The sequence below is a fragment of the Apostichopus japonicus genome, chromosome 11 (genome assembly GCF_037975245.1).
Source record: "Apostichopus japonicus isolate 1M-3 chromosome 11, ASM3797524v1, whole genome shotgun sequence".
Lineage (NCBI taxonomy): Eukaryota > Metazoa > Echinodermata > Holothuroidea > Aspidochirotida > Stichopodidae > Apostichopus > Apostichopus japonicus.
The window spans coordinates 22,356,429-22,478,324 of NC_092571.1; the positions used below are offsets into that span (position 1 = coordinate 22,356,429).

At 42.0% G+C, this 121,896-nt stretch overlaps 7 protein-coding genes and 1 long non-coding RNA gene across 16 annotated transcripts; 3 read left to right on the forward strand and 5 right to left on the reverse strand.

Annotated features, from left to right (window-relative positions):
* The first annotated feature begins 34,414 nt into the window (after window positions 1-34,414).
* On the forward strand, window positions 34,415-49,825 carry LOC139976509 (acetyl-coenzyme A transporter 1-like). Of its 4 annotated transcripts, none has more exons than XM_071985339.1 (7): window positions 34,415-34,552; window positions 38,605-39,362; window positions 40,194-40,384; window positions 42,476-42,660; window positions 42,970-43,090; window positions 43,506-43,727; window positions 45,210-49,825. In XM_071985339.1, the coding sequence occupies exons 2-7, from the start codon at window positions 38,642-38,644 to the stop codon at window positions 45,366-45,368; spliced, it is 1,599 nt and encodes a 532-aa protein (XP_071841440.1). In that variant the 5' UTR covers window positions 34,415-34,552; window positions 38,605-38,641; the 3' UTR covers window positions 45,369-49,825. The 4 variants fall into 4 exon arrangements, with proteins under 4 accessions (XP_071841440.1, XP_071841441.1, XP_071841439.1 ...); XM_071985340.1 differs by lacking the exon at window positions 45,210-49,825 and adding an exon at window positions 44,747-44,797 and having other exon boundaries at window positions 34,418-34,612; XM_071985338.1 differs by having other exon boundaries at window positions 34,420-34,623.
* A 131-nt stretch (window positions 49,826-49,956) lies between these two features.
* Window positions 49,957-55,959, reverse strand: LOC139976512 (zinc finger MYND domain-containing protein 12-like). Its single transcript, XM_071985343.1, has 7 exons — window positions 55,753-55,959; window positions 55,048-55,192; window positions 54,192-54,363; window positions 52,097-52,266; window positions 51,252-51,498; window positions 50,665-50,810; window positions 49,957-50,255 (listed from the first exon to the last, which is right to left on the reverse strand). Exons 1-7 carry the CDS (start codon window positions 55,857-55,859, stop codon window positions 50,106-50,108), a joined length of 1,137 nt encoding a protein of 378 aa, XP_071841444.1. The 5' UTR covers window positions 55,860-55,959; the 3' UTR covers window positions 49,957-50,105.
* A 194-nt stretch (window positions 55,960-56,153) lies between these two features.
* On the forward strand, window positions 56,154-77,320 carry LOC139976510 (arylsulfatase B-like). Its single transcript, XM_071985341.1, has 8 exons — window positions 56,154-56,244; window positions 70,032-70,321; window positions 71,362-71,548; window positions 72,323-72,519; window positions 73,495-73,702; window positions 74,141-74,390; window positions 74,555-74,718; window positions 75,114-77,320. Exons 2-8 carry the CDS (start codon window positions 70,079-70,081, stop codon window positions 75,377-75,379), a joined length of 1,515 nt encoding a protein of 504 aa, XP_071841442.1. The 5' UTR covers window positions 56,154-56,244; window positions 70,032-70,078; the 3' UTR covers window positions 75,380-77,320.
* LOC139976409 (uncharacterized) lies at window positions 60,214-64,567 on the reverse strand. The gene is made up of 4 exons (XM_071985120.1): window positions 64,520-64,567; window positions 63,746-63,889; window positions 62,449-62,782; window positions 60,214-60,422 (listed from the first exon to the last, which is right to left on the reverse strand). Exons 1-4 carry the CDS (start codon window positions 64,565-64,567, stop codon window positions 60,382-60,384), a joined length of 567 nt encoding a protein of 188 aa, XP_071841221.1. The 3' UTR covers window positions 60,214-60,381.
* On the reverse strand, window positions 76,529-88,432 carry LOC139976513 (tRNA (cytidine(32)/guanosine(34)-2'-O)-methyltransferase-like). 6 transcript variants are annotated; one of them, XM_071985344.1, is made up of 11 exons: window positions 88,292-88,432; window positions 86,275-86,441; window positions 85,667-85,736; window positions 85,371-85,470; window positions 84,869-84,947; window positions 83,246-83,298; window positions 82,219-82,272; window positions 81,177-81,279; window positions 80,930-81,013; window positions 79,949-80,052; window positions 76,529-78,830 (listed from the first exon to the last, which is right to left on the reverse strand). In XM_071985344.1, the coding sequence occupies exons 2-11, from the start codon at window positions 86,393-86,395 to the stop codon at window positions 78,588-78,590; spliced, it is 1,011 nt and encodes a 336-aa protein (XP_071841445.1). In that variant the 5' UTR covers window positions 86,396-86,441; window positions 88,292-88,432; the 3' UTR covers window positions 76,529-78,587. The 6 variants fall into 6 exon arrangements, with proteins under 6 accessions (XP_071841445.1, XP_071841448.1, XP_071841449.1 ...); XM_071985347.1 differs by having other exon boundaries at window positions 88,303-88,407; XM_071985348.1 differs by having other exon boundaries at window positions 88,388-88,406.
* On the forward strand, window positions 88,373-99,946 carry LOC139976511 (translocation protein SEC62-like). Its single transcript, XM_071985342.1, has 9 exons — window positions 88,373-88,434; window positions 89,301-89,399; window positions 91,137-91,254; window positions 92,419-92,524; window positions 94,266-94,395; window positions 94,784-94,936; window positions 96,225-96,285; window positions 97,767-97,886; window positions 98,320-99,946. The coding sequence occupies exons 2-9, from the start codon at window positions 89,364-89,366 to the stop codon at window positions 98,811-98,813; spliced, it is 1,218 nt and encodes a 405-aa protein (XP_071841443.1). The 5' UTR covers window positions 88,373-88,434; window positions 89,301-89,363; the 3' UTR covers window positions 98,814-99,946.
* LOC139976515 (uncharacterized) lies at window positions 98,980-101,835 on the reverse strand. The gene is made up of 2 exons (XR_011796191.1): window positions 99,237-101,835; window positions 98,980-99,024 (listed from the first exon to the last, which is right to left on the reverse strand). It is a non-coding gene; the product is annotated as an uncharacterized lncRNA (long non-coding RNA).
* A 7,132-nt stretch (window positions 101,836-108,967) lies between these two features.
* LOC139975897 (sulfoquinovosidase-like) lies at window positions 108,968-121,432 on the reverse strand. Its single transcript, XM_071984175.1, has 6 exons — window positions 120,749-121,432; window positions 115,313-115,504; window positions 114,955-115,159; window positions 113,687-113,868; window positions 112,095-113,322; window positions 108,968-111,090 (listed from the first exon to the last, which is right to left on the reverse strand). The coding sequence occupies exons 1-6, from the start codon at window positions 121,055-121,057 to the stop codon at window positions 110,954-110,956; spliced, it is 2,253 nt and encodes a 750-aa protein (XP_071840276.1). The 5' UTR covers window positions 121,058-121,432; the 3' UTR covers window positions 108,968-110,953.
* Between the last annotated feature and the right edge of the window lie 464 nt (window positions 121,433-121,896).

Here is a 121,896-nt window from a genome sequence, read left to right on the forward strand (position 1 = left end):
CTCAGTCCATACAGTGGCGCGATGGCTTGGCGCACTGTGCGAGCTGATGATCGAGACTCTCTTTTGCATCCGTGGTTCGAACCCCGGGTGATGACGTCTTTTGCCGATCTTTTACAGCAAGTGCCTACACGGGGAGCTGTAAGTATTAGTTAATCCACCTAATATCTCAGTCCATACAGTGGCGCGATGGCTTGGCGCACTGTGCGAGCTGATGATCGAGACTCTCTTTTGCATCCGTGGTTCGAACCCCGGGTGATGACGTCTTTTGCCGATCTTTTACAGCAAGTGCCTACACGGGGAGCTGTAAGTATTAGTTAATCCACCTAATATCTCAGTCCATACAGTGGCGCGATGGCTTGGCGCACTGTGCGAGCTGATGATCGAGACTCTCTTTTGCATCCGTGGTTCGAACCCCGGGTGATGACGTCTTTTACAGCAAGTGCCTACACGGGGAGCTGTAAGTATTAGTTAATCCACCTAACATCTCAGTCCATACAGTGGCGCGATGGCTTGGCGCACTGTGCGAGCTGATGATCGAGACTCTCTTTTGCATCCGTGGTTCGAACCCCGGGTGATGACGTCTTTTACAGCAAGTGCCTACACGGGGAGCTGTAAGTATTAGTTAATCCACCTAACATCTCAGTCCATACAGTGGCGCGATGGCTTGGCGCACTGTGCGAGCTGATGATCGAGACTCTCTTTTGCATCCGTGGTTCGAACCCCGGGTGATGACGTCTTTTGCCGATCTTTTACAGCAAGTGCCTACACGGGGAGCTGTAAGTATTAGTTAATCCACCTAACATCTCAGTCCATACAGTGGCGCGATGGCTTGGCGCACTGTGCGAGCTGATGATCGAGACTCTCTTTTGCATCCGTGGTTCGAACCCCGGGTGATGACGTCTTTTACAGCAAGTGCCTACACGGGGAGCTGTAAGTATTAGTTAATCCACCTAACATCTCAGTCCATACAGTGGCGCGATGGCTTGGCGCACTGTGCGAGCTGATGATCGAGACTCTCTTTTGCATCCGTGGTTCGAACCCCGGGTGATGACGTCTTTTGCCGATCTTTTACAGCAAGTGCCTACACGGGGAGCTGTAAGTATTAGTTAATCCACCTAATATCTCAGTCCATACAGTGGCGCGATGGCTTGGCGCACTGTGCGAGCTGATGATCGAGACTCTCTTTTGCATCCGTGGTTCGAACCCCGGGTGATGACGTCTTTTACAGCAAGTGCCTACACGGGGAGCTGTAAGTATTAGTTAATCCACCTAACATCTCAGTCCATACAGTGGCGCGATGGCTTGGCGCACTGTGCGAGCTGATGATCGAGACTCTCTTTTGCATCCGTGGTTCGAACCCCGGGTGATGACGTCTTTTGCCGATCTTTTACAGCAAGTGCCTACACGGGGAGCTGTAAGTATTAGTTAATCCACCTAATATCTCAGTCCATACAGTGGCGCGATGGCTTGGCGCACTGTGCGAGCTGATGATCGAGACTCTCTTTTGCATCCGTGGTTCGAACCCCGGGTGATGACGTCTTTTACAGCAAGTGCCTACACGGGGAGCTGTAAGTATTAGTTAATCCACCTAACATCTCAGTCCATACAGTGGCGCGATGGCTTGGCGCACTGTGCGAGCTGATGATCGAGACTCTCTTTTGCATCCGTGGTTCGAACCCCGGGTGATGACGTCTTTTGCCGATCTTTTACAGCAAGTGCCTACACGGGGAGCTGTAAGTATTAGTTAATCCACCTAATATCTCAGTCCATACAGTGGCGCGATGGCTTGGCGCACTGTGCGAGCTGATGATCGAGACTCTCTTTTGCATCCGTGGTTCGAACCCCGGGTGATGACGTCTTTTGCCGATCTTTTACAGCAAGTGCCTACACGGGGAGCTGTAAGTATTAGTTAATCCACCTAATATCTCAGTCCATACAGTGGCGCGATGGCTTGGCGCACTGTGCGAGCTGATGATCGAGACTCTCTTTTGCATCCGTGGTTCGAACCCCGGATGATGACGTCTTTTACAGCAAGTGCCTACACGGGGAGATGTAAGTATTAGTTAATCCACCTAACATCTCAGTCCATACAGTGGCGCGATGGCTTGGCGCACTGTGCGAGCTGATGATCGAGACTCTTTTGCATCCGTGGTTCGAACCCCGGGTGATGACGTCTTTTGCCGATCTTTTACAGCAAGTGCCTACACGGGGAGCTGTAAGTATTAGTTAATCCACCTAACATCTCAGTCCATACAGTGGCGCGATGGCTTGGCGCACTGTGCGAGCTGATGATCGAGACTCTCTTTTGCATCCGTGGTTCGAACCCCGGGTGATGACGTCTTTTACAGCAAGTGCCTACACGGGGAGCTGTAAGTATTAGTTAATCCACCTAACATCTCAGTCCATACAGTGGCGCGATGGCTTGGCGCAATGTGCGAGCTGATGATCGAGACTCTCTTTTGCATCCGTGGTTCGAACCCCGGGTGATGACGTCTTTTGCCGATCTTTTACAGCAAGTGCCTACACGGGGAGCTGTAAGTATTAGTTAATCCACCTAATATCTCAGTCCATACAGTGGCGCGATGGCTTGGCGCACTGTGCGAGCTGATGATCGAGACTCTCTTTTGCATCCGTGGTTCGAACCCCGGGTGATGACGTCTTTTACAGCAAGTGCCTACACGGGGAGCTGTAAGTATTAGTTAATCCACCTAACATCTCAGTCCATACAGTGGCGCGATGGCTTGGCGCACTGTGCGAGCTGATGATCGAGACTCTCTTTTGCATCCGTGGTTCGAACCCCGGGTGATGACGTCTTTTGCCGATCTTTTACAGCAAGTGCCTACACGGGGAGCTGTAAGTATTAGTTAATCCACCTAATATCTCAGTCCATACAGTGGCGCGATGGCTTGGCGCACTGTGCGAGCTGATGATCGAGACTCTCTTTTGCATCCGTGGTTCGAACCCCGGGTGATGACGTCTTTTGCCGATCTTTTACAGCAAGTGCCTACACGTTGAGCTGTAAGTATTAGTTAATCCACCTAATATCTCAGTCCATACAGTGGCGCGATGGCTTGGCGCACTGTGCGAGCTGATGATCGAGACTCTCTTTTGCATCCGTGGTTCGAACCCCGGGTGATGACGTCTTTTGCCGATCTTTTACAGCAAGTGCCTACACGGGGAGCTGTAAGTATTAGTTAATCCACCTAATATCTCAGTCCATACAGTGGCGCGATGGCTTGGCGCGTTGTACGAGCTGATGATCGAGACTCTCTTTTGCATCCGTGGTTCGAACCCCGGGTGATGACGTCTTTTGCCGATCTTTTACAGCAAGTGCCTACACGGGGAGCTGTAAGTATTAGTTAATCCACCTAATATCTCAGTCCATACAGTGGCGCGATGGCTTGGCGCACTGTGCGAGCTGATGATCGAGACTCTCTTTTGCATCCGTGGTTCGAACCCCGGGTGATGACGTCTTTTGCCGATCTTTTACAGCAAGTGCCTACACGGGGAGCTGTAAGTATTAGTTAATCCACCTAATATCTCAGTCCATACAGTGGCGCGATGGCTTGGCGCACTGTGCGAGCTGATGATCGAGACTCTCTTTTGCATCCGTGGTTCGAACCCCGGGTGATGACGTCTTTTGCCGATCTTTTACAGCAAGTGCCTACACGGGGAGCTGTAAGTATTAGTTAATCCACATAATATCTCAGTCCATACAGTGGCGCGATGGCTCGGCGCGTTGTACGAGCTGATGATCGAGACTCTCTTTTGCATCCGTGGTTCGAACCCCGGGTGATGACGTCTTTTGCCGATCTTTTACAGCAAGTGCCTACACGGGGAGCTGTAAGTATTAGTTAATCAACCTAATATCTCAGTCCATACAGTGGCGCGATGGCTTGGCGCGTTGTACGAGCTGATGTTCGAGACTCTCTTTTGCATCCGTGGTTCGAACCCCGGGTGATGACGTCTTTTGCCGATCTTTTACAGCAAGTGCCTACACGGGGAGCTGTAAGTATTAGTTAATCCACCTAATATCTCAGTCCATACAGTGGCGCGATGGCTTGGCGCGTTGTACGAGCTGATGATCGAGACTCTCTTTTGCATCCGTGGTTCGAACCCCGGGTGATGACGTCTTTTGCCGATCTTTTACAGCAAGTGCCTACACGGGGAGCTGTAAGTATTAGTTAATCCACCTAATATCTCAGTCCATACAGTGGCGCGATGGCTTGGCGCGTTGTACGAGCTGATGATCGAGACTCTCTTTTGCATCCGTGGTTCGAACCCCGGGTGATGACGTCTTTTGCCGATCTTTTACAGCAAGTGCCTACACGGGGAGCTGTAAGTATTAGTTAATCCACCTAATATCTCAGTCCATACAGTGGCGCGATGGCTTGGCGCGTTGTACGAGCTGATGATCGAGACTCTCTTTTGCATCCGTGGTTCGAACCCCGGGTGATGACGTCTTTTGCCGATGTTTTACAGCAAGTGCCTACACGGGGAGCTGTAAGTATTAGTTAATCCACCTAATATCTCAGTCCATACAGTGGCGCGATGGCTTGGCGCGTTGTACGAGCTGATGATCGAGACTCTCTTTTGCATCCGTGGTTCGAACCCCGGGTGATGACGTCTTTTGCCGATCTTTTACAGCAAGTGCCTACACGGGGAGCTGTAAGTATTAGTTAATCCACCTAATATCTCAGTCCATACAGTGGCGCGATGGCTTGGCGCGTTGTACGAGCTGATGATCGAGACTCTCTTTTGCATCCGTGGTTCGAACCCCGGGTGATGACGTCTTTTGCCGATCTTTTACAGCAAGTGCCTACACGGGGAGCTGTAAGTATTAGTTAATCCACCTAATATCTCAGTCCATACAGTGGCGCGATGGCTTGGCGCACTGTGCGAGCTGATGATCGAGACTCTCTTTTGCATCCGTGGTTCGAACCCCGGGTGATGACGTCTTTTGCCGATCTTTTACAGCAAGTGCCTACACGGGGAGCTGTAAGTATTAGTTAATCCACCTAATATCTCAGTCCATACAGTGGCGCGATGGCTTGGCGCACTGTGCGAGCTGATGATCGAGACTCTCTTTTGCATCCGTGGTTCGAACCCCGGGTGATGACGTCTTTTGCCGATCTTTTACAGCAAGTGCCTACACGGGGAGCTGTAAGTATTAGTTAATCCACCTAATATCTCAGTCCATACAGTGGCGCGATGGCTTGGCGCGTTGTACGAGCTGATGATCGAGACTCTCTTTTGCATCCGTGGTTCGAACCCCGGGTGATGACGTCTTTTGCCGATCTTTTACAGCAAGTGCCTACACGGGGAGCTGTAAGTATTAGTTAATCCACCTAATATCTCAGTCCATACAGTGGCGCGATGGCTTGGCGCACTGTGCGAGCTGATGATCGAGACTCTCTTTTGCATCCGTGGTTCGAACCCCGGGTGATGACGTCTTTTGCCGATCTTTTACAGCAAGTGCCTACACGGGGAGCTGTAAGTATTAGTTAATCCACCTAATATCTCAGTCCATACAGTGGCGCGATGGCTTGGCGCACTGTGCGAGCTGATGATCGAGACTCTCTTTTGCATCCGTGGTTCGAACCCCGGGTGATGACGTCTTTTGCCGATCTTTTACAGCAAGTGCCTACACGGGGAGCTGTAAGTATTAGTTAATCCACCTCATATCTCAGTCCATACAGTGGCGCGATGGCTTGGCGCACTGTGCGAGCTGATGATCGAGACTCTCTTTTGCATCCGTGGTCGAACCCCGGGTGATGACGTCTTTTGCCGATCTTTTACAGCAAGTGCCTACACGGGGAGCTGTAAGTATTAGTTAATCCACCTAATATCTCAGTCCATACAGTGGCGCGATGGCTTGGCGCACTGTGCGAGCTGATGATCGAGACTCTCTTTTGCATCCGTGGTTCGAACCCCGGGTGATGACGTCTTTTGCCGATCTTTTACAGCAAGTGCCTACACGGGGAGCTGTAAGTATTAGTTAATCCACCTAATATCTCAGTCCATACAGTGGCGCGATGGCTTGGCGCACTGTGCGAGCTGATGATCGAGACTCTCTTTTGCATCCGTGGTTCGAACCCCGGGTGATGACGTCTTTCGCCGATCTTTTACAGCAAGGGCCTACACGGGGAGCTGTAAGTATTAGTTAATCCACCTAATATCTCAGTCCATACAGTGGCGCGATGGCTTGGCGCACTGTGCGAGCTGATGATCGAGACTCTCTTTTGCATCCGTGGTTCGAACCCCGGGTGATGACGTCTTTTGCCGATCTTTTACAGCAAGTGCCTACACGGGGAGCTGTAAGTATTAGTTAATCCACCTAATATCTCAGTCCATACAGTGGCGCGATGGCTTGGCGCACTGTGCGAGCTGATGATCGAGACTCTCTTTTGCATCCGTGGTTCGAACCCCGGGTGATGACGTCTTTTGCCGATCTTTTACAGCAAGGGCCTACACGGGGAGCTGTAAGTATTAGTTAATCCACCTAATATCTCAGTCCATACAGTGGCGCGATGGCTTGGCGCACTGTGCGAGCTGATGATCGAGACTCTCTTTTGCATCCGTGGTTCGAACCCCGGGTGATGACGTCTTTTGCCGATCTTTTACAGCAAGGGCCTACACGGGGAGCTGTAAGTATTAGTTAATCCACCTAATATCTCAGTCCATACAGTGGCGCGATGGCTTGGCGCACTGTGCGAGCTGATGATCGAGACTCTCTTTTGCATCCGTGGTTCGAACCCCGGGTGATGACGTCTTTTGCCGATCTTTTACAGCAAGGGCCTACACGGGGAGCTGTAAGTATTAGTTAATCCACCTAATATCTCAGTCCATACAGTGGCGCGATGGCTTGGCGCACTGTGCGAGCTGATGATCGAGACTCTCTTTTGCATCCGTGGTTCGAACCCCGGGTGATGACGTCTTTTGCCGATCTTTTACAGCAAGTGCCTACACGGGGAGCTGTAAGTATTAGTTAATCCATCTAATATCTCAGTCCATACAGTGGCGCGATGGCTTGGCGCACTGTGCGAGCTGATGATCGAGACTCTCTTTTGCATCCGTGGTTCGAACCCCGGGTGATGACGTCTTTTGCCGATCTTTTACAGCAAGTGCCTACACGGGGAGCTGTAAGTATTAGTTAATCCACCTAATATCTCAGTCCATACAGTGGCGCGATGGCTTGGCGCACTGTGCGAGCTGATGATCGAGACTCTCTTTTGCATCCGTGGTTCGAACCCCGGGTGATGACGTCTTTTGCCGATCTTTTACAGCAAGTGCCTACACGGGGAGCTGTAAGTATTAGTTAATCCACCTAATATCTCAGTCCATACAGTGGCGCGATGGCTTGGCGCGTTGTACGAGCTGATGATCGAGACTCTCTTTTGCATCCGTGGTTCGAACCCCGGGTGATGACGTCTTTTGCCGATCTTTTACAGCAAGTGCCTACACGGGGAGCTGTAAGTATTAGTAAATCCACCTAATATCTCAGTCCATACAGTGGCGCGATGGCTTGGCGCACTGTGCGAGCTGATGATCGAGACTCTCTTTTGCATCCGTGGTTCGAACCCCGGGTGATGACGTCTTTTGCCGATCTTTTACAGCAAGTGCCTACACGGGGAGCTGTAAGTATTAGTCAATCCACCTAATATCTCAGTCCATACAGTGGCGCGATGGCTTGGCGCACTGTGCGAGCTGATGATCGAGACTCTCTTTTGCATCCGTGGTTCGAACCCCGGGTGATGACGTCTTTTGCCGATCTTTTACAGCAAGTGCGTACACGGGGAGCTGTAAGTATTAGTTAATCCACCTAATATCTCAGTCCATACAGTGGCGCGATGGCTTGGCGCACTGTGCGAGCTGATGATCGAGACTCTCTTTTGCATCCGTGGTTCGAACCCCGGGTGATGACGTCTTTTGCCGATCTTTTACAGCAAGTGCCTACACGGGGAGTTGTAAGTATTAGTCAATCCATCTAATATCTCAGTCCATACAGTGGCGCGATGGCTTGGCGCGTTGTACGAGCTGATGATCGAGACTCTCTTTTGCATCCGTGGTTCGAACCCCGGGTGATGACGTCTTTTGCCGATCTTTTACAGCAAGTGCCTACACGGGGAGCTGTAAGTATTAGTCAATCCATCTAATATCTCAGTCCATACAGTGGCGCGATGGCTTGGCGCACTGTGCGAGCTGATGATCGAGACTCTCTTTTGCATCCGTGGTTCGAACCCCGGGTGATGACGTCTTTTGCCGATCTTTTACAGCAAGTGCCTACACGGGGAGCTGTAAGTATTAGTTAATCCACCTAATATCTCAGTCCATACAGTGGCGCGATGGCTTGGCGCACTGTGCGAGCTGATGATCGAGACTCTCTTTTGCATCCGTGGTTCGAACCCCGGGTGATGACGTCTTTTGCCGATCTTTTACAGCAAGTGCCTACACGGGGAGCTGTAAGTATTAGTTAATCCACCTAATATCTCAGTCCATACAGTGGCGCGATGGCTTGGCGCACTGTGCGAGCTGATGATCGAGACTCTCTTTTGCATCCGTGGTTCGAACCCCGGGTGATGACGTCTTTTGCCGATCTTTTACAGCAAGTGCCTACACGGGGAGCTGTAAGTATTAGTTAATCCACCTAATATCTCAGTCCATACAGTGGCGCGATGGCTTGGCGCACTGTGCGAGCTGATGATCGAGACTCTCTTTTGCATCCGTGGTTCGAACCCCGGGTGATGACGTCTTTTGCCGATCTTTTACAGCAAGTGCCTTCACGGGGAGCTGTAAGTATTAGTTAATCCACCTAATATCTCAGTCCATACAGTGGCGCGATGGCTTGGCGCACTGTGCGAGCTGATGATCGAGACTCTCTTTTGCATCCGTGGTTCGAACCCCGGGTGATGACGTCTTTTGCCGATCTTTTACAGCAAGTGCCTACACGGGGAGCTGTAAGTATTAGTTAATCCACTTAATATCTCAGTCCATACAGTGGCGCGATGGCTTAGCGCGTTGTACGAGCTGATGATCGAGACTCTCTTTTGCATCCGTGGTTCGAACCCCGGGTGATGACGTCTTTTGCCGATCTTTTACAGCAAGTGCCTACACGGGGAGCTGTAAGTATTAGTTAATCCACCTAATATCTCAGTCCATACAGTGGCGCGATGGCTTGGCGCACTGTGCGAGCTGATGATCGAGACTCTCTTTTGCATCCGTGGTTCGAACCCCGGGTGATGACGTCTTTTGCCGATCTTTTACAGCAAGTGCCTACACGGGGAGCTGTAAGTATTAGTTAATCCACCTAATATCTCAGTCCATACAGTGGCGCGATGGCTCGGCGCGTTGTACGAGCTGATGATCGAGACTCTCTTTTGCATCCGTGGTTCGAACCCCGGGTGATGACGTCTTTTGCCGATCTTTTACAGCAAGTGCCTACACGGGGAGCTGTAAGTATTAGTTAATCCACCTAATATCTCAGTCCATACAGTGGCGCGATGGCTCGGCGCACTGTGCGAGCTGATGATCGAGACACTCTTTTGCATCCGTGGTTCGAACCCCGGGTGATGACGTCTTTTGCCGATCTTTTACAGCAAGTGCCTACACGGGGAGCTGTAAGTATTAGTTAATCCACCTAATATCTCAGTCCATACAGTGGCGCGATGGCTCGGCGCGTTGTACGAGCTGATGATCGAGACACTCTTTTGCATCCGTGGTTCGAACCCCGGGTGATGACGTCTTTTGCCGATCTTTTACAGCAAGTGCCTACACGGGGAGCTGTAAGTATTAGTTAATCCACCTAATATCTCAGTCCATACAGTGGCGCGATGGCTTGGCGCACTGTGCGAGCTGATGATCGAGACTCTCTTTTGCATCCGTGGTTCGAACCCCGGGTGATGACGTCTTTTGCCGATCTTTTACAGCAAGTGCCTACACGGGGAGCTGTAAGTATTAGTTAATCCACCTAATATCTCAGTCCATACAGTGGCGCGATGGCTTGGCGCACTGTGCGAGCTGATGATCGAGACTCTCTTTTGCATCCGTGGTTCGAACCCCGGGTGATGACGTCTTTTGCCGATCTTTTACAGCAAGTGCCTACACGGGGAGCTGTAAGTATTAGTTAATCCACCTAATATCTCAGTCCATACAGTGGCGCGATGGCTTGGCGCACTGTGCGAGCTGATGATCGAGACTCTCTTTTGCATCCGTGGTTCGAACCCCGGGTGATGACGTCTTTTGCCGATCTTTTACAGCAAGTGCCTACACGGGGAGCTGTAAGTATTAGTTAATCCACCTAATATCTCAGTCCATACAGTGGCGCGATGGCTTGGCGCACTGTGCGAGCTGATGATCGAGACTCTCTTTTGCATCCGTGGTTCGAACCCCGGGTGATGACGTCTTTTGCCGATCTTTTACAGCAAGTGCCTACACGGGGAGCTGTAAGTATTAGTTAATCCACCTAATATCTCAGTCCATACAGTGGCGCGATGGCTTGGCGCGTTGTACGGGCTGATGATCGAGACTCTCTTTTGCATCCGTGGTTCGAACCCCGGGTGATGACGTCTTTTGCCGATCTTTTACAGCAAGTGCCTACACGGGGAGCTGTAAGTATTAGTTAATCCACCTAATATCTCAGTCCATACAGTGGCGCGATGGCTTGGCGCGTTGTACGGGCTGATGATCGAGACTCTCTTTTGCATCCGTGGTTCGAACCCCGGGTGATGACGTCTTTTGCCGATCTTTTACAGCAAGTGCCTACACGGGGAGCTGTAAGTATTAGTTAATCCACCTAATATCTCAGTCCATACAGTGGCGCGATGGCTCGGCGCACTGTGCGAGCTGATGATCGAGACTCTCTTTTGCATCCGTGGTTCGAACCCCGGGTGATGACGTCTTTTGCCGATCTTTTACAGCAAGTGCCTACACGGGGAGCTGTAAGTATTAGTTAATCCACCTAATATCTCAGTCCATACAGTGGCGCGATGGCTCGGCGCGTTGTACGAGCTGATGATCGAGACTCTCTTTTGCATCCGTGGTTCGAACCCCGGGTGATGACGTCTTTTGCCGATCTTTTACAGCAAGTGCCTACACGGGGAGCTGTAAGTATTAGTTAATCCACCTAATATCTCAGTCCATACAGTGGCGCGATGGCTCGGCGCACTCTGCGAGCTGATGATCGAGACACTCTTTTGCATCCGTGGTTCGAACCCCGGGTGATGACGTCTTTTGCCGATCTTTTACAGCAAGTGCCTACACGGGGAGCTGTAAGTATTAGTTAATCCACCTAATATCTCAGTCCATACAGTGGCGCGATGGCTCGGCGCGTTGTACGAGCTGATGATCGAGACTCTCTTTTGCATCCGTGGTTCGAACCCCGGGTGATGACGTCTTTTGCCGATCTTTTACAGCAAGTGCCTACACGGGGAGCTGTAAGTATTAGTTAATCCACCTAATATCTCAGTCCATACAGTGGCGCGATGGCTTGGCGCACTGTGCGAGCTGATGATCGAGACTCTCTTTTGCATCCGTGGTTCGAACCCCGGGTGATGACGTCTTTTGCCGATCTTTTACAGCAAGTGCCTACACGGGGAGCTGTAAGTATTAGTTAATCCACCTAATATCTCAGTCCATACAGTGGCGCGATGGCTTGGCGCACTGTGCGAGCTGATGATCGAGACTCTCTTTTGCATCCGTGGTTCGAACCCCGGGTGATGACGTCTTTTGCCGATCTTTTACAGCAAGTGCCTACACGGGGAGCTGTAAGTATTAGTTAATCCACCTAATATCTCAGTCCATACAGTGGCGCGATGGCTTGGCGCACTGTGCGAGCTGATGATCGAGACTCTCTTTTGCATCCGTGGTTCGAACCCCGGGTGATGACGTCTTTTGCCGATCTTTTACAGCAAGTGCCTACACGGGGAGCTGTAAGTATTAGTTAATCCACCTAATATCTCAGTCCATACAGTGGCGCGATGGCTTGGCGCACTGTGCGAGCTGATGATCGAGACTCTCTTTTGCATCCGTGGTTCGAACCCCGGGTGATGACGTCTTTTGCCGATCTTTTACAGCAAGTGCCTACACGGGGAGCTGTAAGTATTAGTTAATCCACCTAATATCTCAGTCCATACAGTGGCGCGATGGCTTGGCGCGTTGTACGGGCTGATGATCGAGACTCTCTTTTGCATCCGTGGTTCGAACCCCGGGTGATGACGTCTTTTGCCGATCTTTTACAGCAAGTGCCTACACGGGGAGCTGTAAGTATTAGTTAATCCACCTAATATCTCAGTCCATACAGTGGCGCGATGGCTTGGCGCACTGTGCGAGCTGATGATCGAGACTCTCTTTTGCATCCGTGGTTCGAACCCCGGGTGATGACGTCTTTTGCCGATCTTTTACAGCAAGTGCCTACACGGGGAGCTGTAAGTATTAGTTAATCCACCTAATATCTCAGTCCATACAGTGGCGCGATGGCTTGGCGCGTTGTACGAGCTGATGATCGAGACTCTCTTTTGCATCCGTGGTTCGAACCCCGGGTGATGACGTCTTTTGCCGATCTTTTACAGCAAGTGCCTACACGGGGAGCTGTAAGTATTAGTCAATCCATCTAATATCTCAGTCCATACAGTGGCGCGATGGCTTGGCGCACTGTGCGAGCTGATGATCGAGACTCTCTTTTGCATCCGTGGTTCGAACCCCGGGTGATGACGTCTTTTGCCGATCTTTTACAGCAAGTGCCTACACGGGGAGCTGTAAGTATTAGTTAATCCACCTAATATCTCAGTCCATACAGTGGCGCGATGGCTTGGCGCGTTGTACGAGCTGATGATCGAGACTCTCTTTTGCATCCGTGGTTCGAACCCCGGGTGATGACGTCTTTTGCCGATCTTTTACAGCAAGTGCCTACACGGGGAGCTGTAAGTATTAGTTAATCCACCTAATATCTCAGTCCATACAGTGGCGCGATGGCTTGGCGCACTGTGCGAGCTGATGATCGAGACTCTCTTTTGCATCCGTGGTTCGAACCCCGGGTGATGACGTCTTTTGCCGATCTTTTACAGCAAGTGCCTACACGGGGAGCTGTAAGTATTAGTTAATCCACCTAATATCTCAGTCCATACAGTGGCGCGATGGCTTGGCGCACTGTGCGAGCTGATGATCGAGACTCTCTTTTGCATCCGTGGTTCGAACCCCGGGTGATGACGTCTTTTGCCGATCTTTTACAGCAAGTGCCTACACGGGGAGCTGTAAGTATTAGTTAATCCACCTAATATCTCAGTCCATACAGTGGCGCGATGGCTTGGCGCACTGTGCGAGCTGATGATCGAGACTCTCTTTTGCATCCGTGGTTCGAACCCCGGGTGATGACGTCTTTTGCCGATCTTTTACAGCAAGTGCCTACACGGGGAGCTGTAAGTATTAGTTAATCCACCTAATATCTCAGTCCATACAGTGGCGCGATGGCTTGGCGCACTGTGCGAGCTGATGATCGAGACTCTCTTTTGCATCCGTGGTTCGAACCCCGGGTGATGACGTCTTTTGCCGATCTTTTACAGCAAGTGCCTACACGGGGAGCTGTAAGTATTAGTTAATCCACCTAATATCTCAGTCCATACAGTGGCGCGATGGCTTGGCGCACTGTGCGAGCTGATGATCGAGACTCTCTTTTGCATCCGTGGTTCGAACCCCGGGTGATGACGTCTTTTGCCGATCTTTTACAGCAAGTGCCTACACGGGGAGCTGTAAGTATTAGTTAATCCACCTAATATTTCAGTCCATACAGTGGCGCGATGGCTTGGCGCACTGTGCGAGCTGATGATCGAGACTCTCTTTTGCATCCGTGGTTCGAACCCCGGGTGATGACGTCTTTTGCCGATCTTTTACAGCAAGTGCCTACACGGGGAGCTGTAAGTATTAGTTAATCCACCTAATATCTCAGTCCATACAGTGGCGCGATGGCTTGGCGCACTGTGCGAGCTGATGATCGAGACTCTCTTTTGCATCCGTGGTTCGAACCCCGGGTGATGACGTCTTTTGCCGATCTTTTACAGCAAGTGCCTAAACGGGGAGCTGTAAGTATTAGTTAATCCACCTAATATCTCAGTCCATACAGTGGCGCGATGGCTTGGCGCACTGTGCGAGCTGATGATCGAGACTCTCTTTTGCATCCGTGGTTCGAACCCCGGGTGATGACGTCTTTTGCCGATCTTTTACAGCAAGTGCCTACACGGGGAGCTGTAAGTATTAGTTAATCCACCTAATATCTCAGTCCATACAGTGGCGCGATGGCTTGGCGCACTGTGCGAGCTGATGATCGAGACTCTCTTTTGCATCCGTGGTTCGAACCCCGGGTGATGACGTCTTTTGCCGATCTTTTACAGCAAGTGCCTACACGGGGAGCTGTAAGTATTAGTTAATCCACCTAATATCTCAGTCCATACAGTGGCGCGATGGCTTGGCGCACTGTGCGAGCTGATGATCGAGACTCTCTTTTGCATCCGTGGTTCGAACCCCGGGTGATGACGTCTTTTGCCGATCTTTTACAGCAAGTGCCTACACGGGGAGCTGTAAGTATTAGTTAATCCACCTAATATCTCAGTCCATACAGTGGCGCGATGGCTTGGCGCACTGTGCGAGCTGATGATCGAGACTCTCTTTTGCATCCGTGGTTCGAACCCCGGGTGATGACGTCTTTTGCCGATCTTTTACAGCAAGTGCCTACACGGGGAGCTGTAAGTATTAGTTAATCCACCTAATATCTCAGTCCATACAGTGGCGCGATGGATTGGCGCACTGTGCGAGCTGATGATCGAGACTCTCTTTTGCATCCGTGGTTCGAACCCCGGGTGATGACGTCTTTTGCCGATCTTTTAAAGCAAGTGCCTACACGGGGAGCTGTAAGTATTAGTTAATCCACCTAATATCTCAGTCCATACAGTGGCGCGATGGCTTGGCGCACTGTGCGAGCTGATGATCGAGACTCTCTTTTGCATCCGTGGTTCGAACCCCGGGTGATGACGTCTTTTGCCGATCTTTTACAGCAAGTGCCTACACGGGGAGCTGTAAGTATTAGTTAATCCACCTAATATCTCAGTCCATACAGTGGCGCGATGGCTTGGCGCACTGTGCGAGCTGATGATCGAGACTCTCTTTTGCATCCGTGGTTCGAACCCCGGGTGATGACGTCTTTTGCCGATCTTTTACAGCAAGTGCCTACACGGGGAGCTGTAAGTATTAGTTAATCCACCTAATATCTCAGTCCATACAGTGGCGCGATGGCTTGGCGCACTGTGCGAGCTGATGATCGAGACTCTCTTTTGCATCCGTGGTTCGAACCCCGGGTGATGACGTCTTTTGCCGATCTTTTACAGCAAGTGCCTACACGGGGAGCTGTAAGTATTAGTTAATCCACCTAATATCTCAGTCCATACAGTGGCGCGATGGCTTGGCGCGTTGTACGGGCTGATGATCGAGACTCTCTTTTGCATCCGTGGTTCGAACCCCGGGTGATGACGTCTTTTGCCGATCTTTTACAGCAAGTGCCTACACGGGGAGCTGTAAGTATTAGTTAATCCACCTAATATCTCAGTCCATACAGTGGCGCGATGGCTTGGCGCACTGTGCGAGCTGATGATCGAGACTCTCTTTTGCATCCGTGGTTCGAACCCCGGGTGATGACGTCTTTTGCCGATCTTTTACAGCAAGTGCCTACACGGGGAGCTGTAAGTATTAGTTAATCCACCTAATATCTCAGTCCATACAGTGGCGCGATGGCTTGGCGCACTGTGCGAGCTGATGATCGAGACTCTCTTTTGCATCCGTGGTTCGAACCCCGGGTGATGACGTCTTTTGCCGATCTTTTACAGCAAGTGCCTACACGGGGAGCTGTAAGTATTAGTTAATCCACCTAACATCTCAGTCCATACAGTGGCGCGATGGCTTGGCGCACTGTGCGAGCTGATGATCGAGACTCTCTTTTGCATCCGTGGTTCGAACCCCGGGTGATGACGTCTTTTGCCGATCTTTTACATCAAGTGCCTACACGGGGAGCTGTAAGTATTAGTTAATCCACCTAATATCTCAGTCCATACAGTGGCGCGATGGCTTGGCGCGTTGTACGGGCTGATGATCGAGACTCTCTTTTGCATCCGTGGTTCGAACCCCGGGTGATGACGTCTTTTGCCGATCTTTTACAGCAAGTGCCTACACGGGGAGCTGTAAGTATTAGTTAATCCACCTAATATCTCAGTCCATACAGTGGCGCGATGGCTTGGCGCACTGTGCGAGCTGATGATCGAGACTCTCTTTTGCATCCGTGGTTCGAACCCCGGGTGATGACGTCTTTTGCCGATCTTTTACATCAAGTGCCTACACGGGGAGCTGTAAGTATTAGTTAATCCACCTAATATCTCAGTCCATACAGTGGCGCGATGGCTTGGCGCACTGTGCGAGCTGATGATCGAGACTCTCTTTTGCATCCGTGGTTCGAACCCCGGGTGATGACGTCTTTTGCCGATCTTTTACAGCAAGTGCCTACACGGGGAGCTGTAAGTATTAGTTAATCCACCTAATATCTCAGTCCATACAGTGGCGCGATGGCTTGGCGCGTTGTACGGGCTGATGATCGAGACTCTCTTTTGCATCCGTGGTTCGAACCCCGGGTGATGACGTCTTTTGCCGATCTTTTACAGCAAGTGCCTACACGGGGAGCTGTAAGTATTAGTTAATCCACCTAATATCTCAGTCCATACAGTGGCGCGATGGCTTGGCGCACTGTGCGAGCTGATGATCGAGACTCTCTTTTGCATCCGTGGTTCGAACCCCGGGTGATGACGTCTTTTGCCGATCTTTTACAGCAAGTGCCTACACGGGGAGCTGTAAGTATTAGTTAATCCACCTAATATCTCAGTCCATACAGTGGCGCGATGGCTTGGCGCGTTGTACGGGCTGATGATCGAGACTCTCTTTTGCATCCGTGGTTCGAACCCCGGGTGATGACGTCTTTTGCCGATCTTTTACAGCAAGTGCCTACACGGGGAGCTGTAAGTATTAGTTAATCCACCTAATATCTCAGTCCATACAGTGGCGCGATGGCTTGGCGCACTGTGCGAGCTGATGATCGAGACTCTCTTTTGCATCCGTGGTTCGAACCCCGGGTGATGACGTCTTTTGCCGATCTTTTACAGCAAGTGCCTACACGGGGAGCTGTAAGTATTAGTTAATCCACCTAATATCTCAGTCCATACAGTGGCGCGATGGCTTGGCGCACTGTGCGAGCTGATGATCGAGACTCTCTTTTGCATCCGTGGTTCGAACCCCGGGTGATGACGTCTTTTGCCGATCTTTTACAGCAAGTGCCTACACGGGGAGCTGTAAGTATTAGTTAATCCACCTAATATCTCAGTCCATACAGTGGCGCGATGGCTTGGCGCGTTGTACGGGCTGATGATCGAGACTCTCTTTTGCATCCGTGGTTCGAACCCCGGGTGATGACGTCTTTTGCCGATCTTTTACAGCAAGTGCCTACACGGGGAGCTGTAAGTATTAGTTAATCCACCTAATATCTCAGTCCATACAGTGGCGCGATGGCTTGGCGCACTGTGCGGTCTGATGATCGAGATTCTCTTTTGCATCCGTGGTTCGAACCCCGGGTGATGACGTCTTTTGCCGATCTTTTACAGCAAGTGCCTACACGGGGAGCTGTAAGTATTAGTTAATCCACCTAATATCTCAGTCCATACAGTGGCGCGATGGCTTGGCGCACTGTGCGGGCTGATGATCGAGATTCTCTTTTGCATCCGTGGTTCGAACCCCGGGTGATGACGTCTTTTGCCGATCTTTTACAGCAAGTGCCTACACGGGGAGCTGTAAGTATTAGTTAATCCACCTAATATCTCAGTCCATACAGTGGCGCGATGGCTTGGCGCACTGTGCGGGCTGATGATCGAGATTCTCTTTTGCATCCGTGGTTCGAACCCCAGGTGATGACGTCTTTTGCCGATCTTTTACAGCAAGTGCCTACACGGGGAGCTGTAAGTATTAGTTAATCCACCTAATATCTCAGTCCATACAGTGGCGCGATGGCTTGGCGCACTGTGCGAGCTGATGATCGAGACTCTCTTTTGCATCCGTGGTTCGAACCCCGGGTAATGACGTCTTTTGCCGATCTTTTACATCAAGTGCCTACACGGGGAGCTGTAAGTATTAGTTAATCCACCTAATATCTCAGTCCATACAGTGGCGCGATGGCTTGGCGCACTGTGCGAGCTGATGATCGAGACTCTCTTTTGCATCCGTGGTTCGAACCCCGGGTGATGACGTCTTTTGCCGATCTTTTACAGCAAGTGCCTACACGGGGAGCTGTAAGTATTAGTTAATCCACCTAATATCTCAGTCCATACAGTGGCGCGATGGCTTGGCGCACTGTGCGAGCTGATGATCGAGACTCTCTTTTGCATCCGTGGTTCGAACCCCGGGTGATGACGTCTTTTGCCGATCTTTTACAGCAAGTGCCTACACGGGGAGCTGTAAGTATTAGTTAATCCACCTAATATCTCAGTCCATACAGTGGCGCGATGGCTTGGCGCACTGTGCGAGCTGATGATCGAGACTCTCTTTTGCATCCGTGGTTCGAACCCCGGGTGATGACGCCTTTTGCCGATCTTTTACATCAAGTGCCTACACGGGGAGCTGTAAGTATTAGTTAATCCACCTAATATCTCAGTCCATACAGTGGCGCGATGGCTTGGCGCACTGTGCGGGCTGATGATCGAGATTCTCTTTTGCATCCGTGGTTCGAACCCCGGGTGATGACGTCTTTTGCCGATCTTTTACAGCAAGTGTCTACACGGGGAGCTGTAAGTATTAGTTAATCCACCTAATATCTCAGTCCATACAGTGGCGCGATGGCTTGGCGCGTTGTACGGGCTGATGATCGACACTCTCTTTTGCATCCGTGGTTCGAACCCCGGGTGATGACGTCTTTTGCCGATCTTTTACAGCAAGTGCCTACACGGGGAGCTGTAAGTATTAATTAATCCACCTAATATCTCAGTCCATACAGTGGCGCGATGGCTTGGCGCGTTGTACGGGCTGATGATCGACACTCTCTTTTGCATCCGTGGTTCGAACCCCGGGTGATGACGTCTTTTGCCGATCTTTTACAGCAAGTGCCTACACGGGGAGCTGTAAGTATTAGTTAATCCACCTAATATCTCAGTCCATACAGTGGCGCGATGGCTTGGCGCACTGTGCGAGCTGATGATCGAGACTCTCTTTTGCATCTGTGGTTCGAACCCCGGGTGATGACGTCTTTTGCCGATCTTTTACAGCAAGTGCCTACACGGGGAGCTGTAAGTATTAGTTAATCCACCTAATATCTCAGTCCATACAGTGGCGCGATGGCTTGGCGCGTTGTACGGGCTGATGATCGAGACTCTCTATTGCATCCGTGGTTCGAACCCCGGGTGATGACGTCTTTTGCCGATCTTTTACAGCAAGTGCCTACACGGGGAGCTGTAAGTATTAGTTAATCCACCTAATATCTCAGTCCATACAGTGGCGCGATGGCTTGGCGCACTGTGCGAGCTGATGATCGAGACTCTCTTTTGCATCCGTGGTTCGAACCCCGGGTGATGACGTCTTTTGCCGATCTTTTACAGCAAGTGCCTACACGGGGAGCTGTAAGTATTAGTTAATCCACCTAATATCTCAGTCCATACAGTGGCGCGATGGCTTGGCGCGTTGTACGGGCTGATGATCGAGACTCTCTATTGCATCCGTGGTTCGAACCCCGGGTGATGACGTCTTTTGCCGATCTTTTACAGCAAGTGCCTACACGGAGGGCTGTAAGTATTAGTTAATCCACCTAACATCTCAGTCCATACAGTGGCGCGATGGCTTGGCGCACTGTGCGAGCTGATGATCGAGACTCTCTTTTGCATCCGTGGTTCGAACCCCGGGTGATGACGTCTTTTGCCGATCTTTTACAGCAAGTGCCTACACGGGGAGCTGTAAGTATTAGTTAATCCACCTAATATCTCAGTCCATACAGTGGCGCGATGGCTTGGCGCACTGTGCGAGCTGATGATCGAGACTCTCTTTTGCATCCGTGGTTCGAACCCCGGGTGATGACGTCTTTTGCCGATCTTTTACAGCAAGTGCCTACACGGGGAGCTGTAAGTATTAGTTAATCCACCTAATATCTCAGTCCATACAGTGGCGCGATGGCTTGGCGCGTTGTACGGGCTGATGATCGAGACTCTCTTTTGCATCCGTGGTTCGAACCCCGGGTGATGACGTCTTTTGCCGATCTTTTACAGCAAGTGCCTACACGGGGAGCTGTAAGTATTAGTTAATCCACCTAATATCTCAGGCCATACAGTGGCGCGATGGCTTGGCGCGTTGTACGGGCTGATGATCGAGATTCTCTTTTGCATCCGTGGTTCGAACCCCGGGTGATGACGTCTTTTGCCGATCTTTTACAGCAAGTGCCTACACGGGGAGCTGTAAGTATTAGTTAATCCACCTAATATCTCAGTCCATACAGTGGCGCGATGGCTTGGCGCACTGTGCGAGCTGATGATCGAGACTCTCTTTTGCATCCGTGGTTCGAACCCCGGGTAATGACGTCTTTTGCCGATCTTTTACATCAAGTGCCTACACGGGGAGCTGTAAGTATTAGTTAATCCACCTAATATCTCAGTCCATACAGTGGCGCGATGGCTTGGCGCACTGTGCGAGCTGATGATCGAGACTCTCTTTTGCATCCGTGGTTCGAACCCCGGGTGATGACGTCTTTTGCCGATCTTTTACAGCAAGTGCCTACACGGGGAGCTGTAAGTATTAGTTAATCCACCTAATATCTCAGTCCATACAGTGGCGCGATGGCTTGGCGCACTGTGCGAGCTGATGATCGAGACTCTCTTTTGCATCCGTGGTTCGAACCCCGGGTGATGACGTCTTTTGCCGATCTTTTACAGCAAGTGCCTACACGGGGAGCTGTAAGTATTAGTTAATCCACCTAATATCTCAGTCCATACAGTGGCGCGATGGCTTGGCGCACTGTGCGAGCTGATGATCGAGACTCTCTTTTGCATCCGTGGTTCGAACCCCGGGTGATGACGTCTTTTGCCGATCTTTTACATCAAGTGCCTACACGGGGAGCTGTAAGTATTAGTTAATCCACCTAATATCTCAGTCCATACAGTGGCGCGATGGCTTGGCGCACTGTGCGGGCTGATGATCGAGATTCTCTTTTGCATCCGTGGTTCGAACCCCGGGTGATGACGCCTTTTGCCGATCTTTTACAGCAAGTGCCTACACGGGGAGCTGTAAGTATTAGTTAATCCACCTAATATCTCAGTCCATACAGTGGCGCGATGGCTTGGCGCACTGTGCGGGCTGATGATCGAGATTCTCTTTTGCATCCGTGGTTCGAACCCCGGGTGATGACGTCTTTTGCCGATCTTTTACAGCAAGTGCCTACACGGGGAGCTGTAAGTATTAGTTAATCCACCTAATATCTCAGTCCATACAGTGGCGCGATGGCTTGGCGCGTTGTACGGGCTGATGATCGACACTCTCTTTTGCATCCGTGGTTCGAACCCCGGGTGATGACGTCTTTTGCCGATCTTTTACAGCAAGTGCCTACACGGGGAGCTGTAAGTATTAATTAATCCACCTAATATCTCAGTCCATACAGTGGCGCGATGGCTTGGCGCGTTGTACGGGCTGATGATCGAGACTCTCTTTTGCATCCGTGGTTCGAACCCCGGGTGATGACGTCTTTTGCCGATCTTTTACAGCAAGTGCCTACACGGGGAGCTGTAAGTATTAGTTAATCCACCTAATATCTCAGTCCATACAGTGGCGCGATGGCTTGGCGCACTGTGCGAGCTGATGATCGAGACTCTCTTTTGCATCCGTGGTTCGAACCCCGGGTGATGACGTCTTTTGCCGATCTTTTACAGCAAGTGCCTACACAAGGAGCTGTAAGTATTAGTTAATCCACCTAATATCTCAGTCCATACAGTGGCGCGATGGCTTGGCGCACTGTGCGAGCTGATGATCGAGACTCTCTTTTGCATCCGTGGTTCGAACCCCGGGTGATGACGTCTTTTGCCGATCTTTTACAGCAAGTGCCTACACGGGGAGCTGTAAGTATTAGTTAATCCACCTAATATCTCAGTCCATACAGTGGCGCGATGGCTTGGCGCGTTGTACGGGCTGATGATCGAGACTCTCTTTTGCATCCGTGGTTCGAACCCCGGGTGATGACGTCTTTTGCCGATCTTTTACAGCAAGTGCCTACACGGGGAGCTGTAAGTATTAGTTAATCCACCTAATATCTCAGTCCATACAGTGGCGCGATGGCTTGGCGCACTGTGCGGTCTGATGATCGAGATTCTCTTTTGCATCCGTGGTTCGAACCCCGGGTGATGACGTCTTTTGCCGATCTTTTACAGCAAGTGCCTACACGGGGAGCTGTAAGTATTAGTTAATCCACCTAATATCTCAGTCCATACAGTGGCGCGATGGCTTGGCGCACTGTGCGGGCTGATGATCGAGATTCTCTTTTGCATCCGTGGTTCGAACCCCGGGTGATGACGTCTTTTGCCGATCTTTTACAGCAAGTGCCTACACGGGGAGCTGTAAGTATTAGTTAATCCACCTAATATCTCAGTCCATACAGTGGCGCGATGGCTTGGCGCACTGTGCGAGCTGATGATCGAGATTCTCTTTTGCATCCGTGGTTCGAACCCCAGGTGATGACGTCTTTTGCCGATCTTTTACAGCAAGTGCCTACACGGGGAGCTGTAAGTATTAGTTAATCCACCTAATATCTCAGTCCATACAGTGGCGCGATGGCTTGGCGCACTGTGCGAGCTGATGATCGAGACTCTCTTTTGCATCCGTGGTTCGAACCCCGGGTAATGACGTCTTTTGCCGATCTTTTACATCAAGTGCCTACACGGGGAGCTGTAAGTATTAGTTAATCCACCTAATATCTCAGTCCATACAGTGGCGCGATGGCTTGGCGCACTGTGCGAGCTGATGATCGAGACTCTCTTTTGCATCCGTGGTTCGAACCCCGGGTGATGACGTCTTTTGCCGATCTTTTACAGCAAGTGCCTACACGGGGAGCTGTAAGTATTAGTTAATCCACCTAATATCTCAGTCCATACAGTGGCGCGATGGCTTGGCGCACTGTGCGAGCTGATGATCGAGACTCTCTTTTGCATCCGTGGTTCGAACCCCGGGTGATGACGTCTTTTGCCGATCTTTTACAGCAAGTGCCTACACGGGGAGCTGTAAGTATTAGTTAATCCACCTAATATCTCAGTCCATACAGTGGCGCGATGGCTTGGCGCACTGTGCGAGCTGATGATCGAGACTCTCTTTTGCATCCGTGGTTCGAACCCCGGGTGATGACGCCTTTTGCCGATCTTTTACATCAAGTGCCTACACGGGGAGCTGTAAGTATTAGTTAATCCACCTAATATCTCAGTCCATACAGTGGCGCGATGGCTTGGCGCACTGTGCGGGCTGATGATCGAGATTCTCTTTTGCATCCGTGGTTCGAACCCCGGGTGATGACGTCTTTTGCCGATCTTTTACAGCAAGTGTCTACACGGGGAGCTGTAAGTATTAGTTAATCCACCTAATATCTCAGTCCATACAGTGGCGCGATGGCTTGGCGCGTTGTACGGGCTGATGATCGACACTCTCTTTTGCATCCGTGGTTCGAACCCCGGGTGATGACGTCTTTTGCCGATCTTTTACAGCAAGTGCCTACACGGGGAGCTGTAAGTATTAATTAATCCACCTAATATCTCAGTCCATACAGTGGCGCGATGGCTTGGCGCGTTGTACGGGCTGATGATCGACACTCTCTTTTGCATCCGTGGTTCGAACCCCGGGTGATGACGTCTTTTGCCGATCTTTTACAGCAAGTGCCTACACGGGGAGCTGTAAGTATTAGTTAATCCACCTAATATCTCAGTCCATACAGTGGCGCGATGGCTTGGCGCACTGTGCGAGCTGATGATCGAGACTCTCTTTTGCATCCGTGGTTCGAACCCCGGGTGATGACGTCTTTTGCCGATCTTTTACAGCAAGTGCCTACACGGGGAGCTGTAAGTATTAGTTAATCCACCTAATATCTCAGTCCATACAGTGGCGCGATGGCTTGGCGCGTTGTACGGGCTGATGATCGAGACTCTCTATTGCATCCGTGGTTCGAACCCCGGGTGATGACGTCTTTTGCCGATCTTTTACAGCAAGTGCCTACACGGGGAGCTGTAAGTATTAGTTAATCCACCTAATATCTCAGTCCATACAGTGGCGCGATGGCTTGGCGCACTGTGCGAGCTGATGATCGAGACTCTCTTTTGCATCCGTGGTTCGAACCCCGGGTGATGACGTCTTTTGCCGATCTTTTACAGCAAGTGCCTACACGGGGAGCTGTAAGTATTAGTTAATCCACCTAACATCTCAGTCCATACAGTGGCGCGATGGCTTGGCGCACTGTGCGAGCTGATGATCGAGACTCTCTTTTGCATCCGTGGTTCGAACCCCGGGTGATGACGTCTTTTGCCGATCTTTTACAGCAAGTGCCTACACGGGGAGCTGTAAGTATTAGTTAATCCACCTAATATCTCAGTCCATACAGTGGCGCGATGGCTTGGCGCACTGTGCGAGCTGATGATCGAGACTCTCTTTTGCATCCGTGGTTCGAACCCCGGGTGATGACGTCTTTTGCCGATCTTTTACAGCAAGTGCCTACACGGGGAGCTGTAAGTATTAGTTAATCCACCTAATATCTCAGTCCATACAGTGGCGCGATGGCTTGGCGCACTGTGCGAGCTGATGATCGAGACTCTCTTTTGCATCCGTGGTTCGAACCCCGGGTGATGACGTCTTTTGCCGATCTTTTACATCAAGTGCCTACACGGGGAGCTGTAAGTATTAGTTAATCCACCTAATATCTCAGTCCATACAGTGGCGCGATGGCTTGGCGCACTGTGCGGGCTGATGATCGAGATTCTCTTTTGCATCCGTGGTTCGAACCCCGGGTGATGACGCCTTTTGCCGATCTTTTACAGCAAGTGCCTACACGGGGAGCTGTAAGTATTAGTTAATCCACCTAATATCTCAGTCCATACAGTGGCGCGATGGCTTGGCGCACTGTGCGGGCTGATGATCGAGATTCTCTTTTGCATCCGTGGTTCGAACCCCGGGTGATGACGTCTTTTGCCGATCTTTTACAGCAAGTGCCTACACGGGGAGCTGTAAGTATTAGTTAATCCACCTAATATCTCAGTCCATACAGTGGCGCGATGGCTTGGCGCGTTGTACGGGCTGATGATCGACACTCTCTTTTGCATCCGTGGTTCGAACCCCGGGTGATGACGTCTTTTGCCGATCTTTTACAGCAAGTGCCTACACGGGGAGCTGTAAGTATTAATTAATCCACCTAATATCTCAGTCCATACAGTGGCGCGATGGCTTGGCGCGTTGTACGGGCTGATGATCGAGACTCTCTTTTGCATCCGTGGTTCGAACCCCGGGTGATGACGTCTTTTGCCGATCTTTTACAGCAAGTGCCTACACGGGGAGCTGTAAGTATTAGTTAATCCACCTAATATCTCAGTCCATACAGTGGCGCGATGGCTTGGCGCACTGTGCGAGCTGATGATCGAGACTCTCTTTTGCATCCGTGGTTCGAACCCCGGGTGATGACGTCTTTTGCCGATCTTTTACAGCAAGTGCCTACACAAGGAGCTGTAAGTATTAGTTAATCCACCTAATATCTCAGTCCATACAGTGGCCCGATGGCTTGGCGCGTTGTACGGGCTGATGATCGAGACTCTCGTTTGCATCCGTGGTTCGAACCCCGGGTGATGACGTCTTTTGCCGATCTTTTACAGCAAGTGCCTACACGGGGAGCTGTAAGTATTAGTTAATCCACCTAATATCTCAGTCCATACAGTGGCGCGATGGCTTGGCGCACTGTGCGGGCTGATGATCGAGATTCTCTTTTGCATCCGTGGTTCGAACCCCGGGTGATGACGTCTTTTGCCGATCTTTTACAGCAAGTGCCTACACGGGGAGCTGTAAGTATTAGTTAATCCACCTAATATCTCAGTCCATACAGTGGCGCGATGGCTTGGCGCACTGTGCGAGCTGATGATCGAGATTATCTTTTGCATCCGTGGTTCGAACCCCGGGTGATGACGTCTTTTGCCGATCTTTTACAGCAAGTGCCTACACGGGGAGCTGTAAGTATTAGTTAATCCACCTAATATCTCAGTCCATACAGTGGCGCGATGGCTTGGCGCACTGTGCGAGCTGATGATCGAGACTCTCTTTTGCATCCGTGGTTCGAACCCCGGGTGATGACGTCTTTTGCCGATCTTTTACAGCAAGTGCCTACACGGGGAGCTGTAAGTATTAGTTAATCCACCTAATATCTCAGTCCATACAGTGGCGCGATGGCTTGGCGCACTGTGCGGGCTGATGATCGAGACTCTCTTTTGCATCCGTGGTTCGAACCCCGGGTGATGACGTCTTTTGCCGATCTTTTACAGCAAGTGCCTACACGGGGAGCTGTAAGTATTAGTTAATCCACCTAATATCTCAGTCCATACAGTGGCGCGATGGCTTGGCGCGTTGTGCGAGCTGATGATCGAGACTCTCTTTTGCATCCGTGGTTCGAACCCCGGGTGATGACGTCTTTTGCCGATCTTTTACAGCAAGTGCCTACACGGGGAGCTGTAAGTATTAGTTAATCCACCTAATATCTCAGTCCATACAGTGGCGCGATGGCTTGGCGCGTTGTGCGAGCTGATGATCGAGACTCTCTTTTGCATCCGTGGTTCGAACCCCGGGTGATGACGTCTTTTGCCGATCTTTTACAGCAAGTGCCTACACGGGGAGCTGTAAGTATTAGTTAATCCACCTAATATCTCAGTCCATACAGTGGCGCGATGGCTTGGCGCACTGTGCGAGCTGATGATCGAGACTCTCTTTTGCATCCGTGGTTCGAACCCCGGGTGATGACGTCTTTTGCCGATCTTTTACAGCAAGTGCCTACACGGGGAGCTGTAAGTATTAGTTAATCCACCTAATATCTCAGTCCATACAGTGGCGCGATGGCTTGGCGCACTGTGCGAGCTGATGATCGAGACTCTCTTTTGCATCCGTGGTTCGAACCCCGGGTGATGACGTCTTTTGCCGATCTTTTACAGCAAGTGCCTACACGGGGAGCTGTAAGTATTAGTTAATCCACCTAATATCTCAGTCCATACAGTGGCGCGATGGCTTGGCGCACTGTGCGAGCTGATGATCGAGACTCTCTTTTGCATCCGTGGTTCGAACCCCGGGTGATGACGTCTTTTGCCGATCTTTTACAGCAAGTGCCTACACGGGGAGCTGTAAGTATTAGTTAATCCACCTAATATCTCAGTCCATACAGTGGCGCGATGGCTTGGCGCACTGTGCGAGCTGATGATCGAGACTCTCTTTTGCATCCGTGGTTCGAACCCCGGGTGATGACGTCTTTTGCCGATCTTTTACAGCAAGTGCCTACACGGGGAGCTGTAAGTATTAGTTAATCCACCTAATATCTCAGTCCATACAGTGGCGCGATGGCTTGGCGCGTTGTACGAGCTGATGATCGAGACTCTCTTTTGCATCCGTGGTTCGAACCCCGGGTGATGACGTCTTTTGCCGATCTTTTACAGCAAGTGCCTACACGGGGAGCTGTAAGTATTAGTTAATCCACCTAATATCTCAGTCCATACAGTGGCGCGATGGCTTGGCGCACTGTGCGAGCTGATGATCGAGACTCTCTTTTGCATCCGTGGTTCGACCCCCGGGTGATGACGTCTGTTGCCGATCTTTTACAGCAAGTGCCTACACGGGGAGCTGTAAGTATTAGTTAATCCACCTAATATCTCAGTCCATACAGTGGCGCGATGGCTTGGCGCGTTGTACGGGCTGATGATCGAGACTCTCTTTTGCATCCGTGGTTCGAACCCCGGGTGATGACGTCTTTTGCCGATCTTTTACAGCAAGTGCCTACACGGGGAGCTGTAAGTATTAGTTAATCCACCTAATATCTCAGTCCATACAGTGGCGCGATGGCTTGGCGCGTTGTGCGAGCTGATGATCGAGACTCTCTTTTGCATCCGTGGTTCGAACCCCGGGTGATGACGTCTTTTGCCGATCTTTTACAGCAAGTGCCTACACGGGGAGCTGTAAGTATTAGTTAATCCACCTAATATCTCAGTCCATACAGTGGCGCGATGGCTTGGCGCACTGTGCGAGCTGATGATCGAGACTCTCTTTTGCATCCGTGGTTCGAACCCCGGGTGATGACGTCTTTTGCCGATCTTTTACAGCAAGTGCCTACACGGGGAGCTGTAAGTATTAGTTAATCCACCTAATATCTCAGTCCATACAGTGGCGCGATGGCTTGGCGCGTTGTACGGGCTGATGATCGAGACTCTCTTTTGCATCCGTGGTTCGAACCCCGGGTGATGACGTCTTTTGCCGATCTTTTACAGCAAGTGCCTACACGGGGAGCTGTAAGTATTAGTTAATCCACCTAATATCTCAGTCCATACAGTGGCGCGATGGCTTGGCGCGTTGTACGGGCTGATGATCGAGACTCTCTTTTGCATCCGTGGTTCGAACCCCGGGTGATGACGTCTTTTGCCGATCTTTTACAGCAAGTGTCTACACGGGGAGCTGTAAGTATTAGTTAATCCACCTAATATCTCAGTCCATACAGTGGCGCGATGGCTTGGCGCGTTGTACGGGCTGATGATCGAGACTCTCTTTTGCATCCGCGGTTCGAACCCCGGGTGATGACGTCTTTTGCCGATCTTTTACAGCAAGTGTCTACACGGGGAGCTGTAAGTATTAGTTAATCCACCTAATATCTCAGTCCATACAGTGGCGCGATGGCTTGGCGCGTTGTACGGGCTGATGATCGAGACTCTCTTTTGCATCCGCGGTTCGAACCCCGGGTGATGACGTCTTTTGCCGATCTTTTACAGCAAGTGTCTACACGGGGAGCTGTAAGTATTAGTTAATCCACCTAATATCTCAGTCCATACAGTGGCGCGATGGCTTGGCGCACTGTGCGGGCTGATGATCGAGACTCTCTTTTGCATCCGCGGTTCGAACCCCGGGTGAAGACGTCTTTTGCCGATCTTTTACAGCAAGTGCCTTCACGGGGAGCTGTAAGTATTAGTTAATCCACCTAATATCTCAGTCCATACAGTGGCGCGATGGCTTGGCGCACTGTGCGAGCTGATGATCGAGACTCTCTTTTGCATCCGTGGTTCGAACCCCGGGTGATGACGTCTTTTGCCGATCTTTTACAGCAAGTGCCTACACGGGGAGCTGTAAGTATTAGTTAATCCACCTAATATCTCAGTCCATACAGTGGCGCGATGGCTTGGCGCACTGTGCGAGCTGATGATCGAGACTCTCTTTTGCATCCGTGGTTCGAACCCCGGGTGATGACGTCTTTTGCCGATCTTTTATAGCAAGTGCCTACACGGGGAGCTGTAAGTATTAGTTAATCCACCTAATATCTCAGTCCATACAGTGGCGCGATGGCTTGGCGCACTGTGCGAGCTGATGATCGAGACTCTCTTTTGCATCCGTGGTTCGAACCCCGGGTGATGACGTCTTTTGCCGATCTTTTACAGCAAGTGCCTACACGGGGAGCTGTAAGTATTAGTTAATCCACCTAATATCTCAGTCCATACAGTGGCGCGATGGCTTGGCGCACTGTGCGAGCTGATGATCGAGACTCTCTTTTGCATCCGTGGTTCGAACCCCGGGTGATGACGTCTTTTGCCGATCTTTTACAGCAAGTGCCTACACGGGGAGCTGTAAGTATTAGTTAATCCACCTAATATCTCAGTCCATACAGTGGCGCGATGGCTTGGCGCACTGTGCGAGCTGATGATCGAGACTCTCTTTTGCATCCGTGGTTCGAACCCCGGGTGATGACGTCTTTTGCCGATCTTTTACAGCAAGTGCCTACACGGGGAGCTGTAAGTATTAGTTAATCCACCTAATATCTCAGTCCATACAGTGGCGCGATGGCTTGGCGCACTGTGCGAGCTGATGATCGAGACTCTCTTTTGCATCCGTGGTTCGAACCCCGGGTGATGACGTCTTTTGCCGATCTTTTACAGCAAGTGCCTACACGGGGAGCTGTAAGTATTAGTTAATCCACCTAATATCTCAGTCCATACAGTGGCGCGATGGCTTGGCGCACTGTGCGAGCTGATGATCGAGACTCTCTTTTGCATCCGTGGTTCGAACCCCGGGTGATGACGTCTTTTGCCGATCTTTTACAGCAAGTGCCTACACGGGGAGCTGTAAGTATTAGTTAATCCACCTAATATCTCAGTCCATACAGTGGCGCGATGGCTTGGCGCGCTGTGCGAGCTGATGATCGAGACTCTCTTTTGCATCCGTGGTTCGAACCCCGGGTGATGACGTCTTTTGCCGATCTTTTACAGCAAGTGCCTACACGGGGAGCTGTAAGTATTAGTTAATCCACCTAATATCTCAGTCCATACAGTGGCGCGATGGCTTGGCGCGTTGTGCGGGCTGATGATCGAGACTCTCTTTTGCATCCGTGGTTCGAACCCCGGGTGATGACGTCTTTTGCCGATCTTTTACAGCAAGTGCCTACACGGGGAGCTGTAAGTATTAGTTAATCCACCTAATATCTCAGTCCATACAGTGGCGCGATGGCTTGGCGCGTTGTGCGGGCTGATGATCGAGACTCTCTTTTGCATCCGTGGTTCGAACCCCGGGTGATGACGTCTTTTGCCGATCTTTTACAGCAAGTGCCTACACGGGGAGCTGTAAGTATTAGTTAATCCACCTAATATCTCAGTCCATACAGTGGCGCGATGGCTTGGCGCACTGTGCGAGCTGATGATCGAGACTCTCTTTTGCATCCGTGGTTCGAACCCCGGGTGATGACGTCTTTTGCCGATCTTTTACAGCAAGTGCCTACACGGGGAGCTGTAAGTATTAGTTAATCCACCTAATATCTCAGTCCATACAGTGGCGCGATGGCTTGGCGCACTGTGCGAGCTGATGATCGAGACTCTCTTTTGCATCCGTGGTTCGAACCCCGGGTGATGACGTCTTTTGCCGATCTTTTACAGCAAGTGCCTACACGGGGAGCTGTAAGTATTAGTTAATCCACCTAATATCTCAGTCCATACAGTGGCGCGATGGCTTGGCGCACTGTGCGAGCTGATGATCGAGACTCTCTTTTGCATCCGTGGTTCGAACCCCGGGTGATGACGTCTTTTGCCGATCTTTTACAGCAAGTGCCTACACGGGGAGCTGTAAGTATTAGTTAATCCACCTAATATCTCAGTCCATACAGTGGCGCGATGGCTTGGCGCGTTGTGCGAGCTGATGATCGAGACTCTCTTTTGCATCCGTGGTTCGAACCCCGGGTGATGACGTCTTTTGCCGATCTTTTACAGCAAGTGCCTACACGGGGAGCTGTAAGTATTAGTTAATCCACCTAATATCTCAGTCCATACAGTGGCGCGATGGCTCCGCGCACTGTACGAGCTGATGATCGAGACTCTCTTTTGCATCCGTGGTTCGAACCCCGGGTGATGACGTCTTTTGCCGATCTTTTACAGCAAGTGCCTACACGGGGAGCTGTAAGTATTAGTTACAGCTCCCAGTGTAGGCACGAGCTGTAAAAGATCGGCAAAACTGACTATGAACAATGAACCTTATGAATATATAACCTTATGAATATCGGGCTGTCACCCACTGTGGTGTACCTCATACTTGTAATTGTCATATATTGTATCCGTAAAAAATTAACAGAAAACAACACATTGTTAGTAAAGGGACCAGGTGCGTATCCAGCGGGGGGCGTTGGGGGCGCCCCCCCCCCCCCCCGATAAGGAAAAGAGGAGAGAAAAAATGAGAAGAAAAAAGGAAAAAGGAGGGGGCAAAAAGAAAAGGAGGAGAGAAAGGAAGGGGAAAGAAAAAGAAAAGAAGAGAGAAAAAGGAAACAAGGAGGGAGTAGAAGATAGCCAGGACCTCGGGAAGAGAAAGAGGAACAGTCATAGTTAAAGGGCTGATCCCTATAATATACACAGGGTAGCCAGTGACAGATCAAGGATTACGGAGTGGGTGTGCGCCTCATCCTACCCCTTACACCGACAACTCCATTTTTGACGTTTCCATTTTCCCTCTCTCACTTATGTATCTATATAAATACTATATATGGTCTATCATAACGCGTGTGTGTGTATGGACGCCTTAAACAATTGTACAATTGTGCTATATGGAGCCAACTGTGGCTGGTCTTGAACTCGACCGAGTCGTCGGGGTATACATGACGCATTTCGGGAAGGGGGCGACCGCCCCCCCCCCCCCGAGCAAATTTTCTTTATGACATCGCTAGTAATTTCAAAATAGACAATGCTTAGATGCAACTTACAAGGCCTGGGAAGTGTCATTTCCAGCGATCTGGGAGGCAATTTCGGCCAAAATTTTTCTTGTACGCTTCGCGCCAACACATGGTGGCGCTTCGCTTAGATAGTTTGCCTACAGGCTTCGCCCCTCCCTTGGCAATTACTCGCTACACGCCTGTTCGAATTTGTAAAGCAAAGAGCAGATATAACATCATTATCAGTAATCATTGGAATGCATGTTCCACGATGAACAGCCTCAAAAACTGTCTATGTGTGTAGTTAAAGGCGTAGGAGCCCAATTGGATTTGGGGGCTGTAATGACTTGCCCGAAAAAAAGCCAAATTGTTCAACAGTTCAATGCCAATATCATATAAGCAAGCATCGGTCATTACAGTGCATGGCATCGTGTACCGCACGGTCCGTGAAAGTTGCACAGTATACCACTGGATGCTATGTAAACAACCAAATGTCTTATGTAGATGGAGAAAAATCATACAGATCCATTTATGTCAAAACTCTCTGATGTCGGCCAAGCTTAGAACTTTATTTTAATTACCAAGGAGATCATTTTTAAGCTATTCATTGCTATTTATTTTTCTTTCCAAGGGCGTAGGAACCGGGGGGGGGCAATACTGGGCAATACTTCTACACCAATAAATTAACTGTGTCTGAATTTTCGAAAATTTCCCGACCAACATTCTTCATCATACTTTCCTCTACTCTTGCAACTTTGACCTATCTGTTAGGGGTGCAAGGAGGTTTTTCTATATTGCTTGTCCGTAGATTGAATTTTCTGCAACATTATGGGTATGTTTTGAAGTGATTTTATTCACGAGAAATGTGAATTTTTCAAATTCTCAACAAATGATGGGCTTAAAACCTTCGAAAGTGGGGCTTTCGGATATTGTGGGCCGTGACGTAGAATCACCTACAAAAGCAATGATCCATAGGACATGCAAGAAGGTCGAACATGATGTGTGACTGGTGAAAATCTTCAAAAAGGTTATGGATGGAAAAAACTTTTGGGAAATACTTGGTTCTCAGGCAAAAGTGTACATCTGGTTGGTCATTTTCAAGCCCGAGAAGTGCTCTTTCCGGTGATCTGCGGGTATCAAAACCAGAAATTTTCTTGTACGCTGCGCGCCAACCGATGGTAGCGCTCCGCTTAGATAGTAACTCGCCCCCCCCCCCCCCCGGGTTAGAAAATCCTGGATACGCGCCTGGGGACCACCAATGGATGGCACCGAAAAAAAAGTTGTTTCAAGGGGCATCTTGTTTGTAAGTTGATGTGAAGGCTTCGACTCTTGGATTCCCAGACAAGGGTCTACCTCTGGACCTAGTCAATGATTTGACGTGTGACTCGACCACAGTTGACTTGACTTGAGCCTTGACCCAAGAGTGATTCGGTAGTCGTTGCAACAGCTGTTTGGACAATATAGTGTATTGTTTGGACACTAACTACATAGCCTACCAGGAGCAATCTCCTAGCTTCCTGACTGTTCCATCGGCAACTTTTCTCTTTCTCTGGAATCCAAATATTTGCTCTCTTTATATTTACTCTAAATCGATCACTGATCTTGTGAGCAAAGCTGGCTTTTCTTCGCAAGTTCTCACCTTGGGAAAAATCTATGGTTACTGATTGAATTGAACTTCAACATCCAGGGGCGGGATTTTAAGAAAGGAGAGATTTAGCCCTGAGGTCGTCGAATCCGTCTCCCATGTAGGGGGTCTGCGGTTGTGCTAATAAATACTTTTTGTGCAGGGTTGGAAAGAGAGGGTCCCCCTCCCTCCTGGTTGGGCGCCTGCGATCATTGGTTATTCCTTGACGTAAGGTTTACATCAACCTCCTAAGCTCCTTGCATCAATTAGGCGGTGTGAAGCGTTATAGTGCCCGTAATATAACTGAGCACCCGCCGCTATGCAGCTGATTAAACTCGATGCAGTAGCATGCATGCGTGGTTCGTCCATATGTTTGGAGAAACGAATGCATTTTGTTTGTTAGTGTACCATACGAATAGAACAACGTGTCATTAACCGTAGCAGAATCATCTTGCAGAGTAAATTTTATTTATATTATTGCATATTGCTTATAAGGACTTCAAAACTTCTTTAGATAGGTAAGAACCAGGTATTGTTTCATTATATTAGTCCAGCATAAGTGCGTCGTTCTATAATTCCGACAAACGAAATAAGTATAGGCCTAGTGTAAAAAAGCTTTGTGGAGATCATATTCATATTTATCATAACATAAACTACTCCATAGAATTCATGTACGATTCAGTTCCGCGATATAGGCTTGGGTACTACAGTGTATGTTCTTAATCTATAGAGCTACAGTACGTTAAGTTTAGTAGAAAACACGGCCTAACTTTAGAATCCGTACCATATGACTGGAAAAGCTTACTTCGAATCGGCCAAAAAACAAATGTATAGGCCTAATCCGGTTAGGATTAGGAGATAGAAGAACGGAGGTGGAGATAGGGAGTGATTACATGAACGAAGTGATTATTCGCAGGGCAGCCCGGCAAATAACGTACACAGACACCTTATTCGCAGGGCTGTGACGATTTTGAAAATAGGTTTATTATTAGGTTTTGCTATCTATACCAGTCAGTTTAGGGGCCTTGAAAAAGCCAACCTTTTGGGCCCAAATAGTCTTAGCCACTTCATAAGCTAATTTTTGGAACCCCAGCAATTCAATTTTAAAAGCTTTATTTTAGGGGAGCTTATCTTTGGATTCCCCAAAAGCCGATATTGCCTGAAGCCAATATGGTCAAGGGTGTGACACCCCCCCCCCCTCCCACACCTTTACATGCAAATGAGCAGTCACTCTGCAAAAACAAAGGTGAAAATGAGGAATGACATTTTTTATGTTGGCGGTACTAATGCTAGACTGGTTCAATCTTAAGGCCCTAGGCTCCCAAAACCAATCCTAACAGCATTAAGATAGGAATCCCAAAGGCCAATAAATTCCTCAAAATATAGAGGCTCCCAATTAAGACACAAAAAGATAGCTGGTGCTCAAGAGCAAACTCGAATAGCCCCAAAACTTACTAAGCCGTTAACCCAGTGTAAGGCTGCCCTGTAAATAAGGTGTATGTGTCTGGCTATTTCGCAGGGCAGCCCTGCAAATAAGATGCTTGTGTCTGGCTATTCACAGGGCTGCCCTGCGAATAAGGTGTATGTGTCTGGCTATTCGCAGGGCTGCCCTGTGAATAAGATACTTGTGTCCGGCTATTCGCAGGTATGCCCTGCGAATAAGGTGTATGTGTCTGGCTATTCGCAGGGTTGCCCTGTGAATAAGATACTTGTGTCCGGCTATTCGCAGGGCTGCCATGTGAATAAGGTGTATGTGTCTGGCTATTCGCAGGGCTGCCCTGCGAATAAGCCCCACCTTACATGAATGTGGGAGAGAGATAGTAAGCGGGATATGGATTAACAGAAACAGTCGAATGGTACGAATTCTAAATTGGTACCAAAAATCGGACCCGATTGCAATGCTTAATGTCCTTTTCCAAAGCATTCGTAAATTCATTCACACTAGGCCACTTAAGCCTACTTGCAAATGCAAGTACAACTTTCTCAGGCAAACCGTTCCACTCATTCACAACCCTATTAGAAAAAAAAGTTATGCCGAAATATAAATCCTACTTTGTAACTTTTGGAATTTAAGAAAATGACCTCTGGGTACAACTACTAGTACTATTAGCAAACATGAAAATGTCAGTGAAGGATAAATTGTCAAAACCATACACAATCTTGAAAACTTGAATCAAGTCATCATGTAACCTCCTAAGCTCCAGTGTGGTGAGATTCAGCAGCTGTAACCGCCTATAATAAGGAACACCCTTTAAGGAACTAATCATCCTAGTAGCCCTCCTCTGGACCTTCTCAAGTACTTCCTTCTCCTTAGCAAAATATGGGTTCCAAGCCTACACAGCATACTCCTGATGAGGCCTAACCAACTGCTTATAAAGCCTACAACTATATGTCCTCTTTCAGAAAACTGAATTCCTCTTGATCATACCTAAATTCCTATTACCTCAGTTAGCAGCTTCGAAACAATTTTTAGAATGTTGCAGAGATGAGTCAATGTAGATACCTAGGTCTCTTTCAACAAATACCTCCTGTAACTCCTCACTATTAATAGTGTTTTTGGTTACTACTACCAATATGCATCACCCCTGCATTTGTCAATAATAAAAAGCAATTGCCATCCCTGAGACAAGGAGAAAGCTTTATCCAAATTCATTTAAAATTTCTCAGAATTGCTTTTGGAAGAGACCTCAGAATACAGTTTGGTGTCATCAGCAAGCTTCTTGGCTGTACACAAAATATCTCTGTCAAAGTCATTTGCACAACAAACAACAAGGGACCCAAACAGACCCTTCCTGTGGAACCCCTCTAGTAACGTCCTGCCAAGAAGAAGCACAGCCTTTTATTACCACCCTCTGCTTTCTATTACCAAGTCAATTCTCGATCCAAGACAGTAAAGTCCCATTTATACCCATACACTGTACTCTTCAGCCTAAGTAAAAGACGCTGGTGGGGAACTTTATCAAAGGCCTTCAGAAAATGCAGGAAGGCAACATCTACAGACTTCTGCCGATTTAGTGAGCTTGAAATTACATCTTCCATAAACTCAAGAATGTAAGTGAGATAAGACCTTTTTGACAAAAGCCATGTTGAGACTCTCTGATCAAAGACTGACTACTGAAGTGACTGACCATAGACTTTTTAACAATAGACTCCATGACCTTACAAACAATACTAGTGAGACTATTAAACAGGCCTAATTACTGGGCTTAGACTTATCACCCTTCTTGAAAATTGGGGTAATATTAGCTCATCTCCAGTCCTGAGGAACATAACCTTCATTCATAAATTTACTAAAAACCAATGAGAGTGGAACTCAGAAATGGTGTGCAAAAGTCTTCAACAAATTCGGATGGATTGCATCAGGCATATTTTTTAAGATATATTCAGGGCTCATTTTTCAGAGAATTTTAAGGTTGTCCTTCGGACCACCTTGCCTTCATGTTGGTTGTCCGAAGGATTTTTTGGTTGTCCAAATGATAGCATCAAAAAATAACAAACATGTAAAAAGATGATGTGACAATTTTCATTATGTATTCACTGAAATCAAGTTTGGTTTTCAGTTGGGTATATACTGATTAAGCCCTTATTATGTCTGATGAAAGGCTACAGTATAATGCTGTTCTCTTGTTTCATTTGGAGATTGGTTAGATCTTCTTACAGAACTGAGGTATCGCCACATATTAAAAGAACAAGTCTGGCCCATTATGGTTACAAAAGTATTCTACTGGAGTTGCCTTACGTGGTACATCACACACATTAGTGCATACAGTATGTACAGTATGCACATTCTGTCTAAACTAGTAATAACAAAACTTGCTAACTGCAAGTTAGTGATACCAAGGGGTCTGCATACAGCTAAAGTGTATGATTTTCCCCTCATTTCGGAACATAGCAAAATAGTGATTTATTTAAATTATTACCGTGTTTTTAATATGGAGGGCGATACCAACAATCTACTCTCACTTTTTTGGGGCATATTTTTATTTTACAGAATAGGGATTTCCCAAGTTTTGTTTAAGGTGTTGAACACTTATGGCTAATAAGAGCTACAGTAGTCATCCGTTGGACAAGCTGAGCAGGGCTTTAGGAGTTTAGGTTGTCAGACGTGATTCTAAGTCATGTCGGGCAATCGTACGACCTTTAAATTTGAGCCCTGATATTGCTTGGCCTGTACATATATAAACAGCTGTTGTATACAAAGGTGAACAAATGTTTTTGTGGATTTTACATCATACTCACAGTAAGAGCTTGAATAACAGCTTAAGCTGCAGTCTATCTTTGAAGCATATGAAATATGATATCTCACCCAGCCTTACTGACATAGTATTACTAGGCTAATCACAGGCCTTGTACGTAAAGAAATCCCAAGTAGTTCTTATACATGTATGTTTAACAACAGAATTTGTTTTACTGCAGATTCTGTCCATACTCCCAAATGATCGTCATCAGTGAATAGTTATATCGGTTTAAGACTAGTTTTGATTTTAAACTTTCATTTCCATCTTTACAGAAAAACTTGTGATAACATTCAAGGATCCTACTCCAGAATGACAGCAAGAAGACGCAATGAATTGGAGGATTCGTCAGATATGTATGATTCACTCGAGATGGAAAGTACAGAAACCATGCCGTTATCAAATTCTCAGAACGATGTCTCGTCTCACAGATCGAAAAAAGATGACGAAAGAGATGAGAAGAGGGACAGGACGAATATCGCTGTCTTAGTATTCCTGTACGTATTACAGGGCATCCCTCTAGGTCTATCCGGCAGCATCCCGCTGATTTTGTCCAGCCGTCACGTCAGTTACAAAGAGCAGGCCATGTTCAGCTTCGTCTATTGGCCGTTCAGCTTGAAACTATGTTGGGCACCCATAGTAGACGCTGTCTACTCGAATAGGTTTGGCAGGAGGAAGTCCTGGCTAGTGCCGACACAATATCTAATCGGAGCGTTCATGATGATCTTATCGAGGAACGTACACGTCATACTAGGAGACGGCGACGAGACTGCTAGTCCGAACGTAGTGTATCTCACATGCGTCTTCTTCATGCTCAACTTTCTGGCAGCAACTCAGGATATAGCCGTCGACGGCTGGGCACTGACGATGCTCTCTCAGAAGAACGTCGGTTATGCATCTACCTGCAATTCAGTTGGACAGACTGCCGGATATTTCTTAGGAAACGTTCTGTTTTTAGCCCTGGAATCGGCACCTTTTTGCAACAAGTACTTACGCTGGGAGCCTCAGCCAACAGGATTAGTTACTCTGGAAGGTAGGTCTTTATTAACCAGCCATAGGTACTTTGCTATATATGATCAATAAAATAATTAGTGCGCTATACGGTAAATTATCAAAGAGAGTTTTAACTTTAAAAGATTTAGAATTAAAATACAAGATTTCCAGACTCCAAAGTGAAAAGGAGAAACTGGCCTCTCTTACTTCCAAGTGAAGCATATTTCTTGGCTTTTCTAGTCTCAGAGCATTACGTCCAATGATAGGTAAGAGAAATGCCGATACTATGGTGGTAATTGCTTAACTGAGTGTTGTGTTTACAGTCTTTGAACAGCCCACATGAATTTTTGTGTTATACTGAATAGGCAGAAATTGATAGCCACCGTATCTTGGATGTATTTCCAACTGTCTCGAAGAAACCTTACGTTTATTTTATTTAAAAGCTTCGTTGCTGAGGAGGCATGAATACCTTGTGAACATTTATTGGATATACAGTAGTCTTCATGAAAGTATGGTAGTCCTTGCCTATACAGAAGTATGCCATTTATATTGTCACATCTGAAGTACTCTGTCAACTAGAATAAACTAAAATTGTTGACAATGTTTGGTACTCAATGTGAAACTTAACTAGTCACAAATCGCTTAGCTTTTTTCCCTGACACCTGTGTGTGACAGTTTCCATCTATAGCATAAGACATTGAATACTGCATCCACTAAAAGAGACTAGGCACATATATGCCTCTTGCACAGCACACAGGCCTATTTCTTGATAGTCTATAGAGTGAAATGTGTTTCCTCCTTCGAGATAATAGTTGTTTTCATCAGACCTTCTCCTTTCCATTTATTTAATGAAGTTTCTTTTGTTTCTCAGACTTTCTGTACTTCTGGGGATGTGTTTTCTTCGTAACAACTACGCTGGTGGCAGTGTTCAAAAAGGAAGCACGCACTTCCACTGATCCTCACTTTGATAATTTGGGCATTTTTAGCGCATACCGACAACTCTTAAAAGTTCTCAAACTGAAATATTTGCAGATCTTCATAGTCATAGCCATGACTGCTAAGGTAAGTTATCCATATTTTTATATATTTAAGAAATGAATGTGTAGCAAGTGGTATGACAGATATGTAGTAAATCAATAAAGAACAACACACCAGAAAAATTCCACTTCACGACGGCTTGAGTCATGAGTCCCAAAAGGACGAAACCGTTGGTGATGTGGAATTTTTCTAGTGTGTTGTTCTTTATTTATTTACTACATATATATATATATATATATATATATATATATATATATATATATATATATATATATATATATGGTCGCATGTCGTGAGTTGGGTACCCCAAAAGGGTGGAGGAATAACGCTTTTCCGAAAACTTAGTCACAAATTTGATTGGTATTTCACAACCCCTTATCCTACAGTGCTGGTTAATACCTCATTTTAAGCCTAATTTAATATGCTTTCAGTGTGGAGAAACATGAGATCATACAGTGCTCTGTAAAAAAAATGGCATCAGTTTGAATGAAAAATGCCAGGGGTGGAGGTGCAGGCGGATGCGGTGCAGGCGGGAGTGAACAATATATGAAAAATCATGGGCATAAGTTCAAATAACTGGTTTCTTTTACCATGCTTTTACAAATTTTGACAGGAAGGAATGTAAAAACAGTATTTAAGTTGATTTTTTCAACAATTGATTCGCAATAAGTCGTGACTTTTGGTTAGAGTGCATATTTCTGTAATTTTGGCTAAAAGTCCATATGCAATGATGGAATGGGCATTCATTACCTTAATTACTGGTAATCCTATAAGTGAGCCAATTTGAATATTAAAATAAGTTATTTGTTAGTCTATTCTTTCATTTTTAAATTCATTTTCATTACTTCAAGTGGAAGAACCTACTATTTTGCTTTAACAAAATAAGCCATACATCTGGGTTAGGAGTGGAAAATTTTGGTAATTTCAGCCATTGGTATTGTACGCAACAAAGGAATGGACATTCAGTACTTAATTAATCCCATAAATGAGCCAATTTAAATATTAATTGAGTTATTTGTTTGTCTATTCTTTAATTTCATAACTTCAAGTAGAGAAACCTCCTAATTTGTTTTAAAATAAGTCATGCATTTGGGTTGGATTCAAAATTTTGTTATTTCAGCCGTTGTATTGTGCGCATCAATGAAATTGATTTTCGTTACCTTAATTAATCCTATTAATAAGCCAATTTGAATACTTTAATGAGTTATTTGTTCTATTTTTTCATTTTTAATTGACTGTAACATTAATTGCAGTACCTTAAGAACTTGCTGGTGTATATATTTCTCTTCTTGACTTTAATTTCCTTAATGATAGAATAAACTGTTCATTAATTACACGTAAAAATGTCATTGACCTTGCTGATGTAATTAGCATATGAACTTCTTAATGTAAAATATTTTGAATTATACCATTTGAAGTATTATCATGTTCAGAACAAATCCTCCAAATCTGGTAAATTTCTTGCATGAAATAAAAATTTGGTGAAAAGGTCCGATTTGAGAAAAACGTGTTTGAAAATTGAGATTTACATAGACAACTGTGTATTAATTAATTAGTAATTAAGGATTATCTCGAAAAATAAACATGTTTTATGGCTAAAAATGGTGTTAACTATTAGAGGCTATCAATATATACAAAATATCAAGAAATATGTTTTTTGCCATTTTTAACCCCGTTATTGAAAAGGTGCCCACCTTACGACATGCGACCATATATAAATATATATATATATATATATATATATATATATATATATATATTTGTATCTGTATATATATATATATATATATATTTGTATCTGTATATATATATATATATATATATATATATGTCCAGAAAGGACAAAACCGGTGGTAATGTGGAATTTTTCTAGTGTGTTTTTCTTTATGTATTTACTATATATATGTAAATATATATTTGTATCTGTGTATGTATATATATATATATACATATATATATAAATATATATATATATTTGTATCTGTATATATATGTATATGTCCAGATTAGTCAAGTTTTATTTCTCTATATATTATTTTCCAGCATGCTTTCATAGTTTTTTCCACTACTTATTACAAGTTTGTGATGATTAAAACTTGAACGTTTTCTTCACAGATCGGGTTCGCTGCTACAGATTCTGTCACCGGTCTAAAACTGATAGAAGCAGGAGTACCCAAGGAGCAGTTGGCTCTCTTAGCTGTACCATTGGTACCTCTGCAGATATTACTGCCATGGTTCATTTCAAAGTACACAGTAGGACCAACACCTCTGAATGTCTTCTTAAAGGCCATGCCATTCAGGTAGAGTATACTTTTTATACCCCAGGGTAGAGAGTAAGGTGTGGAGGGGGGTGGGGAGAAATGAGAGAACATTAGGGGGATGAGTGAAAGAGTAGCTTGGGATGGGGGGGTGGGCATACCCTTTCCTTTTACTTATTACACCAGTCATGATGGAAGACTTACAACGATCACACTATTCTCTTTCTGGTGTTTCATATAATTTACAGAGTATTGCTTTCATTTGTTGACAGATCTATGATAAAAAAAGAAATAAGGAAAACTAAATAAAAGTTATATAATACTCTTTTGTATTTTATCTTCTTTTTGCAGACTCTTAATGGGCCTTGCATTTGCATCCATTGTATGGATAACTCCCATGTTCCAGACAGAGGCGGGAACTTATCCTTATTACTATTATATAATACTGATTGTGAATTATGCTATTCATCAGGTATAGTGAAATAACTATCATATTTAAAGAATACTTCCATTTTCATCTGGTTTCTTCATTTCTACCAATCACAATGGTTTGACTATGACCTGACGTACAAAAATGGTCACAGGGAAACAAATGTCAAAATTGGACAATTTATTGCAATTATAATGCCAAGCCTTTAAAAACTAGGGTATTTACTTGTTAGTCGTGATATTTTATAAATGGTCATTTGCAAATGTTCTGAACTTTCTGAGAAATTTCAGAACTACCTGTGCAATTTTACGTGTGAGGAATGTTTACAGAAAAACAGTTCATGAAATGATTTTTGGGATAAAAACATAACAGTAACCAGTGGGTGAGACTGACAGTAAACATGAAATGTCTGTTGTTATTGTTAGTGAATCAGTTATTATTGTTTTATCTCACCCAGATTACGCTCTACTCCATGTATGTTGCAATAATGGCTTTCAATGCAAAGATCAGTGACCCTAAGATGGGGGGAACTTATATGACCCTTCTAAACACTGTCACCAATCTAGGAGGTAACTGGCCCAGTACGGTAGCCCTGTGGTTTGTAGATGGGCTCTCTTGGAAATCTTGTCAAGGAGGCGAGGGCGAAGGCTTAGATTGCGACTGGAAGGAAGACGCCGAGGTAAGACAAATATGGGTGTGCTAGTCATGGAAGGGGGTGGGGAAGGGAGGTGGTGGGGAAGGGACTAATAGTGAGGGGGTGGGGGAGGTGGTGGAGAAGGGGAGGGACTAATAGTGAGGGGGTGGGTAAGGGAGGTGGTGGGGAAGGGGAGGGACTAAAAGTGAGGGTGGGGAAGGGAGATTGTGGGGAATATGAGAGGGACTTACAGTGGGGGTGGGGAAGGGAGGGTGGGGAATGGAGGTGGTGGGGAAGGTATGTGGTGGGGAAGGGAGGGGTGGGGGAGGGAAGGGACTAATAGTGGGGAAGTGGTTCTGTAGAAGGTTGCCTCTGCGGAGTGGAAGTGAATTAAATGTTCTTGTTCGCAGTTGAGACTGTAGGGCACCCTGAATAATTGTTTCCTTAAACACTTAGAACACTTCCAACTTTCAAGATGGGTCAGTTCTGTCTTTTGTAGTGGAGTACGTTTATTACAGGGGACAAGTTATGCCATATCGCATTGCTAAATTGTCAAAGTGTTATAATACAAGATGTGTAGCAGTCTTGTACTCAGGAACCATAGTATTTTATAAGGAGACAAACGGTCAGAACTGTCAAAATCGCTACACACAATTTTGAACGCTAACTTATATCCTGTATTAATATTTGAATGGCATTGTTTAATGGACCTCTACATTCACCATTCACTGTAGTGGCATTTACTGGAGTGTTAGCTGTTAAGGAGTGTTAGCTCAGTGGTTAACGCCAGTGCCTTCCAATCATAAGGTCCCCAGTTCGAGTCACTCCAAGATTAATGTATGTCGTCCAGTTACAGAGTTGTTGACAATTGACAAGTCATAATCATGGACATTAAATATGAATCTAAGAGGCTTACTTCGGTCAGCTTGCGGCTTTTATAAGCCAATGAGGCTTCTTCGCGAGTTCCTGCTTGCAGGAGGATCTACAAAAAAAAATCATGTACCTCCTTTTTTTAAGCGTGAAGACCCTAGACAGCAGGCTCTGTAAGTTTCCCATCTTTGCAGGTTTGCATGGAGAAGGGTGGGTGGGGTTTGTATTAATATTTGAATGGCATTGTTTAAATGGACCTCTACATTCACCGTTCACTGTAGTGGCATTCACTATTAAGCAAGACACGTTGATTGATTGTCATTGTTGTATCATGTAGTATCTTAGTTGTATCTAGGGAGTGTTAGCTCAGTGGTTAACGCCGGTGTCTTTCAATCATGAGGTCCGGAGTTCGAGTAACTCCAAACTTAATGTATGTCGTCCAGTTACAGGGTTGTTGACAATTGACAATTCATAATCATGGACGTTAAATATGAGGCTTCTTCATGAGTTCCTGCTTGCAGGAGGATCTAAAATACCTACAATACATACATACATACAATTAAGCAAGACACATTGATTCATTGTTGTATCACGTTCATCCTTTTTTTTGCGTGAAGACCCTAGACAGCACGCTCAGTAAGTTTTCCTTCTTTGCAGGTTTGCGCAGAGAAGGGTGGGGTCTGTCACACCGATATCGACGGCTACTACATAGAGGTAGTGTTCTGTACCATCATCGGCTTCCTCTGGTTACGGTGGAAGAGGAATTCTGTGAAGGACATGCAAATGGCCGACAAGTCCGAATGGAAATGCCAATAGCTGCAACGGTAACAAGATGCTAAAACCAGATATCAATTCTCTAGTATTCTAGTATTGTTATGCCAACACTGAGCAAGAACAGGCGGCCTAGTTATTAAATACTCATTTATCTTTACCAGGTGTTCTCTTTACTGAAGAGGTACTCTGCCATTAGCACTTGTACTTGTAGTATTTCCAACAAGTTATAAATTACCAAAGTTAGTGAAGAGATACTGTAGGAACTTTTCGGTGTGTTGTGGTAATATTCCGTACATCAGAGAATCTACCTCAAATATTTAGAGGATGCCAAAGTCTATAGCCCAAGCTAGCTTTCAGATATTCAGACAACCTATTATGAGGGGCGGGGGATGTGGTGGGTCGTGGCCAAGTCTTGAAGGAAGCTCCTGGGTGGTTAGCCCCTAAAGTTTTGCTGTCTGCTGATTAAGACCATTACAGGTGTGATGACTAGTAGACTTCTGTACAAAAATTTAAATTTTCCTTCAAGTCCTTAGTAGAAATAGTAGTAGTAAGTTGAGTCCCGTCTATCAGACATGCTCAGTGATTAACCTCCGCCATGTATCACAATCTTGAGCAAGGTTTATTGCTTCCTTGAAATTGTTAATGTTAACGTCCTTAAATTGGGACTTTATTTTTCCAAGCAAGGTAGTCAGGGGCCTTCCTACTGGTTTAGCAGTATGTCTCAATGGTCCTCCTGGAGCCTTGCTACATGACCGAAAAATCTCAATCTTCTATGTGCGACTATGGATGACCAAGGTGTTTGGTTGGTTTCATTGTAGAGCTCATCATTTGATAACCAATTGTTTTTGGTCCATCTAATGTTGAGAATATTACAAAGTAGTCTCCTTTGAAAAGTGTCAATTTTGCGATCAAGATCCTTCGTTGTGCCCCACAGTTCAATCAATCAATCAGAAGACATTTATATAGCGCCAAAATCAACAAAAAGTTGTTCAAATTGTACAAAAACCTACTCTTTAATAAAGCCTCGAAAATCCTAAGCTTAATGTTTCGGCTTATGTTTTTGCTTTTGAAAATACTGGACAGTGTGTTGAAAGCACCGTTGGTTATGCCAAGTCCTTCTTCTGATTGAAATAAAATAATTGAAAAGTAACATACTGCTATGATTTACTGCTTTATATTAAAAAATGAAAAGAGGTGTGGTCCTTGTATGGCTTGATAACTTTATATAAATACTGCACAATAAATTTGTTTGCTATGTAACAGAATGGTTAAAATGGTATTAACCAAAGAGTAATAAACTATAAAATATTGAATAAACTATAATATATTGTCGACCAAATTATCAAAATGAAGCAACTGGTAAGGGTGCAATGATCAATATTTCTATCTCAACAAAATGAGACTGTTGACCAAAATTCCTGCAGCTCAGGAAAGGAAATTTTTTCTTCCTCTTTATGTTTACATATTGTGCGAATTTTGCATGCGTTTCTATTGGTCTTACAGTAATTCTGCTATTTTTTAAAGTTTGAATGCTAATCCCAAGTTTGAAATGAAACTTGTTTTCAGATTAAGGAGCAGGTCAAGGTTGAAGCAAGGCATGCTGGGATAGAACATCATGTTCTCTCCTCTTGTATATAGAATTCAGAGGAGCAGAGGTTTACATCCTTACAGGATCTTCTTTAGATTGAAAAAGATGCTGCCAATTCAAAAGCCAGGCCCTATAACTTTTATATGATTCCCCGCACAAGCATTTTTGAACAAGCTTGATAACAGTTGTTTCCTTTTCTTCTTTCTCCATATAGTTCGTCTTAGAAAAGGGAATTAATTCAAATAGCAAGTCCTTGGTTGGGTATTTGTATTTGATACATCTCAGAGTGGTTTTAATATCTAGACTATCAAATATGAAAAATGTTATCATGATTACCATAAAAAGAAATACCTGTGGCACTGGTTCCAAATTCTACGAGTGGAAACGTGCGATTAGCCCTGAAAACCCCAGGGATCTTGCATAAAATACTCTGATTTTGATACACATTATCCAGTTTACATCCTTTGGCACACATGAGTGGCACACATAAGTGGCACGCGTGGCTTGTTAGCTCAGTGGTTAACGTCGGTGCCTTTCAATCATAAGGTCCCCGAGTTCAACTTCTAGTCACCCCAAGATTAATGTATGTCCCCCAGTTACAGAGTTGTTGCCAATTCATAATCATGGATGTTAAATATGAATCTAAGAGACTGACTTCAGTCAGCTTGCGGCTTGATAAGCCAATGATAGCGTCTTCCGAGTTCCTGCTTGCAGGAGGATCTAAAATACATACATACATACATAACCACATGTTGTTAATTTGGGAAAGTGTGGAAACCCCAAAACCTTGACAGGTTGACACAAGAGTCTGTGGCAAGTAATACAATGTGTGAGTAATATGTGAACTACAACAGTAGTAGGCTGTTCTGTGACACAGAACTCTCCAACTTAAACGTTTATATTATTGCATCATTCTTGGCTTGGATGGTCTTCGGTTTGCCACAGGTAGAAATACACATTTTCAGAACATGCCAAATCCACACAATTTAGGTAGATGTGATAAAAATGTCTGTCATTTTACCTGTGAAATTGGTTCCAAAAACACAGGTTTACCAAGTTTATGATTATATCTGTTGTCTTTAGTGTTTTTACATGTGATATTTCAGGTTACTGGAGGTTTTTTTAATTTGTTTTGGAAATTTTTGATTATTATTGTTTTATTATTATGAATAGTATCGTTCTTGGTTAAAATAGCATGTTTCCCAACTTAAGATGATAGCATGTAAGTCTCTAGTTTAAAAAGTACTAGAAAACACATCATGAAATGGATTCATTTGGTCCAACTATTCAAACTTCATGAATGAAAGTGTTAAGAAAATACTGAAATTCACTGTAAGAAAATATGCGGTAACGAATATAAAATATTGGACAATTTAAGAATAAAATACAAGGAAAAAAATTTGATGTTGTGATCGTATTTGACATCATAGATTTCCACACAATCCAATGTATTCAAAGAAAGTGAATATTTGGCAGCATATCACAGCCAAATAAAATCATTTCATGCAATAATTTGTGAAATCATGTTAGGTTCCTTCGTAAGTTAATGTAACACTGGATATTTACGAGTAGAGAAAGATAATTTTGTTATTATGTTTCACATCTAGATTGTTTTGCACAATGCAACTACCATCCAAGAAAATTGGACAACTCATATCCACTCAGTATTAGATAACATATTCTAAATAAGAAATTTAAAAAATTGAAGCAATGAATTAAGAGTTCTGTGATGTACATTGTTTGCTTTTAAACAAAACCTTGAGATCTGGTTTTCCTCAATGATAAAAAGCTTTTATTTACAAGTTAGCATGTTTTATTTGGTAGATTTTGGGAAGAAAGAAATGTGGTGACTGTTGGAAAAATATTAAAGGCATGTATGGAAAACATTTTGTTTTGTGTTTTTTTATCTTTATTGATAATAACTATAAAACACTAAACAAATTGGTAAAATGGATTATGCAGATATAAAAATGATGGTAGCCTATGTAAATATTGCATTTGAATTCAAGGTTTTATTGAAATGGGTGGTGCTTACTATACCAAACAATGTGTATCAGTCTGTCCGGGAATATATTGGCATTAGAAATAGTTCATTCCCAAGTACGAACAGGTTTTCTATCTTGTACGGAAAATATATCAAACAGATGTTAGGTAATTACTCTACCTCAAGAGTATGACTACCATACATCGTAATTAATCAGGAATGTCCTGTTTTGGCAACAAACATATATTGTCCCATCAGCACACTAAATTGTCCTGCTTTTCTAAAGGTCTCAGTGATGTATCAACATATCACTATTTTTATGATATGTAAAACTGAAAACTACAAATGATGTATGCATCGTTATAACGTGATCATTTAGGAAGCAGGATAGATAACCGTTTTCAGCTCACAGATATGATTGAGGGCCGCATACTAGCCCCACAAATTTGGCAGGAAAAGCTAAGCACTCCTCTTTATAAATGTTTCTTCAAAAGGAGAGGGGAGGGATGCAGTGTCCCACTTTTCAAGCAGAAATATGGTATTTCTTTTCAAAAGGTCTTCTCTGCATACTTGAAGTGTAAATACTGTGAAGTTGAAAATAAATGTGACCCACAAACCTGATTGGTCCTGAAAAGCTTTGACCAATAGGCCAATATGTGAATTGAACAAGAGTGATTAGTTCCCTTTAGAAGATATTATTATTATTATTATTTTAGGTTTACAGTCTTGTTCAAGGCCAAGGCCCTCTCACACGGCTTAATCCCTGGTCATTGGTAACTTGTCACACCTACACACCAAAGTGCACAATTCAAACAATCTCTCCTGGGGCACCACAGTGCACCACAAGCCATGAGGCACTTCCCATAGGGTGCAGCCACAAACTGGCGCACGCAACTATATTTACAAGTTACCATGCAAGATACATATGGAACTGAACGAGGGGGGGGGGGGGGGAGTAATGTGACTGAGGATTGTATTTTTTTCTTCACACTTTAGGCAGTGGACATATGCATCCTTCACTAAATAATAATAATGCCATTCCAGAATTCCATTTCAAATCTGCTTATTACTGCTAGAGTAATAGAACACAACATTTTATTCTTCTGGTTCTCTTTTCAAGGCTGCAAAGGTCTTCCTTTACAGTGCAGGACCATCCAGGGGCCCATCATAAAGTCACTGCATGTTGTAAATTCACACACTACTATGATTAATATCCAGTGTTCATATAGTCGTGCTCCTTCTTGATCGGCATCCTTGAGATGACCTTGCTGAATTCGGAGATGTGATTCGCTAGAGGAGACCGGGAGTGGGTTGAAGAATCCATCAATGTCTTTCCTTTATCAGCAAACTCTTTGGCCTGGAAGGGAAAAAAAGAAGAAAAAAGATAAGATAAAAGGTAGAATGTAAACTAGCAAAATCTCATTTTTTTAAAGTAATTTTTTTATGTTTATGCTAAATTAATTTAAAATGAGAAACAAAAGACTCCTTGCAGGAATAGTGTTTTCAAAAACCCATCTGAGAATGTTCAAGAAACGTTCTCATTGGAAGCAAATAAGCTTACATTTATTCACAGTTTGGCAAAGGTGATGAACTTCATACATAGATGGCAGGTTTAAGCACCTTTGTATTTTTTTGGCCATGCACCATTCACAGTCAACTCTTCTCCGTATATTTACAAAAGGCAATTTGACAAACCAAGTCTTGTGAAAATGTGAAGCAAACTGTCTAAGACTAAGACAATACGTTTTAATGCAAGAATAACTCACTTTGGAAATATCTTTAAGTAGAAAGTAAAGCATAGCGAGGGCGTGCTTGACTTTAGCTATGATGATGTTATCTTCATTTGCGGATTGCTCTCGGATGTCGTGAATGGAGTGAAGAACCTGCTTGGCTTCTGCTTCCTGAGCTTCATCTAAAGAGTTAAAAAATAAGACAGGGCAGAGGAAACTTTAAAGGAGGGAAGGAATCTGAAGCAATTATATAAAATAATAAAAATAAATACCATATATTAAAGTGCTGTTATCATGAATTAAAACATGCTCAAGAGCACTGTACAAAACAATCAATACCTGGAATATAAAATTACCAAACTTAAGAAAACCTAACAGTAATAAAATGACCCCTGGTGACCTCAAACTACCTTTGACTTCAACCAAAAACAATTGGCTTCTTGTACTCAATGTGGTACTTCTACCCAGAAATATGAAATTGGTCTGACCTGCCCTTCTTGAGATATCATGTTTTCAAGCTGGGCGTCACAAACGCACTCACACATACGCCATCATGAATGCAAAGGTTACGATTATCATCGGAACTAAAAAGTAAACAAACCATCAGAATAATTTTGTTTTACCTAAAGATTCCGGTTCTTCCCTTTTCAATTCGACTGCAACAGCACCGACCCCTGCAGGTGTCTTTGGTCTTTGAGTCCTTGCTAAGACTAGCTTGAGGAGATGTTCGTGCCAAATGTCCGTCACCCTCGAATAAAGCGAGTCTGCAACATCCATTCTGTTCTGCCGGAAGAAAACATTGGCCATGTGGAAGAAACCTCCCGATGTTCCTATGTCGTCTGTACCAAATTCTTCTGAAGCGTGGTAAATCTGATAAGAGAGAACAAGAACGAATTCATTTCTCTTTGTTTTGATTTTAATAACTGTAATGGTGATAATTCTGAAGTTTTAAGACATGGGAGCTTGAATTTTGGCTGCTTGAACATTAAACTTTCACTTTGTCAGCAGTAAACTTGCTTCCAAAATGCTTTGCCTCCATTTTTCAGTTTGAGAAAAGGTTAAGACCAGTATGGCAAATACCCCAGGGTTTGCATTTCTCATTTAATTTCTAACTTAAGTGCTAACAATACTACCTTCAATTCTGCAAAACACACTCTGCAGTATCATTAACACTGCTTGAAAGTTGCCAAATTTAGATTCATACTTGATGACAATACAACACATACTTACTCCTTTACAGAACTATCAAATCCTGCTCATCCATTTTTGCTATTATGACCCTTAATGATAGAACATTGCCTTTTTTTTCAAGACAAATATTGTTCATAATTATTTCCCTGCATTTTACATGAAATAAATTTAAATACCAAGACTCCTGACAATTCTTTGGCTTTACTTTTATAAAGTGGAACATAAAATTATAATAATATTAGTTATTAATAATTAATTAATATTATATGAGGCTTACATCATCAGCAATATGTCTGAGAGCATCATCAAAGTTACCCTGAGCAGCACATAGAAGGCCCCAATTCCTGTAGAGTTTGGATTTAATGGCAGAACTACAGTCTGGTGTCTTTAAAACTGTCCACTGAGCCTGAGCTAAGTACTCTTCAGCTTGTGTCAGTTTGTGTAATCCTTAAAAGAAAGGAAATAAAAACGGATGTGAAATGAAAGAAGCAGTGGCGGCGGAACCGGGGGGGCTTGGGGGGGCTCAGCCCCCCCAATAAAAAAGTTGAGGGGGCAAATGCATGATAAGCCCCCCCAATATTTACCAAGGCTCCGAAACGTGCATCTGCCCATTTTTCAATGCATACTTGTCGATCTGTCCGATGCACACGTATACTCTATAGGTGTAATAATTTTAGTACTTGCTGGGGGACCCTCGGCCCGTCCCCTGGCTATAGACCACATTGTCACCCCAACCGCGTCTTCACGCCCCGTGAAAAGTGGAAGCATTGAGTGTGAGTACCGGTAAGCGTAACACAACTTCGTCTTAGGCCAATGACTTGCCTCATTTCAGCCAGTTCTCCAACATCCCCTTACTTAGGATGCCCCCCCCCCCTGACGGACTCAAATGGACTGCTGGCGCCCTTTTCAGCTTTTCACTACTTTTTACTTATTCGCGATTTTTGACTATTTTATTGCGCTCTCATATACCTATTGACATTTGTCATATTCTGTTGGTGTAATTTTCCGACACAATGGCGACGACACCTATTTATTCTCCGTTTATCTGCAAATTAGCAAGGCCCCTGAAAGGGTCATTTCCTGCAATCTAGGGAGTATCTTTACTCAAAAATTTTCTGTACGCTCCGCGCCAACCTGTGGTGGCGCTCCGCTTAGATAGTGTCGAAAGCGCCCCTACAGACCATTCCGGCCCTCCCTGACCAATACTCTAGCTCCGCCACTGCCCTTACTACACTCAAAAACATCTTTGCGAGTACACTACGAGTAATAGCTACTCTCTTAAAAAAAAAACATCGAATATACAAATTACCATGTTTTTACAGACTTTTACGTGCAATCTGAGAAATTGCAGGCTTGAGACCCATATTTTAGGGCTAGGTATTCGCAGCATTAAACACTCGGAAAGTGCCGTTTCCGGCCATCTGGGGGTTTGAAAAAACCCAAAATTTTCTTGTACGCTCCGCGCCAACCGATGGTGGCGCTCCGCTTAGATAGTCTCCACACATTAGCCCCCCCAATATTTTTTCCGTTCCGCCGCGCCTGGAAAGAAGTAGTACAACCATGTATTCTTCTGCTGGGGAGGGGGGAGCCACCACCTCCCCCACTGGTAGACAAAATAATTACAAAATTCCTAGTGTAAAGTACATAAATATATAGCAGGAATAGGCTGTACAACCTAAACAATCGAAAAATTGTTCAACATTGGTTTAAAAGTTGCTAATATATACCACCATTATGCACATAAGTACCTTCCAATTTACCCAAATTGCAAAGAGATGGGGAAACCCCTCCCTTGGATGACTTCACATCTTAGAGAAGAGAAGGAGAGATTTAAAGTTCTGTAAGGTTTACCCTCAATTAATACTCAAAATTATGTCTTGATTCATACTCTACTCTTTCTTTTGAAAAATGACAACATTAAAAGTAACTAAAGAAATTACACAAAACCAAACAACCAAACCATAGCTCTAATGTTACTTAAATTATTAAAATACTACTAAATTCTACTATTGTGAACTCCTGTCAAAAAAAAGAGATAATTCTGGACAACTACTGGAGTCCCAACTGTAGATGCTGCTAAGAGATATCAAAACCAAGACAGTTTCCTCCTTCAATGTTACCTTTTAGAGAGAGCAGTGAATAAAATTCTGATTTGCCGGACTTAAATCACTCTTTTCCTTATATGCAAACAATTCCAACCCATTAGCATTTATCAGTTTGTGTCACAGCGATGAGATGAACAAATTGGGTGCATACTTTACCCTGTCTTATTGACATTGCAAAATCAGTATGTAGTGTTATGCCTCCCCCCCCCCACCCCCCTCCCCTGCACTTCCTCCTTTACTCAGGCCTGTGTCTTTCAGGATCCTTACCAATGCTAGCCTCTGCAAGAATAAGGTATGAAGGAACCAACTGAATGCTGTCTAGGCCATGCACATCAATACTGAACCTCAAGGACTGCATAGCTGCTGGAACTGCCTGTTCATGTTTGCCTTCAAACAACAGCTTTTGGCCTGTTGTTCGTGTAAGTTCTACCATATGTCTCTACAAATAGAAAAATAGTGACATAGAACCACAATGATTTAACAAACTTGAAAAAAGCTTTGAAGAACACAATAGGGACTGCAAGTCACTCAAAATCCAAATATGTGTGGAAAAGGACAAAAAGGCTTTTGCCTGATTTGCCAAGGACCTCAGCCAAGGTGAAATGTACCTTGTATTGAAAATTTACAATATATCTAACCTTAGACATGCATGAACTACAGACTTCAATCACACAGAAATATCTGGTGGAGACAAGTACACATTTGAGAGCAAGGAAGGGATTGGAGAGAGAGAGGGGCAAGGGAAGAAATAACATGAAAGTAATTGTGAATGAGTTTCAGACTATGAACAAATGAAAATCAGACCTTCCTTTTAAGTTGGGGAGGAACACCTTGATGGTAGTACAGTATATCCATCATAGCTAACAAGTACTATAGAAAAAAGTGGGATAGTATGATAGTAACTAGTATTAGTAAAGGTTCCAATATCACCACCCTCAAACCTTCCCCCTCCCCTTCCACAACACACAGACATCTGTGGCTCAATTTAATCCATGGTCAGCTGTTGCCTGATACTGGAACAAGATGAAACAATTGGTTGAATGCCATCAAGTTTGTTAGGAATATTTTAATGAATTAATTCTGACTAAATGATCTGAAACTGGATTGTATTGTTTAAACTTACTCTCCTTTCTAACATCTCTTTCTCCTGCTTTTTCCTTTGTTCCTCTGATGACAAGAAGGACAGATGAACTGATCTAAGTGGAATGAGAAGCTGACAGATCTTCTCATGAATTCCAACCCAATCTGCCTGTTGGTGCTCTACACCACTGCAGAATGAATAAAGGAAAAGAAAGATTAGGCCTACATTGCAATTGATGCCAGCAAATAATGGAATGCATCACCTTATTCCTATCACAATGAGATGAGTAAGAAAACATTATCAATATTCCCCTTGCTACAATGTAAATAAGAAATGTTTCATATTATTCAGCTGAAAATAAGATTTCTGTCCTCACTGTACATCCGGTTAGGTCTACTGTACTGGACTATGTAATAACAATAAGTTAATAGTAGTTAGTGACCCTTGTTCACCCATCAAGTTGGTATAAATTATAATGGTGAAATTAACTTAGCCTAGTTGCTAATTAACTCTTTTCATGTATTTCGCAGACATTGTAAAACAGACATATTAGCAAGATGACCTCAACTTCATATTGTAGCTTAGCCATGGATGCTATGAAACTACTAATCGCCCTGCCAGCCTAACGTTGCGTATGACCTACCCCCCACCCCCCCCCCACCCTCCCAAACAGTTTCGGCACTCTGTTTCGTGGAACCAGACCTTACATAATGACATTGTAACGTTTGCAATAACTGTCCAACTTACCAATAGTAAGTTACTCGACATCGTGTGCATTGAATAAAAGCTGGCTTTTGACAGAGTTCACAAAGAAGTTTAACTCCTTTTGGATTCGAAAGCGGGTTTAGTGACATTTTTTTTATGAAACTCCAAGATAATGTTTGAAATACGTGTGTATGCACAACGTAATATCTTCTGCAGGAAGTTCAATGTGAAGCGTTGCATGGCAACAATAAGCTAATTCGTGACATATACACTTGGGGTAACGCTTAACTTCTAAAATATATTTTTTTCGTTTCATAGTATTTTATTGATGCAATTATACTTTAAATATTTTAATAATTGTATATTGAACCAAATAAACCGTATAAATTAGTGACAAGAGAGATAGAGAAAGAAAAAAAGAATTATGAATAACATTGCATCACTTTCAATTAGTGGTCCAACCGTGCGCCAGATGACAAGCGTCACCTGACATTACGAACAAAGCCAAAACACGAAAGTGTGTCAATTCCGGAACTGTGTTTGACCGGACTGAACCTGGCCGACAGAGCTAGCAAACAGCAAATTATACTCTAAAGTAGGTATAATGCGGTCATCTGGCAGTAACGTGACAAACCATGTGAATGATGAAGGCAAAGTGGGTAATATAGGATAGTATACAGTAACACTTGGAAGAGTCCACGTTAACGTGTTTTCTATTTATGCAAGTGCGTTGATTGTCCAAACAATTCAAATTACAATTCTCAGTACTGGCGTACACATGATTGACAAGGTGGAGAAGGGGTGGGGAGGGGACTTTTTTCACGAATGATTCAATACAAACCTTAATACTACCCGAAGCAAGCAGAACAGCAAAAACTGTGCACTTCCAATAATTGCTAAGTAAATTAAACAGTATCACAATTTTGTCTAATTAAATGACCATCATATATGTATGCAAGGCACATTTTTCTTTAGTTTTGTTGAGTTTTCATGACAATCGAAGTGGGTCTACTATCAGCAGCAGGCGGATTCCGGCAGCGCCCTTATCGGCTCAATGCAAAATAATACACTAAAGAGCGAAAACAGCAAAAATGACAACCCCCATTAATTGCTCAATTTAACCCCGTGATAATTTTTGTGCCATCAAATGACTATCATAAATGAATGTAGGGGACATTATTCTTTCATTTTCATGACTTTTCATGACAATCGAAGGGGGTCTACTATCTGCAGCAGGCGGATTCCGGCAGCGCCCTCATCGGCTCAATGCAAAAATACTACACTAAAGGGCGAAAACAGCTATAATGGCAACCCCCATTAATTGCTCAATTTAACCCCGTGATAATTTTTGTGCCATCAAATGACCATCATAAATGAATGTAAAGGACATTATTCTTTCGTTTTCATGACTTTTTTATGACAATCGAAAGGGGTCTACTACCAGCAGCAGGCGGATTCCGGCAGCGCCCTCATCGGCTTAATGCAAAAATACTACACTAAAGAGCGAAAACAGCAAAAATGACAACCCCCATTAATTGCTCAATTTAACCCCGTGATAATTTTTGTGCCATCAAATGACCATCATAAATGAATGTAAAGGACATTATTCTTTCGTTTTCATGACTTTTCATGACAATCGAAGGGGGTCTACTATCAGCAGCAGGCGCATTCCGGCAGCGCCCTCATCGGCTAGTTGCAAAAATTATACACTAAACAGCGAAAACAGCCAAAATGACAACCCCAATTAATTGCTCAATTTAACCCCGTGATAATTTTTGTGCCATCAAATGACCATCATAAATGACTGTAGGGGACACTACTCTTTCTTTTTCATGACTTTTCATGACAATCGAAGGGGGTCTACTATCAGCAGCAGGCGGATTCCGGCAGCGCCCTCATCTCCTACTTGCAAAAAATACTACACTAAACAGCGAAAACAGCCAAAATGACAACCCCAATTAATTCTCAATATATGTAGGGGACATTATTCTTTCATTTTCATGACTTTTCATGACAATCGAAGGGGGTCTACTATCAGCAGCAGGCGGATTCCGGCAGCGCCCTCATCGGCTCAATGCAAAAATACTACACTAAAGGGCGAAAACAGCTATAATGGCAACCCCCATTAATTGCTCAATTTAACCCCGTGATAATTTTTGTGCCATCAAATGACCATCATAAATGAATGTAAGGGACATTATTCTTTCGTTTTCATGACTTTTTATGACAATCGAAAGGGGTCTACTACCAGCAGCAGGCGGATTCCGGCAGCGCCCTCATCGGCTTAATGCAAAAATACTACACTAAAGAGCGAAAACAGCAAAAATGACAACCCCCATTAATTGCTCAATTTAACCCCGTGATAATTTTTGTGCCATCAAATGACCATCATAAATGAATGTAGGAGACACTATTCTTTTATTTTTATGACTTTTCATGACAATAGAAGGGGGTCTACTATCAGCAGCAGGCGGATCCGGCAGCGCCCTGATCCGATCCATGCAAAGTACTACACTAGGAGCGAAAACGGCCAAAATGACAACCCCAATTAATCGCTCAATATAACCCCGTGATAATTTTTGTGCCATCAAATGACCATCATAAATGACTGTAGGGGACACTACTCTTTCTTTTTCATGACTTTTCATGACAATCGAAGGGGGTCTACTATCAGCAGCAGGCGGATTCCGGCAGCGCCCTTATCTCCTACTTGCAAAAAATACTACACTAAACAGCGAAAACAGCCAAAATGACAACCCCCATTAATTGCTCAATTTAACCCCGTGATAATTTTTGTGCCATCAAATGACCTTTCTCAATGCATTTAAGGGACATTATTCTCTCGTTTTCATGACATTTCATGACAATCGAAGGGGGTCTACTATCAGCAGCAGGCGGATTCCGGCAGCGCCCTCATCCGATCCATGCAAAGTACTACACTAAACAGCGAAAACAGCTAAAATGACAACCCCATTAATTGCTCAATTTAACCCCGTAATAATTTTTGTGCCATCAAATGACCATTCTCTATGCATTTAAGGGACATTATTCCCTCGTTTTCATGACTTTTCATAACAATCGAAGGGGGTCTACTATCAGCAGCAGGCGGATTCCGGCAGCGCCCTCATCGGCTTAATGCAAAAATACTACACTAAAGAGCGAAAACAGCAAAAATGACAACCCCCATTAATTGCTCAATTTAACCCCGTGATAATTTTTGTGCCATCAAATGACCATTCTCTATGCATTTAAGGGACATAATTCCCTCGTTTTCATGACTTTTCATAACGATCGAAGGGGGTCTACTATCAGCAGCAGGCGGATCCGGCAGCGCCCTGATCCGATCCATGCAAAGTACTACACTAGGAGCGAAAACGGCCAAAATGACAACCCCAATTAATCGCTCAATATAACCCCGTGGTAATTTTTGTGCCATCAAATGACCATTCTCAATGCATTTAAGGAACATTTTTCTCTCGTTTTCATGACATTTCATGACAATCGAAGGGGGTCTACTATCAGCAGCAGGCGGATTCCGGCAGCGCCCTCATCGGCTAATTGCAAAAATACTACAATAAAGAACAAAAACATTAACAATGACATCCCCCATAATTGCTGTGAGACTTAACTATGTTGTTTGAAAGATAAGTTATTCGAAACGGGTTAACAAATTACTATCACCAACCGTTGTGGAGTTATCAGCGTTTAACCGAAATTGGATAATTGGAACCGTTCACTTTAACTTTGAAGTTGCCTGAAAACTAGAGCTGTGGATGTAAAAATTGCCCCAATCGTCTTTGTCGTTTATTGATCTACGAATTTATATTTTAATACTTTTCCTCTAAGTGAGGGCGCTATTTCATACAGCAATTTCCTATTTAATGAAATCATTAGAAATTTACGCAGGATATGTAAAATGTTTTTCCGTATCTGATGAGTGTATTTTAAAGTAAATTAAGACTCAGAATACTTTCTTATTAAGTGCACTTTATATTAAAGTAAAGTAACTACTAATTTAACATACTTTCTTTAGAGATGCCTTGGCACAAATTAATTCATGACACCATTAATACAAAATGTATGCGGTGAAAGTGTTGTGAAAACTTTCATAATGAACTACTCCGGTCTTCTACATAATCTGCATACACCATCCTATTGGCAGCCGTCGGGGAAAAGAAGACAACACTGTGAAAATTAGTTTTCAAACATGCTTTCGGAGGTGGGGGATGTTGAGCCCATTCCATTTTAAAGTAGGTGTCTAGAAGTGCATGAGTGTCGTAGTTGATTACATTTGTCATTTTTCTTCTGTAAATTTAAAACGAGGTGGGAGGGGGGGGGGTGGGTTGCACAATACATCCATAAAGGTGAATTTTCAAAACCTCCCAAAAGAAAGAGATTCTGTAGTAATTTTGTAATAGACAGAAAATGAAATGAAAAAGACATACTCAAATACACTCAAGAAAGATACAGTCGACGAAGTAATAAGCTTGCTACAGTTGCATTTATGTACAACTACTTTAATTAGTTCTTGCCACATACGCCATGCACGTTTCTGGCTTTATGTACATTACACAAAATGAAACTCGTTTCAACTTCTAGGTGCTGTTTTTTCTGCATTATTTAAAGTAGCACACCTTGTGAGGATACTCACATCATAAAATCAGGCACAAACTATCCAGGTATACTTATTGAAACCACATCTCGGGAGCATGCTGGATGAGGAAGATAACAAATATTCAACATATTCATTTCACGGCAGTACATTGCATGATGGGAAATATTCGTTTCACATAAAATTTGTTGATCAAAGCCTTTGTTTTTCTGTATTATCTAGACACACACGTAAATGGCACGTGTAAACACTTGGGTGTCTGTTTTTTTTTTAAGTTTACTAAATCTAACCTGACACGGGGTGTTGTAAAATTCCGATGTCAAATAATGCATAACATTTAAGAAACAGCAAACATTTTGGTTGTATTTTTTGTGATATTATACCATGTAATAACCGTGCAGAAAGATGAATGAGGATGGAGGGCCCAAAGGCAGTCCAAAAATGAAATAAATGCAGAATGTAAACCACCTCCATAAATTCTACGATCTTCTTTTTTTGCGTCGTTATTATTCTTCGCAAAGAACTATAGTCTTTGAAGATAGTTAAGATAGATACTTTGTGAAAAGAGAAAAGCAAATTACCATAAACATTATACTAGCATGAAGAAAACCTTCTTAAACATGTTTTCCTACCCACCCTGCAGGTTAGACCAGTAAACCGGTCTTAACTGAAGTCCTGCCTGTAAGACAGCTGATATTTGCAGACCTCATTGTAGCTTTTAATACGGTTTCTCTTAGTGTAATTTTCGATCTTAAGAATAAAGTTAATTTTACAGTAGAAATACACAGGACTTAAATGATTAATTCAGCGTGTTTACATGTACGATGCTTGTTGCAAAGTTGACATCAGAGTAAACAAGGTACTATATAGACCAAATAAGGTTAAACAATTTTGCCATTAAATTACCGTCATAATCGAATGTAAGGGATATTATTGTTTTGTTTGTTTTGTTTTGATAATCAAATCGGATGTTTTTCTTTCGGTTACAAACGCTGGCCACACATACAACACACTACAAGGGGTTGCTCCCGTATACATAGCGCAGATGCTTAGTTTATAGTTTGACCTCTTATGTATTGATCATGGAAGCGCCTAACTACGGGAAAGTATTGTTGTCGCTATGCGTCGTCTCTCGTAAGGTATATCATTCCATTTGACGTCTTTATTCAAACCCGTTGCGCTTTCGGCCAAGAGGCAAGTAAATACGCCGCAGTCACTCATGTTTCCTTGTTTGGCTGCGTCAGTTTTCATTCGAAAACACCATTCATCTAGATTAAGAGATCTCTCAGTATTTGCGATCAATAAAAATTGTTTGATATGGTCGAGGTGTGTTTTGTTGTTCGTATTATTAAGAGAATCGTAGTAGACAACCTCGCGCTGAATGTTATCCACCACCACTAAAGTCCAATGAGAAACAGAATTTATGGGAATTAATAAGAAATCTTGCTGAAATATATCGGAATTGCTACACCACCTATAAGCTTTGTCGTACCCATCGTTCAACAGGCTAGAAAAAAAGAATGTTGAGAAGGGGAATACCTTTGTGTTTAAAGATTTCTGAGCTGCCTCTGATAAAAGATTAAGATAAAAGTTAATGATATTGTCGTTTAATCACCCGTCCGGCTCCATCAGCAACTTCAAGTCGTTCACCATAACGTTAATGCCAAATCCCCTGGTCACGGGTCGTCGTTGTGGGTCAAATAGGTCTTCGGCTACCTCGTCCTCCGTCGTCAAATCGATAATATCATCGGCACATTCTATATTTTTCTCAATGTTTTCCGTTGATCGATCCTGCTCAATAACAGGTGAGCGATTGTCATGTTTACCTTCTTTAGTTATCTGTGAATGTCCAGTGGTATGGTCAGATGTGCTAGTAGGGTTGCATACTTTCTCGTGGTACATGTCGTCCTTGGTCTGGGTTTTGCACTTACCAATACCGCAATAAAATGTTACATTAAAACCAGACTTTACCGTTGAAGGAATACGCATACAGCTGTAATGGTACCATTCATCACATTGCTTGCAATGGATGTACTGTCGTTTGTTATCATAATACGTTTGACAAGTGCAATACTTTCTTTTCATATTAATGTCGACCCAATTACTTGAAAATCTTACTGGCTTACGTTTCCTCTTTTCCCTTGGTTTCGTTCTTGTTGCTCCTTCTCCCGATTCTACCAGTAATCGTATGTTTCCTCTGTTATTACACCATATGCTCCGGAGGACCTTCACTGACCTCTTGAGATTTTTTGTCGACCAGCCCAGCTCCATAACGACACTCTCCCAGAAAGCTTTTGATGGTGATGAGGTAACCGTCACCTTTTTTCTCACTGACGAAATTGCGGCAGAGATCTTGGCATACTCGGTACACGCAGGTCGTCCTCGCTTGTGAGCACCGCCCTTTAGCTGAGAGAAATCCCTTGTCGGTGATCGTTCCAGGAAATGTTCGTGTGACTCTTTCTATGAAAGGATAAATTGTATCGCAGGTTATTTATCATTTCGGTTCTTGTTTCGTACCACATTCGCATGACTACACAGCAGCTTCACTTAAATGAAACAAATTTTGCACACATTGTAATAAATGATAACTGAAAATCAGGTAAATACTGCTTTCATGCCGATAGTATACGATCATTTCTTCTCCCTTTCAGGCTTCAGGGCGTAATAGACGTAATAAAAAGAATATTTCAGTGGGATTTGAAAGCAGCTTCTAATTGTAACGCTGCCTTCGTCCTCGGATGTTATGCTGATACATGCAGTGAATTCACCTTTACTTTCGGAGAAAGATAAAGAAGGGATAGGGCATATTCCTCTGGGCCGAAAACATGCAGGGTTAGGGTATGGATTGAAGCTGAAACACTTAATACCAGAACCGGTTCTCTGTGTTTGCATCTGTTTATGTACTAGTACGTACAACGTGAAATATGTTACAAACACTGAACCCGGGACCTTGGTGGAGAGCATGGCTCGCGCTGCTATAAATTTGCGCCGTGACCTTGACGGGGGACTCTATAACCAGCGCCGATATAAACTTAGCGGCTCACATTGACTCGCGCCGCTATATATGACCTTTTGCCGCGCACCGACTAGCAACGCCATGATCGTGGCGGCGCACAATCACAGCTCAGAATTCAGGCGATCAAGTAGCCAGTACAGCAGAGGGAAGAGAGGGGGAACCACGCGACAACCACGTTAGCCTAACCGACGCGCCCTTCTTCACTACAACTCACCTCCCGCACCCAAAACACTGATCCAAATGTAATTCCAATTGCAAAAGCCAATGAAAGGTCTAAAAATTTCATTCAATACGAAGCGTTATCTTTATGGTAGTGAACTGACTCTAGCCACGCGTTGATAATCAAAGTTTGGTAAAAGAACCTCGTTGGGAAACCACTAGCATTCAATTGATAAAAAAATGCTCACCGGACGTTCGTCGCCATGATTCTGAGTTGGCCGTTTGAAGCGAATTGGCGTTGTATTAAACCCACTTGCCGTAATTGCGTGGTTCCATTGAACCTCCAAGCAATCTTCCTTTCCACCAGTGCGTTCTCCCATTTCCGTCGTTACCTGGGATGAGAAAGTTGAGTATAGGTCGATACATAAACAACCACACATATTATATATATATATATATATATATATATATATATATATATATATATATATATATATATATATATAATATATAACGCGTGAAACTCCGAGTTACAACTACTAGTGTTCCACTAGTCTCATCTAGTATCAACATATATGAATATATATATATATATATATATATATATATGGGTGTGTGTGTGTGTGTAGATATAGCAGCAGTAACTATATTCGTTAATTTAAAGTAAAATAGGGCCTATATATATAGAACAACGACATTTCAGATGAATTATAATTTGTACAACTTTTGCGATTGGGCGCTCCCAATCTACGAAAAGCATGTATCTCCTATGAAACCAGTTAACTTTAAACATTCCTTACTAAGACCAATTAAAGGCAAAAACTAGCTACCAAGTGATATCAGGTTTATTAAATGCATTTCTCTGCGCATTCCGTATGGGTTTTTTCACGTAATGATATAGACATGATAAAGTAAGAAGATGGAAATAACATAAAATGAAAGCCACGATTTGCTCTGATTACTTACGGATATGTAGGAGGTTATTTTTTCTTCTTGTTGCTTGATAAGTCACCCCATCATACCTCTACATCCTCGTCATCTGGCGTTTGGTATCGCACTTTCGTTAACATTGGATTTATTCATTAACAACTAAAATATCGAAAAGAAACGGCTTGCTCCGCTAGGGGAAAGTGCTTCCATATTACTGACTATCTATTTTAAGTATTTAGTGTAGCACTATCTGTTCATTGAGCTATTGAGGGCGCTGCCGGAATCCGCCTGCTGCTGATAGTAGACCCCCTTCGATTGTCATGAAAAGTCATGAAAATGAAAGAATAATGTCCCCTACATTCATTTATGATGGTCATTTGATGGCACAAAAATTATCACTGGGTTATATTGATCAATTAATGGGGGTTGTCATTTTTGCTGTTTTCGCTCTTTAGTGTATTATTTTGCAATGAGCCGGTGATGGCGCTGCCGGAATCCGCCTGCTGCTGATAGTAGACCCCCTTTGATTGTCATGAAAAGTCATGAAAATGAAAGAATAATGTCCCCTACATTCATTTATGATGGTCATTTGCTGGCACAAAAATTATCACGCGGTTAAATTGAGCAATTAATGGGGGTTGTCATTTTTGCTGTTTTAGCTGTTTAGTGTAGTATTTTTTGCAAGTAGGCGATGAGGGCGCTGCCGGAATCCGCCTGCTGCTGATAGTAGACCCCCTTCGATTATCATGAAATGTCGTGAACATGGAAGAATAGTGTCCCCTACATATATTGAGGGTGGTCATTTGATGGCACAAAAATTATCACGGGGTTATATTGAGCAATTAATGGGGGTTGTCATTTTTGCTGTTTTCGCTCTTTAGTGTAGTATTTTGCATTGAGCCGGTGAGGGCGCTGCCGGAATCCGCCTGCTGCTGATAGTAGACCCCCTTCGATTGTCATGAAATGTCGTGAACATGGAAGAATAGTGTCCCCTACATATATTGAGGGTGGTCATTTGATGGCACAAAAATTATCACGGGGTTATATTGAGCAATTAATGGGGGTTGTCATTTTTGCTGTTTTCGCTCTTTAGTGTAGTATTTTGCATTGAGCCGGTGAGGGCGCTGCCGGAATCCGCCTGCTGCTGATAGTAGACCCCCTTCGATTGTCATGAAATGTCGTGAACATGAAAGAATATGTCCCTTACATATATTAAGGGTGGTCATTTGATGGCACAAAAATTATCACGGGGTTAAATTGAGCAATTAATGGGGGTTGTCATTTTTGCTGTTTTAGCTGTTTAGTGTAGTATTTTTTGCAAGTAGGCGATGAGGGCGCTGCCGGAATCCGCTGCTGCTGATAGTAGACCCCCTTCGATTGTCATGAAATGTCATGAAGATGAAAGAATAATGTCCCCTACATATATTGAGGGTGGTCATTTGATGGCACAAAAATTATCACGGGGTTATATTGAGCAATTAATGGGGTTTGTCATTTTTGCTGTTTTCGCTCTTTAGTGTAGTATTTTGCATTGAGCCGGTGAGGGCGCTGCCGGAATCCGCCTGCTGCTGATAGTAGACCCCCTTCGATTGTCATGAAATGTCGTGAACATGGAAGAATAGTGTCCCCTCCAAATATTGAGGGTGGTCATTTGATGGCACAAAAATTATCACGCGGTTAAATTGAGCAATTAATGGGGTTTGTCATTTTTGCTGTTTTCGCTCTTTAGTGTAGTATTTTGCATTGAGCCGGTGAGGGCGCTGCCGGAATCCGCCTGCTGCTGATAGTAGACCCCCTTTGATTGTCATGAAATGTCGTGAACATGGAAGAATAGTGTCCCCTACATATATTGAGGGTGGTCATTTGATGGCACAAAAATTATCACGGGGTTATATTGAGCAATTAATGGGGGTTGTCATTTTTGCTGTTTTCGCTCTTTAGTGTAGTATTTTGCATTGAGCCGGTGAGGGCGCTGCCGGAATCCGCCTGCTGCTGATAGTAGACCCCCTTCGATTGTCATGAAATGTCGTGAACATGAAAGAATATGTCCCTTACATATATTAAGGGTGGTCATTTGATGGCACAAAAATTATCACGGGGTTAAATTGAGCAATTAATGGGGGTTGTCATTTTTGCTGTTTTAGCTGTTTAGTGTAGTATTTTTTGCAAGTAGGCGATGAGGGCGCTGCCGGAATCCGCTGCTGCTGATAGTAGACCCCCTTCGATTGTCATGAAATGTCATGAAGATGAAAGAATAATGTCCCCTACATATATTGAGGGTGGTCATTTGATGGCACAAAAATTATCACGGGGTTATATTGAGCAATTAATGGGGTTTGTCATTTTTGCTGTTTTCGCTCTTTAGTGTAGTATTTTGCATTGAGCCGGTGAGGGCGCTGCCGGAATCCGCCTGCTGCTGATAGTAGACCCCCTTCGATTGTCATGAAATGTCGTGAACATGGAAGAATAGTGTCCCCTCCAAATATTGAGGGTGGTCATTTGATGGCACAAAAATTATCACGGGGTTAAATTGAGCAATTAATGGGGTTTGTCATTTTTGCTGTTTTCGCTCTTTAGTGTAGTATTTTGCATTGAGCCGGTGAGGGCGCTGCCGGAATCCGCCTGCTGCTGATAGTAGACCCCCTTTGATTGTCATGAAAAGTCATGAAAATGAAAGAATAATGTCCCCTACATTCATTTATGATGGTCATTTGCTGGCACAAAAATTATCACGCGGTTAAATTGAGCAATTAATGGGGGTGGTCATTTTTGCTGTTTTAGCTGTTTAGTGTAGTATTTTTTGCAAGTAGGCGATGAGGGCGCTGCCGGAATCCGCCTGCTGCTGATAGTAGACCCCCTTCGATTGTCATGAAATGTCGTGAACATGAAAGAATAGTGTCCCCTACATTCATTTATGATAGTCATTTGATGGCACAAAAATTATCACGGGGTTAAATTGAGCAATTAATGGGGGTTGTCAGTTTTGCTGTTTTCGCTCTTTAGTGTAGTATTTTGCATTGAGCCGGTGAGGGCGCTGCCGGAATCCGCTGCTGCTGATAGTAGACCCCCTTCGATTGTCATGAAATGTCGTGAACATGAAAGAATAGTGTCCCCTACATATATTAAGGGTGGTCATTTGATGGCACAAAAATTATCACGGGGTTAAATTGAGCAATTAATGGGGGTTGCCATTATAGCTGTTTTCGGTCTTTAGTGTAGTATTTTTGCATTGAGCCGATGAGGGCGCTGCCGGAATCCGCTGCTGCTGATAGTAGACCCCCTTCGATTGTCATGAAAAGTCATGAAAATGAAAGAATAATGTCCCCTACATTCATTTATGATGGTCATTTGCTGGCACAAAAATTATCACGCGGTTAAATTGAGCAATTAATGGGGGTTGTCATTTTTGCTGTTTTAGCTGTTTAGTGTAGTATTTTTTGCAAGTAGGCGATGAGGGCGCTGCCGGAATCCGCTGCTGCTGATAGTAGACCCCCTTCGATTGTCATGAAAAGTCATGAAAATGAAAGAATAATGTCCCCTACATTCATTTATGATGGTCATTTGCTGGCACAAAAATTATCACGCGGTTAAATTGAGCAATTAATGGGGGTTGTCATTTTTGCTGTTTTAGCTGTTTAGTGTAGTATTTTTTGCAAGTAGGCGATGAGGGCGCTGCCGGAATCCGCCTGCTGCTGATAGTAGACCCCCTTCGATTATCATGAAATGTCGTGAACATGGAAGAATAGTGTCCCCTACATATATTGAGGGTGGTCATTTGATGGCACAAAAATTATCACGGGGTTATATTGAGCAATTAATGGGGGTTGTCATTTTTGCTGTTTTCGCTCTTTAGTGTAGTATTTTGCATTGAGCCGGTGAGGGCGCTGCCGGAATCCGCCTGCTGCTGATAGTAGACCCCCTTCGATTGTCATGAAATGTCGTGAACATGGAAGAATAGTGTCCCCTACATATATTGAGGGTGGTCATTTGATGGCACAAAAATTATCACGGGGTTATATTGAGCAATTAATGGGGGTTGTCATTTTTGCTGTTTTCGCTCTTTAGTGTAGTATTTTGCATTGAGCCGGTGAGGGCGCTGCCGGAATCCGCCTGCTGCTGATAGTAGACCCCCTTCGATTGTCATGAAATGTCGTGAACATGAAAGAATAGTGTCCCCTACATATATTAAGGGTGGTCATTTGATGGCACAAAAATTATCACGGGGTTAAATTGAGCAATTAATGGGGGTTGCCATTATAGCTGTTTTCGGTCTTTAGTGTAGTATTTTTGCATTGAGCCGATGAGGGCGCTGCCGGAATCCGCTGCTGCTGATAGTAGACCCCCTTCGATTGTCATGAAAAGTCATGAAAATGAAAGAATAATGTCCCCTACATTCATTTATGATGGTCATTTGCTGGCACAAAAATTATCACGCGGTTAAATTGAGCAATTAATGGGGGTTGTCATTTTTGCTGTTTTAGCTGTTTAGTGTAGTATTTTTTGCAAGTAGGCGATGAGGGCGCTGCCGGAATCCGCTGCTGCTGATAGTAGACCCCCTTCGATTGTCATGAAAAGTCATGAAAATGAAAGAATAATGTCCCCTACATTCATTTATGATGGTCATTTGCTGGCACAAAAATTATCACGCGGTTAAATTGAGCAATTAATGGGGGTTGTCATTTTTGCTGTTTTCGCTCTTTAGTGTAGTATTTTTGCATTATGCCGATGAGGGCGCTGTCGGAATCCGCCTGCTGCTGGTAGTAGACCCCTTTCGATTGTCATGAAAAGTCATGAAAATGAAAGAATAATGTCCACTACATTCATTTATGATGGTCATTTGCTGGCACAAAAATTATCACGGGGTTATATTTAGCGAAACATTGGGGTTGTCAAATTACCTGTTTTCGCTCTGTAGTGTAATACTTCTGCATTGCGATTTTATAAAATACCTTATTAAATCATATTCAATCCTCATCATTTTTCAGACCATCAGTAATATCCAAGCATAAAAAAGTAATGTGATGACTCACAAAATCTCCCCAAAATCAATAAAGCAGGTTAGTTTAGGGTTATTTTCCGAAGTTTAACCTCTCAGGTCGACGTACACTAATCTAACTTTTTAGTGATACGTCAATAACCCCGGAGTTTATTTTCCAATCTCCTACGAGCAAAAAGACGAAGAATATCTAACATCAATACAAACTTCACTTGTCAATTGAGAAATTGAGCGTAAAGAATGAGGTACAGTTTGCGCTTTCTTTTAATTCCTTAAAATTAACAGACTAAAAACTTCGCCAATTTTGTCTATTTCCCCTGTCCCTTCGTTCTCAAAAGCATCTCACTTCGCATGGTAACGTTTTTGCTGTTAACAACATTTACCGCATATTTCACATAATTTGCGGTCAACCTTTGACCCCAAAAGCCAACCTCCGCGGCTACAGTGTTGAACTTTAGCGACGACGTTTTTTTTCGAGATACCTTCCTTTGCTTCCTTGGAATGCTCGATTGTCTGTGCAACCTGCATGAATTCAATACCCTATTCGAGGTAGACGCTGTTCATTTTCAGCGATCTGTCAGAGGTCTGTTGGCCAGCTTCAGCCCGGTCTGTGTTTGGGTTGAACAAAATCAACTACAAAGTCGAAGTAGCGAAAATGCAGTTCATATCACTTGTTGCTGTTTTGCTTGTTTTTGTCAACATTTCTGTTGCAAAGCCTCCTCATATTGTTTTCATTCTCGCTGATGATTATGGCTTCCACGATATAGGGTATCATAACAACAAGGTTTTAACACCCAACCTTGACACTTTGGCCTCGACTGGTATAAGACTAGACAACTACTATGTTCAGCCGATATGTACGCCCACAAGAAGCCAGTTGATGAGTGGTCGGTATCAAGTGAGTGAAACTTGCATCCATCCCAAGGGTGAAAAAATGAAAAAGAAAATACGATATGAGTGATGACTCACTCAAGCTAGGCCTATACTCAGTCAGATTTTCCAACTGACGTAGATATTTCTGCTAGTTTGGTTCATTTTTAGCTTGATATGTGTTAAATTCTTATGTTCGCATATAATGAGTGGACAAACCAACCCTATGCAGCATGGTGGGTTCGGTTCTGGTGCAATTAAAGGTTTCCAGAATAGACCCTAAATACACAACAAAGTCAAACCATGGACACTCATGCTTAGAACTGACAAATTTCACTCCTTGTCTATTAAGTAGGCTATATTTGTCTTATTCTCACATAGCCCACTGTAGGTTATTGTAATGTTATTGAATATGCATTCATATGTACGTGTGCAAACGATGCACTACATTATATAATCTGCACCTGTATGCTAATGAGCTGTGTATTTGCATATTGATATATAAGTTAAAGCATGCCGTTTGCTCGTCCTTGTTCACCCTGTCTCTCCATCTGTCAACAAGTAACCTTGGACATATCGTCCTATATGTCCTGTACAGCATGATGTAACGCAATAAATAATAACATGTTATATGTTAATACTCTACGTCGACTGTGTTCTACTTGATTGTTTGAAAGAACTCATATACCTAAACAAGGAAACATGACAGTTATGTAGCTTTTGCAATGTGGTAATGTTTATGTTGACAAAAAAACCTAGGCCTATGAAACTCTAGGCAATTTCTGGAGGAGTATTTGTATGGCAAAGTCTACAGAAAAAGAGTGTGATGCATCTTGCATTCACTTGGATAATCTCAAATGAGTTACAAATACAAAGTTACCATGCTTATTAGTACAAATTTATATAACAAATATGTGTGGTCATAGTATGACTCATGGTGTAAATGTAGCAATTAGTATCCGTCTCACAAATATTCACAGTCTCATTCAATATCATGATATTTGCACAGAATTCCATCATCTAGACTGTTGGCTTAATAATACAATGTTTCATAAATTTCTCATGCAGATTCACACAGGTTTACAACATGGTATCATCTGGCCACCGCAGCCTCATTGCCTGCCCCTCACAGATCCAACATTGGCTGATAAATTGAAGGAGGCTGGATATGCAACTCATGCTGTCGGGAAGTGGCACCTGGGAATTTATAAAAAAGCCTGTTGGCCAACACAGCGAGGTTTTGACTCCTACTTTGGTAAGAAAAATTGAGCCTATTTTTACAGGTGTGTCAAATATATACACAAACTTAGAATGTTAACTTAAACTGTTTGTTGTGTATCAGTTGCAGTTTATACTGTCAACACATCTTTTTGATGAACTGCTCAAGGCCGCTCAATAAGGAGACAAGTTTCAGATTATTGGCTCAGCTGTTGCTGTCATCATTTCTGTCATCATTCCATTCATATTGTGACCGACTTTCTATCATCTTGCATATTTTATCTTGAAACATAGTCCATGAAACATAGTGATCCATGGAGTCTGTATAGAGCTTATTTACAGCCTGTGTACCTGTTGCAGCTTCTCTTGCCATATTCCAACTCGCACACTTCGTTCCTCCAACAAACTGTATTTAACTGTTCCTAAACCATGCTAGAAGACCTATGGTTACAGAAGCTTCAAATACTCTGGCTCTTATCTCAGGAACAAGTTACCAGATCACATTCGAACATGCTCTAAACTTTCTACATTCAAAAGTCTACTTAAGACCCATCTTTTCACTTGTTCTTATGTAAATTAATCTGCTTTCTTTGTAAAGCGCCTTGAGCAGTGACTTTTGTCTACTGATTTGGCGCTATATAAGTCTCATTTATTATGATTATTATTTAAAGAAACTTTTCAACACATACATAAACTTTGTGGCATTAACAAAGATATATACTGATGGAACATCTGATTTCACTCATGGTCTCAACTAGTTGTCCATAATGTAGAGTATTAGTTTAAGTGTTGCATTTTGTTTTGTTTTCAGGCTATTTGACAGGTAGTGAAGACTACTATACTCATAGCAGAGGCTGCGGAATGCCAAACTTTCCAACATGTAAGAAATGGAATGGTCTTGATCTTTATGAAAATGAAGAACCAGCCTGGGATTACAAGCAAAATTACTCAACATTTCTGTTTGTTGATAAAGCTAAAGATGTGATCAGCGCACATGACAAAACCAAAGTGAGTAAAACTGATTTTTTATATCATTCTTTTCGATTTGGGTTTTGATGATAATTGTATCCTATGCAATCATGATGGCATATATGTGTGTGTGTGTGTTTAAATTTGAATTGAATATGAATTTATTGTCCCAATCGGAAATTTGGCTTACACAGGTCGTAAACGAAAAAAGGAACAATAAAAAGCAATTTAGTATAAGTATCAATAGACTGCGATACACATACAGTAATACAAACAAATATGCAGCAAGTCCTACAAATAAGAAACTTATCTTCTCACTTGTGAATTAAATATATGGATAGAATTAGGCACAAATGAGTATCTGTAGCGGTCCCTAAGTGTACATGGTGGGCATAAATGCAGTCCAGAGCGGTTGTAATTATAGTGCTCAAACAAAGGGTGTGTTGGGTCTTGCATGATATGTTTCAGTTTATTGCAGACCCTCTCATGATACAAGTACTCTAATGATGGTAATTGAGCACCGATTACATGCTGAGCAACTGTTGCCTTGTTTGTAAACATATCTCTAGACAGGGAAGCTTGTACAAATGTCATACTTGAATAAAGCAAAGCCTATTGTTTTTGAGGACAAAGATCACATAAGGGAACCTTCAGGTATTGGATCTATAAAGGAATAAAAATAATTGCATCTTCGAAACCGCAGTTGTAATGTCTCATTTCTTGCATTTGCATGTGCTCCAAGACAACAACATTTAAACTAAGATGAAAATTAATATAGCGTATAACGATTGATCAGGAGAAATATTACTGTTCAATTCTTGAATAAAGCAATGTGGTTTGGTCTGATTTACGGGGAATATCTTGTAATCCGGCGAATATGTTAAAGCTTATCCCTAGCAACCTCCTCATTTCTAACTCTTCTCCATTTTCATGAAGTATTTTTAAATATAATTAAGTATTTGAATGCATTTTCACTTTGTTTCATTGTCTTCAATTTGTCACTTTTTTAATTAGCCCATGTTCCTGTATCTACCATTCCAAGCAGTTCATGGCCCTCTACAAGTACCACAGAGTTACAAGGACCTCTATCCAAACATCACCAACAAAGCCAGACAAACATTACTGGGAATGGTGACGTGCATGGACGAAGGTATCGGTAATATCACCCAGCATCTGAAACAGGAAGGTTTATGGAATGACACTGTTCTTGTCTTTTCCACAGGTAATTGTAGCCAAAGTTTTCTAAGGCAATGAGTAGACAATCTCTCAGATCTTGCAAAAGAATGTAGATGTTTTAATGTCGTAGGTTTTGCTTTTAAATATTGGTGAGGGCATCGTTGGTCAAATGGCTAGGGCAATGGACTTGTGATGTCAGGATTGCAGGTTTGAGTCCTGGCCAGATGATTACATTGTGTCCTTGTTGGACAAGGCACTTTACCTCCATTTCCTCTCTCTCTCCAGGTGTATAAATTGGGACCTGCGAGGTAACTTGTAAATATAATTGTGACAAGCTACCAATTAACACATGGTTCCTGTTACTATTCCCAGTCACTTGCGAAATTTCTTGTTGGTCTTCTTGTTGCTTTTGTATGTTCTTTAATCTCTTTCTTAATTACCCATTCCTTACTCCCTTGCTAACATACTAGTGTCTTTCTCATAGATAATGGCGGTCAGATTTTGGTCGGAGGGAGCAACTTCCCTCTCAGAGGATGGAAAGGTAGTTTATGGGAAGGTGGACTTCATGGAGTTGGTTTCGTGTCCGGAGGTATCATTCCCGAATCAAGAAAGGGAGTCTTCAGTTCGGAATTAATCCATGTATCTGATTGGTTCCCGACTCTTGTCAAGGGTGTCGCAGGATGGGATCTGAATGGTACATCTTTGGATGGATTCAACCAGTGGCCTACAATAAGGTAACCCCATTAATACTCGTTCTCGACTTAAGTTTCTCCAAAAAGTTCAACGACAAAAAAAGTTAAGACTGATTAGTCTCCTTTTATTATATTGATGTATCTGATAATATATGACAAGAAACAATGCATTTTCAAGATTTTTTACCCCCTTCCATTTTGAATAGTCAAGGGGCATCCTCACCACGAATGGAACTCCTGCACAACATAGATCCCATATTCAACTCGTCCTCAAAGCCGTCCATGACAAGGAAAGAGCCGGTCAGTTTCGATCAGAGTATACGAGCAGCTCTCCGTCTGGGAGACTGGAAAATAGTGACAGGAAATCCAGGTCAGTGTTCTTAAAAGTTGACAAACAAATAAGAATAAATAAAATAAATAAATAAAAAATAAAAGTTAATAAGTCATACTGTATCCTTCCAATAAAAGAAGGACTTATTACTGTCTGGTTCATGTTTGACTTTTTAATCAAGTTTAGTTTTCCTGAATATTCCATTCCATTGATAGTCATAAAGAGCTCAATCATCGTACGAAGACACTTAAATCGGTAAAGGTGTTGGCAAGTCGAACGATTCCATAGAAACAGGTTCAATGGAAGGAGGAATGGACACCATCCTCTCACAGGATAATATTGTAAAGGATTGGCTCCCTTGAAAGTGCCTTCTTACTCAATCTATGGCTCTTTTATACGTCGTATTTATAATCATGGGTCTACTTCATTTCCAGGTAATGGGAGCTGGATTTCTCCTCCTGAGGACGGAACACCCTCTGTTCACCCCAACGAGCCCGCGTCCAAAAATTTGTGGCTTTTCAATATTAAACAAGACCCTTACGAGTACTTTGACCTCTCTGAGAGTCAGACCGATATAGTCAAGGAGCTGTTGGGGAGATTAGACTTTTACTACAAAGGAGCTGTACCCGTCGAATACCCCGATGGGGACCCAAATTGTGACCCCGCTTTGCATAACAATACGTGGTCCAGTTGGGAGTGAGAGAGATTCTGTACCCATTCCAAACGGCGATGAAAGTATATTAACAGCTCTGCAGATGGAGATCAAGTATCTTAAAATGATTTGTATGCTAAATAAATATTTTTAATATTTTATTTTTCACTGGGTAAAAACTGCCTGGGATTTTAAGTGGGGACATGGACCTAACCACACATTTCCCGGCATGTAGGATGGAGAGACCCAGTGAGTCCCCCCCCTCCCCCAAAAAAATCTAATGTAAATGTTCTTCACTTGCCAAGGAAGCCGCTAATTTGTCTCTTGTGTGATGTTATTGTACCATTTAAGGAGATGGAATGTTTTAGTTTTTCTGTCTGTGTCTTCATTTTGATATCAAATATTTGAATGTTGAGGTTGTCGAGAATGGTGGTGTTAACAAGTTTATAGAATTTTCATAATGAAAGTAGTTGAAAGAAGTGTTGCTACCAATGAATTAGACAAAACACTGTAGAAAATGGAAACACAAGTGTCTCTGTGATGTCAATCGTAGACATCAAAACCATATTTCCCATATGAATAACGATGTTAGCTTAGCTGTCCTGATGATGGTAACGAAGGGTGGGGGGGGGGGAGGGGGGAGGAAGTTTATCAACAGTGCTTGAATTCCCAAGTGAATAGAGTTTGGTTTAACTGAGATGGTGGTGCTGATTGTGGGGGAGGGGGTTCTTCATAGTCCTTCACTTCCCCAAATGAATAAAGATTTTTGGCATAGCTGTGTGAAGGTGAGCGGGAAGGAGGGGGTGGGGGAGTTGGATGGGTAGATATTGTTCTTCAATTTTGGTTTATGTGTATGTTTGGCTTTATTTCATCTAACACTGAAATCATTTTCTTCCTAATATTAAGCAATAAACTAGTAACAATTAATATATTATCTAACTTTTATAGTTTTAACTTTGTGATACCAAAGCCTGCTGGATTCTTGATATCCCATCTATGTGATAATCATGAGTGAAAGTCATCTGTTGACAGTACCTCTACAGAGAAAATTAGGTGAAGTGTGTGACAGCAGCCATTTTCTTTGTTCTTGATTCCCTTTTGCTCCTAAATCATGGATAAAACCTATCAATAACATCATTTTGTTCATTGGTGAAGTAGAAAAAGTTAAAGAAAGAAAAAGAAAAAACATTATGAGGATCACTGGTCAACATTTTAAGAAGATCTCACAATTCTGTGTATACCAACCAACAAATAGCACGCGACAAAGAGAAAACATCGCTAGATAGGCAATGCACAGTTCCTGTTACATGCATTATACTGCAAAAGTATATAGTCTTGAAGACATCATATCATGGTGAAATATTAACTGTGGCTGAATAATTGTCTTTACCAAGGCATGATTTTGAATTTTTGAAACCTCTTCCAGAATGTACTCATATTTAAGTTGTTATAATTATTTTTACATCATTTTGGTATCACCTGAAATAACTTCTGTTTGTCTAAATTCACTGTCATCATACCAAGTCTTTCACAATAAATGAACGGGACATAAAAAATTGACATTGTTTTTCTTTTATGCTTGTTTATTGAATATTTCGTATTTCTCAACATTTACAACCCTCTCATGTGCCCGGAAATCACATCCCATTTTCACCAAATAAATTGATCAAAATATTGCTCTGCACATAAATGATTTTTTTATGCCAGCCTCTGAAGCAATGTCTTCACCACTAACTGCACTGACTGTGCCATATATACATATTACATGGCCACAGAATATTGTGCAAACTTGTCAGTTGCGCCAGTCTAATACACAGTATAAGTATTGTAAGGGAAGCAAGTAGAACAGATGAATGATGGGTCAAACCGCTCCTACAATAATGCCACCCAAATTGTGTCAGACAATATCAAAATATTTTCATCAGGAATGTTCTTACAGATATGGATATCAGCGTCCATACAAAAATTACCTCAAAACTATCGATGAAATCTCAAAGTATGTGCACTGATCATTTTTTAAGTCTCAGTACGTGTTTGCTAAATTGAAACTGAACTTTCTAGCTTACTGCACTAAAAGCTCAGTGAAAATGACACCGTTCTATGCAATTTCCATTTCAATATTCATTATTTTTATTGATTTACCTGTCGTTAAACAATTTTAGCTGAATAAAATTCGCTAGATTTATAAACGAGTCCATAGATTCTACCAACTTCAATCAAAATTTGCAAGCCCCGCCCAACAGATCATGGGGCAATCAAATCTCTTTGTTTTGTTTACGACGTTAGGCCTAGGGCTACAATACTTTCACTTTTGTGGCTAGCCTGTGTTAGGTCCCTTCTCTTAAACAGTATCTTTCTTTACCAATGTAGCTTGCAAAATTGTGTCATTTCCTTCAATTGCAATGAAGAAACGGGTGTTTCCAGATGTTTCCTCCGTGGAATTGGGTAAAAAAAAGTGGAAGATACAAGTATACAGGTTACATTTGTGTAATGAACATGCTGATACCGGCGGCAGCAGTGATTTTACGGTAAACCGTTTGCGCCATAAGTGTAACAGAAAATAAATTTCGATTGCGACAGCCTTTCTCCATTAAACCCACCTGGTCAGAGGGCATTTAGAATGAGAAATGTTGAATCTGCTTCTGAAGTTTGTTTTCCAAATTCATACAGCAAACACGTATTGAGGCTTTAAAACACTGGGCCTCTTTTAAAGGGTCATTATCTATACCGCAGAATTTTTTTTTTGACATGACTATAAGCACACAGAAGGAAATTTACCTTCAGTCTGTGTTGTTTCATCAATATTTGGTATTATACCAGTTTCTGTTTTTGATGGAAATTTCAAATACATGTAATTACTGCCCAGAGTAGTAGTAAGTGGATGAAACATTTGATTCAAGATGTTATGAGAGAGGTGTACAAAAGCTAACTGTCCTCGGACTAGTTGTTGTGACTAAAAAGTGGATCCTGAAAATGTTTTGGTGAGTGGCAGGGAACTTTTGGAATGTTGGAAAACTTATCTAGTATGCAGAGCTTCCCGATGAAGATTGAGCTAATTCTTTAACATCACTTCTATAGTCCATGTTAGTTTTCTCGGGTTATGAGCATCAACTCTGAGGAATGAGGATCTGGTGGTTCGTGGCTCAGTCCTTGTGGAATGCAGTGTCCCTAAGAGTTTGCGGACCCCTTTACTGTACGATCCAAAATGCTGTGATTGGTTCCACTTGACAGTCAGCGCTCTCCCTCAGCCCGATCCCTAATCGACATGACGTTCATTTTCTCCTTGGGAATTATCTGTGGGATTTACTTCATCTGTGTCAACTTGGTCTTCTGTGATTGAGTCGTTTTCTTCAGAAACCATGGCGGCAGCCCCGTCTGCCTGTAGTTCCGAACATTTTTCTAGCAGGTCCTTCTGTTTCAAAGCTTTTGCAGTTTTGTACGGAGGATTTATTGGAGCTTGGGTCGGTGGTAAAGTGGTGTAACCATCTCCTGGCTCTAACTGTAATGAAAAGGATCATGTTATAGTCTGTGATGTTTCCTGTGACTTGAAAGGAAAATCATCGTGAAATTGTTTGCTCAAAACGTTTGCTCAAGACTTAAAAGTGAAGCAAAATGATGCATCACTTCACTTGTTAATTGGTACAAAAATATTCAGTTAAATATTCAGATAAATAAAAAATAAATAAATAAAAAAAATAAAAATAAAATAAAATAAAATAAAATAAAAAATAAATAAATAAAAAAATATTCAGTTAAAACAGCCTTGCTCAGTTCATGACACCATCATTGAAACCTTTCAGCAGAATTTGTCACTGAATAATAAGTAACATAAATGCCGTAGATTGTATTGTGATGTTTTGAAAAGTTACTGGATATTTGAGCATACATAGCCTGGTTTACATCACTATGAAAGAACTTTAAATATGATGCAATAAATACATTCAAGATCCTCTGGCAAGGTGACCATATTTTTTTCCTGGAATTCCGTGCACAAGATAGTTATGTTTATGATGATTTTCATGTAAATTACACTGTATAAAATTATTCAGCGATCTGGCTTGCCATAACACCCAGTTAGGACAATTTTTTCTATACTGTCCTGTCATGTCCTGCTTCAGAACACTGGTGTTGTCAGTACGAGCAGTATGAATATCATGTTACTATCAGATCAAGGTTAGGAACTGTTTGTATTGACAATACCAGTGCTTTGAAGCATGATATGGGAGGACAGTTTACAGAGGTAGTAGCATTAGGAAATTGTCTAAACTGGCTGGCATTAATGAGTCATGCATAAATAAACTTTGCAGTTGTAGAGCAATCACAGATTTAATGGCCTAGGTTCAAGCTGTCTCTACGAACCAGAGTCCAAACTTAGTCTAAACTTGGAAAACTTCCAGGGTCTTTTTTTGCAAAATTCCAGTGATGGTACATAAAATCAGAGGACATTTCCTGGGACACTTTACACCAGGAAGCACATGAAATCCGGGGACTGTCAACGGAAATCGGAGACGTCTGGTCCCCCTTATTCTAGGGTGGTATGTAGCATTACTCATCATGACATCTTAATAAATACTCCATTTACTTGTGACATCATGAGGAAATAAACCCAGAAATCACCTGTAGAGGGTAGGTTTTATCCGAGTCGTATGCACTCAGATCCCCACATGCAAGAAAAGGGACAATCACTCGGTTAGGACCTTCTAAGTTGTTAAAGTTTGCATCTGCAGAGAAAAAGGAGTAGTGAAAGGAGCAATGTTTTTTTTCTGAAAACAGCTTTTACTTGAATACAAAACTTTTGTACATTTACAGGGATTGATAGAATAAAATGAACCTCCAACTTACTAAATATCATTGCATCTGTAATTGCCTCAAGAGGTGTACTTGAACTTTGAAATGACTTTTCATTATACTTTTAATCACATTTTGTTTGCACAGTATCATTATTTCTGGTGTTTTCATTTTTAGTCCATTAACTAGTATGTTGTAACTGACATGAATGTCAGCACTCAGCAGAGAAAATCCAGTGGGGGAGGGGGGGGGGGTGTTAGGGGTGATACTTTTTGGGCTAACTGTCCTAAAAATTAACCAGTTAACAGGTTCACAATTACAATCATTCACCTTTTCACTGTCAAAATTGAGCTGCTAAACCTTATGTGTTACAAGAGGGCACAGTTTTTACTACTTTGATTTTCCAGGCAAGTTTCCCACTTTGCCATGCCCATCTCCCCCCCCCCCACTCCCCTCCCTGCAGACACCCATGGTAACACTCAAAAGTATTTCTTCTCTCTCTAGATTTTGCAATAAACTGGCACCTAGTCACATCAACTTGTGATAATAGTAATCACGAATCATTAATTATTTTCTCTGTAATCTTTATTTGGTGAAAACGTCTCCGATGTAAGCTACTTTTAAGTGATGTACATGATGATTTCTATGACAATGATATATTAAAATGATTTGCCAAATATAATCTCCCTTTTCCGATATATTTTTCTAGTTTATGTTTATAAGCCTAAAACCAGCATTTTGCATGCTTCAAGAGTTTGCTATAGTTGATGCTGGTGATTAGGATGCCATTTTCACATCCAATGAACTTACCATAATGATGGTCTAAAAGAGGGTTAGACATATTTGGTACATAACCCTTAGGTGGAGCATAGTTCTGACATACTACAAAGGATTCTGCAAGGCAATAAAAAAGAAAGGAAAATATATTTGCTGTAAATTTATAAACATGGACTCAGTCAATAATTTTATCACCTAAAGTAAAAAAAAATTATCTATTTGTAACTCAAGTAAAAGTGATCGATTTGAAGAAATCTGTATAGTGTGAGTTATTACTTACCAATGCTTGAATTTCTACTGCTCTTTGGTTTGGCTACTGTCACATTAGGGAAAAATATCTTCAGTTGTGAATATAGTAAGGTGACGTCCTTTCCTCGAAAAATCTATTGGGAAGGGTGAGATGGTAACATTAATGACGTTGTGAGGAGTGTTGATTGATCGGGACAAAATAAATACCTTATCAGACGATCAAACTTCCAGTTTAAGGATGTTGGCTCCAGAACTGTTAAAATTTACAATAAATGTACTCTTCCATGGAAGAATTTGAATTTTGTGTTCATATATCAAGTTTAGGAGATGAATTTCATTTAATTCTGTGAAAGTCCTGATTTTTCAAAGGAGAGAAATAATGGAAGAATGCACTATTTATGTTCAAATATCAAGTAAGGAGATGGATTTCATTTCAAAGGAGAGAACTCATTACCTTAAGTTTTAGTTAAGAAAGTAGACCAAGCTCTTTGAAAATGGAATTACCATTACATCTAAGAGTAAAGTCGCTTCTTTAGAAATCAAGTACATTCTGAAGTGAAAAATTCACATTTTGTTCTTTTTCTTGTTGATTTCGTCCTTGTCATTCACGAGACATTACTTTCCTTGGGACTAATTATGTTTCAATAAAGTGTTTTGTAAGTTGATTTCATCTTCATTTCATAAATATTAATATTAATAATAATGGTGATTTATAACATCAGCAATATCCACCTGGAAGGGTGCTCAAGGCGTGGAAGACGCAGATAGAAAACAAAGGAAAAGTGAATGAACAAAAAGAATTATTGGTGAACATAGATGAAAGCTTGACACATAAGATGAGTTTTCAGAAGTGTTTGGAACAAAGGGAGGGAAGCACAACATATGAGTTCTCATGGTACTCCATTCATGCTATGTTTATCATCATTGTTAAGTCTATTAATTTCAATGAATAATTGAGTATGTAACAAATAAACTAGAACAGTCACTGTAGTAGTTTTACTTCATGTTTATCCTTCTTGTTGTTTATACAGTATTTTACATATTAATTAGACATAACTGTTTCTAGTACCTACCTTAGCTACAAATGCACCACCTGGTTTCAGTACATGTGTCGTGATGTTCAACGCCTATGGAAGAATGATGAGAACAATATTATAAATGTAATGTAAAAACAAAAGAAGAAAATTTTATTTAATATAAACAACAAATTTGGTAAAGCACATGATTGTATGAGATCGCTGATTGAAATCACAAGCTAATGCAAAGTTTCAGAGCTATTTTAAAAAGATTTTCAATAGATCTGGGTATCTGATGCCTGAAAATAAAAGTGCTTTTAGCTAACAGGAGGCATAGCAATATACAGTTCAGGCAGTTCATTGAACTACGGCCTCTGATGTCCAGGGGTCCTTAACGGTTGGATCCAAAATTTCAAAACCATGTTTTTGCATGAATGATTAAATAGGTATCAATAACATCTCAATGTTTTAGTCTTTTCTATTTCACTAGCAACTGTTTTTGTCTAATTGACAAATTAACTGCCGGCCCAGGTGAATACCAGATGTATCATGGCACTTTAGCTCTAATATTACATATTTTCATAAAGCAGTACAAAAGTATTTCCATTTGTTGCTAGGTAACAGATAAATCAGGTATATCAAAATATATACCAATTTAATCAAATAATCTAGGTTCATCAGTATATTGCATATGCATAAACAATACAAAAGTATTTGTTTGTTGCTAGGTAACAGATAATCCAGGTTTATCAAAACATCAACCAAGTTATTTCCATAATCCAGGTTTATCAGTATATTTCATTTGCATAATCAGTACAAACGTATTTCTGTTTGTTGCTAGGTTGTTTATCACTCGATGCATCAAGTTATTTCTATAATCTAAATTTATCAGGCAATAAATCTGGAATTATCACAGGAAAAACTGGATTTTTCAGTGATGGTCCTAGTTTATATCAAATTATTTTAATAATTCTGGATCATAGGTAAAAATTCTGGTTTATCACTGAGAAACTGGACTTATCAGCTGATAATTTGGCTTACAATATATGTACCAAGTGCAACTGACAAAAGCTATGAGACTTACTGCAAGTAACAGCTGTGCTTGAATGTATTCATCTATATCATGGAGGCCTGTCACTGAAATCATGATAAAAGTAGAAAAATCTTTAAAAACAATTCAATATCAATCCTGTGTTTAACAGCGACCATCCTCAAACATATTTTTTTTTTTTTAACTGAAACCTTATAAACAGATATTTAGGAATCATTTTTTGTGTGTGGCAGAAACATAAAGTTTGGAGTGTTGAAGGCTGTGAGGTTGGAAACTGGTAGCAATGAATCAAATTTAATACATGAAGTTTGGCGCTTAAAAAATGGTTTGTTTTTAATTAAACACAAAATACCCAAATAAAAAAGGTTTGATATTACTTATGACAATTTGTGCCTTTGTTTTTGCGAACAAGAAAGTGACTAAAGATAGCTTTCTTCGTGAATTACTTTAAGTAGTATAAAATATTCAGCTAGAGTGTTTGCCTAAAATGTAATATTAACACTGTTGCCCATTGACTAGGCATAACTTTTACAATCACGTCAATTGATGGATGTTTATATTAAACTATTGTACAAGGATCAGTATTCTCTTGATACATCTATGGATATTAATTGATATTGTGTCTTTATTTATCTTTTCTCATGTATATCTAATTTATTTAAATATTACTAATCTCCCCCCTCCCCCAAAGCAGGAACAAAATGCCAGGGATGCTAACTTTTAAGCATTTACATCAAAGAAGGCGCTTTTCTCGGTAGAACAGCTGTATCCCAGCTCTTTAAAAGTTAGATACTGTATAAACAAATATATGTTTCCACCAAATATCCATATGAAACAAGAAATGGTAGAACCAAGTCAGCAGACACCCTCTTATAGTGTATGAAGAGCAAAGCCTTTACATTAGACCACATGTAAGGTAGTCTTCCAATGACTGATTGGGAGGGGGATATCAGGAAAGGGGGATGTCGGAAGGGGGGTATCTGGGAAGGGGATATCTGGGAAGGAGATAACTGGGAAGGGGACATCAGGGAAGGGGGATATCGGGAAGGGGGTATCTGTGAAGGGGATATCCGGGAAGGGGATATCTGGGAAGGGGTATCCGGGAAGGGATATCTGGGAAGGGGATATCAGGGAAGGGGATTTCCAGGTAGGGGGATATCAGGGAAGGGTAATATCGGGAAGGAGGTATCGGGATATCAGGGAAGGGGTTATCAAAGAAGGGGGATATCACAGAAGGGGAATAACAGGGAAGGGGATATCAGGGTACGGTAATATCAGAGAGGGGGATATCTGGGAATGGGGTAATCAGGGAAGGGGATATCAGGGAAGGGGATATGAGGGAAGGGGGTATCAGGGAAGGGGATATCACAGAAGGGGAATAACAGGGAAGGGGATATCAGGTAGGGGATATCGGGAAGGGGAATATCAGGGAAGGGGGTAATCAGGGAAGGGGATATCAGGGAAAGGGGATATCAGGGAAGAGGGATATCACAGAAGGGGAATAACAGGGAAGGGAATATCAGGAAGGGGAATATCTGGGAAGGGGGTAATCAGGGAAGGGGGATATCAGGGAAGGGGATCAGGGTAGGGGAATATCAGGGAAGGGGATATCAGGAAGGGGAAGGGGAGGTAGGACTCCCCTCAGTGCGACCTTACCATCTGGTGCACCATCACAAACCACCAAGTCGGCATGTTCCCCTTCAAAGTGGCCGACAATTTCACGTGCAGTTGACTCCTGAAAGGGGGGGGGGGGGAGGGGACGAAGAAAGAGATGGAAGGATTAATATTAAAGATGTGGCATTGAATATGCGGATAAACATGAGCATTAACTTAGAGAACTAGAATATATAACCAAAACAGGTCAAAACAAAATACTTGCATCGTATGACAAGTTTTTAATTTCATCCAGCTCACAATTTCATTGTTAACAGTCCACACAGAGATAAACAGAATACCTATTACACATTAGAGAAAAAAGTCACAAAGTTAATCAAATCTTTGCCTCATGTTGCAGTTTAAATTTAAGCAGCAAAAAGTGTAAATTTCTTCATAACTTTAAAGATCAAAATCAAAATGATGACATGGGGGGGGGGGCAACTTTCTACATCACTCGTCACTGAACATATACAGTAGAGACCCTGGCGTTTGTTCTGCTTACCTTTGTGATATCTCCCTGCATCTGAATGACACCGGGGAGAGGGGCCATAGCCTGAAGATCAATAGCTACTATTTTCACTTTGGAATCATCATCATCATCTCTGAAAAAAAAAACAATTAGATGAACACAGATCAGAATATTGACTGATTTTGCTATCATAAAATTGTTGACAAATTGTAGGTTGTCATAGAAACAGTTTATTTCTGAAACAATGATCACTTTCATTTCAGCTATTTTGTTCTAATTTCCATTTTCTTTTTCCTGTATCTGTATCGGAAAGAAAAGAAATGACATACCTCAGCCGTCGACTCAGAACTTGACTCCAACTTCCAGGTGCGGCACAAAGGTCAACTGCTTTGGTAACGCCTAAAGCAAAGGACACATAAACACACTCAGAATGATAAACTTTCCCTAATGAGAGATGACACTCCAAGGAAGCTCTTATAAACTATAACAAAGTAGTAATAACGATATTATTGAGGATTTATATCACGCAGATATATCTACCTAACCCATGTGCTCAAGGCGCATGACAATATTACCCTAGTCAATAGGATACTACACATTATAACAGCATAAATGCCAACATCTCATACCCTTCAAGGCATTGAAGACTCACCCCAAACCGCGGGCCGCACTCTGAAAAAGTTAACTTTCCGTTGCTTGCAAGTGAAGTTTACTTCTTGTCGCTGCAAAGTGCAGACAGTATAAATGAAACGTGATACCTTGTTATCTAATATCTAGACCTGAGATGTCCATCGCTGCTATGTACACTGTGCTGTGGGTCCAAATGAGCTTCTGCTAGCTTCTCAACTCTAGGGAAATAATCAGCTAAACTATGGTATATAGGTATGTGCCCTACAGATTTTAGGCTGAGATGATGGCCATGTATCGTTAACTGTACCTTTAAAGATGTCAAACTCTTCATTAATTTGTATCAATTTGAAAGCACTTCTTGCCCTCCATCCTTCCTCTTTGGCTAATCTGTAGTAGATGTCTCTTTTATCTTTAGAAGAACGTCCCATGGTGTAAGTCTAGGTTGCACCAAAATGGACTTAAGTAGCTAAAGAACTGTAGTAAAGGAAGAAAAAAGAATAATCTTAAAGTAACCTAGTAAATTACATAGCTATTAAAGATGACACTATAATTAATGTAAACATTGCGGCTAGATATTGAGAATTTGACAAGAATTATCCCATATCATGAAACAAAATTGATATATTGATCAAAATTGATATATTGGGATTTATCTGCAAGATTCACATGTATGATTGTATTATCTGAATACAACATCTTATGATTATATGGCTGACAGCTAAGGCAGCAGCAGTGGAATAGTGCCTCTCCCAGTGCTGCCAAGTCACCCGCTTTGGGCGGGTGTCACCCGCATTTTCGGGTCGTCTCCCGCTCACCCGCCCACCTGTCCGAATCTCCCGCATTTTCCAAAAAACTCCCGCATTTTTGAAGAATCTCCCACATTGTAGGCCCACAGAGTTTTTCCTGTGAAAGTGTATCATTGCTAGCGTGAAATTCATTTCATCACACCAAAATGCCAATTATCTCAGAACCGCCAGGATCGGAAATTACTCAAAGTCGATCGTGCTAAATATGCCCGGCTGAAAGCAACGTTACCTATACGATTCATAAAAAATAATACCGTTACGACACACGTGAACGCTACAGCGTCCGCAAAATTTCAGAGATTTTTTTATTTCAAGATATTTTTTCCTCTGGAATGAAAAAAAAATAGACACAATACCAATATGGAGACAGTATAGATTCAGCTTAGATGACCCGGGAAGTGAAGTTTCCAGCCATCTGAGGGGCCGTAAGATCCCAAAATTTTCTTGTACGCTCCGCGCCAACCCATGGTGGCGCTACGCTTACATGGTGTACGTAAGCAACAGCACCAGACAATTTTCACCCACCTAAAGAAAATCTGACCTTGGCATCTCTGCTCTCCCTGTATATATTTTCTTAGGACACGTCTTCCATAATAATGAGTTAAAACTTTCACAAGCATCTAGGCCTAGGCACTTCTTCAAAAGCTCTTCTTTGCAAAGTTTGTCAAAGACTGGCTTTATGGAAGTTACCACTACATGGTGCAGGCTGTGACTACTGTATAATGATAGTTGTTGGTTCCTGCAGCCTGGTCTTTTTGCAAGCAACACCAACCGTCAGCTGTTTTTAAGTACACTGCGTCATTGTACTTATGTACTGTTGGTCCAGGTAAGGGGCAATTCTTCATGGTGATATTCCCACAGGAATTGCCCAAAATTTCATCAAAATTTTGTCAAAATGAGAAGATTTTAGATTGCATGTTTGCTAAAATATTTACAAAAGCTAGCTGTGTAGAAATTACTACAATTTATTAAAACATATTCTGGACAGTACATCATAATATTATATAACTTGTAGTTGTACAATATGACCAAAAGTTAACATACTTTAAGTTTAGGAGCAAATCATCTATCTGACATTGACCAATGGAGAGAAACATTTTAAATTGGTTAGGCATTGCATTCTGCCACACTTGTCAATGGCTCAACGCTGGGGTTTTATTTCTTCATTGGCATCATCATGTTACTATACAAAGAAAGAAAAGTCCATGCTTGCGTTCATCGGTCGTAATGCTGTTACATGATCAACATTTACTTTTCGTGACAACCTTGAACATTCGCAGAACTAGTGCAAAATACAGTGATAAACGCCATTCCTGGTACCCACGGCAGAACTTAGCCGGTGCTTACGGCAGGAATGTGTCATGTAGCGTTTGACGAGTACAGTAAGCATTATCAAGGCATAGGCCTTGACCTACATCATCTTTCTAGATTTTTTAACTTTTTTATGAATCTTAAGATTACAATTCGGATGTATGGTAGACTCTATCTTTGCCATAAACACCAAAACTTAAAACTTACAATCCAGTTACCTATCTGGTACCAGTAGTTTCTTGTTCAGTTCATCAGTAAACAAGAAGCAAGACTTTATAGTAGTAATATAAGATGAATGCGTACGTGAAAATAAATTCGCTGACCCAAGTACTACGTCGTGAGTCCGGCAGGCGTATTTTTTTTTCCTAGGAGGGTTAGGGGTAATTATCATATATAGGCGTATCCAAACCCTAGCGCATGCGTGATACCCATAGACACTCGTTACTCATCGCTCGCTGCAATGCACATGTGTGGGCCGGTGTACGTGGGCAGTATGTACGCTGTACAACGCAATAGATCTCCGCTGTACAGTTTTACAATGCAGTTTGCCTTTTTGGCCAAGGATTACCAAGTGAGAATTGAAGAAAATAAGTGAAAGAAATACAAATTAAAGCGCGATCAAATCGTCACCCTCAATATCATCACATAATTATTTTTCATTTGTACAATTAAACAATGATGCAAAGCAGATAAAGTACCGAATGACTGATAGTTCATAAAAGCAGGCTTAAGTTTGTATGTAGGCCTACTATATTAGTACCATGTACATGTTACACTTTACCGTAACATTAAAGTTTACCGTGAAGCTAGAAATACATGTAATGTAGGCTAGCAGATTGACATTAACCAAATCATTAAATTAATGTCAGTCGCGCACAATGATGACGACAGATGAAATCCGTACATTGTGTCTAAAATCTGGGTGAGAGAATTACTTTAGTAAATGCAATTGTATCGAGTAACTTTACATCTAGGGCGAGATTCCAGCTGAAGATTGGCGCAAGGATTGTCAGTCGAACAGGTCTCCATTGTTGCACGAACGCATATACGTATATATGTGTGCAAAACGTGAATCGCGTCGTACACACTGTATGTACGACTACTACTACTAGCTATAAACTTTGTACGAGTAACACGCATGCGCTAGGGTTTGGATACGCCTATATATGATAATTACCCCTAACCCTCCTAGGAAAAAAAATTACGCGTCCGGCAGCTGTCAACAATTAAGTCTTAGTCAATTTCATCGTCTGCTGGATTGAAGCCCAATTTGACGATTATGTCAGAAAAAGCCGTTAGAAGGAAGAAGAAAAAGGTACATGGAAACATAGTTAACTTGGAAAGAAAATTTGTTTGTACGCTGTTAAGCTAGGCGTAGCGTGAAAAACCGCATACTAAGTATTATTTACTTGGGCTAGGCTACTGTGATGTACAGTTGTTGTAGCCTAAGTTATTTAGCATTAGTCGCGACAGTTTGAATAACGTTCGTCAATTTTACTAATTCTGTTAACACGGAAGGCCTGACATTAACTACTGACTTAATTCATGCCTATATTAGGCCTAGTGACAAAGTAAGTGGATTAAGCTTTAGCATTACACAAGGATACTGTAGTAATTAGTATTAGTAATGTATTGTAAAAAATGTAACATTACCCCTATGAAGTATGATGATGTACCGTAGGCCTAGGTGTAACTTGTAAGTCTTTACTTTAGTTGTCATGTTTAAAAGGCAGCCATTTTTAACCCAGGTTTTATCCACACAGTCTCAATGAAAATGGCTTAATTCTATATCAATCAAGTCCCACCTTGAGGCTTTTAGTTTTACCTTTGACTGGTCAGATTCCTCCATGAACTTGTACAACATTATCATCTTTTTTCTTACAGCAGTAAAGTTGTTTTGTTGAACTCAAATTATTTTGAGAACAACACTTCACATCCCTTTCTATTCCAATTAATGAATTAATGATAGTAATACATATCTTACACAATTACAGTATATTCAGGGATTTTGTATCTCTCATTTTAATAAACAGGGATTTTGTATCTCTCATTTTAATAAACAACAGTTCACATGTACCTCGTAGTTGCAACGATAATTAATGGAAGAATCCCACTGAGGAAACATGAAACTTGATCCGTTTGTTTTTTGTGGCAATACCATGAATTCATTCTCAGGTAACTGTCATGATTCATCCTGCACTGTAACATAGCATTTGTACCAAACTCAACATTTACACCTTGGGCTGAATTATACCCCAATCAAATGATTGCTCCATGTTTGGCTATTCAGATTTAATATAAAATTGCTAGGAAAAATGTATTGCAGTTGTTACTCAGACTGCCAATTTTCACACTGATTTGACAGCATGAAACATTAAATTAAGACTTCACACTTATTAGCTACAGTATGTAACCTGATTTAAATCTGATTTAAATATTAGTTAGAACTAATTACTCTAATTAATCAATCTGCAATCATTTCCTGCCTGCATATTTGGACTGCAATACTCACAATACCCACAACTGATTTATAAACTCTTGCAATTTTGAAAAAAAATACCAGTAACAATTGCCATGCCCTTTATAATTTTGTAATAAATTAGAATATAATTCCTCATGTCACTTGTGTGTGTGTGGACTGTTCCTCATTTATCTGAGAGAGGAAACTTGTATGTTAGGATTTTATTTCCATGCCAACAATCATGTGACAGATGTATGTTTGTCTGAGGCTCTGAGCTAACAGAGCTCCTAGTGGAATTTGGTTCGGGATAAAACATGTGAGATGTGGAGATGATGTAGAGTTCTAATGCAAAAATGTAGAACTGAATTTTTCCTCCCTTCTTCTTTGTGACATGCAGTTTGGATTGAGCTCTACAGTATAGCTATGTACACATTAGTGTCTCATTTAAATATTTTGTTAAGTACTGTACATAGTAGTGTACAGTAAGCAGACCAGCCCATACAGTACCTCGCCTGAATCCTGATATATAGCATCTTCACCATCATCTCAGTTTGTTGGCATTTTTGTTCCCTTTTCTTTTGTTTATTCCAGGATGATCAAGATGAAGGCAAACCTACAGACGAAGAAACTGCCGTTGCAAAATACCTGCGTTTTAATTTGTCCACAAAGTCATGCAACTTTATGGGGAATAAAGTGGAATATTTTACAGGTACAGTAGTACAGGAGGCCTTTTACCTAGAAGTCAACAAACTGCCCTTCAGTCTGTTTTTGTAAAATATCAAGTGCTGAAACCTTTTTTGTACTTTCAGCAGAATGTGATAGCAAAAACTTCAAATGTTTTGCATTCTATGATAGTAAAAATTGTTCAATCAGTTTCTTCATCTACAAGTCACTCTGTTTTTATTTATTTATTATTATTTTTTTCATTTGTATTATGTTCATTTTCTTGTATTACTTTTGTGAGCTTTCAAACTGAGGTTCACAAACAAGCATGTTTTAACTTAATAATCATAATAATCAGGCAGTTATTTTTACAAAACTTAAGCGACCACGAATGTGGGAGGGGCCCGCAAGGGGTTATGAATTACAACTTTCACGTCGGGTGGCTTCCAATTCAACATTTTAAGTCAAATTTGGAAACTTTTCAATCTAGTCGTCATTTCGTATGGGAAAACAGATTGCTTTTGCATGAAAACCCATGTTACCATGAACAGGCTGGGGATCAAACTCGAACTGCCAGATTGCTAAGCCTCGTTCCTTTAAATGCCACCAGTCCTGCCATTATCCACTTGGCCAAAGCACCAGTTAAATGTTATACAAACATACTGTGGTGTAAGTTGTCTCAAGGAATGATTCAGCAAGATTCTGATTCTTAGCATCTGTTCCTCCTGGAGTAATACAATATCCCAGATTACGAATTTGGGTTACTTACTGCTACATGCCAGTGGACTTCATCATTTGCGAGTAGAAAAAAGAAGGCACTGGTATCTTTCTGCCATAAGACATTAAGAACATACTGTATACAGATGGTTAAGTTGTTAACCAAATGTTCAGTCAATAAATCAGCATGGTTTCTACATATCACTGCATATAGTAATTTAATATCATCATGTTGCGCTCAAATGTTTGTACAAAATTCAACTGATGTGTGTGTTTTAAATCAGGAAAATGCCAGTGAGAATTTTATTTTAGCTGGTTGACTTTTTAAGCACTCACATATTTTAATAAGTGGCAAAATATTTCAGAATTCTAGGTCTGACCCTATCCTGAACTACAGTATCCTTTAATGAGAATGAAAGTTTATAACCTAAACCATGTGTTTCTAATCTTAGCAATTCTTGTATGAAACTATGTCATTTTGCACATTTTGCAGGGTCAAAAGCTGTAGACTTTCTGCTGGACTCAAAATGGGCTTCTGGGGCAAAGAAGACACCTATCATTTTCACAACCAGAGAGTCAGTGGCCAGATACTTGGATGTGTAAGTAGATGGTTATAAAGTACTGCAGTAGCTGTTAAAATTTAAAGCTTTTTTCATGCCTTTATCTTGGCCATATATCAATGTCTTCGTCACTGCATACAGTATGTAATCATGCCAATTGCTTCTTCCTTAATTTATACTGAAAAAACTGCAGCAAATTTGTAGATTGATTAGAAGAGGTTACTGGAGAGTTCCTTTAACAATCTATATGTTTTTATGTAAAGTTCTGCAAAATAAAGATAAAGTATCACCACTGTATACCAAAGTGTGCTCTCATGATCTGAAAGACAAATTGGAAGAAAGAAGTGTTTGAAATAATCCTTACCCAACAAGTTTTTAACGAAAACTAGTAAGATAGGTGTGATACTGTGAAGCCCTTATTATGTCACTTAGCAACAGTGATACCCCAGGTATAAACATTGAGGATTCTGCTACTGGTTGAATTCTACATTTTAAAAGGCAGTACAAGGGGTTTTACAATCCCTCAAGCTCTGGACATGTTAAGCTTCAAAGTTTTGTTTCAATTGTCTGGGCCAGCTCATCTTATTTCATCTGGTGGGTTAAGTAAGTAATGTGTCTAAAGTAATGTGGGGTATGCTTCCAGGAGAAAACCCTGGGTTTTCCACTTGAAACAGTCTATCAAATTTCAGAATATTACAAAATGAGCTAATAATGATAATGATAGCATCCCGAAGTGTAAGTATGGAAATGCTGAAAATGTCTCTCTATTCTATAAAATTTGTAGATAATTTATTCAAAGAGCAGAAGAATATTTCAACCAAAATTATACATTTTCATGAAATTCTAAGTACAGAGGATTTTGACAGCTGTGCTAACATTCCAACTATATCAGGTTTCAAGGATAAATCGACAGGAAGATTATAATAGCCAATTTATGTAAATCTCTTTAAGAACATTTGCCCAGATGACATCACAGACCCCCCTACTGTGATCCAACTTTCTGATGTAGCCAAAGGTTTAGCCAATCAAAATAGGTTACACCCATTCATGCATATCTGTATAGGTTTCTTATTGTTTGTAAACAGACAATCTTTTTAAGGTTTATTGCAGGAGACCTTGAAGGCATTCATTTCTATTTGATTGTCAAATAATTTTACCAAATCTCACAAAACCGAATATCGACCAAGAGAAACGTTTTCAATTAATCAAAATATTTTCACTAAGTGAACAATTAAATTCTTGCTATTCAATTCTAAAATTCTACTATCTGGTCACCTTTGCATACTAGTGTTAAAAATATCTTAGAATAATCTTATAAACTTATAAAATTCAGCTTCCTTTCTTGCAATGATCTTTTGCCTGGTCAAACCAATTAACTGCATTTTTCAGCGATATAATGATAAAATGATTTCAATTTTTTTTGGGGGGGGGTTCAAAATTAATGCCAAAAGCCACCTAAATGGTGAGTCTTTTACAAAACAACCATGTTCAATATTTTCATAGTCGGGAAATATTCAGTTGCTATTGTAATAATGTGAAAATTTAACTAAACAGAAGATTTTTAACTCATTTACTCTACCTGTAGGCATTAAGTTATCTGACGGAAAGATATACCATGTGGTTAAATCCTGTGAATAGACATTAATGCTTCATTTAATTTTACAGTGAATATAACAGTGAAAGCTTATAACTTTTATACAAAATCCACAACAATTTAAACTAATCCTGATCTGTTTCGTTTCTTTTACCTCTGATGCTCTCTTATTCTGTAAATGTGAAGTTTGTTGCAAAAAGGTTTCTACCTGAGAGCTCTGAAAGTGGCTGTGAAGAAAAAGGAGAAAGAAGGGAAAGAATCCGAGGGAAAGAAGAAGTCCAAGAAATCAGAGAAAGAAAAAGATTCTACTCAAGAGGTGAGCCAAAGGAATGTTTAGCAGGCCCTGCAGAGATGGGAGGGTCAGGGCCCAGGTGCTGCATAGGTGCCTGTCAGAAACAACAGTACCTTTACTTGCGCATGTTTAACGAGGGATCCCAAATCCAGTTTTCATTTCTTACAGACCAGAAAGTGGCATTGAAGGGGTCTCAAGAGAAGTTTGGCTTTTTGTGTGTGTATGATTGTTACAAATAAAATCAAGAACAGACACTGACTAAGAAATATGAAAACTCAGTTTTTGTAGAACAAAGCAATTATTAGCTCAGTAGTATTCGAAGAGAAAATCCACCACCATCGCTATCCAAGTCTTCCCCATCTGTTTGTTGACCTCCATTTCTCTAACATTTGGAGGTGTTTTCTTTTTGCAGGGAGGTGAGAAGAAAGAGAAGAAGGAAGATAAGAAGGATGAAAAGAAGGAGAAAGGAAAGAGTGAGGAATCTGGTGATAAGAAACAGAAGGAAGGGAAGAGGAAAATCAAGTTAGAAGGGACCAATGAACAGCTATTTGTCGACGGCAGTGACGTAAGTATCCACCAGTCTGTATCTCAGTTTGGTCCAAAAATAAAACAAGCAAAAGTTTTATGATTGGACGTCATTCACCTTCAAAATATTTTTGTGATGAAATGTGTAAAAAAAAAATTTTGAAAGTAATTTTCAAAGTAGAGATTTCCTTGCCCCTAGAATAATTCCCCATATACATCCAAATGCATTGAGATTGGTTAAATTTGACATTTGCATGTTATATCTAGATATAATGCTTATTCATGATTATGATTATTCATAAGATAATGATTATTCATATTCATATTGATATGATTATTCATGATCATGATTATTCATAAGTAATTGTAATAAAAACCCAGCATGCACCACTTCATCTATACATACTAGAATCTGAGTATATAAATCGCCTTTCTACTTGCTCACAGTGTTGGTGTGTAGGCTTCATCTCCATGTGTAGTTACAGCCTACCGTGCATGCGTAACAGGCCTACCCATTACTCCCTACACTTATAACATTCAAGGAGGGAAAATGCTTTTAAGATGGCAGCAAAAATGATTTTTAAGTTTTAAAAGTTGAATGACCATTATTTGACGTAAGTAGTATAGTTAAGGGTAATACTGATGACCCTGAAGGTTGACAGTGTATTTAAATATGTAGTTACTATGAAAACTTATCCATAGTTTTGTAGCCTGCTCCCTGCCAAATGCTAATTTTGCCTAATAAATAGTTCAAGGTCAAATAGACAAGTTTCACAGATTGGAGGCAGAGTGCAAAAATGGTAGAATCAGTGAACTAAACAAGAAACAGGATAATGAGGGGATCTTGGATGCAAATTTTGAGATAATAAATTGTAACTTACTGCACTAGTGTTGTCAGTACAGTCCAGTACTTCAGCTTTCATTATTAACAAATACAAGAAAAAAAGGAAAAACATTTTACCTTCTCCAAATCTGATCCTATGTGTGTTACTGCACTGTATTTCACATTGTAAAACACACAAAGTTATTCTACAGACAATATTGACTACGGTATTTAGGATACCTTAGTTATCATTATTCCAGATTTTTGTTCATTTCCAGTCAGTCAAACAAGAATATCTCTTGTGACAAGTCCAAGCGATTCACTTAGTCCAGGTTTCATTGTTTTTCGACAAATTCCCAGTCCTTCTGTTTGAAGGCTAGTGTTTCAATTTTCCTTGCTAGGTAATTTTTTTTTGTGTAACCTGTGATACAATTCTCTTTATTTATTACCAAACTATGAAAGATTTTTTTTTTCTTGTTTCCTCCCCACCCCCATCCCCTTCCAGGCCTATGTGTGGATATTTGACCCTGTTAAACCTGCACACTACGTGTACGGACTTGGACTTGGTAAGTAAAATTTACTTGAACGCTCGTCACCTTTCCATGTTATTTCATGCGAAAATAACTTCATTATGTTTACACCTTCTGTTAATGCTGCTGAAAAGCCCTGCATTGAGATGTCACATTATTTGGAGCATTTCACAGGATATTGATTTGTTTTCAGCTAACACATATCATCTGTACATTCGAGGAATGGTAATTCCACTTGAATATAACTTGTTAAACATTATACATTATCCAAAACAGATTGCAGAGAGAGAGTTTTTAATCTCAGACAACCTAAACTATTTTTCTCTTATAGTTTCTATCAATCCTTGATTGATCAGAATTGCCCCCCCCCCCCCCACTATTTTGCAACAAAAAGAAGATACTGTCTTGCCGAACAGGATTGTCCCAAGTTTCAAAAGGCCTTTGGGACGTTAAAAAATATCACAATACGCAAATTTAAAAATATTCACGTGTTGTGACCATTTTTGGAAGCAGGATATAACTGTTTCCAAACACACAAATATGATTGATGACCATGTATTAGTCCCACAAGCTTGGAGGGAAAAAGCTACCTAGCGATGTTTTAAAATCCAAAATTTACTTCAAAGGGGAGGGAGGAATGTAGTGTCCCACCTCTGCGATCCAAAGAGATATAATAACCCTATATGGTACAGACACATGTGTATGAGACGAAATGTCCAAGGCTGGTTTGAAGTAGGAATAAATTATGTGTCATCCCGCAGAATGCTACGCAAGTTGGCCAAATTTCCATATTCATGTGGCAAAGATATAAAGCAATATGTTTATTACATAGGAACCATAGTGTTATATAACAGACAAATGTCAGGGCCTTCAAAACAGCTTCACAAACTTTGAAGACTGAATTATTCGCAGTTGAAGGCCTACATGTGATGGTTTATTTGTTTGACTATGAGGTTGTATTAAAAATGGATTCTCTTTCACCCCTTTTCTTTTTTTGTGTAACTCCCATATTTCCCATAAATTGTTTTTTTTTATCTGATCATCTATAGATGTAGTGACAGAATTTGTCACAATAGGTACTTACCGGTAGAAAAGGAATGTCTATTTCTGGTTGCAGATGTCATGTGTTAGCCAATTCTGACAAATTTGACAAACCTGCTGTGATCTCTAGGGAGTAAACTAATTCCAATTCCAAAACTGATTCCAGTCAACTGATTCCAAGACTGAGCAATTTTGTCACTGATTCCAAGACTGAGCAATTTTGTCACTCTTGTTGACAGTTTTGTGTTGATAAACCTTCGCTTAAAGATGATTTAGAAGAATTTATGAAGACTAAGTTTTGCAAGAAGCAGTTCCCTGATATAACATTCTGCAAGACATATATATTTATATATATATATATAGAATATAACAGAATAAGTAAACTATCTGAAAGCTTCTTCTGCATATACTGTCAAGGCAAGTAATCACTGTGAGGGTCTTCACTCTGGTGTTTTTCTCTTTTGAATCTTGTTTAGTTATTGGCGCCATTGCAGTGTGCTTGTTCCCGTTGTGGCCCCCGTGGATGCGGATCGGTACTTATTACCTGAGTGTTGGAGGAGCCTGTTTGGTCGGATCTATAGTGGTCCTGGCAATTGGTAGGTTGCTGGCCGCTAAATTCAAACTATTAAATAACTTAATGCCAGTAGATTTTATTGCATGCAAGTAGAACTGGCATTTTCTTGCCAGTAGACACCAATAACTTGGGGAAGGAGGTGGTAAAATACCCTCCTATATTTATTTAATTTGTTCCCCCTTTAATTCCCTTAGTAATTTTGCTTTTCTCGGCTGAAAGAATTGTCCTTTAAACAACATATTTTCAGCATCCAAAATTGACTGTTTCACCATTAGTTTCCTTGGTAATCCTATGATTAATTCAAATATTATACATTAAGAACAACATATTTTTGCATCAGAAAGGGGTAATTTTAATGACATAAGAAATCACCATTTTCTATTAGCACATGTATTCATTAATGTCCAAAATACTGCACTTTGCCTTAATTTTTGTTTGGTTTTTCTTTCTCTCAGTACGAACTATCATTTATGGAATCGTCTGGGGAGGAACGTTAGGTAAGGTGAGCTGGTGGCTGTTCCCTAACCTATTAGCAGACGTGGGTATCTTAGAATCCTTCCAGCCGATATATTCCGTCGAGTACAGTTCACAGGAGGGGAAAGGAGGAGGAGGGAAGAAAGGAAAAGAAGAGGCCAATGAAGAATCCGACGAGAACGGACGAGAAGATGAAAACCAAACAGAAACTGTTGAAAACGTTGGCAGCACAGAAGACAATTATGAGAGAGAAATCTCCGAGGACAGGCCGTCAGAGGAGGTTCCCGAAGCAGTTGAAACAGAGAGCGGACGGGATGAACAAGAAGAGGAGTGCAAAAACGGCAAAGACGAAGATGATGACGAAAACATTTCTCAGACTTCAGAAAAGTCCGAGTCCTCGTCCAGTCAGGGCACAAAAGATTTTGAGATCGTACGGAAGGAAGATATTGTGGAAAGTGACGAGGTCGAAGCGTGAGGGATAAAGAGACTATGAACTTCACATGTCTGTGGCGATCGAATCAGCATTTGGGCCGGTATCCGAGATTGATCTGAAACTGAACTAGGATGTTTGGCGCTGAATTGAAAGTTTTACCATAAAATAGGACCATAAATACCTTTCTTAAATGGACCGTTGTTTGGTCGTTCGGTGAAAATGTACCAGCTTGTCTTTTCCCTTACCTTAAGTCCTGTATTATTTTTGTGTTGTTTCTTGTGCTTGTAGTAGGGCCCATACATTCTCATTGGTTCATCCGAGATTGATCTAAAACTGAATTGGGATGTTTGGGGCCGAATTGAAAGTTTTACCATAAAATAGGACCATAAATACCTTTCTTAAATGGACCAGTGTTGGTCGTAAGGTGAAAATGTACCAGCTTGTCTTTTCCCTTACCATGTTTACCTGTATCATGTTTTGTGTTGTTTCGTGTGCATGTAGTAGGGCCTATACATTCTCATTGGTTCAATGTAATGAGAAGATTAAAGCACCACCCATGGCATACCAGGGAAGGATCCAGGTTTTTTTTTTTAAAGGAAGGAGGTGTTCCCCTGTGGTCATAGAAACCGACTAACATTTATTCTAGGGAATTTTAGACATCAAATTGTGCATTCTGAGGCATATGTAGACCACAAATGAAGGTTTGCGGAATTCACAAATTTATTGGTTAAAGAAAGAAAGGTTTTTACGCTTTGAAAATGAGTAGTTTAATGCACATGGCACAGGTATAATTACACCTAAGTGCATGGCTGTGGTAATTTGCTTTAGTTTGAATAATAGGGATGTGCACCACTCCCTCCTCCTCCTCTTTCTACTTCTCCTTATCAACCCCCTTCTTCCTCTCCTACCCCTCCTTCACCTCCTCCTACTCCTCATCCACCTCCTCTTCCTCCTCCTCCTCCTCCTCCCGTCATTTTGCATCTGTGGACAAGTCTCTGCAAATAATTCCATAGATCTTTATCATTTCTCAACTTTGATTTACGCAGAAATTGTTCACATGATCCCAGATATTTTGAAACTCAATAAAGGGGAGTGCTCATAAGTGTCCACAAATGTTTAAAGTGACCATATTTATTTAACGTATGACAATCATTAAAGATTTGTAGTTAAATATTTGCCCATTTTTGCTTTTTTGTTGTTTATCTTGTTGTAACTCTTAGACTCAGCAAAGGTCCTGTCCAAACAGAACTAAAATAAATCTACATTAGGATTTATGCAGCAGGATTGTACACAAATGGTACGCACTGAGCAAGGCACATGTGAATATAGGGGCAAAATTTTAACAGTCATTACTCAGGCTGTTACTTCTGGTAGCTCATGTTACATTTAAACTAATCCTTGCATGTTGGATCTTAAAGGCATTGAAGACTCGCCCCAAACCGGGTGCCGCGCTCTGAAAAAGTTAACTTTCCGTTGCTTGCAAATGACGTTTTCTTCTTGTCGCTACAAAATGCAGACAGTAATGAAACGTGATACCTTGTTATCTTTTATCTAGACCTGAGATGTCCATCGCTGCTATTACATGTACACTGTGTTGTGGGTATTGACCGTAGCTGTACGTACTGACTGTGCACTAGTGTCTAATTACCAACGGTAGAAAGCTCTGTTTATTTTCTGGGATCGATGGTGGTGTCTAACACTTCTGTTACACCTCATTCGAAACTAGGTCAGATTACCTGCATGAGACGTTTCTTTGTGCGCGAGTCTTCACATGCACCCTTTAAGTTCCCACACATATGATTAGGCGTGCATACTAGTACATTTTTTTTTTTTTTTTTTAATATCGGTTTTTTTATTTACAGATTTCTCTCCCTGTTATGCTTACAGTACATACCATGTAGAGTTTTGAAAGTTCAAGGTTACTTTTAGAGTTTGTGCTAATATTTCTTACCTGCATATTTTTCTTGTTTCAATTATTATAGGCAATGCCAGTATATAAAAAAAACAGGTCCACACTCTACAACCATTCATGCATTACAGCTGCTCCTTTTCATCCATTGCAAAGTACCACTGGCGGAGAAACAGGGGGGGTTGGGGGGTTTTAACCCCCCCACTTTTTGAAGAGGGGGGGTTGGCCCACACAATCAACCCCCCCTAGTTTTTGCCAGTAATGTTCTGTTATAGCCTATGTTATGTGCTCCAAATGGCATAATAAATCAAATTATTAAATTTGAAATTGTTAAAGTCATTTCAACCTTTTACCTGGTAGGCTACATCAACAATTAACGACCGAAAACCGAGTTAGAATTGACCCACACATTATTTCTAGCCCCTTTCCCCCACCTTGCGCATTGGAACTTGTAGCTCATAGCGCTAACTTCACCCCACAACAGACATACACAAAATAACGTTTTGTTGCTGCTGAATAGCTTTGGAACTGTATACACTTGCCAACTTCAACGAGGTGAAGGAAGGTAAAGAAAAAGAAGAAAGAGAAAAGGATGGAGTAGAAATACGGCAAGAAAACGGGAAGAGAAAGAGGAACAGTGACAAAATTATTCGAATTTGTAAAGCAAACAGCAGATATCACATCCAACTTTTTCAGTAGTGGGGACATGATATACCGTGTCCCCACCAATTTGTCTTGACCAATAGCTGCATTTCAAGTTCCCCTGTATTGAACTTTGGCGCAGTTTGATCCAGCATTGTGCAAATGAAATGCAGCAGTTCTCATTTTATTGTATTTTATCCACAGTTGTTAAATATAGGACGGAAATCGCATTTGCCGCAGTCTATATTTGTTTTCTGGGAGAGGACCCCAGACCCATCGTATATACAAAAGTCTACTTGGATTATTTGTCCCCTGATTTTCTTTCTGCAGACGCCCATGTATTTCTCCAAACTAAATTTCTAAGCCATGAGATCTAAAACTTAAGGAGGTTTAGGAGCATCATTAGGTCTGGGAAGTGTTATTTCCGGCGATCTGGGAGGTATATTTGCCCCAAAAAATCGTACGCTACGCGCGAACCCATGGTCGCGCTCCGCTTAGATAGTGTCATAGAACAGACATAGTCCGGGAGCCCAGAAGGTTTATTCAGCTGAAGAGGTACAAAAGGTTTGGTGGCCTGATTGTGTTGGTAGGTGACCAAGCATCAATAAAATGTGTTGCTGCCGGGGCACACCCTGCATGGTAGGTGAGGGGGTCACAAAATAGGGGGGCAAAATATGCTTTTATTTAGCTGAAGAGGTACAAGCACAAAAGTTGCTGGATCTTATTCCCAGGAGGGTACCTTGCATCATGGTGGCAATGACAGCAATATCTGACTGCATGGGGCCCCAGACAGTAGCCCAAAAGAGGCCCGCCCATATGGTATTATTCAGCTGAAAAGGTACAAGGGTGAATTCTTTTGCATTTGAACTATTACACATTGTGGTGTACTAAAACACTAATGACAGTAACTTTGTCCTGCATAGGGGCCCAAACAGTAGCCCTAAGAATGGGCCATGCGGTACAACCAGCTGTTGGCTAATTTATCTAGCTGAAAAGGTACATGAAAAACTTGTTGGGTACTGCTCCCAGCAAGACTAATTTCATTGCTGTAGCAACAACAGCAATATCTGACTGCATGGGGCCCCAGACATTAGCCCAAATGGGGCCCGCCCATGTGGTTTTATTCAGCTGAAAGGGTACAAGGGTAGATCCTTTTGCATTTGAACTATTAAACATTGAGGTATACTAAAACACTAATGACAGTAACTTTGTCCTGCATAGGGGCCCAAACAGTAGCCCTAAGAATGGGCCATGCGGTACAACCAGCTGTTGGCTAATTTATCTAGCTGAAAAGGTACATGAACAAAACTTGTTGGATACTGCTCCCAGTGAGACTAATTACATTGCTGTAGCAACAACAGCAATATCTGACTGCATGGGGCCCCAGACAGTAGCCCAAATGGGGCCCGCCCATGTGGTATTATTCAGCTGAAAGGGTACAAGGGTAGATCCTTTTGCATTTGAACTATTAAACATTGAGGTATACTAAAACACTAATGACAGTAACTTTGTCATGCATAGGGGCCCAAACAGTAGCCCTAAGAATGGGCCATGCGGTACAACCAGCTGTTGGCTAATTTATCTAGCTGAAAAGGTACATGAACAAAACTTGTTGGATACTGCTCCCAGCGAGACTAATTACATTGCTGTAGCAACAACAGCAATATCTGACTGCATGGGGCCCCAGACAGTGGCCCAAAAGAGGCCCGCCCATGTGGTATTATTCAGCTGAAAAGGTACAAGGGTAGATCCTTTTGCATTTGAACTATTACACATCGGGGTATACTAAAACACTAATGACAGTAACTTTGTCCTGCATAGGGGCTTAAACAGTAACCCTAAGTATGGGCCATGCGGTACAACCAGCTGTTGGCTAATTTATCTAGCTGAACAGGTACATGAACAAAACTTGTTGGATACTGCTCCCAGCAAGACTAATTACATTGCTGTAGCAACAACAGCAATATCTGCCTGCATGGGGCCCCAGACAGTGGCCCAAAAGGGCCCAGCCCACATGGTATTATACAGCTGAAAAGGTACAAGGGTAGATCCTTTTGCATTTGAACTATTACACATCGGGGTATACTATAATGCTAATGACAGTAACTTTGTCCTTCATAGTGGCCCAAACAGGCCCATATGGTGTTATTCAGTCAAAGTAGTACAAGAGTGAATCTTTCAGCATTGATGCTGATACATTTAGGTTTACCTAAGTAGATCTACCAATGACACCAACTTCGTTCTGCACTGGGGCCCAGACAATATAGCCCAACATAGCCCCTCCTTTCATGATTATTGTCTCTTGCCACGATTGGACGAGCAGTGAGAGAAAGCAGAAATGATATAATTGCAAGAGATTTATGATTTATTGGACCTGGTTAACAACGTTATTTGTCTTCTTCGTTAGAAATCCAGTGTAACGTACCTTATAATTGGATTGCGAGGCAATTCAAAACTGTGAATACCACCATACCTGAACGCTATGATAGGTGCACTTTTTTTAAATGTAATTTAAAATACTTTGTGTAGCCAGAATTGTATCTTTCAGAATGACCTAAAACATTGTACTGGCCCTAATTAACTCAAAGTTGGTCTCCATCGTTGTAGCATTGAACTGATATACTTCAATTCAAATTGCTCAATCATTGATCGTAATGATTTATCAGTGATAATCATATGAAGGCATGCATGTTAACATCATCACTTGCTGAAATAACATATTTACAGTTTTGGTTAAAATGATAACATATAGTAACATCCATAATACATGTACACTAGGGTAATGTACCGTAAACAGTCAATTGGACACCATTTTGTATATCTTAGGCAACATTGATAACATAAAGTTTAGCACACAGAATTATAACGAAAGAATGTTACTAGATTCCCATAGCTAGGTACAAAAGTTAGGAATGTACAGACAAGTAACAAGTACTGTAAGTCAGTGGAATTTTCTGAAATGTAAGCTGCTGACATTATTATTGTCCATTGTCACAGCAGTACATGGAAAATACAGCACTTGATTTAGCGAGTAATACACTAATGTTACATGTTAGGGTCAACCAAGAAAAGGCCAAATATCAAAACTACATCAATCTTCAACAGCCTCATAGGTTCTGGGTAACAGGTTTTGTACATGTCAAGCAGATGAAATGTTGCTCCAGGGTGTGGTGGAAGTTTTGTTTTAACCACTGCAAACAGATGGGTTTTATTACATAATAACTATGAAATCCATAAGTTCCTGTCAATAGAGAATATTACCTTTCTGCCCGTTCTATTGTGTTGATGTATGTCACAATATAATGATTATTTACGACATAGAAATGGCACAAGTAATTGTTTACGTTCTCATCAAGGGTCATACCTAATCCTCATCCTCACATTCACTCTCACTGTCATCACTCCATGGCTGATCATCCAACTCACTGTCATCATCAACATCTACTACGTCCATATCGTAATTTCTCATATTTTCTGCATAGTTATCTCTTGGATCAACGACAGCATCCAAAGCCAGAGTCATTTCTTCACGCTCATGTACTGGCTCCGAGTCTTCACTGGACAATGTATCGGGTAGAGCTTCTCCTTCATACCAATGGGGCACATACAGTCCATCATCATTGGCGATCCATCCATAATTCAGTGGGTGCAGGTCTTTGGTTGGTTGTTTGGTATGTGCATGGCTCCACATCGTAGCAACGAAGTTTGCCCGTAATACGTGTTGATACAGTACCTTCTCACATGGTGGTAAAGATGAGCAATTGATCTTCTTTACGTGTACCGCTTGCTGTTTTCTTTTAGTCATCCTGGTGAAATTCTGGTGCCTGGCTTCATTGATGTCGTCCAATGCCTTGAATCCATAGATCCTGCAAACAAATGCAGTCACTGCAGGTTTATCGACAGCATTGGTGCATAAGGACTTCAGTGCCTCAACGTAATCAGGGTCTTTCTCTAGATAACTGAAGGGTACAGACTTGCCTTTCTGGTAGAACGCAGAGTTGTAGTCACAACCAGTCAGAGCATGAAAACTAATGAGAGCTTCACTCAAACCTGTTTGCTTTCTTTCAAGCTCACGTGAAATGTTGGTTACGTTTATGAATCGTCTCTTGTTTCCTGAACCGAAGTCCAGAGTGATCATCGATGAGGCTGGCATTTTGGGGACAAGACCATGATTTGATGATTTAATTGTTATCCGCCGTCTTGCCCCATGCAGGCAGATATGCTGTCAATACTGCAGCAATAGATTTAGTCCTGTTCGAAGCGGTATCCAACACGTTTTGTTTATGTACCTATTCAGGTAGGGATATTAGTTAAAAGCTGGTTGGGCTGCAGGGCCTATCTTTAGGGTTACTGTGAGGGCATATATGCAGGACAAAGTAACTGTCATTAGTATTTTAGTATACCCAAATGTGCAATAGTTTAAATGCAAAAGGATCTACCCTTGTACCTGTCCAGCTGAATAATACCATATGGGCGGGCCTCTTTTGGGCCACTGTCTGGGGCCCCGTGCAGTCATATATTGCTGTTGTTGCTACAGCAATGTAATTAGTCTTGCTGGGAGCAGTATCCAACACGTTTTGTTCATGTACCTTTTCAGCTAGATAAATTAGCCAACAGCTGGATGTACCGCATGGCCCATTCTTAGGGCTACTGTTTGGGCCCCTATGCATGACAAAGTTACTGTCATTAGTGTTTTAGTACACCACAATGTGTAATAGTTCAAATGCAGAAGAATTCACCCTTGTACCTTTTCAGCTGAATAATACCATATGGGCGGGCCTCTTTTGGGCCACTGTCTGGGGCCCCATGCAGTCAGATATTGCTGTTGTTGCTACAGCAATGAAATTAGTCTTGCTGGGAGCAGTATCCAACAAGTTTTGTTCATGTACCTTTTCAGCTAGATAAATTAGCCAACAGCTGGATGTACCGCATGGCCCATTCTTAGGGCTACTGTTTGGGCCCCTATGCAGGACAAAGTTACTGTCATTAGTGTTTTAGTACACCACAATATGTAATAGTTCAAATGCAAAAGAATTCACCCTTGTACCTTTTCAGCTGAATAATACCACATGGGCGGGCCCCATTTGGGCTACTGTCTGGGGCCCCATGCAGTCAGATATTGCTGTTGTTGCTACAGCAATGAAATTAGTCTTGCTGGGAGCAGTATCCAACAAGTTTTGTTCGTGTACCTTTTCAGCTAGATAAATTAGCCAACAGCTGGTTGTACCGCATGGCCCGTTCTTAGGGCTACTGTTTGGGCCCCTATGCAGGACAAAGTTACTGTCATTAGTGTTTTAGTACACCACAATGTGTAATAGTTCAAATGCAAAAGAATTCACCCTTGTACCTTTTCAGCTGAATAAAACCATATGGGCGGGCCTCTTTTGGGCTACTGTCTGGGGCCCCATGCAGTCAGATATTGCTGTCATTGCCACGATGATTCAAGGTACCCTCCTGGGAATAAGATCCAGCAACTTTTGTGCTTGTACCTCTTCAGCTAAATAAAAGCATATTTTGCCCCCCTATTTTGTGACCCCCTCACCTACCATGCAGGGTGTGCCCCGGCAGCAACACATTTTATTGATGCTTGGTCACCTACCAACACAATCAGGCCACCAAACCTTTTGTACCTCTTCAGCTGAATAAACCTTCTGGGCTCCCGGACTAACACGCGTCCCCACCATTATCCAAGACTGATCTGCGCCCATGCTCAAAATTGTCGATGTGTGTAGTGTTCGGATTCGGAAATATCTGGTATATTTTTATTTCCTTCAACGAAATTTTTTAGTAGCCGTCTGAATTTTCGAAAATTCCCTAACCAACATTCTTCATCATACTTCATCATACTCGTGCAATTTTGACCCGTCTGTTAGGGTTTGAAGGAAGTTTTTCTATATCGGTTGTCCATAGATGATATTTTGTGCAACATTATGGGTATGTTTTGAAGTGAATTTATTCACGAGAATTGTGAATTTTCAAATTCTGAACAGTGGGGCTGACGGATGTTGTGGGCCGCGATGAAGAATCACCTACAAAAGCAATGATCCACAGGATATGTGATGAAGTCGAACATGATGTGTGACTGGTGACAATCTTCAAAAAGGTTATAGATGAGAAAAAAAGTATTTGGAAAAAACTTGGTTCTCAGGCAAAAGTGTACATATGGTTGGTCAGTTTCAAGCCCGAGAAGTGCCATTTCCGGTGATCTGGGGGTACCAAAACCAGAAATTTGCTTGTACGCTGCGCGCCAACCTATGGTGGCGCTCCGCTTAGATAGTAATACGCGTCCCCCGGGTTAGAAAATCCTGCATACGCCCCTGGTTAAATGCAGCTTTTCAAGGCCTGGGCAGTGCCATTTACTGCAATCTGGGAGGCAATATTTGCCAAAAATTCTTGTGCACTTCGCGCCAACTTATGGTGGCGCTCCACTTAGATAGTGAGCCAGCAGTTATGACTTTTTATTTCATCAATGGCCTGCAACCCCCCCTTCTGACAAGAAATCTCCGCCACTGCAAAGTACTAAGTTCCATAGCTTCAAAACAAGTGTATGTTGAATGCCGCTCGAAATAGCAAAAAGTGGGATGGGTGAAAATTTTATAGTTAAGTGAAAATGTCTCCATACAACTGTTTGTCATTGTTTACAAACAATCAATTCTTTTTTCAATTGTATTGATTTCCTCCGACATCTATCAAGCACACAAGTCCAGCAAAAGCTTTAACCAAATTTTGACAAAATCTAATTTGCATCAATTAATTAATGTTGAAAACCAAGTGTTTGTGTTTCTAACATCTCTGACCTTTCCAACCAACCCGTATGAAAGTGGTCATTCTCAAAGCATGTGTCCTTCTGAGAGGGTATCTGGTTTGAAATGACAAATATGACACAAATGCCAATCCAGTGCCAGAGGAGATATATTTCTTGCTTCCATTCATATTTAAGTAATTGGATATATGCTCGAACAGAGGTGTAGCCAGTTTTGTTTTCTTTAGGGAGAGGGGTGGGAGTTAATTAGGGGGTGATACTTTTCTAGGAGGGCAGAAAGAGTGCTGCTTAAACCCAATTTAACATTTTACCGTGACCCTTGAACTGAACATTTCAAGTCTTATGGGCGAAATGTCAAACGATTTCGTACCTATTTGTGATGCCCTCTTTATCCCATCCTATGATTGGTTACCATTCACATGCCCAATGTCCTGCACCTTTATCCCTGGCTACACTTTGTGAATGCACTGTGGAGTGGGGACGTTCACCATAGTGCTATGGTTGACCTTTCTACATTGAATTGGTCTTTTTTCTTTGCTTATAATTTACCAGTCATGTTTCCATAGGCGATATATTCATTATTTGAGGAATTGAAAAGACATCTTCTATTTGACACAAGTACCCCCTCCCGAACACCCTCCATTCAAAATAACAGCTTCCCAGGGTTTATAAGTACTGAATTTATACAGCTGAAACGAACGTTTAAACTACAAACAAAACAGATAACACATATTTCATAATTCAATTTGTTTCAATCGATATTCATATAGTAAAGTGATTGTATATATATATATATATATATATATATATATATATATATATATATATATATATATATATATATACATATATTATGTATATACACATGCAGTTTTCTTATAATATTACTTTTTATGATCTCACAACAGTATATAAAGGGAAACAACGTCATAATTTCGTCAGGAGGGCAAAGCTAGTAAAGAAAAATTTCTGTGCAATTGAAGGTAAATCGCTTTCAAACTGTGGATATCATTATTCAATTCGCATCACTGCTCTCGAAATTTCTTTAATTGCTATTAAGGCACCGGTAAGGAAAAGGTATTGCACTATTACATGAACTTTTCTATTGATTATAGCACCATATGGTTTGAGATGATCCATACCCGATAATACGTGTCTTTGTGCTGGTAGGTTGTCATTGCATAAGTTGCTAATGTGTCGCACAGTATTATCAATCATTTCCATTGAATAAAGTACTCTTTTCGTTTTACAAAATAAACATAAACAATAAAATCTTTAAAGAAACATATGAAATGGCGACATACGCTAAACCCTTGACAATTGAACATTAATGAAGCAACACAAAATGTCGAGATATTTATAGCAATGTGCTATAAATGCTTAAAAGTAGCCAATTAGAAAACAGAGATCATGAAACAGGAGCCTGAAGCTGATGGTGATTCTCCTTGCCATATAATATTAGCTGCTCACATCTCCACTCAACTCTCTGACTAATGGAGCAAGTGAGTTAAATTTTGTCCAAGGATTTATGTGAGAAAAGTGCAGGTGATCGATTGTATGACTCACTTTAAGGCATCAACCAATTTATCACTGCTAAGGATTTTGCAAAACAGATGTTTCAATATCCAGAAAGAACAGTCTTAAAATGTGAAATACAGACACACAGATAATCAGTCGAGAAGATATTGATAATGTCGGAAGCGCAATACAAAAAAAAAACATTGGTTCTATTCCTAATCCCCCACTCCCCTCATCCTCATTTACCCAGCCCAACCATAACCATCCAAACAGCAACTTGGCGTGAGACAAGCACCAACGTTGCCAACGCAAAAACGTTGCTTTTGTCAAAGCTTGTATTTTATGAATATGACTCATACTGAAAAAGACATAATTGAATATTCATTCTGGTATTTGCCAATGAATACAGTCCTAACAATAATCCATCATAATAAGAAATTGTATTAAATTTAAGGAATTAAAAAGCAAAAGAGTTTGTCCCTGACTTGCTCTTTCAGACACAAGTGATATCTGTAATATATTCTAATACACATACACGGCTAACATGATGAATAAAGGTTTACATGTACTTTCATTTTGTAAATTGTAAAACTACGGAAGCTTAAAAGTGCCATCACTAAGCGCTAAGCATATGGTAGGGGGATCGAGATAGCTACCTTATGGTTGTCTAGCTGTAATTTCATGTAACACAGCGCTAAGCCTACTATGGTAGAGGGATCGAGATAGCTACCTTATGGTTCTCTAGCTGTAATTTCATGTAACACAGCGCTAAGCCTACTATGGTAGAGGGATCGAGATAGCTACCTTATGGTTGTCTAGCTGTAATTTCATGTAACACAGCGCTAAGCCTACTATGGTAGAGGGATCGAGATAGCTACCTTATGGTTCTCTAGCTGTAATTTCATGTAACACAGCGCTAAGCCTACTATGGTAGAGGGATCGAGATAGCTACCTTATGGTTGTCTAGCTGTAATTTCATGTAGCACAGCGCTAAACATACTATGGTAGTGGGATCGTGATAGTTGCTCTTATGTTCGTCTTTAATTTCATGTAGCACAGCGCTGAGCTAGTGGGGGAAGGGTGCGCGCATATCCAAACTTGTAGGAAGCATTTTTATTTTTATTCTAATGTAGTGCGTATTAACCTTTGTTGACCTCTGGTCTTCAAAGAATCGGACTAGTATTCTTGTACTCAATAAGGTGGATCCACACAACCAGTATCAAGTTAAGCCACCATGTACGCTTTTAGTTGCCCTGTTTACAAGCCGATCCGTCAAATACACTCACTGAAGTGCTATCACCATTGCATAGAGTTCTTTAGTTAAATGGGGGCGATATTAAAACGGGTCCTTTAAATTTTTGGTAGAAGGAATAAAAAGGGCAGCAAGAAGATGAGAAATAAAATAGACACAGTAAGACCAGATGTGCCTAGACTATATTCATCGTGTTCCAGCTTTGGGCTGGGTGGATCCGGAAGTGGCAGTGTTCCTGGCAAAGAGAGAGAAGTAGAAAAAAGAAACTGTTGAAAATGTATACTCAAGTGAGCAATATTTTAGGACAATACAATCTTTACAAAAACCAAAGAAAAAAAGCAAAGAGATTGGAGTCTGATGTATATGATAGTTGACTACCGTTTTAATCACTCTTTATATAGACCAGGGTTTCCCTAACTTTATTTCCCCCCCCCCCCACACGAAACCCCTGTAGATGTCAGAGTTGTCCACTAACCCCCAAATTTTCGAGACACGATCTGAGTCATCATTATTCTATAATACGCATAGCAGTGATTGTAATGAAAAAAAACAACAAGAGATGAACAAATATTTATTTGGAAACTTCAAGATCAGATCACGAATTGTATCACGCATCGATCACCCATCACACACGATGAGACGGGTGCTCCTGTTTTTCGATAGGTACGACTTTTGTACATTACTAAATTATACGATTTAACAGATTTTAGTTCAACAAAAAGTACTCTAGTTTTGACTTTCAGAAACGTCTCCCGACCCCCCTGGGATGGACTCACGCACCCCCTGGGATGGACTCACGCACCCCCTGGGATGGACTCACGCACCCCCTGGGATGGACTCACGCACCCCCTGAGATGGATTCAAGCACCCCAGTTAGGGAACCCCTTATATAGACTATCTAGCATAGAAGACATCTTCGTTATGAACACATATGGGCCAACTATACAAGTATATGTCTGCAACTAGCGAATCAGGTGATTCTGACACTTGCGGTGAACTTTCCATTACTGATATGTATTTTATATTTGTTCTCTCTGGCGGGAAAGATTTGGTTTGAGACTATACGTGACATCGCACGTAACACAAAGTGGTATGTGAACTCTTCTTCATGATGCAAGATCTGAGTATATGTCACGTGAGTCTAGGTTAAACAAATGTTTTTCACCAGTTGCAGGCCTTTATTCCACTTTTGTCAAGATACTTTTTTTTCATCATTCAATACAAGATCGAATTACTTACTGGCTGCAACGTTCCTGAAAAACTCTGCAAATTCGGAATCCCTCCTGTAGAAGACTGGTATCTTCCCAATGGGTGCATCGACTGTGACATATTTCCCCCCTTCTGCGTGGTTGGTACCGTCCCAAAGGTACACCCAGTCGTCAGGTGGGAGGTAAAGAGACCATTTATCACCCGTCTGCGAGGAAGGTAAATAAACCGGTGCTACGAGGACATCCTTCCCAAGTAAATACTGATACTTCATCGAGTCGTCATAAGAAAGGGGATCATTTTCATAATGAAAGAATAGAGGGCGCTGTGGTGGGTAGCCTAATGTGTACAGTTCTTCCAGTACACTCTGCGTATAGTTTTTCATTAGTATGTATATCTCAGTTGACCGTCTCAGCATCTTCATGCTATACACACTTGAATAATATTGCCAATTTTCGTCAGGCCGATTGCCTTCGTGAGTTCTCATCATCGGTGTAAACGCAGCTAGTTCCGCGTATCTCAATAGGACTTCTTCTTTACGAATAATACCATATAAACTTGTGTAACCCCCTATATCGAAATGCTGAAGTCCAAACCCGGAGAGACCGAGGGATAACGTAGCTGGGATCACGGACGCTAATCCATCAGCCGTCGAAAAATCGACGAGTTGATCACCAGCCCATGCCATTACGTTATACCGTTGGGAACCAGAAAATCCAGCCCTCATCCAGAACACTATATCCCCAAGCCTTCCGGCTTCTTCGACTGCCTCGCGATTCACTTTGGCCCATAATACAGGCCATTCGTTGTGGAGTTCTTCCCCAGAGACACCGTTGTGAAAGACAGCATCGATCGGAAGATATTCTCCGAAATCGGCCATCCAACCGTCGAAACCGAAGTCAAGCAAATTTCTCTTGATCAAATTCTTATACCAAGTGAACGCTTCCGGTTTCGTCAAGTCTACGATCCCGCAATAGAAGCTACCATAATCAAGAAGGTAAATTTGGCCCGTTTCGTTTTTGATTAAATGATCCAAAGATTTCGCCTCATGGAATAAATGACCATCGTGATTTAGATTCGCGTTGACGTAGGCAAACAGACGGACATTTTCCTCTTTCTTCAAACGAATGATCTCTTTGTCTAACTTTGGATATTGCTTTGGGTCCCATTGCCAATTCCAAAATAAACGCCGTCCAAATGGAGTAGTTATACGTCCAGCCCAGTCTTGAATCCAAAGTCCGGAAACGGGAATGCCTTCACCCTGGGACATTAAAAAAGAGAGAGACAAGTTCACTACAGAATATTTGGTCATGTAATGATAGGCCTAAACATTATTTACATAACGATAAAAAGAGTGGGTGTAAGTGAACATGGCTGGCCATGTCTGTATATAGCGATGTGCTTACTTCCATATCTACACACTGAGTCAAGATATCCCAAACTTCAATCTTACCCGCACTTCCACCCTCTATCTTCTGAATTTTCTTTACTTCGTCATCGTCACTGACCAACACTCTTCTCCTCACACTCCCCTCCCCCTCCTTCTCCCTCCCCTCCCCCTCATTCTCCCTCCCCTCCCCCTCCTTCTCCCCCTCAATAGGCCAATGTATTGTCTTGTCGCAGACCTGAGCTTGCTTCAAGTATCCCAGCATAGACTGCGTTCCGCCTTGAACACCCAAGATGACTCCGTTATACAGCCAATCAGGTAACCGCGGCTGGAGACCAAGAAGTCCAGACAATTTTGTCGAGATTTCACGGAATGATGGTGCAGCACCAAGAACCAACTTCCCGGGAAAGGTGTTTGAACCTATAGCAGACGAAAGAACGAATCCTATACATTTATAGGCATCCTCATTGACATACAATGTGTATGTTTTTTCATTCCAATAAACCATACGACTTTTGCGTTATGTTTATGTATATAGGGCTATTACAAGATATATATATAATGGAAACATTACATTGACAGGTATAATATACTTCTGTGTATTAGGATACTAGGATAGGTTTGAAAGACATGTTAGACAAATTTCAGTTTATCGTGTATAAAATCTTAAATACAAAGATTGAGAATTCAATTTTTGAACATTCAAGAAGAAAAAAAATGAATAATATGGACGATTAATGTATTTTTTTAAAGGAAGGAAAGCCACTTAAATATTAATAACCATAACCATATGGCTCCTGGCGGTATAAATATAATATTATTTCATTTAAAGACACAGATATAAGAAAACAATTATATTAATGACAATGGCCCAAAATACCCTGCATACCGCTTATAGGAAACTTGAAAGACGTTTTCAATAACAGCAAATTTGCAATCTGAACTACCATGACTGGAATAGACTTTGAGCTGTAAAAACACTGAAACCTAATGTGACTAGTAGACATACCCTATACGGTGTGATATAGGTTATCACTTACCATCGTTCAAACTAATTAAACGTTACATCACCACAGTAGTCAGGTGGTTGAGATTAACCAAGTTGTGCTACATAGAGTAATAAAGTTATTGACTTTGTAGCGTATACAACTATACATACACTCTTGATATTAAAATCAAACGAAAAAGTGTGAACTCACTCTAGTTAGAGAGTGTCCATGACGATTGCTCTTTCGAGGGGTAAATTGCATTCTTCTCCTCATATTGAATTTTAGAACTCAAATTTAGGTCTTAAAAATCATAGTGAAAACTCCCAGGAGTTGTAGACTATCTAACTTGGAATCAAGTCAACTCTTTGGTAGCTGTGAATAATTCCTCTGAAAAATCGTCATATTGAACACTCCCAAATAGTGAGTTCACACTCTCTCTGCCTGCCGGGTAATTTATGTAGGCCTATAGGTCACACTGTGTGTTAACCAGGCCCTGCACGCATGGATGTCAACGTACCGGGACCTCTCCAGACTTCAATTTCATGAAAGTCGTCACTTCTGAAATCCATCTGGCCATTCGTTGTGCTCGTGAAGTGAGCAAAATATTTCCTGGACGATATAAAGGTCGGTTGGACCCAGTACGTCCTGTGGTAATCCCCGCCAGACCAGTTGTTACGATCCGCCAGGAATGTTGTGTATGTGCTCTTGTTTCGACCGACACCCTGCAGTGAATATACAATTGCAGATGTAATACAAATAACAATTCACGAAAGTGAACAATAACATACCGATATAGTTATGGAAATTAAATCAGTTTTAAGTCCCCTTTCTTTGAAAATTCAAAAATTACATGAAAACTATAACAGTTGGCGCACCTGTTCCTGTAGCCACAGAGGAAAATTCTTCCCATTGAGATCCAAATACGAGAACTGTTCTCCGCCTCCGTAAACGTGTTCGTCACTTCCGGTAGACTTCAAGCGAAACCACAATCGGTTGACGCCATCAGGTACCTCATGGAAGGTTATTCGAGTCAAGCCGTCATCGGAATCGGTTATTTCAAGTCGAGTCTATGAATGTATTAAAACGTTAAAATAGAAGATACAAAGTAGCGGTCATTAACTTAAATGAATGTAGTTAAGTTACGCACAAATCGAACGACTAGTTGGGGGTTCATTTTCAGAGAATTACATAGGTTGTAATATGGTCAGGACATGATATTGATGTCGCGGCAGTTGAATATTAATGTAATGCGAGTGACACGGGCTTAATGGTAAGGACAATTCAATTGGAGAGTCGTATTTTCTCTATCACCATCTGAGCTGCCGATACCCCCACCCCCCCACCCCACCCCCCCCCCCACACACGCTTATGTATGTCCATATATAACGACTGTGCGCGAATCTCATTGGTCGTGTGGGAGTGGCCAAGAAACATGTACGCAATAAGCGCGCAATGCATTCAACTAACTGTACAAGCAACGCACGCGGTCAAATGGTCATGTGTTCATTGGCTATACAAACGCAAAGTCACAGCACACGGCGTATCTTAAATGGCAGTTGCATTATCACATGCATAGGGGTAGCAAGAAAAAATATGCGCCAGAAAAAACGACACTTTATTAATAACCAGAAAGCCAGTTGGCTTTGTGATTCCTTGCCATACAATCTGCTCAGAATTCCAAATCACTATCTGATTAATGTAGAGTAAGTGAGTTAAATTTGTTCAAGAATTAAGTGAGAACCAGAAAAGATCAGAGATTGCCAGCTCTTTTTGGTAACACTTCCTTGTGGGTATCAACCATTTAATCCACTGGTAAGGATTTTATAGCATAGAATTTATATTCCAAAATGTTTCAATATCCAGAAAGAACAGTCTTCCTTTGCAAAATATAGACACATAGATGTATGAAAAAGAGGATGTTTCTTATACCAATGTCGAGCTAGCAAATCGGATCTGCCACCTTGTAACCATCCCTTTAATAATGGTAATATCAAGTGTGAAGTTAATCCACCTGAACTTGAGTAGTTTCGGTGTTTTCAAGCAAGGGTCACATATACGTACAAGCAAGTGTCACATACGTACACACGCGCACGCGCACGCCGTTACCGGCGCATAGATTCCTTCTGTTGTACAACAAAAGTAAAACTATATACATGCACACATACATAAGTCAACCTATACCTGGACATTGGCAACATTGGCATATGTGGTAAGCAAATAAATTCGGTACTGTGTATACGGGAGTATGGAGGATATTTCTTCAAATCTATAATGCCTTGTCAACGATTTGTTCATTGTGCGGTTAGCAGGTTACGTAACTGTTGCCAACTTGCCATGCAGAAGATTAGTATTCGTAGGTTACAGTCCGCATTTTTTTGTGGCGGGTAAAGTTTGTGTCGGGTAATCGGGAGTACAACCTAACAATGACGTCATTTCGAATCGCAAAATCACCTCAAAAATCGAGACAAAATGGACCACAAATTCCAGTATTTGAATGTTTTGTATAAAAAATTGCACTTTTCTAATTGCATTTTTTTTAATGTAGGTTTTCTTACTACCTACGATTTTGGTGCTATAATGTATATTTATTGGTTAATTGATTGATTGAAGGGGTGTGGCAAGGGAACCGTATTTCTTGGGATACGTACAGTATACCTCCTTGATCACTCTTGATCCCACTGCCAACCGTTGTTTTTACTTGGAAGTCAACAATGGCACTCCATGCTAACGTCGATTACTTCGATCAGTATAGGCTAAATAGCTCAGGATCCTTCAGTTGTTTTACATGAGAAGTAGCTCGACAATCAAATTGCCAACATACACGACTAATTCAGGCTGATTATATAGATCATGTTTCGGCTATACAAGATAAGCCGCATGTTGCCGCCGGAGGTCCAGGGATCCCTTGATAGGCGGCTATAATTAAGCTACTGAGTGTAAATTTCCGACGGCCCGGAATTGTGTGTTCAAGATAAGCTATGCGCATTAGATAATATTGTTTTAAATGAAATTACAACAGCAAACAAACATCAGATCATGAATGAACTTTGGACGAAACCTATTCAGTCATCACGGTGTCACACATCATGCATGGCAAGTATAGGCTAAGGAAAAGAATTAACCTACTGCAATAGACTAAACAATATCTTGAAAGAATTCATCTTCCTAGCTTGATCAATGGGAACATTGAACTTAGTTTTACATGGACAGTAATGCTCTATATAAAATATAATATAAAACGATTATTTGAACTCAGTGATCAAGAAATTGTTTAGTCAGAAATCAAGAATTTGTTGGACTTGGTCAAGATTTGTGTACTACTACCCCCCCCCCCAGTGAAAAATATGGAGGGGCGGAAGTATCATTCCCCCCCCCCCCCCCGCTTCGCAAGTCAGAAAACCCCTTTTGCATTTCCAAATGAGAAAAAAAATCTCATTTTGGCATCTAAGGCCAGGTGAAAATGCAAAATTATATACAAAATGGAGTGGATGGGTTGAAGTGTGCTATATTGCACCAAATTGCATCAGAGGCCACCTGGAAATGTAAAAAAAATCCAAAGGGGAGGGGGTGTCCCCCTCCCCTTTGGATTTTTCCCCCAGGCCGGCCATTAGTCTTCAGCCCCCCCCCCCCACTCAAAAGTACCTTTCTACGCCACTGACTACTACTAGTGCTTGAGATTAAATTTAGTCTCTGTTAACGCTATAGCCCTCAGCGCTATAGCACCTACTGCATGGCTGCATCGTCGCACGTACATACAATGCCCCCATACAGTACAACGAAGATTGAAAACGGATCTCGTTCATCTCGATCATCGGTTGGCGCGGAGCGTACAAGAAAATTTTTGGTTTTGATACCCCCCAGATCACCGGAAATGGCACTTCTCGGGCTTGAAAATGATCAACCAGATGTACACTTTTGCCTGAGAACCAAGTATTTCCCAAAAGTTTTTTTTTCCATCCATAACCTTTTTGAAGATTGTCACCATCAGTCACACATCATGTTCGACCTCATTGCATGTCCTATGGATCATTGCTTTTGTGGGTGATTCTACGTCACGGCCCACAATATCCGAAAGCCCCACTTTTCAAGGTTTTAAGCCCATTATTTGTTGAGAATTTGAAAATTCACATTTCTCGTGAATAAAATCACTTGAAAACATACCCATAATGTTGCACAAAGTTCAATCTATGGATAACCAATATAGAGAAACCTCCTGCAACCTCTAACAGACTGGTAAAAATTGCACGAGTAGAGGAAAGTATGATGAATAATGTTAGTGAGGAAATTTTCGAAAATTCAGACAGAGTTAATTTATTGGTGTAGAAATATTGCAACCTCTTATAATGGCTATTGTAAAACTTGGTTGAAGGAACAGAAAAATAGCAGATATTTCCGATATCAGGTATATCGAAACCGAACACTACACACATAGGCGTAGGTCCCGTAGGAGGCGGGGGCTGCAGCCCCCCCCCCCCCGCAACCAATTTTTTTTCGGACACCTACTGAAAGAAAAATAAAAAGCAATGAATAGCTTAAAAATGATCTCCGTGGTAATTAAAATAAAGTTGTAAGCTTGGCCGACATTACTACTGTAAAAGAGAGTTTTGACATAAATGGATCTGTATGCTTTTTCTCCATCTACATAAGACATTTCGTTGTTTACATTAGCATTTGGCGGTATACTGTGCAACTTTCACGTACCGTGCGGTACACGATGCCATGCAATATAATGACCGATGTTTGCTTATATGATATTGGCATCGATACGTTGAACGCGCGCTTTGCGCGCGAAAAATTTTGGCTTTTTCGGGCAAGTCATTACAGCCCCAAATCCAATTGGGCTCCTACGCCTTTGACTACACACATAGACAGTTTTTGAGGCTGTTCATCGTGGAAAATGCATTTCAATGCTCACTGATATGATGTTATATCTGCTCTTTGTTTACAAATTCGAACCGGCGTGTAGCGAGTAATTGCCTGTAGGCAAACTATCTAAGGGAAGCGCCACCATGAGTTGGCGCGAAGCGTACAAGAAAAATTTTGGCCGAAAATGCCTCCCAGATCGCTGGAAATGACACTTCCCAGGCCTTGTAAGTTGCATCTAAGCATTGTCTATTTTGAAATTACTAGCGATGTCATAAAGAAAATTTGCTCGGGGGGGGGGGGCGGTCGCCCCCTTCCCGAAATGTTCCCCGACGACTCGGTCGAGTTCAAGACCAGCCACAGTTGGTTCCATATAGCACAATTCTACAATTGTTTAAGGCGTCCATACACACACACGCGTTATGATAGACCATATATAGTATTTATATAGATACATTAGTGAGAGAGGAAAAATGGAAACGTCAAAAATGGAGTTGTCGATGTAAGGGGTAGGGTGAGGCGCGCACACCCCTTCCGTAATCCTTGATCTGTCACTGGCTACCTGTGTATATAATAGGGATCAGCGCTTTAACTATGACTGTTCCTCTTTCTCTTCCCGAGGTCTTGGTTATCTTCTACTCCCTCCTTTCTCCTTTTTCCCTCTTTTTTTCTTTTTCTTTTCCCTTCCTTCCTCTCCTCCTTTTCTTTTTTTCCCCCTCCTTTTCCCTTTTTTCTTCTCTTTTTTTCTCTCCTCTTTTCCTTACCCGGGGGGCGCGCGCCCCCAACCCCCCCCCTGGATGCGCACCTGCTGTCATAATTAATAAAGTAATAAGCCATATGATTTTAATGCAAAAACACACACGGGGACACTTGACACATCATTAACAAAGCAATAAATGTTCGGATTTGGAGGGTACTGTGTTTCGTTCTCATTATAATGCAAATGTTTTCGACAAAAGTATGCAAAGTATAAGGAGCTGGTGTAGAACTTTTTGTTTCTTCTTGGAAAACATGTTTGAACATTAAACTCGCGTATGAAACGATTGGGGTCCAATGATGGACCGTTCTTATTATCATAATGAATGGGGTATTAGACGGAGTCGGTGTAGCCACTCCAGGGGAAACCTTTGAACTTCATAAAAAAAAAAACGAACTTTCTCAACATTAAAACTCGCCTAATAAAAGATACCTTCTCGATGGAGCAGCGGTGTCTCCTAATGAACTGTCTCGTAATGAACAGAAGAAGGGATACAAATTAGGGAGGGGGAGGGGGTGGAGGTAACAAGATTGCATCGTTTGGCATCTTAGCCCCTGAGATAAGCAACCCCGCCCCCTCTGCGTTGATATGTCCTCCCCCCCCCCACCCCCAATCGATTACTCTGGCTACGGGCCTGATCTATAATGCCTATAGGCCTATAGATAGGTAATTAGTCTGTGTATATACGTACCTGCAATTCAGAACCTCTTTTCAGAATTATTTCTGTTTTATGACTTGATGAATTTCCATCAACTTTCGTATAATCTGTTAAGGATACTTTTTCTAGCAGAAGGTCTTTGATCTGAAAATTTCCCTCTCTGCTTTTAAACGAGTACTCCGAGTTACCAACAAGTATGAAAGGCGATTTGCGTGAATGTTCTATCACACAAATGCCATCGATGAAAACATTAAAAGCCGTTTTTGAGAATTGCTCAAAACGGTGAACTCCTGCAACATTTTGAAGTCCGAGTAATAACACAGATATTTTGTACAGCAACATAATTACAGCCGGAATCTCTAATGTTAATAAGTACTCCAACACAGAACGTTGTGTAATGCCTAACGGAAATTCATAGGCATTGTGAACAATTCAGATACATGTACGTGATACTCGATCGCACACTATGAAGATAAACAAGATTCTTGCTGACTGTTTCTGCACTGGCGCAAACTCGTAAAGAACATATTGTCAGTAGTACACGCAGCTGGTTACGTAAATATGATTTTATCAGTAATCCGATCGCCCGCATGATGGGTTGTACTATACATGTATAGAGCTACCTGTTTATAGCTCCATGGTTGTATAGACTTATTATCGAACCCATTCATAACACAATCTGTAATAGGTCTGAAGAATAGCCAGCCTTGGATCGATTATGCGTGTATGTGTGCATGTGTTAGTGCTTGATACTAATAACAACTTGAAAACTATAGTCTACTCGTACTAGGCTGAATACTAGGTCACTTTCTTCAAGGTTAGTCCATGAAGTATGGCCTTGAGGTATAGTAGCTTCGTAACTATTATGGTGCGGAACTTGTTGATTAACAAAAGAACCTTTGACTGATGGTATACGTTTGTATTATCCGTTTTATGTGTATGGTACATTTAACGTGATCAATCTACTCGATTAGGGTAATTTCAGCCATGGAGGTAAAAACAACCTCCATGTTTCAGCAAAGGTCATAGGTAGTCGTAGGAGCCCAATTTGATTTGGGGGGGGGGCGCTGTAACGACTTGCCCGAAAAATATAACCAAAATTTTTCGTGCGCTCCGCGCGCGTTCAACATCTTAATGTCCATATAGGCATGCGTAGGTAAGTTACACCGCATGCCAATAAC

Excerpts from the sequence above, each read along its gene's own strand:
- LOC139976512 (XM_071985343.1), bottom strand. The coding sequence starts at position 55,859 with ATGTCACTAAACCCGCTTTCGAATCCAAAAGGAGTTAAACTTCTTTGT. Across the intron at positions 55,193-55,752 it reads TGTCGAGTAACTTACTATTG|TGGTGTAGAGCACCAACAGG; the intron begins GTAAGTTGGACA and ends TTCATTCTGCAG. Across the intron at positions 50,256-50,664 it reads TACTTAAAGATATTTCCAAA|GCCAAAGAGTTTGCTGATAA; the intron begins GTGAGTTATTCT and ends TTTCCCTTCCAG.
- LOC139976511 (XM_071985342.1), top strand. The coding sequence starts at position 89,364 with ATGTCAGAAAAAGCCGTTAGAAGGAAGAAGAAAAAG. Across the intron at positions 89,400-91,136 it reads TTAGAAGGAAGAAGAAAAAG|GATGATCAAGATGAAGGCAA; the intron begins GTACATGGAAAC and ends TGTTTATTCCAG. Across the intron at positions 97,887-98,319 it reads TATAGTGGTCCTGGCAATTG|TACGAACTATCATTTATGGA; the intron begins GTAGGTTGCTGG and ends TCTTTCTCTCAG.
- LOC139975897 (XM_071984175.1), bottom strand. The coding sequence starts at position 121,057 with ATGTTGCTGTACAAAATATCTGTGTTATTACTCGGACTTCAAAATGTT. Across the intron at positions 113,869-114,954 it reads TGAAGTCTGGAGAGGTCCCG|GTTCAAACACCTTTCCCGGG; the intron begins GTACGTTGACAT and ends CGTCTGCTATAG. Across the intron at positions 111,091-112,094 it reads TTTCAGGAACGTTGCAGCCA|GAACACTGCCACTTCCGGAT; the intron begins GTAAGTAATTCG and ends TCTCTTTGCCAG.
- LOC139976409 (XM_071985120.1), bottom strand. The coding sequence starts at position 64,567 with ATGTTAACGAAAGTGCGATACCAAACGCCAGATGACGAGGATGTAGAG. Across the intron at positions 63,890-64,519 it reads CAGATGACGAGGATGTAGAG|GTAACGACGGAAATGGGAGA; the intron begins GTATGATGGGGT and ends TTCTCATCCCAG. Across the intron at positions 62,783-63,745 it reads ATCATGGCGACGAACGTCCG|AAAGAGTCACACGAACATTT; the intron begins GTGAGCATTTTT and ends ATCCTTTCATAG.
- LOC139976510 (XM_071985341.1), top strand. The coding sequence starts at position 70,079 with ATGCAGTTCATATCACTTGTTGCTGTTTTGCTTGTTTTTGTCAACATT. Across the intron at positions 70,322-71,361 it reads TGATGAGTGGTCGGTATCAA|ATTCACACAGGTTTACAACA; the intron begins GTGAGTGAAACT and ends TTTCTCATGCAG. Across the intron at positions 74,719-75,113 it reads AATAGTGACAGGAAATCCAG|GTAATGGGAGCTGGATTTCT; the intron begins GTCAGTGTTCTT and ends CTTCATTTCCAG.
- LOC139976513 (XM_071985344.1), bottom strand. The coding sequence starts at position 86,395 with ATGGGACGTTCTTCTAAAGATAAAAGAGACATCTACTACAGATTAGCC. Across the intron at positions 85,471-85,666 it reads GTTCTGAGTCGACGGCTGAG|AGATGATGATGATGATTCCA; the intron begins GTATGTCATTTC and ends TTTTTTTTTCAG. Across the intron at positions 82,273-83,245 it reads AAGCACAGCTGTTACTTGCA|GCGTTGAACATCACGACACA; the intron begins GTAAGTCTCATA and ends ATTCTTCCATAG.
- LOC139976509 (XM_071985339.1), top strand. The coding sequence starts at position 38,642 with ATGACAGCAAGAAGACGCAATGAATTGGAGGATTCGTCAGATATGTAT. Across the intron at positions 39,363-40,193 it reads AGGATTAGTTACTCTGGAAG|ACTTTCTGTACTTCTGGGGA; the intron begins GTAGGTCTTTAT and ends TTTGTTTCTCAG. Across the intron at positions 42,661-42,969 it reads TTAAAGGCCATGCCATTCAG|ACTCTTAATGGGCCTTGCAT; the intron begins GTAGAGTATACT and ends TTCTTTTTGCAG.